This window comes from Zosterops lateralis (assembly GCF_965231275.1).
Source record: "Zosterops lateralis genome assembly, chromosome: 7".
NCBI classification, from domain to species: Eukaryota; Metazoa; Chordata; class Aves; order Passeriformes; family Zosteropidae; genus Zosterops; species Zosterops lateralis.
Window position 1 is genome coordinate 14,606,795 of NC_139767.1, and position 144,179 is coordinate 14,750,973.

The following is a 144,179-nucleotide window of genomic DNA, read 5'->3' on the forward strand; positions in this document are numbered from 1 at the left end:
ACTTCGAAGTCTATCACATCTATCAGTACTAGCCCTGTGTGCACTTTGAAATGCAGAGTGCTGCTCTCTACTCTGGAACTAGAGTCCTTAAACAGATAAGACAAATTGTTGCTAAAGTGACTCCAAAATTAAAGTTATCACATTAGCTTCTCCCAACTTCAGCTTGGTATTTATTTGTATAGCTACCCAAACCCAAATCTTGACCCTCACTTCCAGGAGAACTAGCCAAAACTTCAGGTGAAAGCTTCATTTTGTACCAGCTCTCTCTCCTCTCTGAAGAGACCTTGTAAGAATACACGAACCTGATCCTGTAGTCCTAGTCCTGTTTGAACCCCCTAAAGCACTACTCCTACCTGAAAAATAAGAATAAAGCACCAGGTTCATGAGGCCAGTCCCCAATGATCTCATGCAACTTTGCCAAACTTTGCACAAGAGATCCATCTGTGAACCCTACTGTCCTAACTCCTTGTGCTGCACTTACTCTTGGACTTCTAGAAAGCTCAAGATCACCTACAATTCCTGCAAAATAGAAATACAACATTCAAACCCAGCCCTGAACTTGCCTCAGAGTGTCCTACAGGTTGGAGAGAGAAATGTGCTTGTCAGTATTTCACATCCCCTTAATACTACCTGTAACTGAAAGCCCCATAAGGGAGAACACAAGACTTACGTGGAAATTAAGAATAAAGGTATTCAATAATTTTCCTCTGTGACTGTTTGGGGGGACATCTCAAGTCACCACAGAAAACTGCTGCTGAGATTCTGATTTTTCAGAACTTTTCCTGAAGTGCCCTGTTGCTCAGGTAGTTTGAACGAGACCCTACATGTTTCCAGACCTATTTTCCCCTTACCTCAGGCAGCCTTGCCTTACATATAACCGGTAAGATATCTCCAGAATACATTTTCCAAATCCTAAACTGAGTGTTAGCTGCCAGCCTACAGCCTACAGGTGCACAAACACCTACGGCTGCTCCGAGTTTGACAAGACATTCATACAGGGCTATATCCCATGGCTTTGCAAATCCAGCAGAAATCCTACTGCTGCAACACTTGTTTTCCCAGATCCTAAACTGGATCTTAACCTCAAGCTCTCCTTTTGTTTTATGAAACCTCAACGTTTATGAATAAAGTGTTTCCCAGCGCCAGTTTCCTGCCTAAATCCGAGAAAGAACGTGGAAAGGAAAAGAACCCCCTGCCCTAAACTTGAGTTTTCCAGTTGTCTCCGTGCTCAGATTTCCAGGTTAAAACCTAGATTTTTGACCAGCCGCGAGGCAGTGAGCCGGCTGTCAGGGAAGGGCTGAGAGATCCGCAGGTGCAGAGGGACGGCCGGAGGAGCCTCCCCGGGGCGGCGAGTTCCCCCTGCCCGGGAGAGGGAGCTGCGTGCCCGCTGCGGCCCCGGCTCCCAGCCCGGCCCTCTCCCGGCTCCGAGCCCATTCCTGCCCCGGCTCCCAGCCCGGCCCTCTCTCGGCTCCGAGCCCATTCCTGCCCCGGCTCCCAGCCCGGCTCTCTCCCGGCTCCGAGCCCATTCCTGCCCCGGCTCCCAGCCCGGCCCTCTCTCGGCTCCGAGCCCATTCCTGCCCCGGCTCCCAGCCCGGCCCTCTCCCGGCTCCGAGCCCATTCCTGCCCCGGCTCCCAGCCCGTCCCTCTCTCGGCTCCGAGCCCATTCCTGCCCCGGCTCCCAGCCCGGCTCTCTCCCGGCTCCGAGCCCATTCCTGCCCCGGCTCCCAGCCCGGCCCTCTCCCGGCTCCGAGCCCATTCATGCCCCGACTCCTCTCCCGTCCCTCTCCCGGCTTCTCTCCCGTCCCTGCCCCAGCCCCTTGCCCGTCCCTGTCCCGGCTCGGCGCCCCCCGCCCCGCATCTCTCCCGGGAGGCGGCTGCACCAGCCAGGAGCCCCAGTTCGAACACACCGCAATTATCTAAACCCTAATCTGGCCGCTCTCTGTCGGTTGATGGCTTTGCCGTAATTAGCTGCGGTGCAGGAAGCGCCGCGGGCCGAGGGCTGTGGAGATGAGCAGCCTGTGCCTGTCCCCGCGTCCTCTGCCAGGGGCACAGCTGAGTGCCAGCACAAGCAGCAGGTGAATAATGCAGAAAATACAAATTTCAGTTTAGAATTACCCGAAAAACAAGGAGAAATATAGCGAGGGAAACACAAACCTATGCAATTTGCACACGATGATAGCAAAGAAACAAATTGTGATATTGAAATGTGAGGAAAACAGCCCAAGTCCATCCAAAAATACGACATTGATAATTTTCAAGATGCACACTATATAAAATATAAGATGCCGAAGTGGTTTACTAAGCTAAACATTCAGGTGCAACACCATAACTAAATACTAAAACCACATGCAAAAATGATATTTTAAAAAACCACTCGAAAAGGAAAGCTAAATTTGAAATGCGTTTAAGTATTTCATCGAGGCATACATAAATTAACATCTTTTAAATAAAGCCAGGAAGAAAACTAGAAGAAATCTTCCTGGAGCACAGAGAAAACCCCAAACAATAATAGGTAGCACATAAAAAATGAGTAACAGATGGACCAACTGGAGGATTGTGCTTAATGTAATTAACATTAGCACTTACTGGTAACGGTTAATGGTCCTATACCATCACACCTCCCAAAACAAAGCCTGATCAGGGACGCATCAAAAGACATGAAGTGAACCCTGAGGCATAAGTGCCATTTAGATCGTGTTGAAGACATTTTCATCAATCTTCATGAGAAGTAACAGCTATTGGAGAGAAAGAGATGCCAGCAAGTTTACATCATGTAATCTCTACGTTTTCTTAAGTAACTAGACTTTCCCCAAAAATATGATATATGGATAATTTCCACTCATGTCTCTGCTGCTAAATCTGAAAGATTTACATCCCTTCAGCTGTCATTCAATAGTAGGAACTTATCCAAAGGTACTGTTCTGCATTTTAAGACAGTAGTATGAATTAACAGAAAATCTTCAAGAAGCCAAAGAAATATTTAGTATATACCAGATAAGTATTTAAAAGGTGGAAATGTTCGTGTCGCTAGAAAATCCTTTCCATTTTTTATTAAAATTTGAAAAAATGTGTTTCCACGCTAAGTTGCTAAAGTGCCTTTTTTTCAGTCAGAATTAAAGTTGTATTCAAAATAACTTAATCGTTCATTCAGAAAACAGGTGCTATAAATAATAATTGTATGGGAAAGCCCCTTTTTGCTCGTAAGTATTTGAAAGCTTATCAGTGTTGTAGTTTGATAAGAGGACTTGAGAACACAACAATGTTCTTCGCCAGGCAAACCCAGATGGATTCACCGGGTACTGCCCTTGGTTGCCTTTTAGCCTCTTCTGCATCATGTTTGAGAGCAAAATGAAAAAAAACCCAAAGTCGTAAGTCCTTCTTGAAAGCCAATGCTACGGAGGAGAGATGCTTTTTGAATTATTTTGCATTCGCCGCCACAGAGCCGGTTTGTGAATAGGGGAGGTTTCTGCCCCCTCGGGTCTGTCCGCAGGGCGGGTTCTCCAGTGCCACCTCCTGGCGGGCACGGCCGGCAGGGAGGCCCACTGTGGCCCCGAGCCTCATATAGGGTTGGGAAGATGAAATGTCAATATAGATATTTATTTCTGCCAACTTATTAAACAGAATGACACAATCTAGCGGCAGATAATTTTTTTCTGCATATGAATTGTATAATTTGTACCATGCTTTGTAATCCTTCAGTACATACATATATATGAATTTACTTACATGGAAATAAATGGAGCACATAGAACATTGCTGTTTCATGTCTAGAATATGTAAGAAAGTTTTTTTTTTTCAAATAAATGCAAATGTGAAAATAGTTTGTTGTTTGGTTGTTGTTCTTGGGTTTTTTTAAGGGAGTTAGGTTTCTTATTTTCATAATCTAATAAATATTTGTTCTATTTAGTACACAATAAAAGGTCATCCCCACCTTCTCTGTCACAAAAACCAGGTAATTTTTGCAAAGGAGAAGAGAGTCACTTAAAGCACATCACATTATCATCACTTTGTTGCTGACTTTATAGCAACCCCTCTGTGCCATCTTCAATTATGTATGTGCTGAGCTGGACTGAGGACAGAGGTGGAGAAAAAGAAATTTGTGCTCAGACATTACTGCAATTCCAGAGCAGGATGGGGCACCCACAGACAGAATCCTGCTGCTGTGTGACCACGGCTTGGCCCTGGATGACAAGCAGAGGGCCCTGTTGAGGATACACCAGTAGCTGCTGTGAGCTTCCACGGCCCCTGCAGATCGTGGAGCACAGCAGTACCTCTCTGCACATTTTAATTGTGCAAGGCAACTGGCAGCTAGCACAATTTGGAGACATTCTTCATCTTCTCTAATTTATTTTGGAAGTTGATTGGGAATGCAGGAGGCAAATGAGCACAGACATGGCTCTAAGTTACCTTGTTTCAGTCCTCCCCCACTCCTCCCACTCATCTGCACAGCACTGCCCCCATCGCCATCCATCTCTCCACCACGGCAGTAATATACACAAATGAACTTCTTGCAGGTGCACCATTTCTCTTCTGCTGCCTGTATGAAGCAAAATATCTGATCAACTATTTTTTGCTTCCTTTAATATTCCAATACCTGTATGTCACTAATGGCTTGTTTTTCCATCTCTTGTGAACTACCTCACCACAATGGTCAAGAGTATTATCTCTAATTTGCATCTCAATGCAAAGAAATGAAGATATGTTCTCTTCCACTTAACTGGAAACCAAACAAAGCAAAGCCTTGCTTAAGTTGCCTTTAGCATAAAGTCTATTTAACAATTTCAGTCCTTTTTAAAAAGGATTAATAGAAAATACTAAAACTTTTTACCAAATAAATGTTAACATTAAGGTTGTGAGAAGCAAGCTTCTGATGTTTGGTGCGTGAAGTCCTGTCCCACTAGCAATGGACACTGAATGGCCCCTGCTCTGAGTCTGATACAGACTGTTTCTTCCCAAATATTGCTGTGAATCCTTTTGCAGAATTCCCTCCAATCTGGTCTTAAAAAATTTCTGTATTTGGCTGGATATTTTCTTGCTAGTTTGGTTGCTGGCTAAAACAACTCCATTAGCCATATAAATGAAAGCTGTCATCTCTTCAAACTGAGAATGTCGATCTAAGCAGGACTTTGTGTCTGCTCTTCAGAGTAAACAGAGCGCAGGTGACATGTTGGTTTAACTTGGAGTGAGAAGGAAACACGTTGCAGATTGACTGTGCAATGGGTAGGATGACATGGGCTTAAACCATCCAGGGAGGATTCAGATTCACTGAAGACATCTCAGGGATCATTTGTTTAGAGATCCGAACTAGGATAGGCAGGACTTCCCTTCTGCCAGTCCTACAAAGCTAAAAATGAGGAAAAGGAAAAAATACTGTAAATGTAATAGCACAATGATCCCATGCTGGACCAGATCAAAGGTTTATCTAGCCTGGTAATGATGTTTTTAGCAGGTCCATCCCAGATAGTTTAACGAGGAGCAGAAAATTCTGCAGTGCCACCAGTCATGAGGGCTTAATGCAGAACCACATTGCAGCAGAAAAAGTGAGGGTCTCCATCTATTCCTTTTCCCCCCTCTCTCCCTGTCCTTACTCTGCTCCTGGCTGTGTGCTTCTGCTTCTTATCCTCTGTGTGTGAAGGTGTTTGTCAGGTCTGCTATGAGCCAATGTAGCCAGTTCAGTGACAAAAGGGTTTTCTAAACTGAGTCTCACAGAAACCAGATCTGTATTATAGATGGAGAAGATTACACCATCAAGAGCAAAGGGAAGAGAGAAACAGAAAAGTAGGCAGAGGGAGTGAGCCTTCCCACCCTGAACAGCGTCAAGATGTTACATTTCTCCAACTGCACATAATGCCCTGCAGGAATCACAGGGCGTTTACTGAGCCCTCAAGTGCTATATGCACCTACATTGTCGCACTTGGGCTCATTTTCTCAGTCCTTAATCCAAGAGTGGGAATACAACTGTGCTGCCTATCAGTGGCCAGGCTGACTCCTCAGTACTGCTCCTTCCTGTTCACAGCTCCCACATGTTTGTTCACAGAGCTACTGAACGAGCTGCCCCAAACTTTCAACAGAAAATTTGAAATCAAGGTGATCCAAGAAACTTATAACTACCTGTGGATCTATAGAAGAAGAAATGGACTATAAATTACCCTTGAGATCGAGTATATGCCTGACACCAACTGAAATTGCCAACCTTTTTCAATAATAAATCATTTTAGAAGTACAAACCTATCAGAAGCAGAGATTCTTGCTGTTGTGAACCTTGACACCCCAGTTTAAAAGAAAAGCAAACAAAAACAAACAACCTGCTGACAGTTGCTTTTCAATCCTGGACAACTGTAACCTTTAAATTATTTTTGGAAAGAATATGTAGTAATTCTCTTTATTGATTGTTTTACAGAGCATCAGTCTACCTAGAGATGACATGGATACAGAACTACAGATAACAGGTTGAAATAGATCTTTAAAAATACATCTTAATGTTATACTTGGTATTTCTGCTTCCACCAGTGCTTTTTAAAAGTCGGTTTTAAAAATGCTAGATCTCATTCTCCATTGTCTTGTCATTGGTTTTGAGGTCCTTTGTGTCACCAAAAAGATTCTGTAAATACCACAGCATGAAGTCCGAGGATAAATACACAGAAATACAAAAATCATAGATTTCTTCTCCACTGCTTCACATGTGAAATTGTCAGATCTGCAAGCCACCTGAAGAGTGACCAGGTGAGAATTCTTCACTCCTGTTGGAAGGAGAGGTTTAACATCCCCTTTCAACAGTGGAGAGCAAAGCAGTGGAGAGCAGGGTTATTTATGTGCTCTTGCTCAAGTGAACATAAACAACTGGATGCTCTAGCAAACTGACAATAGACTACTAACAAAGGGCCAGATGCTCTTATCCACTTGCAAGGGTGAAGAGGGACAAAATGAGTAAATATTTATGTTATCATAGTAGCATGTAACTGGAGCTCAGTTGTAGAGAAAACAGTGATTTACAAGCACGTTCCTCCTCTCTTGGGAATCCACATAAACCAAGCAAAGGTTCAGCACTGAGAAAAAACTCTGACGAAAGGACTAATCCAAAGGAGAGAGCTACAGATTTTCAAGACACACTTTTCTCTGGGCTCAGATAATGACTAGCAAAGAGAAATGTTTTCCTGGGCAAGAGTCATCACAAATTAATAGGAAAGATCTACCTGGTACACAAGGGAAGTGAGTGTGCATTGTGGCACACAACTTCAGCCCCAGCACCTCAGAAATACTCCCACCTAGAGCTTTGGACTAAAGCTCAGCATTAAGGATGTCTCTGCAAGACTGCTCCAGCCAGAACACCCTTAGCTGCTGCAATACTGGCTGCTCATGCCACAGCTCCACTACAGCCAGCCTTTCTCCTTTCTCACTGACTGGCTACAGTGTGGAGATCATTCCCCATCTACTGCTTTTTTCAAGTTTGTCTGTGCTGCTCCCACAATCACGTAGAGTCACAGCCATCAGTTCTCCAACACTGAACAGCTCAACAAGGTTTGCATCTTCCCTACTGAAAGATCATAGAAAGTTAATTTTGCACAAGAACTTAAAATAAAATATTTTGGGGTTTGGACATATTTTTGCTCCTCATAGACATTTACCTTTCCAAGTCCTTGGAACATTGCAGTTTATTTATGTCTAAGTTGTGCTTGGTTTCAGCCCTAGGGCCTTGATATATCCATACCTCCTGTAGGTGAATTTTATGATTGCCCCAGCCAATGGAGGGCAATAAAATTGCATTCTGGAGGAAATGATATATGAGAAAAAAATGCTTTTTTTGGATGATAAGATACCATCTTTTATGTGAATCTTTTCAGTGAAAGAGGACAAGCAAAGTGTGCTACAGAATGCCTATCCTGTCCTTTGTGGATTAGAGGTCGAGACACCTCCTCAAGAAACAGAGAAGGAGCACATCAGGTCAGTGTTGTTTTGGGATAATCACACTCATAGCTGGGATAGTTAATGTCCCAGGAGCATCTCCAAAAAGCAGTCACATATGACACATACACTTAGGCATTTGACACAATGTTGTGAGCTAACAGTGATAATCATGGGAGTAAAAAGGGAGCGGTGACAGGAAAGTCAAGGGGAGGCAATCTCTTAAAATGTGGTGATGTGTATAACTAAGAATATCCTCAAATACACTTAATGTGCTCAACAAGAGCTTCAGTTGACTAGTTCTGTTCTACAGCTGTACAGGTTACGCTGCACTGTGATGGGAAATGATTCTCCAGCATGCCCTGCTCACTGTGGAGCACTTAAAGCACAGATCCAGGTGTGAACTCACTCCAAGAGGTAAAAACAAAGCCGCATTACGTAATAAGATTTAATGATTATTTGAATCTCTTTTTCCATCCATGTGGATCATTAATTTAACCTTTTGTTCTCAGGATATTGCTTAAACAAGTGACCATGTTCTGAGATGAATCAGGACCATTTTTGTGTACAACCCTTTAAGAGTGTTATGGCTTTAACTTTCTTCAATAAAGGAACACTAACAGAAGCAATAGCTTTGCTAGGAAGTGCAAAATGTTGGCAAAATGTTCAGATTGGATGGCCATAGGGAACAAACACATAAGCTTTTATGTGCACAGCCTGGGGTTCAACCACTATTTTCTCTCAGAGGAGAAAAAATAGCAGACCTTTTAAAGCCACCACTAAGGAGATTTCTATTTAGAGAATATGCAATAACTCATATTGAGACAAGATTTTAATCTCAGCAAAGCTTTGGATAATCTGCTAGCACCTGTGTTTGATGCTCTTCCACCCCATTGCACTGCTTAGACAAAGGCCAAAGGCCAGATCCTGCAAGTGTGTTTGTGGCAATGGTCCCACTTACATGAGGGAGAGTTTTAGCAAAAAAGAGGCAAAGACTGGTCAGGATCTTTCCTTGAGAGTATCACCCATTTGGAAATTACACCAGTGTCATCATCTTTTATATTCCTTTGGAGCCTCATATTCTTTTTAACAAGCACTGCAGCAATTGACATTATTTATTGTGGTAAATATCATACCAGTGCCTTGTGTTGCCTTGCTTGAGGACATGGTGTGAAGTATAGACCGCTCAGTCTGAGGGAACCAGGAGAAAGGTAGTATCTAGGATGATTTCAGAAAAAGATCTCAGCTGCTGGAGGCTGTGTGTGATCTAGAGATATTTTTATAGACGTTTCATGATACAAGCAAGCAGGGCTGAGCTTGGTACTGTGCAGATACCATTAGAGATGCTGTGTAGCCTTGTTACTGCTGAAGCCTCTGTATCCAACTGAGATGTGAGCTCCCCTTAACAAGTGTGATGCTTGTTGAAGTTTGGTCTCTGCAGCTCAAAAAAAGAGAAACAAATGAACAAAACAAAAATGGGCTTGGGTTTGATAATTTGGGGGCACAGTAAGTGGTTCTGTAAAAGGAGATAATGTGGCTGGGCATAGGAAAGAAAAGAAAAAAATCTACATTGATGTCTTACATAGATATGTGTATCTTTCATTCCTTTAAAAATGAGCATTATCCATTTGAAAGGGTTAAAAATAACATCAGATTTCTCTCCTTCTTTGATTCTGTGATTCATGTGTCCCATTTTAAAGTCTACTCCCTGTGAAGAGGAGTGCATTATCAAGGAAAGAGGCTTGCCAGGGACAGAAGGTAATTTCCCGTAGCAGGTGCGTACAGCAGGTGGTACACAGTGTACCTGCAACGAAAAGGTAGATTTAGGCTAAGATTTTATTTAATATGGAAAACTTATTGCATCCTGAGCCACTACTGGGGATGTGCCAAAAATCGTGTCTGCAGCATGATTTATTACGTGAAAATACCACCGAACTAATCAGTGGAGTTACTAATTAATACAAATCTGCATTTTTGCATAAGCAATTAGTGCAAAGAGAGTGCAATGAAAGAGGAAGTTTGACTCATTTAATCTCAGTGCCTATTCAAGCGGAAAGACCCACTAGGGCAAGGCACTAGGATCTACATTAGGATTTTTTTTTCCTTTTGATTAGTTAAAGGAACTAAAAGGTCAAATTATCAATATTTAATTCAAATGGAAATGCATTTGTTCAAGAGGAAAGAAAACACTTTATTTAAACAAGGTGGGACTCTGGGGGTAAATGCCTGGATCAAAAATAATTAGATTTTGCAGTTACAACAGCATCTAAATCCCTTCTGATAAGAAACCTTTTTCCTAATAACAGAGGTGGTTTGACACCGATAGCAAAGACTGCTGACGCTATTTAAACTGTAGCTCGGGCGGTAGCCGGCCTACCAATACAATTTAGACATTTGCTTTAATGGTACGTACTTCTCTGATTTGTTTTGTTTTAATCAATTTGAATTATATTTTAAATCTATTTCGATTTCATAATTGTGTGCACTTGACTAAAAGAGTAATTTTAAAAGCTGATAATTAAACCTCGGTGGTGATGTATTTTCCATTAACTAAATAGAAGTTTACATTTATAGAATTAAAATAACAATAGCATTTATCTAGCGGGGAAAGGCTCAATAAAATTAATACGCTGAGTTTGAAGGGGGGAAAGAGCGGAAAAGGCACCTTAATCAGGCGTACCAATTTTGGAGCCCAGCTGTACACGGTATCCTAGAGAGTGCGGGGCAGTCTCGCCCCGCGCCGAACCGGTACCGAGCGGCGCTCCAGAGCCTTGCTCTCCACGGTGGTTCCCGAGCCGCGGGGCCGCAGCAGCTGCTCACGGCTCGGGGTGATCCGGCCATGGGGCTGCCCTCTCCTGCCGCAGCCTTTGGAAAGGGCGAGCGGGGAACATCGCGGGCAATCCCGGCCCGGCCCGCCGTGCGATGCGGTGGGGCGGGACGGAGGGACAGGGACAGCGGGGAGAGACCTGTTCCCTTCTCTTTTTTAACTCAGGATAACCTTCGTGTTTTTGTGTGGGTGCCTCTCCGGAGCGGGGGGAGAACGGGAAACCTGGCAGCGAAAGGAGAGAGCCCGAGCAGCCCGGGCAGTAAATCACTCGCTCAATTATAAGCGCGGCTTCCTCTCTCCAATAGCTCCAAGCTATTTGGGGAGGCATCTTTTCCCCGCACTCTCGCAGGTGCAATATGAATCAATTATCTTAATTAAGATAATGCCGCAAACCCAAGAGATTTCATCGGGAGCGGATTTGGCGCTCCGGACAACTCTAAGGCGTTTCCACAGCGCTGCTTCCCCCCGCGACAAACCCCCCTCCCGCTCGGCTGGGACGGGGCTCGGCCCCGGCGGCGACCCGCGGAGGGGCCCGGGCGGCCCCGGCACCGCCTCCTGCCCCTGCCCGGCCGGGGGCGGCAGCTGCGGCGGGAGGGGGCGGCCGGGCCGGGCCGGGCCGGGCACAGCTTTGTTGGGACGCGTGCGGTTCGCGTGCCGCGCACCGGGAGGAGGGGGGAGAGGGGGGGCGGGATGGGAGAGAGGGAGGGAGGGAGGGCAGAAAGGAAAAAAAAGAAAAGGAAAAGGAAAGGAAAAGAAAGGGGAAAAATGAAAAAAGAAAGAAAGAAAGAAAAAGAAAGGGAAAAGGAAAGACAAAAGGAGAAATTTAAAAAATAATTTTAAAAATAGAGAGAGAAAAGAAAATCAAAGGATTCGGGAGGAAAAATAAACAGAAGCCGAATTAGAAGCCAGATGGAGAAGGAGGAGTCTGTAGGTCAGGGAGAAAAAAAAAAAAAAAAAAAAAAAAAAAAAAAAAGGACACGCTTGGAGCGATAAAATCAAGCGGCTGGGGAAGAAGAGAAGCAGGGAAGGTGGGAAACTGGAGCCGTTGAGCCAGAGGATGGCCCGAAGAGGGGAGGCAGAGCCGAGTGCCCGGGAGATGGGGAGCAGCAGCAGCAGCAGCGGGGAGGATGAAGGCGGAGCGGCGGAGCCCCGGCGGCCCCGGCCCCGACGGGCGGCACAGAGCCCCGGCCCTGCCCCCCGGCCCCTCCCGGCCACGCGGGTCCCCCCGCCAGTCACACACGGGGACGGGACGGGCTCGGCGGGTTTAAGCCCCTCTGTCCGACCGCTGCCCGCTTTGTATTTGTCTCTCTAGTTACCTGCCAATCGACAACGTGTTGATTTTGTTTTGCTCCCAGGGAACATGACTGTGTTGATCACACTCAGAAGGACACGAACACCCCAGAGCTCTCACCGCTCCCCGAGACCCAGTTTTCTGCCAGTGCCTTCTTCTTAACATTTTTGCCGAGTGTTTCCCCAGCGCCCCACATTCGCGGGTGTATTCCCCAGACAGTCCCGTTCAAAGGCACATTTTCCAGCAGCCGAGGCAGGGCTGGAACAGACCCATCTCTCCCCTGAGCCCCCCAAACCTGTTCGAACCTCACCCGCCACCAAACGGCGGCGGTTCCCGGTAACGGGGTCTGGCCCTCTGGGGGCTCCCGGCCCGGCCCAGCCCCGCACACCGGACCTGTGGCACACACACACCGCGCTGGGGGCTCTCCCTTCCCAGAGACAACCGGCCGGCTTTGGAATAACAAAAAGTGGGCGCTTGCCCCCGGTATTTGATTCCCGAGCAGGCGGACAGCCCGGAGTCCCTCCTGCTGCCCCGCCGGCCCCGGGCTATGTAGGTCATCAACAGGAGAGAAACGTTTTAGAAATAACCCGACCTGGAAAAATATCTTCCAAATCTATCTCCTCAGAGCAGAATGATTTGTTTCTCATTTAAAGTCTCAAAAGGAGAAAATAATTTTATTTTTATTGAATAAATATCCGGATAACGCGTGCCGGCGGCACAGCTATCATGCGAGGGGGGTATCTCCCTCCTTAAAACGCACCCCTAAGGTTTGGCGGCGTTTGCAAACTCCGCCGGGGCGATTAAAGGCTCTAAAGCCACCGCGCTCGGCGTCTCTCCAAACTTCCCGTTAACGGCAGCATTCCCACCGAACACCCAGGAAAAGCGAACCGGGGTTTACGGCAGGCGTTGGGGCAGACCGGGAGGCGCGTGTGTCACAGCAGCCCCGGGATGTCCGTTTTCCCCAGGACACCGGGGAGAGAGGCGGGGGGTCCGCGGCGGCGAGGGAGCGGCAGGGACCGGGACAGGGGGTCTGGGGGGTCAGAGGCGCGCACTGGGCGATGCGGGGGGTGCGGCGGGGCCCCGGGCGGCCGGCCCCGGTAACAATGGGAACAATGGTGGCGGGCGGCGGGGCGCGGGGCGGCGGTGGCGGTGCGGTGCCGGTGCCGGGCGGTGACAGATGGCGCGGCCCGCGGGTCGGGGCGGGCGTGGCGGCTCGGCGGGCGGGCGCGCGCCCGCATACAAATGAGGGGCGTCACGTGGGGGGGGCGCCGCGCGCCTGACGTGGGCGGCCATATGGCGCGTGCCGGCGGGCGGGGCGGGGCGCGGGGCGGGGCGCAGGCGCGCGGGGCGCGGCGGGCGCGCGCTGCCCGGGTCCCGGTGCCGGCCCCCGCCGCGCGTCCCCGGCCCCGCTATATAACGGGGGGAGCCCGGCGCCGGCAGCCTCGGGAAAATACACCGCACACACGCGCCGCGCCCTCGCACGGACAGGAGAGCTGAGCTGCGCCGGGGTTATGAGACCGTCACCGCGCAGGAGAGCCTGAGCAACGGAGGTAACGGGAAACCGGGTTTTGCCCCCGCGGGAAAAGGGTCCGCGGCGGCTGCGGGAGGGAGAGGACCCTGCGAGGTCGGGGCGGACGGGATCTGCCTCTGCCGGACCGGCTTCAGGCTTTATTGTCACTGGCGGCCGTTCCTGCTGTGTGTGCGGGCGCACCTGTATCTATCCACAGACGCACACATGTATATGTGTATATACATATATATGTGTAACTGTGTACATGCGTCCATACACACATATAAATATGTCTATGTGGGTCCGCTCATACAGGCGCACATACATATGTTAATGCGCTTCCACCGATGCTCCTCCGAACTTTGTGCTCCCGTTTCCCCGCGGGCCGCGATTCACGGTCCCGGCTCGGGCTGCGCCCCGCGGGCGGGCGGCATTGTGTCCTCCCCTGTGCCCGATCCTACCGGGGGCGGTCACAGCCCCACAGGAAAGGTCCCCGCGGGAAGCGGGGCACCCCATGCCCGTTTGCAGCAGAGGGGAGGACGGAGCCGGGAGCCGAGGGCAGTGCCGCACCTGTCACCGGGCAGAGGCCGCGCAGCCCCGCCGCGGGCCCCGGGGACGGTCCCGTCCGGGAGCAGCGCTGGGCCCGCCGGGCCCGCACAAGCCCCACGAGAGGAGTCGGCGAGGGGCAGCCGCGGGGAGCGGCGGGGACAGGGCACAGACGGCATCCGTCCCTGCAAGTGCCCTGTGTGTGCCTGTGTCCGCCTTTCCCCTTCCCCTAGTCGGTAACATTGTTTGAGGATTTTTTTTTTTTCGAAGCAAAACAAAACAACCCACGCTTGGTCCACTTGCGTCGTGCCGCCCGGGCTGCCCCCCGCACGCGTAATCTGCTTATATTCCCCGCTAATATCGGCGAGTTACATAATGGTATTTGAACATATGTCAACTTAATTACAAGGCAGAATCGCGGAGACAATTAAAAGTTTGCCCTGGCCCGGTGGGGGATCCAGGGCTTCCCTCGGGAGGGGCGGCGGGTCCGGGAGTGAAGCGAGTTCTCCCCGCGGGGCCGCGGGCGCTGTTCCCGGTGCTGACACGTCTCTCTTCTGTCCCCCGCGCCATGCAGAGGCTCACCATGACCAAGTCGTACAGCGAGAGCGGGCTGATGGGCGAGCCCCAGCCGCAGGGCCCCCCGAGCTGGGCGGACGAGTGCCTCAGCTCCCAGGACGAGGAGCACGAGGCCGACAAGAAGGAGGAGGACCTGGAGGGCCTGCACGCCGAGGCCGAGGAGGACTCGCTGCGGAACGGGGAGGAAGAGGACGAGGAGGACGACCTGGACGAAGAGGAGGAGGAAGAGGAGGAGGAGGAAGACGACGAGCAGAAGCCCAAGAGGCGGGGCCCCAAGAAGAAGAAGATGACCAAGGCGCGCATGGAGCGGTTCAAGCTGCGGCGCATGAAGGCCAACGCCCGGGAGCGCAACCGCATGCACGGCCTGAACGCGGCCCTGGACAACCTGCGCAAAGTCGTGCCCTGCTACTCCAAGACGCAGAAGCTCTCCAAGATCGAGACCCTGCGCCTGGCCAAGAACTACATCTGGGCGCTCTCCGAGATCCTCCGCTCGGGCAAGAGCCCGGACCTGGTGTCCTTCGTGCAGACCCTCTGCAAGGGCCTGTCGCAGCCCACCACCAACCTGGTGGCCGGCTGCCTGCAGCTCAACCCGCGGACTTTCCTCCCCGAGCAGAGCCAGGAGGTGCCCCCGCACGTGGCGGCGGCGGGCGCGCCCTTCCCCGCGCACCCGTTCCCCTACCAGTCCCCGGGCCTGCCCAGCCCGCCCTACGGCACCATGGACAGCTCCCACCTCTTCCACCTCAAGCCGCCTCACGCCTACGGCGCCGCGCTGGAGCCCTTCTTCGAGAGCGGGCTGGCCGAGGGCGCCAGCCCCGCCTTCGACGGGCCGCTCAGCCCGCCCCTCAGCGTCAACGGCAACTTCTCCTTCAAGCACGAGCCGGCCGCCGACTTCGACAAGAGCTACGCCTTCTCCATGCACTACCCCGCCGCCGCCGCCGCCGCGCTGGCCGCGCCCGCCCACGCCGCCATCTTCCCGCCCGCCGCCTCCCGCTGCGAGATCCCGGTGGACGGGCTGGCGCCCTACGAGGGCCACCCGCACCACGAGCGCGTCCTCAGCGCCCAGCTCAACGCCATCTTCCACGACTGAGCCCGCCCAAGCCGCAGGAGGCCCGGGGGGGAGCCGCGCCCGCCGCCCGCCGCCGCCTTGTTTACAGGGCCCGGCGCGGCCCCCGCCCGCCCGCCGGCTCCGGGCCCGCTCCCCGGGGCGCCGCCGTACAGTACAGCGGGGTAGGGCCCCGGGATCGCGTCAATCGCCTGATCGGGATAACAAAATCACAAGCAATAATTAGGATCTATGCAATTTTTAAACTAGCGATGGGCCAATTACAAAATATATATGAAATCTATATTTTTCAACCAACGTTTTACTACTTGTTACCTTTCCCATGCTGAATTATTTTGTTGTGATTTTGTACAGAATTTTTAATGACTTTTTATAACGTGAATTTCCTATTTTAAACCATGCAGCTTCATCAATTTTTATACATATTGGAAAGGTAGAATTATATCTAATTTATACAAAATGATTTAACTAATTTAAACCAGCAGAAAAGTGCTTAGAGAAGTTATGTTGCCTTAGCACTTCTTTCCTTTTCAAATAGATGAAGAAGAAGAAAAAAAAATGCACAATCCGGGCAGTTTCTTTCCCATGCAAGTCTCTTTTTTTCATTTTTTTTTCCTTTTTTCTTTATTTCTTTTTCCTTTCCCCCGTACAATAAGAACCAGATCCCCTAGGTCTTGAGAAGATATAAGAACGATAGACTTATTTTCTATTAAAACATATCATTTCAACACATTACTTGCACAAACTTGTATATAAAGATTATAAGCAAATGCCAACACCCTTTTTAAATCGAAAGCTGCTTGACTATCACATACAATTTGCACTGTTTCTTTTTAGTCTTTGAACCCCTTGGCATTCCGTGGTTTTGGTTTGTTGGAATTTTTTTTGTTTTGTTTTGGTTTTTTTTTTTGTTTGTTTTTTTATTTAAGATAACTTGAAGATGTTAATGTTTCCAGGCGCTATAAATGCATGATTTTATACATGTTCACACAATCCGTGGTTGTCATATGCTCATCTTATAACTCTGAACCGAAATCTAATCAGGTTGTTAAAGTCGGGCTATATACCTATTGTAGTCGATTAGTACGGTAGCTTGAAACAAATTCAAACCATTTAATCCGTAATTAGAACAATAGCTATTGCATGTACAATGCAGTCCAGAATAAGTGCTGTTTGAAATGTAACGCTGGTTCAACTGGAATCAATCTGTACTGTAATTTTGTTTGTAATCCTGTATATTATGGTGTAATGCACACTGGGATTTTAGAAAAAAACATCCATCCTTTGGCAACAACATAGTATTGAACATTTGGTCGAATGTTGCATTTTTCCTTAAATGTGATTTTTTTTTTCTTAGTGTAAGTAATTCCTATGGGATTATTGTTTTATTCGGATAGCTCATGAAAGGTGCAACACTATTATTTGTAGAATAAAATTGGACTAAAAAAAAAAAAAAGGACACGGATTCTTTACTAACCTTGAGGAGCCCTCGGGGCGGGAGGCGGGGGTGTTGGTTTGTTTACAGGGACCCCGGCTATTGGCAGTGCTGGTTTGTGGAGTGAGGGGAGCGGGGCAGGAGCGCGCTTCTCCCGGGAGCGGCTGCCGGCTCGGGCTGCGCCGGGCGCCAGCACCACCCGCCCGGGCGGCTCAGCCCGGCCCCGGCCCTGGGCTCTCCCTGCCGGCCCCCGGGGTGTCTGCAGCCGGCCCCCGGCCCTGGGCTCTCCCTGCCGGCCCCCGGGGTGTCTGCAGCCGGCCCCCGGCCCCGGACTCTCCCCTCTCCCCGCCGGCCCTCGGGTGTCCGGCCCCGCACACCGGGAGCGGGCGCTTCGGCTCCGGCGCGGGGCAGCAGGCGCGCCTTCCCCCCGCAAGGCAGACCTGGACCCGCGGTTCATCCTCCCTTCCTCTTCCCAGACGGGAAATGTATTCCTTTAATCTTCGCTGATTATTCTGAGGCTTAAGAAACTCAGAGACACAACCTGCGGGAGAGCAATTCCCCTAATGACCAGGGACGGTTATCAACAGGTCTTTGCCTCCGACCGTCAGGAGCAGATTTAAAACGCTACCTGAAATACTTTATATGAAGCCCGTCATAAAACGGAGGTATTTCATAAATATTTCAGCTAAACCCAGCCGAAAGTAAACAAGCTTTCCTATGGATGAGAGTAGTTCCCCCCACCCCCAGGAGAAATCAAGCTTCTGGCATCTATTTTAAAGGTGTCTGTAGCTATGGAAATCCAACGTGTAAGCCTGGCAAACCTGTCCTAGCAGTTCAGCAGCCCCTGCTGCCAGGCTTCCCCGTTAAAAACACGGTAAAATATAATTGCCGTGCCGACTGATGCATTTTGCAGCATCTCCCTGCATTTCGGCAGAGCCTGCAGCTCCACACTCGAAAACTGTTGCTGAATCTGAAAGGAAAGAAAGCGAAAGGCAACTTTTCAAGCACCCATTAACCTTTCCCAGTCAGTGGCAATACAGGTAAATGTGCCTTAGATAATCCGAGGGGGATAAATGAATGATGATTTTTCAGATAAAATTGAAAAAGCTGAGCCAGGCTTGCTTGCCTTTTGGTTATGCACCTTCTTCCTAAATACAAGGATTCTTCTAGTCAGTCAAGGGGCAACTCACATGCCACCATCTTTTATTCAAAGGCAGGCACAGATGTTCCTTCTGCAGGGGAGGTTTTAATTTATGAAAATGATATTGTTTATGCATGAATGCACTCTGCATAACACACAGTACTTCCATCTGATGAGAGAAATACCACAGAACCAGTGCCAATGTCAGGAACATATTCTGCAAATTTAGTCGCTTAAATGTTTAATGAATATTTGGAAGACATTTCCAAAGCACAAGAAACCTTTTCAATTACCTTTTCTTTTTCCACTGTTGAAAACAAAATTCAACTCCTCCAGCCAATGCAACCTACTTAAAAGATCTATCTAGACTGTCTCAACATTTGCTACTGTGATACTTCAGAGTAAGTAATGTTTTAATGTTATGAGCAATCTAATAAGGAAAATTCATTAGGCATTTTGGTAACTAGAGGCTCTATTTTACAAATCACTTGTGAATTTTCTTATTTCAATTAGTTTTGGGTGGTTTTTTTCCCTATCACCACCCTTATTAAATATTGGAGACCTTCTCCCCTCCCCCGCTTTGCTGATGTTTCTGATGTCTCCATGATATTTCTTTCATACTATTAACATCAAGCCAAATGTTGAAATTTCTGCTCATGACTCCCACAGGAAGGTCTATCAAGGTCTCTTTTAATGGAAAGAATTACTCACACTGTTCCTCTCCTATGAACATATCGCTAATTAACTAAGGCTATAGTGGGATTATCTGGCTTCCGCATGCAGAGAAAACTCTGGGCTTGATTTTTACACACACACATACTGGGTCAGCCAGCACAGGCCTCAAACTCTATTTTTAGGGCTGGTTGTGACCAATGGCCTTTCCCTTCTTCTTTATGACATACTTGTGACAGCAGAAATTGCTCTGCCACCAGTGCAGGCTTGAGGTTAAATCTGCAGGTACAGTATATCAGGAACAGTCACAACTTGCAGCTTTTCCCTTCTTGGTGTTCTGGAACCACAGAAGAGGATCTGTGGAGGTTGTGGACCCATTTTTGGCTGTGACACACACAACGGAGACCCCAGCTATGGCTGAAGAATCTGAAATGGTGGAATCCCAGGCTACATCCACAGGATGTCTGAGACTGAAGCCTCTGGTTTTACCTGGCCCAGATAAACAATGTGCCTGAACAACATCAGACCTTGGCCCAGTGCACTCAGAAGGAGCCTCCAGGTGAAGGGATGTAGATCCAAGGAGAACCAAGATTCCTAAATTCACCAGAAGAAAACAGAGCCACTTTCTCCAAAATACACTGTTACAGAATATTAATAAACTAACATGGAAAAGCAACATGCAATTCCAGAGGTAATAAGGATTAACAGAAATAATTCTAAACTAAGTACTGAGAGCAAGTAAAACAATTCTTTTCTACCTTCTGTAATGCTAAAGAAATCTTGCTATTATTTCTATATTGTAACTGATTAAAACTAGATCCATCATGACCTTATCAATTGCTTTTGACATATTAAAAACGTGAGTCTCTTTTTAAAAAAATACAATACTTATGTTCAGAGAACCATCTTGTCAAATAGTTGTAGAAATTACAGAGTTAAGTTTTATTCTTTATTTTATATATAAAAGGTACCTTAAGATTTAAAACAAAAAAAAAAAAAAAAAAAACAACAAACAAACAAAAAAACAACCAAAAAAACCCCACACATTTCTATTGAGGAAGAACAGAAATGAAACTTGGAATTCTGCCTTGTGCTGTATCAGGAAAAATATGCAGAAATTGGTCTTTGTTTTTATTGACCAAGATGGCTTGCACGGTAATTATTTCAGAAATTATAAATGGTCTACACTCTTTCCTTAGCTGAAAATCCCATATTACAAAAAACCCTTGAAAAATATAGTACATAAATACACATTGAAACAGTGAGCTGAAGATCTACAAATACACTGTTATTTAGACATGTACATAAGTGTTTTTTAAATAATTCATATATGTATTTAACAAACTGTCAGAAGCTATGCAATACAAAATTAAAACTGACAATGCTCTCAAAGCACTCTCTTAAGTATTTAGGTTGCCTACAGGGTATGTAAAACATAGAATATCAGCCCTAGTTTTCAGTTCCCTAGCTTGTAGTAGTTGCAGCATAGTGTTAACTGCATTTTGCATGAAATAAAATAGAACCAACTAATATTTACATGTTTACCAACACTGTGACAGCGCAAGAGAAAATGAGATTCAGAGGGAAAAAATTACCTTAAAAAGATAGCATACCAACCTTGATGCAAAGAAAAGAAAATATACTCTGATCAATACATGCTCATTTTTTATTCTTCCTATTACCACATTTTTCTCTATTGTTCTGATTAAGATTAATTTCAATTCATGGGAGTATCATGAATGGCTGCAACTTCAGACTGCATTCCTGCAGCTTCTTATACCTGCATAATAAATTCACTTGTTCTTGTTCTCTTTGCAAAGGTTTGTCCATTTCCTTACCTACTTTTCTTTCTCTGTTTTTTAATGATTTCCTTCATTTGAAAATTGAGATGTATAGAAATAGTAATGCTCTCTTCTATAGATCATTTATACCATTTTCCTTCAAAATAATTTATGGCTTTGCTTATTCTGCAAAAAAATTGGTGTTCTGCCTAATGTCACTCCTTCATGGTAAACCAACTCAACAGAGCTGAATTAATATTGAGAGCTACAAAAGATTATTTTCTGAAGTAGAAATGCAAGAAGGGAGCATACTTAGGAGAGCTAATATTTGTGAATGAACAGCTGAAGTATAACTGACTATACACTAACCCCTCATTGTATAAACACACACTGTAGCCAGAAAAACATACAAGCCAAGGGTATGCTGCCAACTTCAAAATTCAGCTTTGTCCAAAAGGAAATATCCATTAGCTACAGAAAACAAGTCAGCTACCAGAAATGTTCACTCAAAAGCTCTGGAATGGGGATAAAGTATTTTCCCCAGAGTCCTCTCATCTCTTCTTGTCTAAATTCCTGTTCCTTAACTTGAACATCACATTTCTTATGAATCCAAAACTGGCCTACTTACCTCATTGCATATTTACAGACATTTTTCTTGAGGTGGGAGGATGTGTTTTCCAAGAGCAAGCTTTACCTGCTTGCTGTCCTTCAGTTAACAGTTAGCTGTACTTCCCTCACTCACTATTTCTGTCACAGGTTGTCCTACCTCTTTCTTCACTTCACAAGGTTCTTCTGGGAAAGAGTTCTACAGCTGTCATTACTTCCTAGCATCTAGAGAGCAAGAGATGATTTCCAGAAAGAAATACAGTTATTTAAGGAGAGCTTAGCTCCTCTCCTTCTTTCCTACTACCTCTTCTCTAAGTCCAGAGGAAGCTTCCCTCTCCTACGTCATCTGGCTGTGCTCAAGGCCAGCACCGTGACCTCCTCTGGGTCCAGATTGCTGAGAATGAACTCTAAGAAACCACGAGGGAAATCTGCCCTCCCTCATGCAAGATCTGTGATTTAGAAGAGGCTCTCATGTGTGGTGTTTGCCTTTGTCGTATTGCAGCCATGTCTGTGCCATACCCAGGTCCTGACCCACAAACTTAATATTCTTGCCTGGCTTTGGACCTGCCTTGATAACACAAGCTCCCCTGGTGGCTGCTGGGCTAGCACTGGCACTGGCTACTGCCACCTGACCTAATGACTCTGCTTTTCAGCTTGATGCTGGACCTACCGTGATACAAGGGGTTTGTCTGGCTGTCTGGACTCTTGTTGAACATAGCTACAGACAATTCTTTTACCTTGGTCAGGTATATGGGATCCTCCCTGACTTGTAATCACTCTAAACCCCACTTCCTTTATGAAGTTGCCTGCTCCTACTGTTCCTCAGAATTCCTCTTGTGCTTCTGGCAGCAAGGCCCATGAGGCCACTGCTGAGCCTTAAAAACCCTGAGCATCCCCACCTGCAACCTCCTCACCGACCCTGCACATGAGCCTGGAGCTCTATTCAAGTTGAGTCTGGGATTACAACTTTTTCAATTACAGATGCTGTGGGATGTTGGTCTTCAGCTCAGCCACAACCCTGATCTGGCTCTGAACCCTGCTGATCCAGACCTGCCTCATCATTATAAACTTGGCTGATGATTTGTTTTGGGTTTTGATGGATTCTAGCACCCTCCCCAGAGTTCCTTTCTCAGGTACTTCAGGTGGACCCTGGCCAGAATAGTCCCTGCCTTGCTAGCCCTGGCATCTTCCTTGGCTCCTTGTTTCTTAGGGAGCAGCTGGCCCTTGCTGTTCCTGACAATGGCTTTGCTTCCCTTTCTAGCATGTCTTCTTCCCCCTGCCCCTCTTTTTTTGTTCTGATTTTACGTGAGAATTGTCTATAAACCCCAGCCAAATAAAAATGTTAAGACCATTTCTAAGGCAGCTCTATAACCTCTCTGGAAACCATCTGAAAAGTTTAATGTTTTAGGGTTTATTCTTTGAGAGTTTATTATAAAAAATGCTATTCAGTTTACTCTTTAATAAGAGGTGAACAGAGCTTCTCTATTTTCTTATAACTATTGGTATGGAATCATAGGATAGACTGGGTTGGAAATGATCTTAAAAGTTATCTACCAATACCCCTGCTATACCCACAGTCACATTTCACTAGACCATGTTGCTCACAGCTCCAGCTAATCTGGCTTCCGACACTTCCAGGGATGGGGCATCCACAACTTGTCTGAGCAGTCTCACTACCCTTTCACTAAAGAACTTTTTCCTACTACCTAAGCTGAATCTACTCTCAGCTGGAAACCAGTCCCCCTTGTCTGTTGCAACATGCTCTCTTAACATCTTTCTTGTAAGCTCCTTTCAGGTACTGGAATCAAAATGCATGTGAGAGAACAGGAAAGAAAACCACACTTTACCTGCTTTGGCTGACCTGCAATGCCTCCTGCATCATCCCATTTCCTCATGCAGCACATTGTAGTTCGAGAAGTCCCTTGATCATTCTGTTGTCACAGTTACTGAAGTGTTCCACTTCCAAAACTGGCTGTGATCAAAAATGTCAAAGAAATCACGACTGTTGCATGTAGGCTCAATACTCTGTGCTGCTTGAATGCCTACTATCCAATTCCTAATGATTGTCTTGTGTCTTCTTTTTAGTTCTCTGATATGAGAACATCACAGAAGATACTACATTAGATCATTGATACACACAACCATTTCTTACAAGAAACCTCAAGGAAGTTTTATGTGAGAATTCTACACATGTCTAGAAAAATTGATAAAATTATATTGCTGGACTATTCCATGCATTTTCAAACTCAATGTGCAAATCTGAAATTTTTGATAACTAAAAAAACAAGTCTGTTAGAATAGACTTGTTTAGAACTTCTCCCCCCAGGAAAAAAGTATGTGTCTCAGATTTACAAACAATTGTGGGGATTGAGGATTTGTGAACAGTAGCAAAACACAATGAACAGACTTGTATGGTTTTCATTACTATATACAGTTCCCTTGCTATTTTATGTTTTTATCTAATACATTTAGTACCTTAACTGTTACTGATTTAATAGACTTTTCAAGTAATGCCTAAGAAGGTGTTAGAAATTTTAATTACATCAGTTGAAGGATATTACATGTCTCTTAGTAATTGCAGTAGTTTTCCCCTGGTGGTACTGAAAACACTATTATTTTAGGGTTCTAAGCCAGTTATCAGTTTACCCTTTCCTCTACCTTAGGAGAAATTACCTGGTGAAAATATATAATATGTACTAGGTGGTATAGGCTAATAAATTGTCCCAGAAACAAATACAAATGACTGCAGGGGATTATACAGGGCATATGGCCTCAAAAGAGATTTGAGTATATCTAGCTTCACATTATGCTTTATCTTGCAGTTAATGATTTAGCTTTCCTATTGAATGACATCAGTGCAAACACATTAAAGATCACTGACACCAAATAACAGGCACAAGTTGAATTAGTTCATCTACTGCTGTATCAGAATGATAAATGTTAAGGCAAGCTTGTTTGGCTCACAGTTTTTCCTTCCTCATCACTCTTTTGTTTTTTTGCTTAAAGCTATTTTGCACAAAACTTCTACACTCTACACATAATTTCAATTATTTACACCTTATTCTATCTGATTACTTTGGAGCTGAGATATTTATATCCCAACAGAGAAGATCTAAGCGACAAAACAAAAATGGAGACAATGACTAAAAGCTTTAAGCAAACATAAACCTTATGTGGTCACGTTGTGATTCAGAAATGCGAATTGGTGAGGGCTGCAGTTCAGTAAAAGCTGTTTTAATGGGTTGATGCACATTGAAAACAGGTTGCATATTTAACAAATATTTGGAATATACTTTAAACATGGCAAAGCAATAGATGGAAATAAGTATCAAAATGTTGTACCATGGTGACTTTATAGGGTGTCTTAAACTTGTCTTCTCAGCAACATAATTAGTAGTTTGGCACTGGTTTTTATGGAATTATGAAGGAAGGCAACATGTCCTGAGAACATGTATCATCTCATGAGCTCTTGGCTGGTTTCACTGCAATCAGATTTTCTTAGCCATAACAACATTTCTCTTCTACAGCGCTAAACATCACAGGAAGAGCCTTGGATGCTCTAACACGTGGCTTAAACTGTATCTTGTATCCATCAGCAAAAATCAGTATTTTCAATTTATTGCTTTGTCTCAGAAGGACGTTTACATTTGTCTTGTTACAAACATTAAAATTACTGAACTTCTTGTTTAAGAATATCCTTTTCACATCCTATTAAGTCACCATGACATTATAAAACTTTATAAATGTACAAGTTTAGCCCTTAGAGGCTCAGAAGCACCTTATAAATAGGAGTTGTCCCTGCACTCTAAGGTGTTTGTCATCAGTGAATCGTGAGTAAAGCTGTCATACCTCCAAGCAGCAAAGTCTATCATTTACAGAGCAGGAGTGAAGTGGCCTTTTCCCGGGCATTCAAGCTTTGAGGATGAGGGATGGCTACACAATTCTTGTGGGCATTCTTTCTGCACTAGCTCACTCGATAGCGGGTCTCCTCTAGCACGAGTCAGTGTCACACTCCCAGTCACTGTTTCTCTCGGTCGTTATGAACGAAGGGTATAACTGGGTGATGCCTCCACCCGGGCTGATGGCGATAATCTGCTTTGCAGCAGGAATGCCAACATGGTATTTACATCAATGTTATGTCAGTCACAACCTGTGAAAGACACAGCCTTTTTAGTACGGAAGGGCTATTAGAACTTCAAGTCGTAGTTTTCTAAAGCTAAGTAGCAGCAATACTGTTAACGATAACAGAGAAGTGGAAGACGTGGGGCTCTGACAAGGAAAATTAATTTCTGTAGTGGGAGCGTTCCGTCCTTGGAGAAGTGACCGAGGCGGGCAGGGCGCTGGGATGCCGGAGCGCCCCGGGGCCGCCGTTCCCGTGGCAGCGCACCCGCCGCTCTGCCCGGCGCGGGGAGGGACGCGCGGCCGGAGCCCAGCGCTCTGTCCCGCCGCTCCCTCAGTGCCGGCCCGGCCCGGGACAGGCGCCCTCCGCCGGCCCCCGGGCGGTGCGGCCCCGCCTGCGGGGCGGGGCGGGCGGTGCGGGGCCGGAGCGGGCCCGGAGCGGAGCGGGGCGCGTTGCCGCCATGCCGGGCCCCGCCGCCGCCCCGCTGTCCCCCCGCCCGCAGCGCCGAGCCCGGGCCGCGCCCCAGGAGCGGCGGCGGAGAGTGGCCCCGCTGGCCGCGGCCCCCCCGGCCCGGGCCGGGGACGAGCCGCTCCTCAGGGGCATCTTCGAGATCGGCAAGAGGAGCTGCGATGTGGTTCTGAGCGCCCGGCGGCTCCGCTGGAGCCCCATCCTGCCCGAGAGCCCCACAGGTGGGACGGGGCGGGGCGGGGGCAGGGGGCGTGAGGCGTGAGGCCCGAGGCCCGGGGCCCGCGGGGAGAGGCGGCCGGGGCGCCCCGGGCAGCGCGGGCGGGCACCTAAACCGGGATTGCAGCAAAGTGATTAAAGGCAGCACTATCGGGCACCTCTGTTCCCTTCGAGTTACTTTGCTGACTGAAAAGAAAAATAAATTGTTCATAACAATTGAGTTATGAGCTTTGAGTGTCTTGTATCTGAACCAGCTCTCTCTGGCAAGACTCTTGTCTTCTTGGTGGGTCACACGAAAGGGACAGAAGGTAGAGAGGATGTTTCTATGGCTTCTTAGCCCCAGGCAGAGAAGTAAGAGGATTTGATTTTGTTTCTGTGGTGTCAACTTTTCCCGGCTTATACTCTTTGGCAGGTACATAAACTGGAGCACAGAGAGGAGAGAATGGTTTTGGGGGATGTGCCTGAGTTTTGTGATGAGGCTTCTCTTGCAGGTCATCGTTGCTCTGTTGTGTTCACACGGCAACACACTGAGAAAGTGTGGTTAAAGGATTTGATCAAGTGAAACTAATTATACACAAAAGTTTAATAACCGAAGGAATGCTGCTTGAACGTATCCAAATGGATATTTTTCTCCTAGAAACTGTATACACATATATGTAGTTTTAAAACTGCGTAGACACTCCTAAGGGTGCTTGTTTATTTCAGTGACCTCCCAGCGTTTACACAAAAGAGAAATCAAAGTTGTATTCAGGAATGCAGTTTCCAGGCAGCGTGTTTGCCTTCCCGGATGGCATGGTTACCTTGTCCAGGCTTAAAATACCACGTTTGTTTTAGAAGTGTATTGGACAGAATTTAAAAGTTCCTGTAGGTAAGATCTCATAGCCATAGAGACTATAGCAAAATAGTAGTCAGATGCTTACAGGTGAAGTCAGTATGGTTCATTTAATGTAACCATGTTGGGATACCAGAGCTACCGAAACTGAGCAAATACACAGTCATGCTCTGCTGTTGACTCCTCTCCTCTGCACAGTGTAATGCAGTGCTGCACTCACACCTAAACACCTGCTTTTCCGCAGGACTGCTGAGTTTTGATCACTCCTGCAGCCGGTGTGGGTGCACCACAGTCCTTCCTCTTGGGGAGCCAGCCTTCAGTAATGGTGTTACTTAGTGCTGGAGGTTCTCTTCCTTCCCCTTTGGGACTAACTAGAGGTCTCTGTGTATGTGATCTGTAATGTGATTTATTAATTATTTAGTTCTGTGTGTAGAGCTCTAATATGAGTGTCACTTTATGTTTCTGCCTCCTTTGATGTAGGTTGAATTGCTATATATCAGGAACTAGAGTCTGTAATTGTCTTGTAACTGTCATCCGTGAAGGATATTAAGGTGCAGACAGGAAGAATAAATTTTGGCGTTGGTAATATTGCTCCATGCTTGCAGAGATGGGGAGTATATTCTGTGATTTGAGATGAGTGTGTTTTTGGCCTTTTTTGTTTTGTTTCGCTGGTTTGGTTTGTTTGTTTTCCTAGGAAAAATTCATCCCTCTCAGTTGCTGCTTTCATACAGACATCAGAAACTTTTCATAGCACCTGAAAGGTAATGAAGTATGCCGTGCCTAAAGTCAGACCTATAGCAGATGGCAGGACTTCAGGAGTCCTATGGAAAGCAGCACTGACAAGCTGCTGCCAGTTTTATCAGGATTTGGGCTTTTACTGCACATGTATTAAAAATACTCTGAACCTTCTTTCTCTGACAATTTGGTTTATACTATGTGGCATTGAGTTGCCGAGTAGTTTCATTTTTGAGAGGCTGCAGTTGCAGCAGTCAAACACAGAGCTTGAATGTTTTTTCTCTCCCTCATTCTTGGCTCCCAATAGCATTTACCCTGGGGTGTTCTGTACTGGTGCTGGGAGGAGCCATCTGTGGTGGGGTCTCATTCGTAGATTAAGTACAGCAGTGAAGTGTTCAGAGATGGCTAACGGCTCTCTGGACAATCTTTCCACTGGGATTTGGCTTATGCACGCTCTTTCCAACCCAAAAGCTTCATAATGTAGTTTGCCTTAGGCTCTGAGAGGTCAAGCCAGGTCTTCACGCTTTGCAAGCGCTGCTGAATGGCTCTTGCTTGGACTTGTATGTAGCGATTCTTCCTATTTTAGGCAAAGGTCTTTCTTCTACCGCAAATCCTACAGTCTGTCAAAATTAGAGAACTGTAAGGTGGTTGCTTTCTTCCCTTTTTCCTAACCTCCCATCCCCCACAGTTCTCCAGATGAATTCCTGTCTTGCTGAAGTCGTAGTTTGTCATTTGTAGCTCTACGGTTCAGATTGTTTGTTTTTACACGTGGTAGTTTGTGCAGCCTTGGCTCCTCCAGATTCTGCCAGAGCTCAAACCTGCAGCTCAAAGTTCCTGAGCAGGGGACGTGTGCTGTGCCTGGGCCCAATCGTGTCACAGTGGTGCATGTGTAATTCTGCACCATTGTGCTGTTCCTGTGGGGCTCTAGGCAGCCTGATTATCAGGGGGACTTCCCTTCCTTACTCTGTCCTCATTTCTCCAGCTTCCATCTCCAAGAGGTTTTTGGCTACCCATGCTTGGCTGATGATTTTCAACGGCTTTATTCCTTGCTCATCTACAGCAAAGTTCCTACCTCTCAAATAAGCATTATGAGTTTTGTGTGTTATTTCTTATAACAAAGCTCATGGCAGAAGTGAGTCTTGGGCAGGCGGCTGGGCATGGAGCCTGGGGGAGTGAATGTGTCAGGTGGGAATGTGGACAAGTGTGAGGCACGGCTCAGCTGCCCCCTTGGAAAGGCTGCAGATACAGCCTGGCTGTGCAGCTCAGCTGAGCCTTTTCTCCTCACTGGAGGCAGAACCCCTCTGACCTGTGGCTGCTTTCTTGCTTTATACAGTGCACCAGCTGCCCCAATGAGAAACAGAGCTCACAGTCAGTAGTTGATGTATTTTTTTTTTTCCTAGCTTCTTTCTATGTGGCATTCCTATGCTATAAATATAATCATGGAAATTAAGAAAAAGGCAAGACTTCTCTATTAATAATCCAGCCCTGAAGTCTGGAGGTTCTCATTTTGAGTGCTGCTTCAAAACTATAGCAGAAAAAGCTATCTTATGTACATATTTGAGTATTGTATGTGATTTTTATAAGTTCACAGAAGATAATTAGTATCCTCTTTATGCATATGGCTCTTCTGTTGTTAAATAAAGACTTTATTGTGATAATTTTTAAAGCCTTCAGCATGTTTTTAAAGTTTGCCACAGAGTTTCCCGATTAAACATAATTGCAGTTTTTCAGCAATTTTCTGTCAGGTAGGAAGTGTAACAAAACTGGCACTTGTTGAGTGCTTTACCAGTATGTGAAGTCTGGAGGATTTTGATCATGGTGATCAATTTTATACGTGTAATTTCTTGTCTGTGTAGTGTACGAAACTGAATGATATATGAAGTTATTCTCTGACTGACAGCTTGCAGGCTGGGCTGACTATCTGGATAATATTAGTAATAATTTGGATAAGACTTGCTCTTTAAATATAGGCAATTGAACATAATTTCTAAATTAATTAACAAAAAAGAAAATGAGATCTTGGAGCAATCCAGAGGTTCATGTACTATTGACTATATTTCATAATGAATAGCAGAAAAACAAAATATATGCATTTTTATAATGAATTAAAGCTAATCAATATATTGTTTAATATACTGTTATATACTGTTCTTATTGATGGTATGCTATAGTTCTTGATATGCACCTAAAATATAGATTTATAGGTATTCTATGTAAGTGAGCAATAAGGAAAAAGAGTCACTGATGTATTTCAACAGTGAAAGAGTCAGCAATAAAGGACTTAAAATTAATTCCGAGTGCATAGTGGCCTATTGCCAAGGCTATTTAGGAACAGATGTGGCTGAAATAGATACCAATAGTCTGTTTGGGATCTCTAAAGTAAGACATCTGTCAGTCTATCGGTCAGTCAGGAATAATGGAAATGGAAACTGGCTGTTACAAAATGTGAGTTACCGAAGTTCCAAGAAGACCAAATTCAAAACTTTTCTACTTCTGATATGTAGAGAACATATTTTCTCTAAGTGGCTTATCTATTGTCCAAACAGAGAAACTATTTTTAAGGAAGAGACATAAAAATTATGAAATGTAACTGAAAGTGAGGTGTTCATGTGCCACATTCATATATGGCTTTAAGATGTATATTGAAGGAAGAAAACATGCAGTTTTAAACAATCCCATGGTGTCTGAACTTACAAGACAGTCAAATCTTTTTCCAGGAAGTCCATAAAATTAATGTCTTTTAGAAAAATGCTGTATGAAGCTGCAAAGTAATTTACTAATCTACAGTTTATTGTGGAAATTTAAAAATATTTATGGAAATAGGATACACTAATTAAAAGAGTCTTAAAATTTGTTCTTTATTTCAGGGGACTTTTGAATATAATATCTTGACTGTCCATGTGTTTTTTTTTCCCTTTATCAGAAGATCAGTTCATGTGTTTGTGGCACAACATCCATTGTTTCATTCTTTCCGTTCTTTCTTGTGTTTCACACATTTATGCACCTCTTTGCTCACATTGAAAGGGGCTAACATACTCTGGTTATCTAATAGGGCCTTTATAATTCTCTACCTCCAAAGAGAGAGATCAGATATTTAAATCTTTGTCCCAGGAATAAAGGTTCTGTTGATGAATTTGTGGTTTGTGTTATCTTAAAGCCGTTGTAGGCCATAAACTCAGCAAGTTTTAGACTTGGATAAAGATGATGGCGTTTGCTTTTGTGGTTGGGGGTTTTTTTCTTTGTTTCTCTTGTAGCGCTGTGTAATAATTAGGTCTTTACCATGTTCTGTTATTATAGAAAAGGCTGTGTTTTGCTTTATTCCTCTCCTCTTCCTGCCTGGGGAGCGAGGATGGTGCCTGGCTGGGTGCTTGGCACATTGTGCATCACTGGGCAGTTGGCACACCAGGAACAAGCCAGGCATAGCTGGTGCTGGGTTTTGGCTGGAGTTTTTGAGCAGGCGGGTTGAAGAAAGATGAGTGGGAATCAGGGTGCAATCAGAAGTGCTGTGGTGGGGCTGAGCTGGTATATTATGGAAGTGCAGGGGGTTTGGTACAGTGCCCTGTGGGTGTGGGAGGGATGTGAGTGAACAGAGGGGACACTGGAGCTGTTGCTGGGCAGACAGGGAGACATGCAGGGTGATGCTGTGGTGTGAGGAGGGTGTGTGATACCGGGGGGAGGGAGGAAATCACTGGAGAGTTAGAGGAGACATAATAAGGTGATGAAGAGTAGAATGTGAATTTGTTAAAAAAGAAAAAAAAAAGTTATCAAGGTTCTGTAATTTTCTTGTTCACAGAGTAGTTGACAACTCTTGACTTTACCTCTTGGACAAAGGTATGTGAGGGTCAATTGATGGTCCTGCTTGTATAGCATGATAGAGAGGATCCAAAGGTGTTTACTAAAAAAGGTGGTATGTTAACCAATCTTTGATGCTCATGCTAGTGATATTTTCATATCCACAATAGTGCTGTAACACTGAGTCCCCTTTTCAATATAAATTATTGTTCTTTTAAAATCATTAAAGAATATACAGTCAAATCCCTTATCTAAGTAGAAGTCTGTTATCTCAGTTTCTTAATTATCCTGGGTTTTTGCCCTTCAGAAACACTTATGTTTTTAGTCCCTCTTTCAGATCCTAGATGCTGTTGTATTCTTTCTTTGATTGTCATTTTACCATATCATCCCTGAATCTGTACCCCTCTATTATGCACCTTTGTCTTTCTCTATTGCATCAAATGTTGCCTGCTTATCTTGACTTTTAAGGGTAATTAATTGAAAAATGCATGATTTTTTTATAGTTGCAAAATAGCAATAAAAGCAGAAAATCTGTCATCTGGTCTTGTTGGAATCAATAAAACTAAACTTAGAAAAACAAATTTCCTCTCTTTGTAAATCTCTTGTTAACTATGTATGCCACAGAGCAGCAGGTAAGTAATAGGTACTGTTGCAATAATGTAAAACCCAAACAAATAGATATTGGATAGAAGAAATCCCTTTTTGTTTGATATTTCATTTAGGTATATCTGGCTATATTACGCACTGTCTTCAGAAGGAAGTTTTTATTTAGCACATGCAGTACTCCAAAGATATTTTTATCCTAATAAGACAATTTATGAAGAAGCTTAAGTGGCTGAAAATCTGAGAACATAACCCGAAGAACTGAGTAGTCTGTGTACCTTAACATTAGTGGGTTGTGGAACTCGTGTTTTCCTTTGGAGGAAATCAGTGGTCCTGGTTTTTCTGACTTATGTTGTAACAGTATGTGCAGACAAAAAACCATAATGTGTTGAGTATCTGATACATGTATTACCATATTGCCATAAGGAACTGCTATTATGTTAGACACCAACTGATTTTGTGATAGTGTTGGATTTCTCTCACATATGCTTATGTTTTTGTACAGATGATCCTTTAGGAACATCTGCTAGTTTTGTGGTGGTATCTGCTGTTTCCTTTCAAAATGTGACCTTTTTGTCATTTAGTGCTGTGACTGCTATAGAATTGTATTTTACCAGGATCCTTTTCTAAATTGATTCCTGCCTCATAGACATTAACTGTCAGTTTTTTGGGTTGTGATTTTTTTAATTTTTTTTTTTTTTTTTAACTGCTGACTTGGAATAAGTGAGTAGAACATCTTCCTTTCAATTGTTCAGATTATTTCAAAAATACTGGTATCTGTGGACTAAAGGTGTGGATGGTATGTCTCAAACTGTTACACTAGGGCAGTAGTTTTGGAACTCTTGTCTTGCAATGTAGGAACCCTTCTCCCTTTCGTTGAAGAGCAGATTTGAACAGTAAAACCAGGTGTTACTAAAAAAAAAAAATTGAAATTGTAAGCCTGAATTTTTGTGTGAGACTTGATGTCTGATAGCCTATCTGTAAGGGATCTGATGAAACACAATCCACTTATGTTTTAGATCTGATGGAACCTTCTTCCCCAGTTTCTCACTTAGTTGTCATAGGACTATATTAAATCACTGACAACAATTTTTCAATGACTTGGTTTTACAGTTCTCTAGTCTAGCATGTGGTTATTTCTCACCTGTGTGTTGCAAGTTTAAACAAATGGCCAGTTCATTAACAGAATTCAGTGCTGAACTCTGGATTTCCTGGCTTTTGCCTGTTTGAGCAACGTCAGATGGTAGTTAGTTAGATGCTTTTCAGTATTGAATAGTTGCTGTAGTTGTCAGTTTATTTGAACTGTGACAATATATCTGTTCTGCCAGTCCATACACTCAAGTGAATATAGGAAAGTGTTCTTTGTGAGGCTCTGAAAATGCAAAGCAACAGATGTTATGTACTGCACAATTATAGGTATCCTGGAAACAGATCTTTACACAGCACAGACAGTCTTGGAAAAACAAAATTTGACACGTGAATGATCAAGTTAAGGGTAACAGCAATAAATCCTTATAACTAAGTATAATACTGTTTTGCACATACTGATCTGAGTTGGGGTAATTTAGTGCTCATTGTTATATCACCCTGCTGTCATTTGACCAAAGTTTAAAAATTATCTTGTAGTTACATTTTTCTTCATTGTTTTAGTACAGCATAGTAGAAATAGAATAAGTATTCTCACTTAAAAATAACATATTAAAATGGCTTTTGAAAAAAAGCCTATGTAATTCTAAGTAGTGAAAATTCTTGCTAACAGTAAATAGGAAAACATTCAAGATGACTTGCTGGGTTTCTATGTGAAATTAGCACATCTTTGCCTGGCTGATCTGTTGACTGTTCTGAAGATGGTTCAAAATGAGATTGCTCCTGTCCCAGTTCTCTCCCTGCTCTCCTGTTAGTTGCATGGCCTTTTGGAGACTTGTCAAAATGCTCTGTCAAGAAAGGTACTGAAAGATTTCATGCTTGGATGGTTTGGGGTTTCCCAAAGGCCTGCTCTGTCACATCTATGTAATTTAACTTGGAGTGAGGTGATTAGCTAGGGATCAAAATTATCACAGTGCCAGTGAATAATACACTAACAGTTAGAGGGTTATAGATCGTAGTAACTCATGTCAACATCAAACTTTGAATGGATTTGTGATTTAATTCAGTGGATTTTGCAGCTGACACAATCACTGTAAACCTAAGTGTATTGTATATTACCATGGTTGGAAAAATATTGCATACAGTTGTCTGGTTTTATTTTTTTACTGTTTTTATTTAAGGAAAAAGAATACTCTGAGTATTTAATGTAAAATGTAATGTTTTTTGGTCACTTGACTGCAACACACTCACTAAACAAGGCTAGTAGTAAGTGGAGTTGGTTTGGAAAACAACGCTTAGCAGAAAAAAAGAGTATCTGATCAATGTTTCTTTTTTAAGTATAGGAAAAATTAAAATGAAATAAGAGCTGCCTTTTTTTTTTTTTTTTTTTTTTTTTTTTTTTTTTTTTTTTTAGGATTTACATTTGTTGAGTAGTTAATTATTTAAAATATGATGGAAACGAGCAGGTGGTGATTTTGAAATTTTGTCCCTAGGTCTCACTTGTTTTATGGAAACTGTTTGGGGAAGGTACACACAGAAATTCAGTACTGAACTTACAATGATGTTTTTATGTATATTAATGTTTGTCTTGCTTAAAGCAGATGCTGTTTTTTTCATTAGCATTTAGCAATATTGATTTTACGTGGGAGCAGAGTAATAAAGTAAGTTCTTCCTACAGCACAAATTCAAAGCCATGACAGTTTTGCAGATTTGACTAAGCAACAGGACAGTGAGCCCAAGAGTAGGAATAATTACACGTAGTGTGATGTATCGATCTCTTATTTGAATGCCATCAGCTTGGAATAAAGACCAGGAGCTGTAGCTGTACCGTTCTTAATATGTATGATTATAGGTTTATCATGTGGAAAATGTCATCTGTCACTTAAACCGTTGTCAGGATTATTATGTTAAGGATAATTAGAACATAAATAGAGACTAAAGCAGATGTTTGTATGCTCTATAAACCAGCAGTTATTTAACCACATCTTGAATACTGTGTGCAGTTCTGGTGTTCTCAGAAGGTTCAAGGGGTGACAATGGTTCAAGGTTCATAATGGCTTCTGGATGAGAGTGGCAGACTAGGCTGGCACTTCTTGGTCTGAAAGGAAGGTGCTTGAGATGGGGCCTGGACCAAGTAAGTGGCAGATGTACAATATAAGAAATATGGCTCATCTAATAAGGCTGAGAAGAACCAGGCTGAAAACCAAATGAATAGCTAAGAGAAATATAAAACTTACTGCCAAAGGATTGTTGATGCTAAAAGACTTTGTGGCTTCAGATGGAGATGGAAGGCCTCATTTGAGTGCTGTTAAATGTGTAGAAACCCCAGTCAGTCCAGGGTATCCCAAACGAAAACAGGTGGGAATGGAAAAGTACTAGTGGAAAAGAGAATAAATGCTTCCTTTATTCCTTTTCTTCTCTTAGCATCTGCTTATGGCTATGGTTTGATATAAGATACTGGGACAGATGGACGTTTGCTCTGTCCTGGTAGTGCTGGTCTTACCTACCAGAAACCAGTTAGATTATATTTAAATGATATTTTGAGTAAAAGCACACACATCACTAGTCTGCAATTCCACCAGTGTCTGCAGTGCCAAGCAAGATTTGCTGATAAAATTTGAACTTCAGTTTGCCTAGCCTTCCATTTGCAAGGTACTTATTTTTATTGGTGGAACAATACTCTTTAAGGTATTTGGTATGTTCTTTGCCTGACAAATTACCAAGGGGTTAATTTTATTAAATGTTGGTTAAGAATTACAGTGCACTAGCAGACTGTATAGGAAACCTGAATTTCTTAGCCATAATTCCCTTGAAAATATTGTTTCATTCAAGTGTTATGTAAATGCTTATAATTATTATAGTCCTGGGGTTTTAAAATATATTTATTTGTGTTGTGGAGAATGGAAAGTAAATTCCAAAGACATAGTTAGACTTATATAGGATAAGAGTCTGAAACAATTGCAAATGGTTTAGTTTGATCAACTTTAAAATAAGGAAAAAGTGTAACTTCAATATGCTTTGCTGGTATTTTTCCCTAAATATGTTTGAGAAGATTTCTGGTGTTTGCAGAAGACAACCCTTAATATAAAACATCCATTTCCATTTTTTATGTCAGCAACTTAAAGATGTGTGCCAAGGTATCAATACTGATTATTTCTTGAACACAGGTGGTGATAATTTTCTTGCACTAATTCCCTTTATGGCTAGATCAAAGATTATTGTATGATTTGTACTGTGCGGCTGGATACGTGTAGAAATGGATATTTGTTAAATTAACTTTTAGATGAGCAAAATAGGTTTAATATTGTGATAGAGGAAAATTTGCATGGAATAGTAACAACAACACACTGTGCAAGTGTGTGCTGGAGAGTTTGAAGATGCATCTCTCTGTTGCTGTGTGGGCACTCTGAATGGGAATTGCTCCTTGACTCTGCAACCATATGGAGGATCATGATGCTGTGAGTAAAATTCATAGGATCTGCAAGTAAGATACTTCAACCTCATAATGGTAATCCCTGTATATATTGGTGTAATGCTAGCATTTAAAATTTGGGAGACTAAAAATTTGTTTGTATTATGGGAGATTTGAAGCGTATCTTTGTCATCTGATGTGTTTATTAAACAGTGAATACTGATCAGAAACTGGCTTGTTTGTTTGTTTTTTAATACATCAATCAGTCATCTTTCTGTTTAATTTTAGTACTTAGTACTAGGATTAGGAATGAATATGTTAATGTGATGTGTATGTGCACTTACCGTACTGGAGATAAGAGGAGTTAGTGGTAGACACCAAAGAACTTGTTTAAAGTTCATTAGAGAGGTTTGTTTGAAGTTGTTGGTGCATGCCAGGATGTAAAGCAGACATTGTGGAGCATTTTGGAGTGGGTTTTTTGGAGGGTTTTCTTGATGAGTGAGTCAGAAAATAGGAAGTTTCTGTATATAACTTAGTATACTAATGTAGTTTGATATAAAACTGAAAGTTATCTCTATACTTAATTTTGAATTTCCTGGTACTCAATGTAGAAGTTTTATTCATAAAGCATTTTATGAATTCTCCATGTTTTCTGAAATGCATTAACTTATCCTACTTTATGCACTGGTTATGTCACAATTCAAAATATAAATCTCCAGATTTTTGAGACTCTCATGCAATTTTCAAACAATATTGTAGATGACTCATTACCATTTATTAATGTGATTTCTAAATGGTATAACAACATAAAATATTAAAACAACTCAAAGGGCTTCGCCTAATAATTTTGAGTGTATTTTAATTTTAAAAATAGCATTATATATAATTTTCTATAGACTAATCAGATATTCCCTCGAATTTTTTTTTTCTGCTCAATGTTTTGTAGACCTGTTGATAGCCTTTATAAGTGTCTGATGCACATGGACCAAAATTTAAATTAGCTGAAAGATATTTATTATTTACAATTTTTGTTGACGCGGGTGCGTTGCAGTGTGTGTGCAGCAGCTCTGCTGCTAAATGAAGTGAGTGTACCCCGAGCTCAGTGCAGATACACGGGCACAGGTGGGTGTCCTGGTGGCGTGCACCATGCAGGGAAACACATGGCACTACACAACATGGGGCAAAGAGCACGCAGTTGGAATTAGAAATCATTTCATGGATACTGTGGAAATTTGTGCTCGTTCGTGTATGGGGTTGTAATTTCTAAAAAGGGTCTGTAATTTCTAAAAAGGGTGTTGTTTTATTGAACATTTGTGAGGCAGACAGACAGCACTCTGAGGTGGTTGTCCTGACTTTGTGCAGAGAGCAGCTATTGTCTGAGCTTGTTTATGTCAATATTCTAATAATTTATCTTTATAACTGCTTTTGACTATGTTTATAGCAACATTGGCACCCTGTGTACAGAAGATACAATCAGAGCTGAAAGGAAACTTGCATCCATCTGGAAGCAATAAACTTTTCTAAAAGACTGCACAGTGTTACTCAATCCTGTGATTTCTCACTGTGAGTGAAATTAAGGTTTGGTTCAGTTGTGTCACATCATATTGGTATCAAATCTTTTGTGAGAGCTTTGTCATAGTGTTAAGCTACCAAAAAAAAAAAAAAATTGATGACAGTCTGAGAATGTAATTTCCTCAGTCACAGAATTATGCATCATTGCAAATGGAGTCAATTCTATATAATAAAAATAATTGTAATACCAGAAAGCTTCTGGAGTGTTGCATTTTGTAAACTTTCTCTTTATATGAAGTGCTAATTTGTATACTGCACAATTGACTGAGAACACCTTAAAGCTGGTATTGCATTCTAAGTAATTTTTGGTTTTTTACATCTATTATAATATAAATTATATTTTAATAGGACAAAATATTTTACGAAGTTAGAGAAATATGAATGGTGTCCATAAGGAGAAGGGGGAAAAAAAATCTATATTATAAAGATCATCTAACAAAATTCTGGGGGTTTTTTTTGTTGCTTTTAAGTTTGTTTCAAGTGTGGTATACATGAACAAAATAGGATTCATTCACCCCTGCAGGCAAAGTGGTGTAGCCTGCATTCTTCCTGTTCCTAAGTGGCAACTGAGCGTTGGGGCGAGGGAAGGGTTTTATGCTTGTCAGAGGATTCTGGTGGTGCTATTGCCATCTCTTGCCCTTGGGCTACTGCAGGAGATGCAGATACAATGATACAAAGGATGTCAGAGTTTCCTTCATAAATCTCTGAAAAAAAGAAATAGACCAGAGATCCATGAGGATAAAGCCAAACATGAAGAAGTTCATGGATGAGCTCATCTAGCAGCTGATAGCTATGCTTTGATAACTAAAAGCATGACTTGCTAGGGTACATGAATTATCAATAGTTTACAGAAGGAAATTAACTTGTGTTTAGAATGGGCTGCTTGTCCTTTTTTTCCTGAAGAAAATGTTTCTTTTCAGAAGAGACTAAAATTCAGATATTTGAGACATAATGAGTTCCCCGAAACACTGATATTTAGCAGTATGGATGGTTTCTAAATCTTTATTTGAGGCTGAGACAGATCTGGTGCAAGTAAGACTCCAGGTAAAAGTAATTATTAACTTGTATTTAATCAAACTCAGTAATGTCATGTGGTCATAAGGGGTTATTTGTTTCCCCACATCCCCTTATTTTCTGAAATGAAAGAAGTAATTGCTGTGATTGTAACATAAATTAGTAGGTACAAAACACTGTGTATGTGTGAGATGTTTTCGAGGAAATGTAAAATAAGGCTCAGGTTTCCTCTTTGGGGATTCTTTAGTATATTAATGCTCTGCTAGCCCATTCTGTTAAATCATGTAGGCTACTAGATACCCGTCTTCTGTTTATTTCAGAAATCTCTCCAAATAAATTCCATGTTATGATGGGTGTATGGTTGGTCTGTGTAAGACCAGTCATTTAATCTGATACATATGTTTGCAGAGGTTTTGGGAAATGGTGGAAATCCATGACACTTTTTACCCTCTTGTTACTGTGAAGTTTCTTACATAAGTCCTCTTACTTACTAAGTAAAAAGCTTTAAAGTTTCAGCTGCTAAATGAAAGGTTTGCAGTTACTTTTCAAATCGTATTATGAAATTAGGCAGTATGTGGGCCATATTCTTAATATAAAATGTAGAGCTTTCTGTAGTATATTTCCAGTGGCCTCTTTCTTGCTGTGGTGTTGATAAGAAAATGTAATTATTAAAAGCAAAGCCTTTGCTTTGTGTATCCTCTCAAATGCTTCAGGATGGGAATCAGTCATTGTCTGCCTTGCTTCCTTTCAGCTTACCTTCTTGTTCTAGCATTATTCCCAATAGATCTTTATGTTATTTTAAAATTCATCATCTCCCTCAAATTCTTTCTTGTAGAATGAAGGGGAAGCTCTTCCTTAAGGTGACACTTTTTCTCTGGAACAGCATTAAGGCCTTCTGCTAAAGCTTCAATCACGCTTTCATGCAGAGGTATTTATTCAATAAGCTATTTGACTTCTTTTCAAACTGCCAGTTTCAATATGTTTTTCTAATGAAATTCTGCTGTCAGCCTGTAGTTAATAAGCAAGGTTCTTCACTGTTCTGTGTGAGAGCTGAATGAAGACACTAATGAAAGCTTGATGGATAGATGTCTGATGAGCCTCATTACAGGAGGAAAGGCCTTTTCCATGGCTGCTGGGCATCAGGCAGACCCAGGATGCTGTGTAGGAGTGTCACTCTGAGATGTGGTCATGCTCAGAGGGGAAGTCTGGCCTTTCTGCACAAGGCATCAGCTCCAGCCAAACCAGTCTCTGAGCTGTACTAAACCTTGCTCTTACAGTATGGGGTCCTCTGTTCTTTTGGTTCACCCAGAACTAAGCAGTTTGGTGATGGTTGTTCTTTTCAGAAGTTTGCCTATTGCGACCTTTTAAAGCTGTAGTGAAACTTAACCACATTTTAAGTGCTTGAGTCTGGTCCAAGTCAAGACTTCAAGGACTACACCAAATGTTCCCTAAAGCTGCCCTTCCTTCAGCTGCTGTGATACAAAGCTGTGCACATGGGCTGCATGTGCAGCAGCCCTCTTGGATTGGTGGGGATGTTCAGAAGCTGGAGGATTAGTTTTCAACAAATATGGTAGAGAACAGGGGCTGGAATCAGCTGGTTCTGCTGTCTTGGGGGAAAGAACCATTTGGAAAGTGGTGGGAGACAAGAAGGGAATATGAAAGGTAGGAGGTTACAGTTTTAGATGGATTTACCCATGCTGTGAATATAGTGAAATGGTTTAGAAATAAGTGAAATTATTCTGTTATGTAATGTAAGCCTTTATCCTATGACTGAGATTTGCACTGGAAAACTCAGTTTGTTGGGTTTTTGGCTAGTATTGTGTGGAAAATTTGAAACCTGAAGTAAAAATCTATTCTGGCATTTTATTTTTTTAATATGTCCGTTATTCTTTATAAAAATATTCTTTTTAGAGGTAGCTATCTGTGATAGTTTAAAATGAGATGACTTCTTTAAGCTAGAATAATGAATAACTCCTTGTTCAGTGAAACGTAACTGAATGCATCATTTTTGTTTTGTAAAGCAGCATTTTATTCTGAAGTTTAAATATTTTTTTAACATCTAAGATGTCACTAGAGCGCTAAAGAATTAAGATAAGCCATTGTGCATCCTTTCCAGTTCTTGCTGACTCTTGTTGATCTGTGTGATCTTTGGGGAGTTAGAAATTGGAAGTGAAAATGCACAGCAGATTGGCTCAAGCCATGCTGGCTTCCTGCTGATGAAAGGACACAGTCCCAGTTCTTCCTTCTTCCCTGCTGTGAATTTTCTTAGCACTTTGTAGCATCTCTAGTTTTATAGGACTTGAACTGGTTATATTAAACAACTTGTCAGAAGACTAAGCCAGGGGAAAAGAAAAGTGGGCAGTCTCTGTTACTTTAGGGAGTTGATTTGACTCAGCTGCGTTTTGCCCAGAGCCAGACTTCAGGAAAAGGGCTGGACTGCACAGTCATGGCAGGTGAGTCTGTATTGAGAGAGGGATTAGCAGCAAGGTATTGCATTTGCTTGGCAAAATGCATCACTTCTCCCTAAGATTCTCTAGAGAAGGAGAATGAAAATGGGTAGTATTCCTGTCAGATGTTTTTAAGCTCAGTTTTCTGCCCTGAAGGAACACAGCTGCTGCTGCAAGTGAAGAGCTGCCATTAAAAGGTGAAGTGAGTAGTTGCACCCTGCTTTTTCTCTCCAGCTCTGCAGAAACTGAGATGCATCTCTTCAGTCCCTTGTAATACTTTCTGAGCTCCTTGCTGCTCCCAAGCAGATTATTGCACACAGTCTGAGAAATGTGTTTCTAGATTAGGCCTTGCTTGCGTTAAACTTCTCCTGTAGGACCTTTTAGAAGGACTAGAGTAACATAAAAATAATCTTCAAACAAAAACCAGCCCCTCCCCAACCTTGTGCTGTACCGCCTTCTCCTCAGCTTACTGTTTGATACTTTTGGCAAGCAGAAACTGGAATTTTGCTTTCTCTGCTTGAAGAAGAGAGTGAGAGGCATAGCATCAAATTTTGCCAGAAGTGTTGCACGACCTATCTTTTTGAAATAAGAAATCATTCAGAATTCATGTGTTTTGAAATAGCTTTTCTGTCTCATGTTTAGAGTAGTTAAATAAGTGCTAAATAGCCAGAAAAGCTTTACAGGGTTGTTTTTTTTTTTTTTTGCTTTTCTGGCAAGAATGATCATATCTGCTTTTCTCTCTGCCAGCCCTTAATCAATAAGTAGCTGAACACTGTAGAGGTTTTATGAATCAGCTGCATGCTGCTTACTGAGGGAAAAATGGGCTTAGTAACTGATGGGCTAATAGGTGCTGGTTTATATGCATTAGACATTATAATAAATATTCTTAAATACAAATTTATAGACATACTGTCAAAACTACTTTAATTTTTAATTCTATTTATTTTATTTTTGTGTTTATATTAATATAGTTATGTTTTATTGTATGTCCTGAATGGTTATTTTGAAAGTAGTGTTCATACAGTGTAGGATGGTCTGTGATCAATTTTATAATAAATAAGTTTTATAATAAAACACTTCTTTAATAAGTACTGATCACTGCATTTTCTTTGGTATGGTCTTGATGATTTTTTAAAATTTCTAATTATTTCTATTCACTTATATCAGTCAACTATTAAGGAAGTAAACTTTGAGAATGTAATGGGGCAGAGAGCTTAAAATGTGTAAAAGATTTATTTATTCACTATAGTCAGCAGGGCTCGGTATCTTGCCAAAGGTCATAGGAAGCAATTGTGACCAAGGGACTATAACACTCTTTGCTTTGTGCCCAATTCTTATAGTTGAATTATAGTCACATTTCATGTGTGTTTTCTAATATTTTCCATGTACTCCAGATATTTGTTATGGAAATCAAGTCCTTAAGTACCACTTCTAGATGTTGGGCCTCTGTGGTAAGATAACAGTTCAAAAAGTTGTTCCTTATGGAAGTGTTGGTGTTTATATTTAAATACCACATTTTCTTTTAAAATTCTGTTTTTCAGTAGTACTGCTTTTTTTCTTTGTGTGTATTTTCATCAATTTTGCTGTAAACATGAGGTAGTCTTTTTGTTTAAAGCCAAGTTTAACACTCTTAACTAATTAAAATTTGGTTTACTATTTACAATTAAACTCTATTTGAGTGTATTAGTTCCTCATCTTTTTGATTTAGACATAATTTTTTGTTAAATAAGAGATTTGACTACTGTAAATAGGAAAAATGTAGGATAGGCTCATTGCTTGAAATTAGTGAGATGATAAATAGGGGCATAAAACTTCCTAGAGATAGATGAATCTTTTTTCTTTTTTTTTTTTCGTGCTGTATTTGGAAAAAAAAAAAAGTGGACATGTGCAGAAACTGAGTACAATTAGCGTCAAGCAGATAAATCCAACTCTAATCCTGTTTACGCTCTACATCAGACAGATGTGCTGAGATTGATTTAGACAAGCCCTTGGCTTATAGTAACTTTTTTTTTAAGTGCCATATATTCTGGTTTTGTTAGATCTTTGCTAAATGTTAAGTGCTGTTAGTTTTGCTCTTCCCTAACGCCTGTAACCTACTTTATACAGGTCCCCTCTCTGCTTTCATGATGACAGGGCAGCCTGGTAGAAGAGATTATCTTTATTCCTTGTAATTAAATTGACTTTTTTTTTTTTTTTTCAGAAGATACAACAATGGGAAGTGGGCACTGAATTAAATAAATAGCATGATATCTAATAGATGTATACTTAAATCTCTTGCAAGAACAGATGGTACCCAATATCTTTCTAAGTAATGTGAGAGGACAGTTAATGTCCTGAAACTGCTTGCAATAACCAATATGATACTAACGAGCCAATACTTTTCAAAGTTTAAAAAGACGTTTTATCCAATATATACTTTATTGCAAAAGTTAGCTTGGTTGTTATCTCATTCTAGAAATATTTTACAGATGCAGTTCATGAGTTAAATTTTCTTTATCTGAGTTGTTTTATAAAATTTTCCTGCATTTGCAATGGTCTTATTTTGAGCAAGCAGAGAAAATGAAAATTATAGAGTATGCCTAGGATTTTATACAGATTTCTTTACAACTTGAGTAAAAATGGGCTGTCCTAATCCTACTAGCTAATTCAACATTTCCTCTAGAAATTAAAAATTGAGGGTGACATTTTTTTGCAGTTCAGCATTCCCAGAGTTTATATCCTTTTCCAGGATGCATCTGGAAATGTATTCCTGTGAAACAAAGTTAGATAGTGGTTTTAAAAGTCTAGTGCTGCCTAGTAAGAATGTTTTACTTTAAATATCAAAAGTTTTGATATGCATCTGAGCAACATAAGAATTTGATAATTACGGAGTAAGAGGAAGATGCACAAGCAAGTAAGTAACTGGCTGAAATAGTCATGAAAAGCAAATGCAGACCTTACCTGCCTTTAGACTAAATGTCATTTTATGAAAGCTAGTGGGGGATAAAAAGTGTTTTATCAGGCCTTCATTTTCCTTGACTTGTTCAGGATAAATAGGCTAATGTTTGTAACTTATATTTAGTGCACATCCATAACACTGGCATAATAACGTTCATTATACCCTCAGCAAAACTAAGAGTTAAACCCAAAATATGATTTATTTTAAAGTATGATTTATTTTAAAATATTTAAAAAGCAGGCCCACTTAGAATATTTGTATTGATCTGGGGAAATGAATGCTGCAGCTCAGTTGTTGCTGCAGAATGGTTGTGGTTATATTTCACATGTCTTTGTTGACTCCTTTTCCTAAAAAATTGAGGTTATGTGCTGGCATTTTCAGTGTACTGCATAGTCTGACAGTGAGACTTTGTGAAAAAACATAAGCGGACCCCTCAAAAATTCTGTTTTAAAAATTAAAACAAATCTTTAGGGTAGGTATTAAACTATGTGTTTCTAGGTAATTTGGGACATTGCCAGTTTTTCATTTCAGGCCTACAAAGACTATTTACCCTTAAATGTTTTAGAAGAATAATATTAAGTTTGACAAAAATGAAGATCTTTGGTTTGGTAATGTTAATATCAAGTTTGTTTGAACAATGTTCACTTTGAGTTTGTGTAAAATCATAGTTCAAATGGAATCATACAGTATTTTTTCCCCCTCAGTTCCCTCATTTTTAAAGGATACACTGAATGAAAATGCTTTTACAGCAATTGTTACAGTACTTCAGGATTTAGGTTGGGTTTTTAAAAAAATATTTAGGTGAGTTTTCTCCTGTTTATTTAGTGTATACTTTTGAAAATATGCACTACAGATAATTTCCTGTGTACTATCTCAATGCACACCAACGTTTACTTATCACAGTATTCCTGCTAAGACTGGAATGATTTCAGTGCAGTTTTACACCTTAGTAGCTGATTTACAGAGATATTAGGATGATAAAGTATAACAAGTTGGGAAAAATATGTGGGAAGTATTACAATGTCATGCTTCAATTTGTCACAGGTTATTTGGTACAGAACAGGAAAAAAAATAAGTTGGTTGAGAATTGTGAGGAGAAATCATATTGATTTGAGCTTTATCTGTGTTGGCATGGCTGAGGAGAAGTCATCCAGGATTCCTGGACAGAGAGATGATCACTGCATAATCTCCTTCCAGAAATAGCGTTGATAGCGCCAGTATCAAACTGTTACAAGAATTGACAAAGTCATCTTTTTCCTGCCCACAAAAAGTATATGACTTTGTGAAACCCTCAGCTTCATATGGTGTAATGAAGTAGGGGGTGCTGTCCATCTTTCCCCAGATGACAATTAAAATAGTTTTTCCCAACACTCCGGTGCAGCTTGTATCAACTATTCCTCAAACAGAATCGGCTACAGTTTTTGCTATTGAGAAACCAGCTGACAGAGTGTTGCTACATTTGGGGAAGTTTTCTTGTTTCTAGTATTTCTTGCCTTGGGCTGCAAAGGGCTCTTTATTGGTGGGCTGTATCAGATCTACTGTAATTATGAAGAAAGCAGGGAAAATTTTCTTTCTGTGTCCAAAGAATCTGATACCTACAGGAACAGTGACATTTTTCCTTTAGTTTGTGCATTTGACTTTGTTTTTGAGGAATTGGAACACAGCTCCAGAGAGCAGAAAAGCAGAAGCCTGTCCCATAGTGCCTCAGTTGATACATCTCCAAAAGGCACTTGGAAATGAAGTGGTAGCATCTGCAGCCACAGCATCCATGTAAATAACAGCCCCAAGATAACAAAACCTTCCCTTAGCCTAACATAAATCCCCCCTGGGGTGAGGATCTAAAACTGTCACAAGAACTTTTTTGAAACTGTTTTTCATGTCTTCTAAACTAAATATATAAATCAAAAATGAAAAAAAAAAAAAAAAAAAGATGGGTAACACATTTTTAGTTTATTTGTCTATTTTTGCTCAACTGTTTTCTGATATGTTTCTGATGTAAACACAAAAGGCAATGGTTATACGAAATGAAAAAATACAGTGAGCATATAGTCAGCTTGGGTGATAGCACACTTTCTGATCTATGATTTCCTAGGATGAATGCTATGATTGTTATGATTTAGGTGCAAGGAATAAAGAATTTGCTTTTTGAATGGAAATTCCAAAAATGTGCTTCTTAGAGTGTGAAATGTTATTAATTTTTTTGAACACCAGAAAGCTGAGTAAATAACCTCTTTGAAATAATTTTGTTTGTACAGCTGGATACATAAGTTGGTAAAATAAAAGACCAGTGATAGAGGGAAATGATATACCATAAGTGTCAATGCAAGGATGAACAGATGCAAGAAGTGAACCCAGAGATGAAGCTCTAACAATACTTTTAGTTGTTACTCCCAATCACATTAGTAATGCTCTTCTTTTTTTTTTCTTTTTTCCTTTACAGGTGATTCCAGTGTGGCTTTACAGGCTCAAGAGGAGATTATTGAAATGAAAGATGTATTTTCAGTAAAACTGAAACGTCGTCGATTTGCAGGGCAGAAAAAAGGTGGTACTTTGTTGGGTATCACAATTTTCAAATGCTTGAATAAAGAAGAGAATAAGCTTACAGACTGTGCTATCCATTTAAATAACTTAAGTGAAGATCACTGTCAGTCATGGTTTAGACATCTGAAGGAAATTTTGAATGGTAAGCATTTAATTGAGGTTGATGTCATATTTATTTCTATTGGTAATACATGAGGCTGAGTGAAGCTTAGAAACATCTTGCCTGTGGAAATTAAAACACAGATGTGAATCTTATTTCTGGCAAATGTCTACTACTGAAGTTTTACATAGTCAAGTGTAGAATCTAGAAAAGTGACAATAATTGACTAATGTATCTGTGAAGATGAAATAAATTGTTGTTATTTTTGGAAGAGTTTTGGAAGCTACTGAAAATAAGTGATTTTCTTTATTCTGACTGAAGAATCTTCTGGGAAATCTGTTTCTGAAAGAAATAACATGTTTTGTTGATATTTTCACTTGAAATTGCATCCCACCTGATGGTACTACAGTAGTTGCACTTCTGGGAACCCTTCAGGAGCTTTCTGGTGATGGTTTATGAAATCCCAGTTGAGACTTCCATATTCTTTAGGAGACTAATGGGAGAGATTTCCCTCATCTTCATAAATTCACAGGTGGCAGTGCTTTTAGGTTCTGTAGGACTCTTGTTGGATAATCTGATACAAAGTTTATTGATAATAGTGATGGGATGCAATTCTTTACTTTAAAAGTATCTTTCTGTGTTTGCCTAGACTAGTGGTAGTTTCAGGATGCTCTGTTTAGCCAGTTGTTGGGTTGGTTGGTTGGTGTTTTTTTATTTTTTATTTTATGGAAGCTTGATCAAAATTAAGAAAAAAAAATTCACCATGTAGGGTAAAAGAGCCCCACAAGGAATCCAAGACTTTCACTGTAGTTTATATTTGAAAGGCACAGAATATAGTACACTTTTGATTTAAATAACCAAAATGACATCCCTTCTCCAATACCAAACTCTGATTTAACTCCACAGGGTACCTCTGTTTACAGATTATAGCAAATGAGTTTGTTTATTACAGAAAAAAAGCAGTCTATCTTGTGATATTAGAACTCCAGCTGAATTGTCAAGACTGAGCCAGATTACAAATTCAAATCTTGTACATTTGTGGTGTTTGTAACAACACGTTGAATAAGAATTTATAGTGCACTTCTACTAAAGTTTCACAAGCAGATATTGAAGAAACAACATGAGTTATTAATGGTGCATTCTTGCATTGCTTGTTTAGGTATGCTTTAGATTTTCCCAATGAAGATGTATATTAAAAAGTGCCTGCCCTTTTCCCCTTTTGAAAGACTTTATCATGAAATATCTCAATCTGCAGAAGTGCCAGGATTCCTGTAGATCTCCAGCTACCCATAAAGGCAAGGACATTTGCATAAGGAGCAAATGTCTGTTTTGTTCCTAGATTACTCTCCATCTATCAGGAGCAGTGATACCATATGTTCACAGAAAAAAAAGCTGCAGTATCTCTTGCTCAGGTTGCCTTGACCTCGAGGTGCAGTCTCTGTTTTATAGCTTTGTAATTGGATGCCACCTGAACCTGAAAAAAAAAAGTGTTCTGCGCAATGGTGTTTCAAGTTCTTGCTTCAGTCTTTCTCCAGAAGCTCAGACCTTGTACAGATTTTTTTTTTTTTTTTTTTGGATCTCTGATCAGTATATTTTTCTCCTTGTCTTCTACTCCAGGAATAAACAGGACTCAGAGAGATAAAAATAACTGCATGAAACCCTCATCATACCAGTTGCTAATTCTTCTAAGTCTGAACTAAAAGTATACAATGCAGTTGAGTTCCATTAATTTCCTGGTGGTGATATTTCTGTGTGAAACAGTAATGGATTTTCATAATTTTGTTGTAGCCTTTTTCTTTTTCTGTAAAAGTGCTGGAGTTTGTAATGAACTGAAATTGGCTGCTTCTGGTTTTATCCTTCTGAAATAGTAAAAATTACTTCCCTGCCCTCCCTCCTCCCCAGTCTGTCTGACTGCAAAGTAATTTTTCATTAACTGCTTCATTATTTGCTTGAAGGATTTTTTTTTATTGTTTCTGGGCTGGATTAAATTAAAAGCAGGTGATTTATCAAAGTAGAACATATATATATATATATATATATATATATATATATATTTGATCAACAATACATAGACATTCTGACAAACAGGAGTATATGTTTCTGACAGGTGTGTTTCCTCTGAAGATAAATGCAATTTCTACTTGTTTACCTCACTCTTTGAGAAGTTTTTAGGTTTTTATGCATACACATTGATGAAGGAACAACTTTCTCTGTGTTTGTGACAGGGTAACAAAATAAATGTACCACCATCTTCCCATGTTTAAGTAAGTTCTTATTTTCTGCCTGCTGTTGCTGCTGTTTCAGTGCATGCCAGCTAGATATGAAGAGCTTGCTCACTGATAGAGTGTTCCTGAAATCTGACCTGTACATTGTGTGTTTGTTAAACTGCTCTAACACAACCACTGCCATCTTCATGCACCTCTGGACCCTTGGCTCTGGGTGGCTCCTGGAAGGCCCCAAAAGGCAGCTTAGACTGGGTCTAGTGTGCTGTTATCTTGTATCAGCCCTGGTGCTCACCCCACTCTCAGTGATTTCCATTGATACATCACATCTTTTTGTACAGGATTTATGGGCATGGCATGAGGAGACACTGTGTCAGTAGAATTCAATGTTTCATCCAAAATCCTCTGCACATGCAAATACACAGTGGTTCACAGTGGTTGTTAAGGGGTTGAGGCAGGCTCAAAAATGAGAGAAAATGTACAATTGTCAATGTTCATCCATTTTTTTTAACAAGATAAGATTTACTAACAGTTGATTCAAAAAAGTTTTACTTATAAACTCTGTAAACTAACAAAAGACAGCAAATGTTGTTAAGAATAGATGATAAAGTAGCAAAAAAAAGCACAAAGTGCATTTTATTTTTATCTCCTGTTCCAGAGTATCTATCACATGGGGATTTGATATGAAAGCCTGAAACTTCATGCATGAAGTTTTAATTAAACCATTAATGTTAAACATTAACTTAGGTTAGTTAATATTAACAGTGCTGTCTCCATAGTTACATTAACAACTCTGCCTCATATTGTTAGTTTTTCTCATGTATAATATTCGTAATGCTGTATAAAGTATTTCTAAAAGTAGATGGTAATGCCATGATTCCAGGCTCTTAACTTTTGTAACATAAACCCATTTTGCTGAGGCCGGGCCCTGAAAGCAGCACAGATGTATGTCTGAGCACAGCGTCTCTGCTGCCCCGGGAGCCTTTGTTTCCTCAACACCCTGATTGACCCACCACCCTTCATGGTTCACTGATTCACTTGATAGATCAAGTTTAAACTAGTGCATATTAGCACATTTGTTAGTACTAGGGGAACAGTTGGCCTTCCTGCTTTAGGCTGCTGGCTCGTTTCAAATGGAGCAGCCAGGGAAAACAATACCAGAATACCAGTTAGGAGAGCCCCAAAAGGCTGGCAGACTGGGATCAGTTGCACACAGTAGTCAATGACATTGATTCATTCATATAGATGTCGTTTAAAGACAATTAAAAGATTATTATTTAAAAAACACTTTAAAGAAGCTTCACAATAATATTGTTTGAAAGTTTAATCTTTGGCTGTTACAGGATATGCTTTCATTAAGCTCAGTTGTTTGGTGTGTTCTAACGTGCCCAGTGCACACCAGGAATGATAAAGTAATACATTTTGTCATGATCATCCTTTCATGCCAGTTGGCAATTATATGGCACAAACAAAATCACTTCAGTAGTGTACCATCTCTGCTCAAATGCCTTGTTTGTGAAAAATATTTCCATCAATGAAATATTTTATGTCTCTAAAAAAGTAAATTGATATTCAAATAATCACAAAGAGAATATTTTAATACTTTGATCCTGTGAAATTGTTTGGTTCTTGAAAATCTTGCTAGGATTTATGTGTTAACTCTGATATACTTTTTAGCAATAGCCGAATATACATAATCATAAATATAGTTTCTGATTTAGAATGGTAAATGAATTAATTTTTCTTTAAAAAATTAAATTCAACCATTTCCTCAAAAATCTAGGATTTTTTCCCCCACCAATTGAAAAGTCTATTTTCTTTTGCCTATGTAGCATTTCTTTTGAAACTTTATATTGCCACCTAGGGTTAAATTCTTACATGTCATATGCAAAAACGTTGAAGTGAGATAGGATGTTTGCTTTTATCCCTTCAGTTGTCTCCTGATGTCTGTTTTGCAGAACTGTAACTTGCACTTCTGGTGCTAGAATTTTTTGACACTTCATCTGCTTTCTCCTTCTACAAACTCTACTTTTCTATTCTTTCCCCTGCTATGTGTATTATATTCTTATATTTGTATGTTTGGGGAGGTGCTTTTGGTTTTTTTTTATAACTTCAAAGGTATACTCAGATATCCATGACTAAAGTCAGTTTTTACAGTTTTTCAGCTCTGAGTGTTGGGGGATTGAGTGTTAGGAGGACCAGCTGATTACATTATTTTATGAACAGGATAAGAAACATGGCAGCACATTTATGAATTTAGTTAAATCTTTTCTCTTTTGAAGCAGGGGTCCTTATTCTTATAAGTTTTCCATTTAATTTTTACTGATGCTTTAGGCAGATGATAAAGTCACAGAAACTATTTTTTTGGTCTTAATATTTTTATAACTTCTAAAAGACTGCAACAATACCATTTAGTAGATTTCAATTAAGGCATTATTATAATGTCTTTATGATGATTATTTATAGGTATTAATAGTTTTTGGGAGCTTTTGTTAAGTCTTCCTTATTTGTGTTGTAATTCCTGTTATAAGAAATTCCACTGCAGTGCTTCTTTCTGTTTCCAGAGAATCAAGAAGAATTTAGGTTGGAATGGACCTCTGGAGATTATCTGTTCTAGCTTCCTGCTCAGGGCAGGTGAGCTTCTAATAAAGATCAGGTTGCTAAGAGCCACGTCCAGATAAGTTTTGAAGATCTCTAAGGATAGACAATGTCACCCATGGCTTACCTGCCATCATTGTAAAGAGTGTGTTTCTTACTTTCACACTAGAATATTCCTGTTGTCCCTTGGCTCTGTCCCTGCAACTGCAGGAGGCCTGGCTCGGTGGCTGTCACTCCCACAGGGATGCTGAAGGAAAGCACTGAGGTGGGGTTTGTCCTTGAGGCTCTGCTGCCTCCGCTGCTGGGCTCAGGGTTTGTCTTACTGAACATCCTCAGGCCTTTCTCACACCATTCTTGTAGCTGATCAGAGTCCTCATGAACAGTGTCCTGGGTGACTTTATGGTGTTTGTATCCCCACTCCTCTGTTGATTGTGCTGGATATTAAGTTCAGCACGTGTAAGACTGGTTCCGAGAGCGAAGGGGGAGAGAAGGAGAGCAAGTTTGTTTGCAGAAACCCTTCCCTACAACACATCCGCAGTCCTCACCAAGTCCCTGATTTTCTTTTTTCTCCTTTTTGAAAGAGATGCTTTTGAATACAGGTGTTTGTTACTGAAGACATGCAGGATTCTCCAGGATTAATGTACTGTGCAATGACTTGGCACTCTGTGTAACATTTTGACATAAACATGGTTATACTTTTTTTTTGTATATGACTTCGGAGGACTTTGGAGGACTTTGCAGCAAACTGATGCAATAATTTCCTTCAGTGCCTTTAAGAAATCCTCTACAGTTTCTGACACAAACTAGAGAAAGAGCTAGTTTTCTTTTCAAGATTCTTTGATGTATTTAAATAAATGAAAAAAATAATCTCCGTGACTTTTATAATTATCTTTTGATCTTAAGGAATACTTTCCTCTTTAATGCTGAAATAGTATTTGGCTATAATTTCTTTGAGTAATTGTTCCTGTTCAATTGTTGAGGTAGAGTAAGTGAATGAGCTGCAGGAAGTCCCTGCTGACACTCCCAAGGTACATGTGGCTGTAAAAATTGAAGTCATATTCTTCATGGGGCAGGAAAATGTGCTTTCATTCGTGGCTCCTTTTGGAGTTGTGGGCTACTACCAATTTTATTCTTGAATGTTGAAAGCAGTACACTTGCCAGATATTCTAGCTTCTATTTGGCTAAGAAAGTGATAGTCTACCCTAATACTAAACCAAAATTTAGAATTGTTCAAATCAAATATCTTTAATAGGCACCAAAAGAAGAGCAGTATTGCACACTACCGCTTGCTCCTTGTAGCAAAGCAGCCTTACTGAACCATGGCAATTGTAGGAATTCTAGAAAAGGGAATTTGAAAAGTGATGTTGGTTTAGTATGAATGTTCAACAAGATGCCATGTTTCAAATAATAAATTTACCTCATGGGATCAATGTGCAAGACAAGGTTCAGCTTTGCATGGCAGTATTTCTCAGTGTTGTTTCCTTGGAGTTCATTACTCCAAAGACCTAAATGAGCAATAATTCTCAGATTTCCAAATGATACTGCCAAATTTCTATTTCTTTATATTTTTGGAGCTCTTTTACAATGAAGAAATTTCCTTTGGAGCATTTGATTTGCACTCTTAGAAAAATGTTGGATTGTGGTGTCAGTTTTGTTGGGCGTTATTTTTGTATGCCTGCTGGGAGTGAGTCACATTAAATTCCAACAAGGATACATTTTTATATTTAGGTTTCTTTTCTATTTTTGGTGCCCAAACTTTGCACTCACCCTGCTCCTGAATCAGGGTTTAACTAGGCTATGACCTATGCACTTTTTTCTGGTTCCTACAACTGTTTATTAGCTGTACACACAAAGTTAGTCAATACTGTAATTTAAAGATAAGTAGTGCACATGCAAGAAGAAATTGAGACTTTTTTTAGACTGTAATTTATTTATCCTGTCAAAGTATTGTAATGGTTCTGATATTAAAAAACCATTTAAGCTGTAAAAATAGTTGGGTTGTGTGTAATCTTAATTTTTTTTTTCTTTTTAGGCTTTCAAAACAGACCTAAATCCTTGAAAGTGTTTGTTAATCCAAGCAGCCACAAAAGAGAAGCCACTCACATTTATTATGAAAAAGTTGCACCTCTTTTTAAACTTGCTGACATAAAAACTGATGTCACAGGTAAATTGCTTCAGAAGTGTAGCTTAATCCTTTGTGAAATTAGTAGTTAAGCATGTGAGACAATTTAAATTTACTGCTTATCCTGGTTGCTTTTGACTGCAAGCACTGCATTTGGAACTCTAGTTAATACAACACAATATATTTTTATTTGGTCCAAAAGTTCTTTAGTAATTCTGTTATTGATTCAGTATTTTTCACCTCTAGCAATCAATACTAGTAATCTAGTCTTTTTCCTATGTCTGTTGTAATTGACTTGAAAAATTATCAGTCTCAGCCTAAACAAATTATAAGAGGTCTCATCTTGCAGTTATTCCTTAAATCTCTTATGAAATGACAACTAGTTCAGGTTGTTGGCCAAAAATTATTCTGATAAAATCTGATTTAGCCATGAGAATATACTAATGCAATAATGGTAGATGAAAATTATCTTGCTAATTTTATTTCCTGTATCCATGTATTTTTTTTAACTATTTAGGCCACAATTTAAAGTAAAATCAGTTGAAGATTAAAGACACATTAGAAGAAATGTGAAAAAGATTGTCAGTATTAGAATTCTGTAGCAGTAATTTCTTAACTACCCCAAACTGAGAGGAATGTGAGCAGCTTTATATAAATTTTAATTCTCACAGACATATTTTTCTACCCCGAAGGCATAGGTCATAGTGTGAACAGACTAATAATGCTGTCATATTGAACTTAGCCAATTGTCAATTCAACTTAGCTTTGTTTGTTCACAATTTAAAAAAAAAAAAGTTTTAATACAAGTTGTGAATATAATTTGTAGAGGTTTCAAAAATTTTTACTAGTGGAATAAAAAACTGGTTTAAGTTTATTTTTCAATTATTCGATTTTGAAATTTTAATATAAAACTTCTGAGTTGAGCCAGAAAAATGTTTAATGGCCTGTCCATTAATTAAGGTTATTTTGGCAATGTTGAACTACTGCTGTGCTTATTAGCTGCCTAACACTCCTCCTACAGGCAAAATGACAAAACTACATTGCAGTTTTCAATGCTGGTAGAGAACTAAATATTTAAGAATTATGTTTAAAAAACCCCCAGAGGGTAGTGGTGAATGCTGAGTAAAATTCCTGTCCACTGGTACCCTATTCTAATAAAACAAAGTGCTTTAGTTGAAGTAAATTGAGCTGGGTTTTTTCCTCCCATAATTGTTTTGGATTTTGTGCAGTTGGAGTGTGCATCTTGCTGTTCCTGCTGTTTTGGAACTTGGCCAATATTTACATAACTGGTGGCATACAGAGGTGTATTAGGTACTGAAATTGTCAAGGCTTTTGTACAATTTTTGCACTGAAGATAGTTTACATTTTGCCTTTTCCACATACACATATTTAAAATTCATTGAACATGAAGTTAAAATTTGTTGAGCACAAAAATTTTGTAGCAAATTTGAACCTCTGAAGTGGTTTTTAGTGCCTATAAAATAAAAAATTTGCAGATTACTAAAACCACTTCAGAACATCAAAGACTGACTGTGGAGTGCTGAAAGACAGAGTTCTTTAGCCATTCTAGCACACTGGTAGCTGTTGCTTCCTCTCTGATCAGGCTTTCCAGATCTTATTCTTCATTATAGTTCCTCTTGGAGTAAACTCTTATGTGTTTAGAAGTTTGGAGAGGAAATAGTCTCTCCTACCTAAAGACATATAGCAATCTAGAGACATGTATGTAAATAAGTGAGTGGTGAAGTAATATTTACTTTTTCTAATTATTTTAAAATTTTGAAGAGTTCTCTTTCTTTTTTTTTTTTTTTTCCCAAATGGCTTTGTGTGCTACACTTTAATAATTTCAGTAAAAATAAGCAAAGGTAATATGGAGTGGATTGTGCTTTGGCAGGGTTTTTGAGTTGTTTTTGTTACATGCAGTAAAGCATGACAAATCTCTGAAGTGCTTAGAGCACTAGAAAGTGTCAATTAGCAAATTTAAACTGAAGCAGTACTTTTAACTGTAGCTAAGGTGAAACAATAGTTAAAATCTGGCCTCTTTTAAGAACTGGGCAATTGTTTGTGCTGCAGCTGGGATATGGCTGCTAGGATAAGAACAGTGACTCTTCCAAAAATTGATTTCTGCAAAAGCTCACTACACTGTTGAGATACCTGCAGGTACTGGCAAATTGTGGTAATTGGAGCTAGTATTTTAGAAATACATTAGTACCTTGAAAAACCTTACAGATATTTAAAGAAAAATAAATAAAGGAAACCCCGACAGAATCCAAGCTTGTCTCATACACACTTAAAACCTGGACATTTAGGCAAAAATAACAGCCTTCCCAAACACCTGTTTAGGGCAGAACCACGAAGGGAAGAAGTATTTGAGAGTTGGACAAATAGCATTGGTTTAAACTTACCATGTGGTAAATACCAACAGATAACTGGTGTTGATGCTGGATGAAGAAAAGCTGTTTTCATTAACTGTTACAGTCCCAGTGATTTCAGTCTGTGACATGAGTGCCAGGATGTTTAGATGTCACATGAAAGCATCCCCTGTTTCAAAGTGTTGAACTAATTGTACATTGCTTTTTCTGTGTGTAGAGGCCAAGCCCTTGGTTCTTGTTTGCTGTGTGAAGGGGATGTTAAAGTGCTTTTGGAGTATGTGTGACTCTGTTCAAATGAGGTGCACCTTTGGTGTCTTTCCTTCAGAATGCTGTTATCTAACACTTGAACAAAATATTATTGAAAAAGAAAGTCTTTCTAAATTATTCATTATGGTAAAAAGTAAATAATATTTTTGTGATAATAATTTTGACAAATATGAGATCTAGATCCTTCTCAAACAATGAAAGAAGCTTTATCCAGCTACCAAAATACATTGAGTAGAAGGACTTTTTGTTTGTTTGTTTTTCCCCCGAATTGGAACAGTGCCAAATATTCAAACACTTAGCTTTTTTTCCTGCTATCAAAATTATTTATACATGCCCCTCTGGAGGTTTTCAAGCCTGCAGAAAACTTTTTAGACATGGTCTTTTTATGTCTGTGTTGGATTTTTCTAGGTTTTTTTTCCTACTTGAATGATTCTCTGTATGTCCTCACAGAGATTTTCCTGAAAACCTCATTTTTTCACTGCCTTTTTGTCATGATGTTTCAAAATAGATCCTCTGTTACTGTCTCATCAAATTTTAAATTTCTTGGAATTCCCCAGTCTTATGCCTTGAGTAGTTCTTCTACATAATTTCTAAACTTCAGCTATTAGATGTAAAGAGGATGGATTTGCTCTCAATCTGTCTAACATTAGTCATTTTTACTGCCTTTATTGATTTCTCTGTAGACATGAGCCCTCTTTATTTTCATGTCCTTGTTCTTTGAGTGAATTAATTCTGTAACAGTAAGCATAACTTACATTAGGAAAGCACTGAGCATATTTTCTGTTACAAAATAAATCTTATTTACTGTTCCATTTTAATTAGACTGTACTCATAACTTTCTAAATGTCATCGTGTTCATTTAAAAAGGCATGTAACCTGGTAACCAACTCTGTGTTTTCATGGGAAGAGTTTCTTTCACAGCTAAGCAATGGTAAGATATTTGAACCTTTCTGCATTTTTGCATGATGCACAATTTATTGATCACTTTTCACACAGTCTACAGAAATTGATAAAAACATGGTTCCCATTGGTAATGCAAAGCTGAATATGGTAACTTAAATAATGTGCTTTGATGTTCTAGAGGTGCCCTGCATGGAAGTGAATTCTGTAAATAATTCCCAAAAGTTATTGTAGTGGTAGGTGTTTCTGCAGCAAAATGATAAACCTCTGCCTTCTCTATAATCAAAACAACTCTAGTTTTTTAATTAAGAATTTTCAGAGCACCAAGCACTAGAACGTTGCTGATACTAATTTGGGGATTTTGAAATTATAGGCAATATAAACAATTTTTTAGTGTCAAGTGTAAAAATTGTATCACTTTTGTTTTGATTTTGTTTTTCCTTCTTATTTTTTAGGAGAAAAGATATATACACTCACTAAATCCACACGCATCCTTGTGTGTGTATATATAGGAGGAGATAGGGGTGTTTTCAGTTCTTGTAAACAGCCTTTGAATAGTCTGTAGAAATACTGTTGGAACAGGTACAGCTATGGAATGATTGTTTTAGACACCAAGACTAATAATTTTAGCAATGTTTAGGAACACTGGAGAAAAGCCTTGAACTATGTGAGCACCAGGGACAGACAAGCATGAAAGATTAATGTAATTTTGCATATAATGATGCACATTCTTACACAAAAAATCCATCTGCAAGTGTCATGTCAGTCAGCAAAAATCTTTGATGGGTGGCTGCAGCTGGGCTGTCTCTTCTGGCAAAGCTGCCCTAGAAAATGCTAAATGTAGTTATGATGCTTCGTGCCATCTGTAGTATGCCAGTTTATCCTGTCTTCACTGGCATTTACTGTACTATATAGGGTATCAGCAAACACAGAGACATCAATGTGGAGTGACAGATTCATTTCCTCCAGAGGCTATGAACTCTGGTGTATACTTGTGCCACCTTCCTCTGTGTGTTATATGCTGTTGTCACTGGTATTTGGCTTGATTTCATACTTCTGTGTTTAACTCCTCTTATTTTTGATTTAGCAATTTGCATATCCTAACACAAAGGCAATTAAATTTGATTGATCCTGAAGTAATTCAATCTTAACTGAGGATATGCTTATTTTCCTGAAGTTTACCAACTGTGTCAGTGCTAAAACTTGCATTTTGATGCAACAAACATCTTCTTGAATTATCTGAATTTAAATGCCTGAAATACCGACGTATCTGATAGCAGCTGAAATTCAATGTTTGGCCTTTTAGCTAACATAACTGTAAAATATAACTTCTCATACTTTTAATGCATTAATGACTTAAAAAATAATCTGAATTTAATTACTCTGTGTTCCTTTATGTTGGATGGACAAAACAACTTAAAATTATCTAATCTGCTGATAATTGATGTTTTCCACAGTAACTGAATATGAAGGACATGCTCTCTCAGTACTTAAAGAGTGTGAACTGCAGGCATTTGATGGGTAAGTTGGTTCACTATGAATGTTAGTGAACCTCATCATGTTATTTTCTATTTGTATTCCAATCAAAATTATGCTAGTGGGCATTTCATGAGTTACTCTGCTTCTTACGTATATGAAACCTGGGAAATTCAGTTCTCATTAAATACTTTGCTATTTATTAATTACCGACAATAGAAATGTATCTTGGATTCATAAACAATGGCAAATAAATGTAAAGCTTTCTGAAATATGCTTCATAAGGGTTTCAGTCTCTGTATTGGTAAGAATACAAAGATAAAGAAGAAAAAGCCTGGATTTCATCTTCTTTCACAAAAATCTTCTACACTGAGTCGTATTTGAATTGTTTCATCTTTGATCTCTGGGTAGACACTGAGAACTTCTGCTGTAAGGCTTTCTCCAGTAGCCAGATCTAAGCTAGAAGAATATAACCCTTTTGAAAGACCATACACATGTGTCTTTAATGCTTTACCATTTTTGCTATCCATTTTTTTTTTTAGCAACACATAAATGTAGAAATGGCAAGACAATGTGACTTTTCTTATTCATTGCAGTATGTAAACGATACAGCAATGTGTAATTTCTGGGCTTGATTTTCTCTCTAGGAGAGTTATGGTTCCTCTCATGTTAACAGCATGTGAAATAAACTGAAGCTTGTGATTTGCAGTAGTAAACTGAAAGTTTGTATCTTGGTGCTTTCTGAAAGCAGCACTCCTATATGTTAATTCTTAGTCAAAGCTGTTTATATTTATAATTTCTCTGATTTCCCCAGTTACTAATCTGTTTTGAAATACCACAGGTACATGTCTTATGCACACCACCTTTTTTGCTGTCCACTTTTTTTTTTTTTAGGGACACTGAAAATTGAGGTACTTTGTCAATTTGGTTTTTCCCCCCAACTTGTTGCTTAGCTTTGGTGACAAATAGAGAGAACTGCATTTGTGATGCTGCTGTCTCAGCTGGGTTTTCCTATTTGTGCAGAGACAGAAGAAGAACATATGAACATATATTGCTTCATATTGTATGTGAAGAACATATGCCTGTGCATATATTTCTTCTCTACTCAGGAGTCTGAAGTATCAAGGATATTTAGAGTAGCTCAGGTTAGTCAGTCCTAAGTGAATAGTTGATTAAGAAAGTTGCATCTGATAGTTAAATGGATGTTTCTTTCTCTCAGAAGCCTTCTTCAAGGTCTAAGTAAAATGTGTTTGCTCAAGACTTTCTACTCCTTATGCATTGCAAGTTCTCACTGATGAGCGTTGGAATCCCAGGTGCCTGATGGTCTCTCTATTTCCAGCCTAAAAGGCAACTCTTGATGATTAATGCTAAAATAATAAAAATCAAAATTAGCAGCATTTTCATGTTATTTATTGGACTCTATCTACACAGCACTCCAAAATCAGAGGAAAATATATCTGTTTTCAAAAGTTTTAATAGCCAGAAGACAATCCACACAAGTCCTTCTGGGTATACAGTTTTTCAGACTTCAAAGATTAACTGGTTTTGCTACTGTGACAGAGAATTTTAAGCGTGGGAATAAACAAAAAATGAGTCAAAAGAAAGGCAAAACTCCTGACTGTAAGCTGAAAGAAGATGTGCTTCAAACTTTTGTATTCTATTCATCAAACTAGATATTGTATTTTTTTATTTAATGTGGCATGTTTAGCTAGATGGAGGAAACATTCCTAAAAAATTAGAGATTAAAAATCAGCTTGGAAATAATAATAGAAACTGAAGAAAAAAATGTTAAAGGAGATAAGGCAACTGAATTTAAACATTTGATAACATTATTAACGTAATGAGTATTTTGTTACAGAGATCTGACCAGTTTTACCTGATTGAATGATTGGACATAGTCTCACAACTATGCATTCATACATATATATGAAAAGAATATAATTCAGGTGAATTCCTCCCAAAGTAACTACAACCTTTCTGTCATAAATGCTTGGAATGTATCATTACTCTTCTCATCATTAAAATATGTTTACCAATTTGGAGAATCACTGTAATATGTACTTAAATAAACAAAAACAAGGAAAAAAAAAAAAAAGAAAAAGGTTTGCTGTAACAGAGCTTTTACAGACAAATGCATTCCTCTCTATTGCCACAGCAGGTGGGAGTTTAATTATGTGCTCCAGAGGCAGTGATTAAGTACCTTTGTGCAAAGGATTGCTGGCACTAGGATTTTATATCTTGCTAAATCCCTCAACTGCCTGCATAGTGTATGAAAATAGCTGTTTTCAAGTGTTTTTTTATTTTATTGTAATATTTGGTGAGTTATTATAAGGGCAATTAAAAGGCATTGGAATGTTTGTATGGGTCAGCATTGAAAGATGTAAAGAGCTTTTCACTGAGGCACTTAAACATGTGTTTGGTTCTTCCATCTAATCAGTTAATATGCATGATGTGTGACAAGGTAAGTAAAACAGTATGTTTGTAAGTTTGTTTGCTCCTACTCAGACAGTAAGCAGAAATAAGAATGCTTAAAGAGCCTTCAGGTAACATTTACTGATCTGACAGGGAAGCCCAAGCTTGTTGCTAAAGAAAGAATGTTGTTTAGCTTTTTGAAATCTCATTATGTATATGGTGTGAGGTCGCTGCCTTTCATCTGTTTGTTCAGCTATGAAAGAGTTTGTTTTAAACTGTTTGGCATTTTTGTTTTTTAATAGGGTAGTTTGTGTTGGTGGAGATGGATCTGTCAGTGAAGTTGCTCATGGGCTACTACTCAGAGCCCAGATAGATGCTGGGAAAGACACAGACTATGTATCAAAGCCTGTCAGAGCACCAGTTCCTCTTGGAGTAATACCAGCAGGTGAGAATGAAAGGTACTGTTAAATTTTGTTAGTCATCTGTTTTAAGTCCCTCTGGCATGTTTCACAGTTTTGGCTACAAAAGGCAGTTCTTGATGCTTCAGTTGTATAAGGGAGCTATTGAATAAATGTCCTAAATTAGTGATTTATATTGATTACAAATGACTTGCTTTTAAATTGTAATGATCATTTATAGTAATGGCACAGATGAGCTCTTTGCCTGAAGGAAGAAGCTGAGAAAGAATAAAATAATTTTCAGCTGATCCATACAAGATCAAGTTTCATCCTTATTTCCTGACAGAAATTATACCAAATGAAAACTTTGTTTTCTAGATTTTCCTTTCTTGCATCTCCAGTTTTCTTGGCAGAATTCTCAGTTGGATTCATGCTTAGAGTCTATTTTAAAATAGTGTCCCAAAAATACATTGTGTGCTTTATATTAAAGTAAAAAAAAAAAAAAAAGAGCACAAAAACCTACTTGCTCTCTTCTGTAGTTTTACAGACATGAAAATCTGTCTCTCTTAAAAAGTCATCTTGCTCTTTTATTGACTTGTATTTTGTGGTGTGGTTTTGTTTGTTTTGTGGAGGGTTGTGTGTCTCTTCTCCTCTGTTTTTGTATTTGCCCTCCTTGGAGTGTAGCTTTGCCCAGCAGGAAGGCTTTAGCAAGAGCTGTTGTGGTTTAACTCCAGCCAGCAGCCCAGCCCCACACAGCAGTTTTCTCACTGCCCCACCAGTGGGACCGGTGAGAGAATCAGAAAGGTAAAAGCTGGAAAACTCTTGGGTTGAGGTAAGGACAGTTTCATTAAAAAATCAAAAGCTGTGTGCACCAGCAAAACAAAACAAGGAATTCATTCCCTGCTTCCCATGGGCAGACAGGTGTTCAGCCATCTCCAGGACAGCAGGGCCCCCACCACACGTAACAGTGGCTTGGGAAGACAAATGCCATCACGTCAAATGTCCCACCTTTGCCCCATTTTATATACTGAGCATGGTGTCATATGGTCTGGAATATCCCTTTGGTCATTTGGGCTCACCTGTTCTGCCTGTGTCTCCTCCCACCCTCCCATGCAGCCCCAACTTCTTCACCAGCATGGCAATACAAAAAGAAAAAAGGCCTTGGCTGTGTAAGCTCTGCTCAGAAATAACAAAAATATCTCATGTTATCAACCCTATGTTCAGCACAAATCCAAAACACAGCCCCACAGTAGCCACTGGGAAGAAATTTAACTACCCTGGCTAAAACCAGCACGAATCAGTAGAGTCAGGATTGATTCTGGACTAGAATATGAATCACTTCCCTTGAAAAGAAGAGAGGTATTTTTGCACAAACACTGCTTTCTGGTGTGGATGTTTGCTAAGACTATTTGACATAGTAACTGGTAAGGAAAAAAATCCTACAGCCAATCACTCGTAAAACAGCAAATCACTGTTCCTAGTTTTCTACAAAAAAAAGGAGCATGTCACTTTGAACTGAGCAAGCAGATTTTTAAGTGCTTTGATTTGGTTTGCACATATAAAAGAAGCATTAGTTACTTGTAAAGGAGCAAGATTACGTTAGCTTTTTCTCATGTTAAAACCCTTGGTAAAAGAGACAGCAATGTCAAAGACATGAAGGTGATAAATTTGAGTACACAAGTTGGGCCATCACTTAGCAGCTCAGTTACTCTGGATATCTGGATGGTGCTGAAACAGAATCTGTGCAGCCCCTGACTCCATGTTGTGTGTAGGTCACTGTGCCTCATCATTGCTGTTTACTCTCCTCAGTTTAAGGCAAATATGTCATGGTCAGAAAGGACTTGTAAACCCAAAGGAATTCTGTATGGTTTCTTACACAGAATGGCATAGATTTTGTAAAAGAGGATCAGAACAGTTTATAAAATGATATTGTGAGAAACTTCTAATAGGTTCTTAAAAGTAATCTGCTGTTTGTTTGATTTCCATATTCCTGATAGGCCATAGGTAGTCAGTTAGGAAAGACATAAATATGATACTTGTTCTTATGAGGATGTAACTCTGGCCAGTTAATTCTTTTTCCCCCACCGGAAATCCATTGTACAAAATTATTAGGATTTTCCAGCCAAGCAGAAACAACAACTGAATTACAGGACAGTATTATGTGGGTGGCTTAAAATCTGGTTTAGCCTCTGTGATAAGTACTTAAGACAGCATTTTGAACTTTCAGTCATCTTGATGGGAAGGAGATGCTCTTGAAACAATTTACCTCCTGAAGAGAGAGGTCCAGAGGGGAGTATATTTTTACTGAAATACTCTTCTGAGCTGCCTTATTGTGGTCCAGATCAAATGGATGAGATGTGGGGAAGCCTGCAGTTGTACTGCTGGCCATTAGCAAGAGTGTTTGTTGCTATGGGAACTACTGCTAAGAAACTGTACGGAGGGGGAAACAGAGAAAGGGGAGGGGGAACTGTGGAAGGACATTAAAAAAGCCATCCAGTTGTTACAGAACAAGAGACAATCTATATCTGATGCCTGTGAACCTCTTGGTCCAAAGAGGTTTGTTTAAATAAATCCATGATTCCCAGTTAATTCAGAAAATAAAATATTACTGAGGGACTGTTAATTTCTGTGATATTTCAGGCAAAGAACCAAAATGTTGGTGCAGTTTTCATCAGAATTTTAGCTATGCTTGACTAGGAAGTCATTACATCACATTTATCTGTTTGGATGGGGGAGACATTAACAGCCTTATGAATATTCATGTTGTCTGGTTAATTAAGTTAATTGTACTGCAGAAGTGCTTGCACTTCCAAGGACAATTTTTTTCTCTACAATTTCTCTTTGGTACCTTCATCAGTCATGCTTTACATGACCTGCAGATACTCTGAGATGCTTTTGCACTTTTGGTGGGAAGAGGTAGTAGGAAGTTGTTTGTAATGTCAGGAAAGTTGGTTGATATTTTGAACAGAATTACATTGTTAGAGTAATAAAATCTTCTTTGTTTCTGTAAAAAAATGCTGATGATAGAGATGCTGGAAGTGTATGGATGAAACCTTTTCACATTAAATTGAGTAGCTAAAATGAGAACTAAAAATTACTTACTAAGTAAGTCTTAGTGACTTACTAATGTGTGAGCAGTGCAAGTCATGGTCATCAAAGGTTTTTAGTCTCTGAAGTAATGATAGGGTTCAGGGGAACAGTTGTTATTGGTAAATAATATCTTGAGCTTGCACTGGGGAGATTGCTTGGGAGTATGAATAATGCCATTAAAACCATTATTGAATCACCATTTAAGTCAGAAAGACTTGTATCATTATTTTTGTATAACTTTTATCATTGCTGCTTTGTTTATAGGCTGCATGTTTTGTGTTTGCTTGTTTGTGTTGGTTTGGGTTATCTTGTCTGGCATCCTGCTTGTATAGGACTTAGTTAATGAGGCACATAGTCATTGTTGTGATCAGAAATGCTGGTAGGCATGTACTAAGTGGAGTTTTTAGAGAATAGGATGGTGCTTGCTCCCACAAAACTGCTTGGTCTAGTTCTTCAACTTGGGAAAGGGTGGATGTGATACTTTGGTTTTTGAACACAGAACTTGCTTTATCTCCCTGGGAGTCCTGAAAGGGTGGGATTTTGCCTTGTTTACTTCTGCAAATGTTAATGAGCTCCAAAGATTTAAGAGAAGGATGCAATTACTTGTGCCTATCCTGTTTAGTAGGAATGAGATTTAAGTCTCATTAAAGTCAGTTTGAAGATTGGTACCAACTTCAGCTGTGTTCATTTGGTATCTTGCTGCCATCTGCATTGATAAATTACTCTTAAATCAGGATTGCAGCTTAAACTCATACCAAGCTTGATCTTCCGAATTATATTCAACCTTGTGCTCTTTTATTAGCTTGATCATCAGTGAGAAGTGAAATATGTTTTTTAGAATAGCAGCTGCCCTATTTTGACATACAGGAAGTAATCATGGTTTGCCTGACGTGTAACGATCTGCTGCTCGTATGTGTGATTTCCTTTGTTTTGGAGACATGCCCATAACAGTTGATAAGAGCTGTATTGTTCTGATTGAAGGAAATATTTGAGTATTTTTGAGTTACATCTTTAGCTACCTTCACTGGCAAAGCAGAAACTGCTGGATCTGGAAGTTAAATCCCTGAAGTTATTCCAACATGGAATAGTGTTGGACATATACTTGTAGTATTCTGTGAAGAATGGCTTTTTAGGTCAAATGCAGGGGGTTTTGTAGTTTTTGGGTATCTGTTATCTTAAAGATGTACCTTATTTCATATAGCAGGAACCCAGAGTTCCTCTCTCTGATGTTATGGCAGCTTTCATGAAGATCTGAATTACTTTTAGAGGCTAAGATGCTCTAAGGACTTAACAAGTGATCTGTGAGATTCCCAGTTACACTACTATTTCTTATTTAGAGAAATTATTGAAAAAATCAAAGATATATCCTGAATAAGATTAGCATGATGCCTTTAGAGCTTTGTAATTATATACATCAGTCTTTGCAAATTCAGTATTTTTTTCCACACTTTGCATGACATCAAAGTAGAATTTGAGGATAAAAATTTTTTTTCAATCTGGTACATGATGCTTTGAAAGTGCTTATTTAAATATTGAGTGCCTGTTGTTTGACATATGATAGTCTTTCCCTTTCCTCTCTTCTTTCCCCTACTTTAGAAAAACAAGTAATTCTTCCATAAAACTTAGGGTAAATTTAATATCCAATATTGTCTATTGCTGCTGGAGCTTATTAAATAACTCAAACAAGAAAATAAATTGAAAAATATATGTGAGCTCATTTTATATGGGAATGTTAGGTTCTATACTGTTCTTTTGTAATTTTTGTTCTTTTAATTGAACTGTTATTGAATTATACATCCCTTAATCAGTGATATGAAGAAGTCAATATTCTGCCTGTTTGGAGGCAGGCCTTTATTTTTCCAGAGTAAATTCTTTTGCTCTGTTGCTTGGCTAAGTAATGCCAGAAATGAGAAAAATCAATTTGAATTTCTTTTTAAACTGTTTCCATTTATGAAAGACACAGCTACCTACTCTTTCTTCATGATTTTAAAATTAAATTTATAGTAAAAAGTCAGCTGATGCACAGTATTTTATGTCCTAGGCATTAAAGCAGAAGGGCAAAATTTACATATATATCTTCATGTTTCCTACCCAGGTAAAGTGCCTTGACATACCAATCACCAACAGTCATGGGCCTTTAGAACTTTTCTTCTTTCTTTTACAGCCTGACAGCTGATCTTCCACTCTCTCTTTCCACTCTGTGCCTACATTGCTGGGTTTTGACTTTTTCTTCTATTTGCCATCTGATATACTCACTCCCTTGTTCCAAAATCTCCTCTCAGTAGAACGACTGGCAGTGCCCAGGCAGTGACAAATAAAAGTGAGATGGATCCCTTTTGGTGCACTCAATGCAAGTCACCTCTTTGTCATATGCCACATTCTACCTTCCTTGCTTTTCAGTCATTGAGTTCTAATTTGTGAAGCTGATGTGCAGTAGTTAATGTCATTCACTATTCCTTCTAAGAATCTAAAATGTAGCCTGCAAGAAGCACAGCAGCTATCTTTGACTAGATAAAATATCATTTGGCTTGGAAATTGTACAGTTTTACACTGTCCAGGTATTATTTTACCAACCTAAAAATACTCCCCAAATACATCTTATTAGACAATCTGCCTTCTAGTTCCTTAGTATAGCACTTGGGTATATAAGAGGTGATTATTAAGGAGATGATTTAAAAAACCCAAACAGGCAATATTTTGAAAAGCTTGTTCCTCCCCCTGCTTTGTTTTTTATGGCACTTATGAATGAATTTGCAGAGAAGATTTTATAGACCTCTGAAAGTTTTAAAGGCTGTAATTTAAAACTATTCAGCATTTCTGCTGTTAACAAGACAATTTATGGGCAGGCTTTATTTTTTTGAAAATGCAGCAATTAAAAATGCTGTTCTTGTTATTCTGTATCTCTCATGTTTTTACAGCAGGTTTTATTCACTTTTACAGGTACTACAAATATTTTGGCCCATACACTCTATGGTATTAAACATGCAGTGACAGCAACATTGCACATTGTGATGGGTAAATATTTTTACATTCACTACCAGGTTTTAAATAATAAAGGAGTGTGTAGAAGTTTTTCATAACTAGTTGTTCAGTAAAGACACCATTTTGCTGTGTCACTGTAACCTATATTGTAAGGCTTTTAAACCCAAGTGATTCTATCCTGATTTTAGCTCCAGGTGCATTTCTTTTAAATACTAACCGTTTCTATGAGAAAGATTTATTTGGAGAAAAAAACTGTATCATTTGTCACTGGGTCTGCACAATAAATGGGTTTTGAATGTGAAAATGTAATTATGCTGAAAGGGAACAGTAGTTGCTAGTGCAAACCTTAGTTTTGGGTCTTAGGAAACAGCAAATGCTTTGTCAGGCAATGTTAATTTTATTCTCAAAATAGTCTTTCTTTAGAACTTTTTTAAAATTAAAAAAAGAGTAAAAAGAGTAAAAAGAGTAAGGTCCCTCTTGAGTATCTCTTCTCTTGCAGTCTGCAGTGGAAGAGCTTCTGCTCTATTTCTCAAGTTGTAATACAAAACCCTTTACAGGCAGAATCTAAACCTGTCTTTCTTTGAAAATCAGAGACACTGAATCCAATGGAAGATGCCTGGGGTCTTATTAAAGAAAAAGTGGATATATCCCATCTTGAACAGAATTATATGTTTGTATTTTATAACTGTAAACATGAATATATTTAAAACCTATATTTAAGAGTTCCCATATATCCTCCAGTACAGTGTGCAGTCATTACATATATTTGGTGAAATGGTTGCTGAGATTTATGCAAATATTAGTGATATTACATTTTCCTTGATTCTAGTTGAAAATGTGCACAGAATTAAGAGTCAGATCCCTTGCAGCCTTATGAAATAGCTGAGTGTTTTACCATAACTTTAACATTTTCAAGCATCTGAAATGACTGCTTTTGATAGAGGCTTAATTTTATCTAGATTGAGTCTGGTTTTGATTAGTAAAGCTTGATTTCCTAGAGAGGGAAAAATCTGGAGGAGTTTCTTCCCCCAGCTAAAGCAGATTAAAAAAATGGTAAGTTGCGTGTCATTTGAAACATAGATGTTATTTTTTTTTTTTTTTTTTTCTGTTCTCTATCTATGAAATTTTAGGACACATTCAAGCAGTGGATGTGTGCACTTTCAGCACTCCGAGCAAGCTGCTGCGCTTTGGGTTCTCAGCCATGTTTGGGTTTGGCGCAAGGACTTTGGCTGTGGCCGAGAAGCACCGCTGGATGCCCTCCGGTCAGAGGAAGGACTTTGCTTTCGTCAAAACACTGGCAGATCTCAAGTATGCCAAGAGATGTTATGTTTTTCTAGTATTTCTCATTTTCTTGAGGAAAGTGAAATAATGAATCTGATAGAGCAGTAGTTCATCTTAATTGCGGACAAATTTAACTCAGATGGGATGTGTATCCCTCTTACGAGTTCAAGAGGAGATATATTCTGTACATTCAGAATCTCCTTAAAATCATCTTAACTTTGGTAAAAGTCTGTCTAATAGTCAGAATATTTGTACACATCATAGTAAATGTCAATACTTTTCTAGGCCAGAGGAATGTGAATTATCATTTCTCCCTCTACAAATTCTGCAGGAAGACTCTCATGAGGACAGGTAAGTAAAACTGACTCTAGAAATTCCAAAACTACAAAAATGTGTCTTTGAAGAATGAAATTGTATGGATCCTTTACTTTGTTCAGATTTAAACAACAGGTGATATAATCTTAAAAAAAATATTTATTTTGACAACTGCAAGCATGTACATATTGTAAAGTATTTCCTGTAGACTGTTGTAGAGGATTTTGTTACAGGGCAGTCTTCCACTTAGTATTATCTATTTGTTCAGTTCCACTAATATGTTACTTTTTTTATAAAGTACGTGTTGCTTAAATGTGCAAATGACTTTAATTTTTTTACCTACATGTTTCCACCCTTTTAGAAAGAAGAAAGAGAGAACGAAAAAAGGTGAGTTTCTGCTTTTAGGATTTCTTAAAAGTGAACCATGGCTGATTAAATGGAGTAATATAGAATTACTGTGTTATATTTAGGTAGCAAGGATCAATGGCAGAAAATTCAGGGTCACTTCCTGAATGTGAGCATTATGGCAATCCCTTGTCTGTGTTCAATGGCACCAAGAGGCTTGGCACCTAATACGAGGTCAGTATGGGTTTAGAGAATTAGTCATGTCTATAAATTCTGACATCTTACCTTAAGACCTTGGCTTTTCCGAGAATATGAGCCTATGTTTAGGTAGTCTAGTCCCTCTGGACTGGGGGAGGGAGCGTAGACTGCAGCAGACTCGATAATCCCAGGAATTGTAATCAGTTTTTGGATCAGGCAAATAAGGTCAAGCAGTCTAACTAGAATTATGAGTGGATAATTGCTGTGATTAAATTAGTTGGCAAGTCTGACTTAAGTAGTAGTCATTGAACAGTCATCTGTCATAGGATTTGGCTTTATGGGGAAACTTCACCCTTAGATTTTATTTTTTCAGATATAAAAGTGGCCCTTGTCTTCTGTTCTACAGCCAGCAAAAATGAAATATGAGTCTTTCTCATGTTATTAAGTACTAAAGTTCACACTTGTCTTTTTCTTTTTATTATTTTTTGTTTGGTTTCCCTCAGAACTTGAGAAATGAAGCTTCTACATGTGGGGCTTGGGGAGACAAAGGAGTATGTAACATGGTTGTTGACGTTTATTCATTTTGCCTTTAGCTCCTTGTTAAGAGCCAGCTTTGTGGTGACCAAAGCAGTTCTTAGGTGGCAAATATTTGTACTTCTTGTATCAAGTTGGCAATTGAGCAGAATAGCAAGTAAATGTTTGTAGTTGTATGCAAAGTACAAAATGCTCCCTCAAAAAAGAATGCAGAGACTCATGTGTGCGCATGAATGTGTACCAAAAAAACCCCCACACTCAGGGAAGTTTATGGAATGAGTCTCTCTTGTTTCATTAGATTGTCACTAGGTGAAGTTAGAGAAGAACTGATGAGGTGTTTTTCTTCAAAATTACTGGCTTACCTAGGAGAATTTGACTTCTTGGAAATGATGTAGAACCAAATTATTTATGATTAAACTCTTAATGTGATGTTTTCTTTACTACCAGGGTCCTGCTAATCTCATAGTCCTCAAGACAGTGCTCTGCTGCTGTCTCATTTTAGGAGCTTTGTTCTGCATTAAGTGTTTTTATATTCCAATCAGTTGGAAAATTCTGATGAGAATTTTAGTTTTGCTTTCTCTATCTGTTCTTCCCCATGTCTCAGTGACAGGAAATTTTGTGACAAGTCCATGCAATTATTGCAGGTTTGAATGAGGCAGTTTCTCTCCCAGTGTAGCTGCTCAGTAGATCTCCTTATGTTTTTGTGTTTAAGAGTACCCTTTGTTCTTTCATCTCTTATTTTCAAAAAAAATCTTAAAGTGTGGCCAGCTAGTAGAGTATGAAGGGTAGACTCAAAGGGGAGCTTCCTTAGTTATAGTATTGACTGTAAGTCTTTTCAATATGGGAAACAAAATCGTGGCACTGATTGTTAGAGACTCAAGACGCACCATGGAAGGAACTCATCTGGGTTCTCTCTTCTTTTTCCCCAAGAGGTTTCTGCCATGTGAAGACATTTGAAGTGGGATGCAAGCTTGGCTGCTGCCTGTAACACCAGTTACACTGGTCTAAGTTTGCAGAAACATGGCCATATACATTTAGCTGTCTGTGTATGTGAGCCAAGTGGGATGTGCTTTTCACAGCATAGGTGTTGTGCTTCACTGCAGATGGGGTTTTCTAGAGAATTAATGAGAATTGTTACTCATTTCTAAAGATGAAAGGCGCTAGTGCTGAATGCCCAGTAGTGTGCTGTGCCCTTTTATTGAAACAAATATGATAAGGAGGCAACTTTTTAAATGTCGTCATCACTCTTCCCTGAATCAGCAAAGTACTGCTGTGCCAGGCGACTTGCTTAATGTTCATGTAACAATTACCCTCCCAGATAGTGCTGTTACCATAGTCTGAGAAAATTCCTGATGCAGCTGTTCAGTAGGTATCTGAACTATCACTCTCAGTGCTGGTAGGCTGGAAGTGATTTTTTTAAACACTGTTAAGATATTTTCCAAACATAGATGTTGAATAAATATATGTATGCAGGTACGTGCAGAAGATAGGAAATACACCGTCTCTCCCAAGAAGGCAGTCTCAGCAGGGATTGCCATGTTCATCAGATACTCTTGATGAACACTGATCTGTCTCTATAATTCAAATGGGACTTAGGCATGGTTGTATGGATATTCCAGATGTTAGCTTCTGTGTCCAGGTACATTCCATTGAGGAATGGGGGAACTGACACTGGCTCACTATCTGACCCCAGTTCTCAAAGATGCCAAAATACCCATGGTGATTGGATACTGGGAGCCACTGAGCATCTGCACTGGAGGGGCTCTTCTTGTTTAATCTCTAGTACATGACTGTTTTATCTTATACAAAATTCTTAGTCCTTAACTTTTATTTTCTTTTATGAAATGCATGAACAGAACTGTACTAAGAAGTGCTAAGAGGTGTGAGTTGGAGATGGCAGCCTTTGTTAGGGCAGCATGGTGTTGGTGGAGGGGGTGGGGGAACCCATCTGCACTAGGTCTGTGCTGTGGGGCTCCCATGCACCCTGGCACTGTGTTCTGGGTACAGCTCTGCCTCACAGCACTTATGGTAACTGTTACATGTTGCTGGAGAGAAAAGTAAAATGAGAAGTTTGTGATCCCCAATGTTTAAAACCATCTGTTAAGTAGAAAAGCAAGCTTTTCTTAGATTGTATGCATTGTGTTCAAGAAATTATGGCTATTGATAAAGGACTGCAAGTTATTATTACAATGTATGTTATACATACATTGTACTATTACAATGTATGTTATAAATGGGTCGATGCTGAAAAATTTCAGTGCATAATTTATAATCTGTGGGGTGAGGTCAGCAAAAGGATTTGAAAAATCATTGAGACTTTCCTGTTAATTTACTCTTGTAGCCTTTTTAAATTTTTTCTTTTTTATCTAGGCTATTGAAGAGCCCTGCTATACTTCCAAATTAATGAATTGCCTTTTTGGTCTGCTTTTCAGATTGAATAACGGAAGCATGGCTCTTATTGTTGTACAAAATACTTCTCGATCTGAGTTTATAAAACATCTGAAAAGATACACCAGTGTAAAAAATCAGGTACCGTTAATTTGTTTCTGGTGATTATAAAAAGAACAGTTAATCGTGAAAGTAGACAAGCTGCAAGAGTTAATGTTAGCATCCTCGTAAGGAGACTTAGCTTCCTGTCAGAATACATTAGCCCCTTTTTATCTGATTTTTTTTTCTTTTTTTAAATCACTAGACTAATACAGATTAGCCTATTTCAGTCCATCTGTTGTGGTTTAAATTGTGTTTGTGTTGTACTGTAGTTTTATGGGTGTAAAGCCTTTTCACTACAATGAGGAAATAAGTGCCGTGTCTGAATTTTGTGTAGTACAGAGATGAAGAATGCAGAACTGTGGGGGCATCACACAACTGTCAAAAATTGGTAAAGTTGGTAATTCCAGCAGGTCACAGCATGCTGTGCTGGTAGCAGTGGGTTGTGATCATTGATTTTTAGCAGGTATGCATCCCATCTAGTTATGATATTTGCAGAACTGCATTTCAAAATTCTAGTCATAATTCTGTCTTGGAAGAGAAAAATGAAGTATTCAAACACAGATCTTACGGCTGTCTAAAGCTCCACTGACTGCACGGCCCAAGCACACTGCTACTCATTCAGATGTTCTGGGATTATGTGATGTGAAATCACTTTAACAGGAAGGTTTAGGTTCGAATTCATCTACAGTCATGAAGCCTGGGGGAGAGATGGGTGACAATTCCAGGTGACAGCACTAATGGCTGAACTGAGGAAATAGCTTAAGCTTTCCAGTTATGCTTTTGGAAGAAGGCTTTGCTTTTCCTCTGCCTTTGTAGGTACAAATCAGACAAGGAGATGTGGAGATGTGGGCCCTCCTTTAAGCTTAAAACAACCATTTGCTAGAATTCTAACTAGCCTGGTTTAGGACAAGATTACTGGTAATGATGAACAGAGCACAGGAAACAATCTGCTTGGGCTTTCACATGTTCTGAAAGTATTTGGTATGCACAAAATATACCCCCTTACCTGCAGGTTGGTTGAGTCTAATATGGGAATACAAATCAAACACTACCATTTTTTTCTGAGGCTATTTAGGATAAAAACACCACATTAATCTATAAATGCTAACTGGCTTGTGTGTTCAAAGCTTGAGTTAAATGTTCCCACTTAGTACCAAAAAAAAAGCCAGCTTTTTAATTTCAAGTAACCCATTTTGTTCTAAGCTGCCCCCTGTTTCTTTCATCTTCATTTGCTCTCTCTGTGTTTGGTTTAGTTCAATTTTCCCTTTGTTGAGACCTACACAGTTCGAGAAGTAAAAGTACAACCAAGGCTTAAAAGTGGACCTGATGCCAAGGAAAATGCATGTCTGAATGCAGAAGGAAACTACCCTTGGAATATAGATGGAGACCTAATGAAGGAAGCATCAGAAGTGCATGTTCGGTAAGGTTAAATATCCCATTTAGGGACCATATACCCATAAGAGATCAGTGCTGCAATCTGAGATGTGTTAAATCTCTGCAGAGCACAGATGGTACAGAGTTAGGTGTTCTAAATGCCCCTGCAATAGAACTGCTGTGCACTGCAGGGTCTGGCCCTTCCACCATTGCTTGGGCCTCTGCCTTGGTTGCCTTGTGTTCATCTTTGGAAAGGTTTGTTATAATTCACATGGCCTTTCCATCCTGGTGCTTCATCAGCTTCCATTCCAGTTCTTTCTTGTTACTTTACTACTTCTTGTTTCTTCCTTCCTGTTACTTCACCCTTCCCTTTCTTGGGCAACAGATGTATATAATGTGTCTCCCTGAGGAGTTCCTTTTGGGACAAGGATTCCTACTTGGAAAGCAGCATGTGTAAGGTTAAGAAAAACATGTCGTTCTTCAATTGTGAAAAACTTAATGCTGCTTGAGAATAGTCTCCATATCCAGCATCTAAGAATGGTTCTACTAATACATAGGAAATGGGAGGATTATCAGTGGAATTAAGTGGGCAGTGGCTCATTTTTCTGCCACTTCAACAGGATTAGTGGAAGGCACACAGCTCAGAGTAAGTCTGGTATGTAAAAAAAAAGGCAGATCATGTTGTAGGATATATAATATATTCTTATAAAGATGATCCTATAGGAATTGTCAAAATGTAATTCTCCCTGACTTATTTCCATATAAGAGCTCACACATATTTGTTCTCCTTGCCAACCTCAAAAAGCAGCACACCCTATGTAAGAGTTGATGGCATTTGACTGATAAAGTTTCACTTTCTTGCTTCACAGGGTGCATCCTCAACTTATTGATCTCTATGGAGTGAACACTGATGACCTGGAGAGTTCCCAAGTGACGTGCAATTGCATATAGAAGGGACACACTGGAAATGCTGTAATAAAGGATCCTGTTCTCATCCCTATGCACAGCTTTCCAAGGTCTGGACTTGGACTTGGTCAGTTGTAGCAGAAGCTTAATCGGGGTGTTTGTTCTATTTCTGGGTTTAAATTCTTATTAAATGATAGATTTTTATCAGGTTCTATTTAACTGTATCAAAGCTGTTAGGCTTTAACAGGAAAAAAAGGCTTTAACAGGAAAAAACAAAAATTGATAGTATTGGTCTCTTACAAATTTGAGGTTTGAGAAGTGTCCATCAGAATAGAAGAAATTTTTTTTTTTCATTAGTCTAGATTATTTTAGAATGAGATACTTCTAAGTCTGCTGCTGCTATCCATGTTGTCAGGTAACTCAGTTCAGCACAGGGAAGAATTACACCTCTAGTCACCAGCTCTTAGCTGGAGTGATGGCAAAATAAAAATGGATGTATTTATTTTTTAATCAAGTACTTCTAGTTATAATTTTTAATGTTGCCTTAAAATATTTGCTCTCAAAATGTTTCTAGTAAAATAAAATAATATGCTGATGTCCTATATAGCTTTACTTTCTTAAAATGTATTTTTAAAACCGGTCTTTGTATAAAATTAATATTTTCTCAGTCTTAGAACTGAAATGTTATTCACCATAGTTTTTCTTGTTGCTGAGACTAAAGTTGTGATAAATAACTTAAGAGTTGATTTAAACTTTTATAATTTCCTTGTAGGGCATAATTTTTGAGTGTTTGGGGTTTTTTTGGTAATTTACTTAATATTTAAGACAGTTATTTCAGAGAACAGCAAAGTAAGACTGTATTTTTTTCTGGGAACTGGTTTCCTTTGACATGAAAAGTAGCAAACCATGTTTTTCCATTGGCAGGACCATGGATAACAAATGTTTTCCTGGTCACTCCTCTAGGAGCTGTTCAGAAGGCAGTGCACAATGAATGGTGTGAAAGCTGCTTTTGTGTCATGCAAGAAAGAGTTGTTTTAGGTGCTTTCTTCAAGAAGGAGACAAGTGCAGTGTGAAATCCAGTCCTTGGATGATGTGGCTAAATCAAGGGCTTAAGCCTTTACAAGAGATCCATAGCTACTATGATTTTAAATGGTTGCAGAAGTTCTTATCTGTGATAAATAGACAGGACTAAGTACTGCAGATGAGGATTTGGCTCCTAAACCCAAGCTGTTACCTGATGTCCAAGTCACAGGGAGCAGTCTCCACTTAAAATTCATACTCTATCCCATCAAATATTTTTAATATGCTCAGGCAATTCAAACTATGCTTCTTTAAGTTGTCTAAAAAGGCATTCCAGCAACACTTAGTAGATTTAACTGTTATTTATTAAATGAAATTTAACAAAAGAATTGAACCTGCAGAACAAACAGCATTCATGTGTTTAACTTGTTTGGGTTTTTTTAATAAAATGCAACTGAGTAATACTTTATAACCTTGCCACCATCAGGACATTGTACATTCATTTTTTGTCAACCTGGTTTATAAAAAGTTCATAATTTTGCTTCATATACTAAGAAAAGGCAGCCAATATCTTCATGTTAACAATCAAACCTGAATAGAAACTGTACAATTTCCAAGACATTGTTATCACATGTACTGACTTATGTAAACTATTTCAAAGATAAATAAAATGCTTTGGTTTCACTTCCTTGCATTGTTTTTTCCTCAAAAGAACATGAATGCTTCTTCCAGTATTTGAGGTATATTTTTCACAGTATGCTGTAATGTCAAATTAATTTCTGTTCAAGGGTTTTTTTGGTTAAAGTGCAAAAATTCACTAAAGCCATGTGGAAGGTAAGCATTTTTTGCTACAGTTTTCACATAGATTTGCAAGCAAGTATTTCATTCTTGACATACTTTATTTTGACTTTTTAAAAAAATATATGCACATTCATTTGTCCTTGCACTGTAGATATTAGAGGAAACCATACTTTGGAGTGATCCACATCTTTGGCATCAAATGGAGTGAAAGGAAGTTACAAAATGGTCCCAAATACCTTTGGAATCTGTGGGCAACATGGCTTTTATGGCACCAAGCACTCTGGTAGCAGAAGTGCTTGCTGAAGGCACTTGCTGTGGGTTTGAGTTTCAGTCTGATTCCCATAGGATGGTGCAGCTTCAAAGCATTTGCACAGATGATGCTCCTTTCGCGGTGCAGTTCAAAAAGACATCCAAGGCCCGGCCTCGTGGCCACACTGTCCTTCTGGTGCAATAAATTCAGTTATTGAAGAAGCTGGTCATTCTCCAGCTGTTCTGGGGAGCCAAGGAAGGTTTTTTCCCTTGTGGCTTGTGCTGTTTCACCAAAGCTAGGTGGCAGTGCAAACTTAGCTAGCTAAAGAAACTTCCTGGAGTAGCAGAGCAGTGGTTTGACCCATATTTCTGTTCAGTCCTTTGCCTTTCTGCTGAGTGGCTGCTGAGGGTGCCCTTTGGATGGTATTTATCTGATCCCTTCCCAAGAACCCAAGCTGGCTCTCCAATGACTTCCTTACAGTTCTAAAGTACTTAATGTAAAGATAAAATTTGGCCCATTATGGTTGTCAGTTGGAGTCTTTTGGATGAGTGTCTCTTTTGTTAGCTGAAGCCTGTCTTTTTGTGCAGGTTCTGGAAGAATGCCAGCACTAAATCCTATTAGAATTACTATAGAATAATCTTCAAATAAATAAAAATAAATACTTGCTTTAAAAAAAAAAACCCACATAGAAATAATTCACTGGAGAAGTCCAAAACCTTATGGCAGCACTGTCTGAGGAAAGGATGAAACAAATAATTCTATCATGCTTGCCAAGTACCATGTTACAGATGGCTAAAAATTATGATCTCCAATACTTGAATCTTTCTACAGCTGCATCTCCAGGCTACCCCACACAATTGCTTGCTCTGAATTCACCTTTGGCCTTCCTGGTTCTGGCTTGCCTGGGTGTCTAAGTACCTTCAGTGATGTGGCTGTGCCTGTGAAGCCAAAGCTCATGAGGTTACCTGCAAAAGCCCAGAGCTTCTGAGAGCCATTTCTGTGTCTGTGTGTTCCACTTACAGTCCTATGGGATTGAGCTAATTTACCCTTGGTAAAATGCCAGACCAAGATGAGAAAGGAGTTCTTCTTTAATGCCTGATCAAAATATTATTGAAACTTTAAAAATAATAGAATAACTCATGCTAATGTGTTTGAGATCTTACTTTCCAGGATTGGCCAAAAGTTATTACTTTTTACAAATATTTCCTTTTGGTAAGTAATTCTTCTTCTCTTTATCTTTAGTGTTCTTCTGTCTGTTTGAAACCATATATATTTATGAAATTTCAAATATTTCTGGGAGACTTCAGAACAAACTGGTTTGCCATTTTCATAATAGAACAGTACTGTAAGGTGTATCCTCCATACAGTTCAAGGAAATAAAGCATGTTTTGTAAGAGCTAGTAAGTTCAAGGCCCGGGTTTCTTGTTGCCGATGTTTCTCCTGTGAATTAATCTGAATTTTAATTTCTTCATTTTAAAATCAAATGTTTATTTGCCTTCTTAGTCATTTTTGTTCCCACTTTTAAAACTCCAGCTGTCTCTTCTGTTCATGTCTTGAGGGACCGGTTTGTATTTCCTTTTGAAAAAGCCAATCTGAAATACATAATTTGGAATCGGTTGTCAGCAAATCTCTGTCATCAAATCTAAACCATAAAAGATTAATTAAAATAAAAATGCATATGTATGGCATTTATGAAGTATGATATTTTCCAGTGCTTTGTCATACCAAGTAATCAAGTGTTACTCATTAATCAAAAAAGTAGGCTTGCTTTTTCTCCTTTTACTTTCTGGGAGGTTAATGTTCTCCTGTATGGAGTAAGGACATGGGCTTGTGAACTTTAACAGTCCACAGAATCCAGTATTTTTAAAAATACGGTAATAAAATGTTACTGTTAAATTTGTTTCATTTCTACATGTCCAAGTAAAAATGATGGATGGAGAAAGTCTTGTAGGTAAAGATTAACAATCTCTTAATCACTTAATCCAGAGGATCTGCATCCTTACTAGTTTTTTCTTTACTTAGGCACAGAATTTTTGAGTATTTATGTTGCAGTTTGAAATCTTAAACATTTTACACTGGTATGAAACCATGTTTTAAACTATCAGTCATCGTGTGTCAAGTGATATTAAATGTTGAGCACCATCCGACGAAATTATCCATTTGATATCATTAAAATACATAAATCACTTGTAAACATGAGATGGTATATAAAACATTGTAAAGGAATTTGTTGTGTTGAGTAACAGAAAATGTAGAACATGTAGAAGATTAAATGAAATTTAAAAAATGGAGAAATACTTTTGAAAAACCCCAAGTTACAGGAAGGAATTATCTTTCTTTAGAAAGGACAGATCATAATAAAGTGTTATTTATTCTTTAACCCAGATCCAAAAATCCTTCCACAGTATGAATTCCTGACTTGAAACAACTAAGGAATACTAAAAACCTACCTTCCATAATATAAATGAAAGAACCAATAACAAGATAAGACCAAATATTAAGCCTAGGGAAATAATTAGCACAGTAACATGGTGTTTTGGCTTTTGGTGGTGCACTCCTTCGAAATAGACCTGAAAAACAGAAAAGAAGCTTAGTGCTAAGGGTTGGGTTTTTTCCTTAACAGATACTAAAAAACACCTGGTTTAATTAAAGTCTTAACTAATTTTTAAAGTAATTAATACTGTATTCATTGCTGGTGTATAGGTATATATAGAATTCTACAACATTAAATTGCTGTTAGTTTTTCTACTTTAACATGTTCATCACAAATTCATAAGAGAATTCTTACATATGCAACTTGCTTCTCCTTATATAGTTCAATAACTTTTGTGCTATTTTCTGGCCAGGCCGCTGCTCTTACTTCAAACTTCAATACTGACGCATCATCCTGATCAAAAAAAAAAAAAAAAATCTATCTTATAAAAAAATAACTTTAACACTTTGATTCCTGCCCAGAAAAAATGATAGCACAGCTGCTGACATAACCAGAATCTCACACAAACACACAATGGTGCCTTCTTCTGAGCACAAAATAAATTAGTACCAGAAGCTGGAATGAAGCCAGATTGGATTTTATTTAAGTCCACATGGATGCTGCTTTTCTTAGAAAAATACAATTATGAGTAAATTAAATCCCCATTCTACATAACCCAGCCAGAACAGGCAAAGCAATACATACCATAAATATAAAGTGACAAACTAAAATACATGGTTTTGTTTTTCATACATCGCCTTGAGCCTTTAGCATTGGCATCATAAAATAGGTTAAAACCCAAAAGATTTAGATTTAATCAAGTTTGAATCATGTTTCACTGTTAGAAAACAAATACTAACACCTAGAATTTATATGCAGGGAATGCTGCAAATATGCCTTGAAATATTCCCCCCAAGTATGAAAAATTCATGTGTTACCATTTGTAAAAGTAAAGGAGTAGCCTCCAGATGCAAGTGAACAGTCGCTTCTTTTCCACTCTCCATGTTTCCCAGCTTGCAATGTATTTGTAAGCAAAGGCTGTCATTTTTCATGCAGTACTGTACAAGGGAGGGAAAGATTAAACCTCAACTTTATCAACTATATAATCTTAGCATTAAAGACAATAAGAACTAACTAAACCCAAAGGATTCGTGTTTATTCTTGAAAACTCAGGCTATAATTGAGGTTGTCAACCATCACTGTCATTCCAGAGGTGTTAAAGGCACAGTAACAAGAGACCAACCTATTATACAAAAACACATATTTTTTATTAAAAATTCAATTATTTTAAAACTGAAAAAAAACCGAGCACCATAATTTCTTTACATGTTTAGGGTTTATTTTTACACTGTTGTTTCAAATTAGCTGTTATCAATAATGATAAATGACAATAACTCTATGCTATCCAGTGCAAACAGTGTAATTGGTTGATCCTTATATTTGTACTCTGACAGCTAGCACCACTTCCCACAGCTCTGGAGAAGACAAAAACACAAGGCTGTACATGATTATGTTTATTATATCTTTAACATTATTCTTTATCTAACACTACCATGCTGAATAGTGATTGTATATTCTAGTGCAGGCTGTATCTCAATCACTGGCTGATATTTCCTGTAATGTGCTTACTTAAAAGTCCCAAATTAACATTTTTTAAAAATGGGTAGGTTTTTTTGTTGCTTTTGTTATTTTTTAAGATGACAGATTAAACAGATTTGTATTTTATCAAAGACAAGGTGCAGGAAACAGACTTGTATGACGACAAAGCCTCAGCAATGCAATGCTTAAATATCAGTTCTGGTTTGGACTGTGGAGAGGAGTGTCTGATCTCCAGCAGGGTCTGTGAGCAGAACAGAGGGATGAGCTGAACAGGCCACACATGTATGGCACACTCCCAGCCTCACAAATATTTTTAATAGCTTCCCAGCCAAAAATGATTTCCATATATTTTGTAATTCTTACTGACTTTCAGTCCTATTAACTTGTATAGTCTTCCTTGGAATTAATTTATTTTTAACATTTGGGTTTTTTTTTTACTTAGTTCTTGTTAGTTATGTTTGATGGCACTGTTTTGATGAGGAAAAAACAATGAGTATTTGATCTGCATATTTCATGCAATTAAAATAAAGCCTATTCTTCCCTGATGCATCATTTTCTCTTTGCTCCTGAATTTCCTCTGCCATTTTGCTTGCCCACTCACTTCCATACTCCTTTGGCAGTTTTTTGTAGGTGTCTGTCATCCACTCTGACTTCAGCAATGTGTCATTGATCAACTTTCTCTGCTCAGTTCTCACTCCTTTCACTAAAGTCACTTATGACTAGCCTGAACTTATCACAGGTCCCACCAACACCGTTGGAAGATGGCTCTGTGGTTTCATTATAAAAGACACACTCTTTTCTTAAGGCTTTTTCATGCAGTCATTTCCCACTGATGCCAAAGACAGACCTTACCATGTGCCTCTTAGTAGGCTTTGAAAAGAAAGTGACGACATCCTTTAATATGTTTCCATTTTTTTCAGCTGCAGTGCAGTTTCTGGGATATATATCATAGGAGCAGTGTCCAGCTGTTGTCTGAAAATAAATGTAACATCATTATTAAAAATGTAAATTTGATTTCCAGAATTCTGAAACACATGGGGGTGAAGATGATCCTATTCTAGTTCACTCTGCTTCATCATGGGTAGCAAATCAGACTGAGGACCTAGCTGATTTTGTTGTGCTTCTTCTCTTTTTCATAGAATTCATGCAGCTACTAATACATTAAGTATTTTGCTTACCTTGATATCCAATAGGTTGAATAATTTGGAGTTCCTGGGTGGAAAAGCATTTGGTATCATTATCTCTAAGCTGGTGTTTGGAGACATGCTTGGTCCTGCACTGATAACCTTGTGGGGAAGAGGTGAAGAGTTCAGCAGTTAAAGCCTCAAGGGTAACTATTCAAGAACAAAACCATACATGTATAAATACATAAAACGGCACAGAATGGGGTAGCAGCTGCTCTGTTATGCTGTCACAAACATGGATTGTGCTAGGAGTGTTAACATTTTGTTCATTCATTCTGTGGGCTCACTGAACCCTTCCCTCCTCCAAAGCCGATGAGTAAGTAGTGCTAATCTGTGATGAGTACCTGAGGTCATGCAGACTGCCTGCCAGGAGAGCATGCAAAAGGAACTAGGAGAGATTTAGCTCCAAACTCCTGCTTTTATTCCACTGCAGACAAATTTGATGCTACAGATACTCTTGTAAGAAGCTCCTAATTCATTTTTCTTACCATAAAACCCTTTGAAGTGTTTCTGAAAGGAAAAAGTGGCAAGTCAGAACTGCTCTACCACTTTCAATCCTGCTTATATTAGGAAATTTTTCTCTCATCACTCAGTGGAAGATATGCCAGGACAAAAAGGTGTTCTAAGAGGGATTAACAGCAACTTCCCATCACTAATGTACAAAAATTACTCATGGTGCCCTTGTAATCTTAGAAGTTCTGCTACTGACTGTCTAAACTGTCATTAGATGCACTAAACATTAACCTTCAAAACAGGGATGACAGAGTTTACAAAGGAAAACTCTTACATGGAAAGTGAAATTGATATTTTCCTTCATACATGTCATTGGTGAATCTTTCTCTTCTGCTCCATAAACAAATGAGGTTGGTGACACAAACCTACAATTGAGTAGAAATTGTTAATAAATAGAATTTCTATATATCATTAGCATAACTTTCTGCTCTGTGCTACCTCCAGTAAGATTGGTTGTAAGAAAACACCCACATTTGCTTTTAAGTAAATCTAGGAACACAGAGTACAAATCATCTGCCTTTGGAATAGAAACCCTCTACATTTGTATTCTTTCCTCTGAAAAAGGCAGATGAATCATAACAAGTCAGAAATCCTCACCCAAAGCTATGCTCCATGAATGCCCTATGAAAAAACCCAGTATGGTTCATGTTAAGCAAAGAATCTGAGGATCTGCTATGCTCTTTTTAAAATAAAAAATATTCCACTTTTTAAAACACATCAGTCTGTTCAGAGACAAGTCCAAAGCAAGCTCCACAGATACCAATGGTGTCATCCCACAGTAGGGGAAAAAAACCCTTAGAAGTGTCTGGGTTAGAGCCCAGGATAGCTGTGCCAACTCAGTCCCAGGATTTTTCAGCTACCTCCCACTTAAAAATTTGTGAATTTAGAATAGTAACACGACAACACTTCTGTGGATGTGCAGGTAATACCAATAAGTGACTTACCCATGAGTATTTAACTCGATCTCGTATTTTAGAGGTATAGGTAAAGTTAGCACATTATCCAGCAACATGTTCCCATCTTCATTTTTACTACAAAAATGCAAAGAGAGAGAAATCTATATTGAAGGCATCATCTTAAGCTATACACTGTTTCTGTAAAACATATTAAGCAGATAAAAAAATAAAAATATTTAATTGGTAACTAAATGCCCCACACATTTTTTACAGGCAGAAACCTAATCTTTATTTAAATATCTATCACCTATTTTTTTTTTGTAGTTTCTCTTTCTCTATTTGATTTGCAGCCAATTTACTTTCTTGCAATCCTGCTTTGCTAAGCCTTCCCAGCTATCTGTTTTCCAAAGCTAGCAGTATTTTTCATTGAGCAATTTTTATTAGACTTTACCAGGTAGCATTAATGATGATGTTGAGGTCCTCTTCTGCTCTGGTTAATGAGCTTGCATCCAAGAGAAAACTATAATCCAGCTGTAGAAAAAATAACATTTTCCTTATATTAAATGATAGTGTATCTTGACACAGGTTCAATGCAAATATTTTATTAAGTTCATTTAGAATCTCCTGCCCAAAAAAATTCAGAACTAAGGAAATACTTGTTTTTTGTGTCTTCTACTCCCTTTCTATTGACCTAACACATATGCCCATGGCATTAGTCAGCTCACTTGTCTGGAAGCCAAGCACAATCAGTCAATGCATAATACGAACACTGTTGTCCCTTAATGAATTATTCCAGGGAGTGTTTAAGCAACTCACTTAAAAGTAGCAGGAGAGATACAGATACCAACATGACCAGAGATGTTAGGTGGGAATGAAGAAGAGATTCAGAGATTTCCCCCCCGCCCCCCCCCCATGAAAGTCCTCATAACATACTGAGGGTGTTTTTAAAGCTAGAACATCACTGACAGCTTACCTTTGAGTTGTGATCCACATATAAATAGCCAACACTGCACTCAAGTGTCACCGCATTAATTTCTTTATCTAATACTGCACAATGTATCTGTTTTTCTTCCTAAAATAAAGGACACATTACTAATGATTAAAATAAAAAGGTGTTGTTTTTTTTTTTTTTCCCCAGACACTTGAAATTACATGCACACACTAAAATCGGGTGCTTTATATTTTCCTGGAGCAGGTGTTTATTATTTCACTGATGCCAATATCCAGGACACCCATGAGCACTTTAACTTAACAGATTATATTGATTATTATATCAGTTACTTCATCTGCTCCTTGCTTTTACTGAAGCTAAGGCACATGCACCAGACCCAGACCCACCCATGGTAAAAGCCAACTCACAAAGAGGGATCATGGGGATTCTACATGGAGAACAGTTATTTTTAAAAGGCAGAAAGAGAACACAATTGGATTTATGACATTTTATAAGCCTGTATATTTGGGAAAAAGCAGATTTGATGAGATCTTTGTGATCACTGAAAACCTAATCATCAGCCAAAAAACAGCTGTAACACCCTGAAATAGTTTTAAACCTTTTTTTTATTATTTATTTTAGTTGTTACCGAAATTATGTAAGTCATCTGTATTAATTAACTTGCACTTGATTTAGGCAGCTAGAAGTCTAAGAAATTAAAAATTGGTGGTTTGGCAGCTTTTGGGACATAGGTTCAATATCTAAAGAAACTCAACAATTCATAAACATAATTTGAAAAACGCCAGGCTGAAAAAGAAAAATGTCAGAGGATTACTGATTGATTTCTTTTTCCTTACCAATTCTAAAACTCGAATGTAATAAAGACCTTTAGGGATCTGAACATGGAGGAGAGTTTCATATGCATCATCTCCAACATTAAGCAGAGAAATGTTCAACAATAAAGTCTTCATGCTTCCAACACCAAGGTACGTTTTCTTATCATAGGGCCTATAAAAATAATTATCAAAATGTAAATGGAAAGTAATTCTAGAAAGCCTATAAGCAAAGCTGCTCTTTTAGGTAATTTCAGTTGGTTCTGACAAAGCTCAGCTGGAGATGTAAGGGAAGGTTTTACTCAGTTCTGTAACTAAGGTATGAGACCAGTTATATGATGGTCACCCCTTAAAGCCTGAAGTGGTTAATCAGGGAGCAAGGAAATTATCATCAGTCCAGTTGTGCTTCTGGCCTTTACAAGAGTAGTCCTCTCCTTTACAGGCCAGAATAGCAAAGTATCACTGCCACAGTATTTTCAGACATTATTTCAACATTCACTCTGCACTCTAGATCTGAGATTGAGTTAATATGAAGAGAGGCATAGTGAACATGCCTCCCTTATGATCGATGTAATGTTCTATAATCATGTTACAAGTACACACACCCTATTGGGGGCTAAAAGTAAACTTCAGCTTGACATTAAAGTTTAATTAAGACTTGTAGAAAGGGTGCCTAGAAATAGACATTTATCAGATATTCTGGCTTGAAACCAAAGCATTAGTCACTGAACACCTTTGGGAAAGAAGCTGGCACTTGTAAAAGCAACAGAAGGCAAAAGCACTGCATAAGCAGATAGGTTCCAAGACAAAAGCAAATTAAAGACAAACACAATGTTAACATTTTTGGTAGCTTGTCAAGTTTAGGTTAAATTTGAACGTTGTTTTAGTACTTATATACCCACCACTCACTCCTCTTACCCCTGTTAAAGCCAAGCTCATTAACAATATGCTGTCACAAAGATGCCTCCCAGCTTAACACACAAGTACACAAAAGCACCAGGTGCACATCTGGGACTACAACAAAGCTGAACTAAAGCTTTTCCTGGGTAATCATATTTCATTCTTCATTAAAAAATGCATGATGCAGACTAGAAATTTACAGAGCAGGCCAAAATCTAAGCAATTTAAACAAAACACCATAGTGTATACATGAAGACTTGTTACTCATGTTATTATTGTTAAATAAAGCATTTCATTGCCATCCCTATTTGATTTCATTCTTCTAAAACCAAAGGTGTTTGCTTTGCTCTTCCAGCATAATGAATGCATCCTGTCAAGACAAAATAAATTATCACTTCACAGCTAACTGGCTCTTAATCGAGATTCCAGGGGCACAAGGTAATTTAAGGTGATACTTCACACTTTCATGAAGATATTTAGACTATTTATTTACACTGCAAGTCTGCTACTGGTGCCTAATGTCAAGCAGGTACGTCATAATCTGTTTTCCTTTCTTGGAGCTTGGAAGTACTTTCAAAACCACATTTAAAAAACAAAAAAGTTTAAGAGTGTTTAAATAAAAGAAGCATCCAGCCTAAGAAAATGTAAGAGCTTAAGACTCATGCTACAGGCCACATGTTAAAGTGGGCAGAAGGATCCTCATCTTACTCTGAAATCTATGAGGATGACAATGATTGTGCTCAGGATCACCCAGGTGTGATTAATCTGCATTATGTGACTGTCAGCATCTTCTGATGTCATTTTAGGTTGTTCAACCCAGTATTTTGATTTAAGTAGAATCAACTTCAAAAGTGGTGAATGACACAAGAAAATCCAAGTAACATGTAAAAATATCTAAATAGCTGAGATTCACACCAGCTACAATTTCTCTTTTTGCTCACTGACTACCTGCATTTCTTACTTTGAAATATAATAGTCAATAAAGAAAAAAGCTGTGGTTATAAAATAGAACAATTAAGTGGCTCTTTTATTTAAGAATACTGCATCTTCAGTTTTATACTGCTGACTGAGACTTCATACAGTGCAAGTACAGCACGTCCAGAAAGAGCAGCAGAAATAACCAACAGCTTGTGAATTTTACAATAGTTATGATGTCTGCATATTGAGTATGCATCGTGCAATCTTATCTTAGCCCAGTTATATACGAAGTGTAGAACACAAATTTATGTTTTTGTGAAAATGTATTTTACGAGCTGTAAAATCTTCTAATTATGCAATAACAGTTCTTCAATCATATAGATTTCAGTTACATTTCCTGGAAGATTTATGATTTAAAAATAGTCTTCAATTAAGCACAGATTTACTACTTGTTTTTTCCTCAGGGAATCCTGAGAATTTGTAAATTACTGTTATTTATATACAAAAGATTAAAGAATAATTTAAATAAAATCTTACTAAATCTTGTCCAAAAAAATTGAAAGCTATATTAGCTATATTATACTTACTTTGGGAAAACAACTTTTCCAGAAACTCTCAAGTCAGCTGAACAATTTTCTTGGGAGCAAAATCTTGCAAAAGTAAACTGTAAAAGCCAAATTAAAAAAAAGGCACTTCAGTGTCATATGCTTCCTATAGTGAGTAACAGTATTTCCAGAGAAAGAAACCCATCACCTAGTAACTAAGCATCAGGAAGTGTCAAATAGCTCTTAGTGCTAACATACAATTCAATCAGGCTGTGATTTTCCATTTCCCAAACACATTCTGTGCATCCAGAGTAACAGTGAAGAGGCTTTCCAGACTCAGTCTGTCACAGTTAAACCTGTGGGTGTATGTTCAGACAATTTTTACAGCAGTACATAAGGAGGGCAGAATGTTTTAGAAGATCCAGGAGTGATGTCTGTGCTGTCTCTCCTAGAACACAGCACATTAATTTTTGCAAGAGTTTAATTACACAACCCTTACTTATCCTACTGTTAGGTTTGATGAGAACAGAGACACCACAAGTTGCAGGTGCCCATGCCTTGGTTATCAATATGTTACAGAGCACATTTATGTCACTGTATTCAACATCACCCTCTTTCTTTCTTTCTTTCTTTCTTTCTTTCTTTCTAACTCTGAGGTTTCTAAAACAAAATTTGCAATGAAAATGACAGTCAAAGCATGTAATTAAAAAGAAGCTTTTACATATCTCAGGAGTTCCGATGACCAACTGCACCTCAGTTACAGGAACCCCAGAGAAAGCTCAGTTGGAAGGACCCATGAGGATCACTGAGTCCAGCTCCTGGCCCTGCACAGCATCCCCAAGAGTCACAGCCTGTGCCTGACTGTCCAAACATTGTCCAAACACTTCTGGAACTCAGACAGGCTTGGTGTTCTGCCCACTTTTCTGGGGAGCCTACTATTGTGAAAAGTTAAAAATCCAGTGCATTCTGACTTTCACTGAAGTCAAAGTCTCTTAATAAGTTGGAATTCTTTTGGAAAAAAGGTTGATTTCATAGTTACTAAAGGATAAAGAACATGCTCTTTCTTTTCCCTCACAGACTTTGTGTTTGAAAACCTGCAGTACCTTTAGAGAACTAATACTTCAAGATTAATACCAACATGACATTGTGTATTTAACACAGAAATGATTTTAAAGTACCATTTTATATTCGAAAGTGACTCATACTGTGTATTTGAAAAAGAATGGATATTTTAAAAAGTGAATTTTATACATGTGTGTTCTGAGGTATATAGCACTATATATGCTGGTAAGTTCTTGGCACATACCTTTTTTATTTTTAAATCATAATACAGATTGCATACAACTTCTGTGAAGATTTTTTTAAGCAAAAAAATAGCTATTTTTTTAGCATTCTGGTTTATTAATTAATATCAAGACACTATTCCTAGGTGTTGGTCTGGAAAATGCATTCCTTCACATGCTGTGAATCAGTGAAGCTTTTTTTAACTGGAGATTAAAACATGAATATTTACTCACTGCACTGGAAAAAAGAGCACTCATCCACTAACCTTGCTTTTTATAACATCTTTTTCTTTCTTGCGTTGAAGAACAGGTTGAAGTGGTGAAAACTCTTGAACATCTCTTTTCTGTAGAATATGATGCCCCAGATGATAACTCGCTTCAACATGCACAGGAGTCAAGATATCCCTTACATCTTTCTATGAAAATTGGAAACCTAATGAGTTAATCATATAAGACAAAACAAGTATGCTTATGTTTTAAAGTTACAAGGTTGCCCAGAACTCACTAAAACAGCAAAACTTAGTTTTCACAGGTAAAATAATTCCATATGGCTGATAGAGTTTTCCAGACAGCTTTGTTGCTGGAGGAGGCAATCAGAAGTGTGTAAAAGCATAATATGTTCAATGACAGCATCAGCCATTTCAGATGATTCTTCTCTGAGGAGAAATCTTACTGAATAGCAAGCCTACTTCTGCCAATAATCCTGACTCAAACACCTATGAAAGGCTGCACTGCCCAGGTAGAAGAACAGGCTGAAAAACTGTCTGAAATGGGGAAAGTTAACCAGTGCAATGAGCCAGACAAACTCAATGGGTATTTGTGTGTAAAATCAAAAGGAGTTCTCCCACAGTACAACTAAATCAAGTCGTGACTGCATTTTATTTTTCTGCCCCTTCATTCTGTGTTAAAAAGATTGAACTCCTCAATAAATGACTATTTTGTACATGAAGCTTTGCCTGTGCAGGAATGCTCAGATCAGAGCCCAAACTACCTACTTGTGAAAACTGAACAGCTTGAAGCACCAACAGTAACAAACCTGATTAAATTACTCCCTAAGTGGAGGGGATAGACAGACACTGATTGTCCTTCCACATGGCCACTGTTTTAATTCTTATCTGCAAGCTTGTGTTGGCCAAATCACGTATTATCTAATTCATAATAATTTTCCACAAGGTCTTCTCTGCATCTGCTTTATACTACTTCCATTATACTAATTAGCTATTAATTAGCCTTTACTCAAAATACATAAAATTTATATTGTCTCTTGCAAGGACTGTACTTGACAGACATTCACACTTACTTAACTTTAGGAGCTTCATACAAGTGCAGAAACCTTCTGGGTGGGAGGAAATGCTTATAATGCTATTAATTAAGAATTGAAAAGAAAATTAAATTCTCTGGAGGAAAAAAACCCCTAATGATGGACTATAGGAAGTGATGAGGCAGATCAATTCCTTCCTCCTACACAAATACCTGCTAATGCTGGTACAGCAATCTGTACAAGGTCAGCTGTCAATCACATCTCTGTTAGTTTACAAAAACTCTTATAAAGTAAGTGGCAATTTGCCATTGCTCCTGCAAGCAACACTCACTTAGGTGCAACTATCAGTTGAGATGCATCTGGGCAATTTTCCAGGAGGTAACATAAGCTTTCCTTTCTACCCTGAAGCTTTATGATGAAGAATTGGCTTCTAATTGTGTCACAAACAAAAAGTAAGGGAAACCAGGGAAGAAGAAAAATACATGGAAGAATATTTCCCTGCAGGTTTTTTTGTAGCTATAGAAAATAAAATTTATTTTCCAGCCTTTGTGCAGGATCAACTGCATCAGTCACCTTGATAGATGTTTGTTTCAAAAGGTTATAGAATTGCTACCTTGAGGATTTTAAAGAAATAGCTAGGCATACTAGTCCATTATTTTATTGCCCTTATTTCCTCTTACATCTAAATACTTCCTCTCTTCCTCCCTTGATAAGGTCTGACAGGAGAGAAGTCTGTTTTTTCTGAGTTTAATAAAATATGGCTTGTGTTCACTGATTTTTATTGTTTGTTGTGATTTAAAACTTTTAAGTTTTTCCAAATTTTTTTGTTCTGAAAGACATGCTTATAAGATGTTTGATAGAATACAACTGATTTTTTCCTTGTTAATTGAATGACCTTAAAAATATTATATCCTTGTCCTAATTACAGGTTTTTTTCCACTTTGAAGACAAGTCCTTCATTCATCTTTTGGAGGGATACGTCAAGCTTGAATACAACAGTTCATTCCCTCCAGGGCAACAGCCACTTCAGACTACTTTTGTAGTTAAGATCTTACTAAGTTACTTCTGGGTCAGTACCATGCTCAGTTTCAACGGATGGTGGCTGTGGGATCAAACCCTGCTTCTGCAGAACCCAGCAGGTGGTGCCATCTATTCCTGGTGTGGGTACAGGCCTCCCTGGCTGACACCCTGCACAGCCTCCTGCTGTGCCCATTGCTCTGGCAGAACTTCTGCCTTCTCCTCTGAAGCACTTCTGTCAGCAGATTTTTCTACAGCAAAGCTGTCTCCACACCATCACAGAAGGAGAGCTGTAACCACATTCACTACTAATCTGGTCCAAGAGAAAGATATATCTGTGCAGGCTTCATGTTTGTAAGCAGAGAGATCCCCTTTTCAGCACAGTGCACATTCTTAATAGTGTTCAGCTCTAAATTAATTTATGGAACTCTCATGAGTGCTCTTCCTACTCCATTTCCACCTTCAGATTATGGGTGAATGTTGCATTCCTTGAAGGAAAAAAATCAAGCAAGGCCAAGCAAAGCTCTTGCTCTTCCTTCACATTCTGCTAGCCTTTGGCTCCTTGCAGCAAATTCACAAAGCACACCACACTCTAAGCCTTGAACTACAGACTTTTCTAGCAGTTGTCTTCATTTCACTCCCTGTGAATCAGGAATGGGTTCTTCCCTTTTTAGCTGAGTCTACTTTATCTACTCACAATAAAAACAGGAGCAAGACCATACCCCTGTTCTTTGAAATAGCTACAAATGACAAAACATAAAAATTACAAGTTTTAGGATTTTGCATTAAGGAATACATAAGAAAGTTCCATCAAAAATGTTCAGCAGAATATAACTGTCATATCTTCATGGTTGCTCCAAACCAATCTCAATCTGTGTACGATCTGTCATCCACAAAAATTATGAAAAAATTTCGAGAATACTCATGGTCCAACTTAATCACTGTGGTTATTATTATGCATCCTCTTAGCAATGTAAGAGATGGCAGACCTGACTTCCCCAGAGAAAGCATCAGAATTAAAATATATTAATTGTGGAAGTTCTGAATACAAATATTGTACTTCCAAAATTACGTGATGCAATTGCAAACAGAGTAAGTTCTTCTGCAGCAGGTCTGCTTTTCAAAGGAGGACAAAGGATTTACAAGACAATACATACTGAAAACTACATTACCCTCATAAATGCTGGATGATCTTTGCAGGCAGTAATACTGTTGTAAATCTTTACTCTTCCTGAGATTGTATCATATGTTCCATTGGAGGAAAAATAAAATCTTGCTTGTGTATCCTCTTTTCGGTTCACGTCAACACTCAGATTATAAAGCAATACTACAAAATAAAATCCAGGGAAAAGAAAGGTTGCAAAATCTTTAAGTGTTGCAATCATAATGAATTTATGGTAGAAATTACAATTTCTGACTCACTTCCGTAAGTATGTTCTGTAACATCCATTTTAAAATGCTCTGCTTAAAACCACTCTGACAAAAATCCATACCTAATGAAAACTTTAGGTACCCTGAACATTGATTACTTCCCGATGGCTGTTTCCTGATACATGCTTTTATATCAGGGATAGTTTATCAGGGTGTATTTATAGTTTTCTACCAAAATCTGTTTATAGAAAACCCACTTCAGTTAGTTACAGGGTTGACAGTAATTTACAACAAACAGTTAAGTCAACAAAGACTGACAAATACTGTTTCACAGTTCTTTCTATTGAAGTTAGCATGAACTTTATGATAACCAGTTGCAAGCAAGTTTCAAAGCATTACAGATCTGTTACTTCTAAATTTTTTTGCCAAGAGTTAAGTTATCTACAATTTCTACTAGTCCTTTTTTTAGTTAAAAAGTCTTATGTGCAAGTCCAGCAAGGATGACCGAGACTGACTGCTCAACTTTCAAAATGAAAATGAGTTTCAAAAGATCTGATAAAGATCAAAAGACATAAAACTTTACAGTTCATCACTGCATGTGTTCTCTGTAACATGCTCCCCAAGGTTATTGTCTGCTCTCACACAGAAGAGTTGAGCAATTTAATTTTATATATCAGGTACTTGCATGGCTGTTTGCAGTTTACAAATAGCACATGACAAGTAGGTTAAAAGCACTCAGGCAATACAGTCAAATTTAGACAGTAAATTATTTTAAATTCATTCACCATGAATATTCCCTCTGATAGATACCACTTCTAGAAATACCAGTTTTTTGCCAAAAGCAAAATATGCATTATATAAAACATAATGCAAGATTTATTTTTCAGTAATTTTGGTGGGACTCCCTCTCTTTCACATAATGCCATACCACAATGGTATGATCAGCTGCTTGAGCTGGGTTGTGAAGGAATGTTTTCTCTCTGTTGCTAAGTGGAAGGCAGCATCCTCCAGCAGTTCCATCTGGTTTGGTCCATGCCTGAGAGGACTGCTGTTAGAGGACATCTAAATATCACCCTTTTGATGCTGCTGTCTCTCCAAGGCCATGTAACTCCAGCAGTCCTAGCAGGGATGTGCTGTTATTCCAAATTGAACAGAAGTGTAATGGCTTGATGTCATAGGGTAATCATGACATAAAAAAGGTATCCATGTTTTCAGCTTTTCATTTTGTACTGAAGTCAGATTAATGGACTATTAATGGACCAGTAGCATTATTCTGTAAATAGGTGCATTTAAAATGAATATATGTAGTGGATTATTCTTTTAGTAGCTTACCAACATAACCAGGTACCTCTCGTCCTCTATAGGTAAAGCATAGCTTCAAATTCATACAGGTGGCAGGCTGCTCATTTTCCATGCAGTCTAAATTAGTCCGATTTATTGAATTAGAATGTTTTAAAGAAGCTTCAACAATTACCACTGGTTTTGTTCTAAGAATAGAAAAGAGTTAGTGTTCACAAATAATGTTCTGATTTAGCTTACAGAATCTCTGCAAAAACTAACCATCCCTGACAAGCTATTTTTATATTTTAGAATTTTAAAGTTATCTGCATTTTTCAGATAGTTTCAAATAGTTGTATGCACATTTTTTGTTACCTCAAAAAGTTACAGAATGATATTTTTATTTTTTCAATGTGTTTACTTAAATGTTTTATTTTTAGAGCCTAATGACTGAAGTTCAAGACATCAAGAATATAATGGAGGTTAAATTGAACTACTGAGTTTTAATAAATTCCACTAAAAATAATAAAGTTAAATTGCATGGTCTTCAAAAGTACTGAAACACAGCAATCTCACCTCAGCACCACAGCAGAATCAGAGAAAAATGCACCAACTGCTACATCTGCACAAAAAGAATGTATCAATAAGCATAATTTGTCAACAGGAATTACTTCTTAGGTACAAGCATTTTATAGCATATTCACCTTTTGGTCAACATTAAGACCAAATATTAGAATGGATATCCAAAGACAGTTCCTCAAATACTTGTCCACTGTCCATAAATGCTGCTTGCTAATTTGCTGAACTTGCAGATATTGATAATGTGATGGTCTGATTTCTATTCCACATTTAAGTGGTTGATACTGAAGGACAACTCAGCTAAATAGGAGATACTTGCCTTCTTCTCCATCCAGATATTCAATACTGCTATATAACCATATACATATTGTTTTAATATATAGAATTGATTTGCTTATGTCTATTATATGTATGAAATTATACATACAGAGAGAGAGAAAAAAGTTACTTTATTCTAAATTAACTGAAACCTATTCATGCAAGAAGAAAAGAAATATAGACAGTATATATGCCTCTCAAATTAGGTAGCAAAAGTGAATTGTTAGATGACTAAATGATATAAGGGCCTGCGGATGACTGCCAGATTAGTAACCAACAACTGATCTGAGAGCAGACTACTTGTAACCTACCTTTCAGGCCAGCATTACAAATTAACCTGCATAACGTTTCTGTGGACAGAGCCAGAACATACAACAAGCAGTTCATGGTAACTTTGTGCTTTTACATCCCCAAGAGCAGGACAGACGTACCTGACCTGACCTACGACTTATCTGCAAAATGTTAAAATGTTTTGATGATATGCATAAAGCAATTAATATATATTTGGTAGCTAAGTTGCTTTACACCAAATGAGCACTATTTTGTCATGGCCACAAGAACTCCACAACGGTCTCAGTTCAATGCCATGAGCCCTAAGTAAGGTTAAAGTATTGTTCACTCAGACTGAGAGTCAAGGAGCTCACGACTGCTGTCAAAATCCAGACTCTGGGAAGGCCAGCAATATATTTAGTTTAGCACACTAGTCTGGACAACAAACATGCTTCCAGTGCCCAAACCAGCTCATTGTGACATTTGTAGATGAGACACATCTGCTTTAAAAATATAAATCGTATTTCTCTTACCCTTGTGCACTATGATCTCACTACTACATTGCTCTCAGTCCTTAAATAATAGTTAGATGACCGTGAAAACCGACTGCCTGGCCTCAGCTTTACCTCTTCTTTTTTCTTCCCAAAATATGAGATGTGACATGTCATCTCAATTACAGATTCTGCTTCCGTTAAAAGTATCAAGTAGCACAGTAAGGCTGTTCCCTATGAATTTCTATTCTTTTAAAAATAAACAGAATTGTTTAATTTACCTTGATAGCCATTGTTATCTACATCAATGCCACTTGATATGGATTGTCCAAACATGCTTAAAGAATTACCAATTTCTTGTCCTTGTATTCTCTGAGGAGAAAAATGTGTAAGAGAAAATTATTCTTGGAAAGCTAATCTCTGAGTTACAATTTCCAATGAAAAGTGTTAGCAGAACAATCCTGCTGCTGAACTTAAATCCCATAAACCTTTTCTAAAGCCCCCAAAACATCTTTTTTTCCTTTCTTACAGGTTATATAATGACTGGAAATCACAAACCACGTAAACATATTCTGAAGTCTTTTGATGTACTTCAGATGGTCAGACTGTTAAATGAAGGGAAAATCCTCTCAGACTTAAACTTAGGGTTTCTCCGGACTGGGCATTTTGCATTGAAAAAGCATACCTGTGAAAATGATGGTGTTATTCCATCTTCCCTGCCATTGTATATATAAATAGCCCCTTTTAGATTATCTTCTTGTGGAGCCCCAATTGCCACATCTGTGGAAAAACAATTTACCAATGATCTGTTGACTAGGAAATATGACCAAGGAGCAGTTGAAGAAATACAAATCACAATTCATGATGCATGCAATGCCAGACTAGATTTACTTGCCTGAATTCAAAGGCAGTCTTGAACACAGATATAAAGCAAACAGAAACAATACAGACCAGCTCAGTAATCTGATTCTACCTTAATTACTATGTGTGAAAAGCAACGATCAAATAACTGCCATTTTGTTCAGGATGAAGTCTATTTCTAGCAATACTAATTTCGACCCTTAAGAGGTTAAAAGGTTACCATGAAAGCAGGCAAAATTATCATGATTTTTAAAAAAAGAGGAATAAAACCCCCTTGTATTATGGAACAGTGATGATTTTCTTGTTCTTCCCACATGGATTAAGTCACTGGAACACAAGTACTCATTACAACACCCAAAATGAACCATTTATTTTTCTATGAAGTGTCTGTAACAGTTAATAATAAGCTTGAAAAGGCATTTAACAAGGAAATGAAGGTAGCTGGTTGGTACAAAGGGATATGTTTTATGCCTAGATAAACTAATCCCAGAGGGGTGTGGCAACTCAAACTGAATGAACAAACCTACTCACCAATCCATCCTCAACAGCCCTTACCAAAAACTCCCATAGTTCAAACAGCCAGAGGTTGGTAACCAAACAGTGGAGGGAGGGATGGGGAAATTATTTACACCATCTTGAAAGTCACTTTTAATAACTGTGAACTTGCATTTACAAATAAACAAAAACTGAACTATCTGAAAATCAGAAATACTTTAGGCAAAGCCTCTGACTGTTTGGTTTTATGGAGCAATTCTCTGATTGAATCCACATTCACTGAACCCATACTGTGGTGACTAAACCACATAATACATTTCTCTACTGGTGAGATGAAAATGGAACAGTCAAGTTGTGCCTATTAAAATTATACACACGTTCTTGAGGTCAGATTCTACACCAACACATACACCATTATCTTTACAGGGCTGATACTAGTGGTTGAGATCACTGAAGAAGTTGGCTGTGGTTTGCTTTTTAATTACTACAGAAAAACACTTTACATTACCCAATTTCACTTTATATTTTGCTTCCAGCCTTTTTCTTATAATTTTTTTTTCCTACTGCCACTCTCCATATTACATGCACTTTTTATTTCAGTATTTCCACAGCAGTCTCCCAACATGAAGGTTGTTTGCAATATCCCCGTGTATTTAGTACTTACTGGTGACAGAGAAGCAGATTGACTCAATTTTTATTCCTGATTGTTACAAAATTGGCAAATTGTTCCCCAACCTTTGTCTCAGATATTTAACACAGATTTAGTGATTCTATCTGAGGTCTAGCACCAAAAGTTGTAGATTATGTTATCACTTTATGCTCATGCTCTTTATTAGACAGAATCCAGTCCCCTGGTATCACACATCAGTGTCTGTGAAGCAGCTGTATTTCAAGTCAGAAAAGTCGAGTCCCAAACCAGAAGAGTTCTCAGACTTACATAATCCTCCTGTCATGACATTCCAGTGATCAGAGAGAATTAAACCCAGCAGGTTTTCTTTTATTTCTTACCTTCAAAGCCATCATTATCAATGTCTCCTAGATTGGCTATGGACTCTCCAAACCTTGCTGCATATGAGTCACTCCCACTGAGCTCTATGTTCAGTTCTACCATCTTTGCTTTCTGAAGGAAAAAACAGAGTCAGTGGCACATTAACGGAGCCCCTTCCATGTGACCTGGCATATTACTCAATATGTTAAAACTGCCTTGGGTACTAATATATAACCCTACCCAACTTCTTGAGCTAGATCCAAGCATTTCAAATATATTTTATGGCATTTAGTGTAAGAATAGTAAAGTGATTACACTTCCACTTCTCAACCTCAGAAAGAATAAAAAGAAGCCTATTCTAATGCATGATCTGTCCAGTCAGGTTATTTGCAAAACTGAGGAGTACCACTCTCTTTCCTGGCTGGTACCAGTAACTGCATGCAAATGTTTCATTGCTTGCTTGCTTCTGAAGGGCTTAATAAGTTGCTCTTCAGATGTCAGTTCAGAGGGAAGCACAGCAGTGGAGGAGAGCTTGGAAAAGGGCTGCAGTGGCAGGCTGTCACCACCCACAGCTCCTGGGAAATGAACCCAGCCTGTCTTCAGTTCCAACACTGGTGTGAGTAACTGCTACAGCCGACACCGCAGCCTTTGGGGGTGTGCTGTGCACTCCTGCTGGGGTAGTCATCACTGCTCTACTGCTGCTTTTTCCTTATCTGGAAATATGGGATAAGAAGAGAGGAAAACTCTTCCTCTTAGCCTATTAAACCAGAACGGCTGTGTTGCCCTGTTTTTAAGAGAAAATACTTACAGAACCTGAATTAAGATAGACATAAACTCTTCCCTCTTCTCTGATGGTACTTTGCATTGGAGCACCAACCAGTAAGTCTGAGAAGCCATCTGAATTCAGGTCCACTGCACAAACTGCAGCTCCAAAGTAAGAACCAAGCTGTGTGCAGACAAGAAATCATTATTATTTTTTTGATTTTGATGAAGATGCACTAGAAGTTATAAGGCGCAAAAAAGTAATATGAAAGTTTTACCTTTTTACCCCTTAGTTCAAACAGAATATTTAGTTGCTTCTCAATGCTAAAAATATATGCCTAAAATGAAAAGAAAATACAAGTGGAGTTCAGCAAACTGTAATTTGAAATACCTCCCAGTGCTCTCTCTACAGCATGTGCTAGAGAAACAGCAAAACAATGCACAATATCACAAAGTACAGCTACTTCCTATCTGCACCTTTCTTTAACACCATAGTTCACATCAATGTTATCCAGACTACCTACCCTAATTCCTTCTTCAAGTTTTCCCCCCACGAGAAGTCATATCTGATACTTGTTTTTAATAAATTAATCTAAATTGGAAGATCATGGGTGTTTTTGTGAGGTTATAGTCTTCGAGCCAATATTATAGACAATCCCTTACTTTACCAGTCTGCTCCTGTTGGGGAGCCCCTCCAACTACTTCTATACTGGATGGTGTCAGAAAATGTCCAGCTCCAACAGAATATCCTGCAAATCAGAAATGCATTATTCAATACTGGAAATGCTGTATAACAAAGAAAGAATGAGAACATGCCTTATAAAAGTTGTCAACACCATAAATTATTGTGAGTCTGACATTAAGACCTCATGCAAGTCAGCAATGAAAGTAGAATAGAAAGTTTTTGAAGTAAAAGGTCACTACAGACAGTAAGTTCCATCAAGCAGAAACACTCATTTCTTCCCAAGAACTCAATTATCTGCCATACTTCAAAAGACAATAAAATAAATTGCAAACACCTTCTGTTAACGCATATTCTGCAATTGTTCAGTGAGTCCATACTATTTATATAAATAAAAATTATCAAAAGTACATTCGCTGCAATGTGGAAATACTTGATTCAATTGTTACTCTTTGACTATTATAACTGGATTGAAGAAAAAGTAAATGTAGTGCTACTTCTATGTGCACATACACTGAGCACCATGGACACACATGAAAATGTCAGGAAATTGAAAAAGACTGATTATGCAATAAGAAAATATTACACCAGCTTCTGTAAATAAATCTACATTACAAAGCACTTCTGTATGTGGAGATACTGTAAACAGGACCATATTTTGGTGCAGACATCCAGACACAGAATTGCAAAACAAAGGCTAACACCTTCACCTGTAGCTGCACAAGTTATCCTTACTCTTTCTAGAATACATTGGCTCAGCTGAAACAGGGAAGACAAATAACATTCTGCTACTCTTGCATTTACTGAATGGTTGCTGTTGTTAACAGCATGCAGAGAAAATGGAAAAATCATCTTGGATAGATGAGAGCAAGCATTGAATCTTTCATCTGTGAAGTTAACTGCCTAGAATTTAAGTTCTCATTAAGCTACCTTTTTCTTTTCATATTTTAAGCTAAAAGAGATGAACAGAGTAATCTATCACTTGAAGGTCAACACCTAGTTTTTATTTACTCAACAAAAAATTAAGGATGAACCTTAATTTACCTCCTCTGACATTTATTTTCTGGTTATTTTTGTTTTCCTAAAGTGTAAACATTACTAATTCTTAAGAGCTTTAAAAAAAAGCCAAGCCTACACAAAAATTAGTGTAATAACATAGTCCTCATTTTTCTTTAATGGTATTAAAATTGTTTGTCAGGGGAAGGGGAAATCACGTAACTGACCCTTTAAATTTAAAGGCATTGAGAAATTTATTTCCAACTCCATAGTTTTCTCCTTTTTACCATCACTACAGTTTTTCAGTTATCTGAAATGTTACTTGCTCTTCTCAGATTTCCAAAAGGAACTGTGTTCTTGTTGCGGTCTGGTTCTACTTTAGAATTTCTTTAAGGTAGTTTGTTAGGTGGCTAAGGTTACTTTTTCATCAGGGCCAGCTGATTCGAAACACTGAATAACTTTGAAAATTCCTTTTATAGAAGTCAGCTACTACTCTCCAAGAGACTCTAAAGTAGTCAAGAAATAATTACCTAGTGTTATGTATCACAAATGTCTAATTTCCCTCTTTCTTTCAGTTGTCTTATACACCAACAGCTTTGTTTCTTATGGAAAATGCTACAATACTACTGCACTTTCTGTAGTCTCCAGTTTCTTAATTATTACTCTTTAACAGCTTAATGAAAAACATATAGAAAGATGGGGCCAACATCTTGGTCACTACCAGAGGAAGAACAGAATAAGCAGATAATTTTATCTAGTCATGTGCTTGAATTACACTCTGGTCACAATATACTTCCACCACCTGGCAGAGATAATTTTATTCATTACTTAAGGGAGCAACAAACTCAGACCTCTAAAAATAATAATTTGGTAACAGAATTAACCCTGAACAGATTTTTGTCTTCAATAATTACAAAGAAGGGATGGAAGCTGTGGGAGGGGAAGGTAGGTACCTTCAATTTCTTTCAACCACACGATTGGATTATTATGAGGGAAGGAAGCAGAGGTTAAAGTAGCATGAAACTGCAAAATTCCAGTTTTATCACAGCTGCTACTGTAAAGACACACAGATGAGTTAATGGTGCCCTTCTTCACTTTCCTGTAGAAGGGCAAGTTTAGAAGACATACGGCTCTGCTGAGCCAACATGCACCAGATCACTAGAGCAAAGCAAACTCCAGCTGATTTCAGGTCCTGGATGGGCAAAGTAACTAAGAGACCACATATGCCTTCCCTAACCTCTCCCCAACACAGTCCAGGTTTTCTGGCTTCTGTATCTGTGTATCTGGCTTCTGGCTGTCATTGGTTTGGCTCATTCATTACATTATTTCTCATTCTTATACTTGTAGAAGCAGAAATATGGCATGAACTGTTTTTCCCTAGACAGGTGCAGTACTTTTTCTGCTGATTATTACTGGAAAGCTTGAGCTTTTTCACTCTCTGAAGCTTTTCTTCAATGCTGTGAAAGGTTAGAAGTTCTACTGGTTGACCCAAGGGATCTGCATTTCTGATCCCCTTTTACCATCCAGTCTCTCTTCTGCTTGACTTTCCCACAGAGTCACCGTGGCCTTTCCAGGCTCAGAACTGAATTTTGAAGTCTTAGTTCACTGTGTTTCACAACAGATATTTCATAACATACACCAACTTCCTATTGTCAGAGGAGTGGAATCAGAAACAGGAAATGTTTATCCACGTAAACCAGAACTTCGAATGGGAAAATGCAAAAACCAATGGTCACAAGCAAAAATATTGTTGCTCAGGAGTTCAGGAAGGCCAGATGAGCTTTTCTCAGTGTGCAGTGAGAAGACTAAAGCCACTGTTATTTTTTTGGCATAAACCTTTCCAAATTGTAGCACTAAACCCAGCTAGTTACTTGGATATAGGCACATGAGTAGAGCTTCATGGCCTTGGGTTACAGACATTCATAAATGAGGTTTGCCTTCCCACACATCCAGACTAAGAGATGTTTGGAATAAAAAAGAAAAAAATAACCATTGGAGGAAAGTTTGTCTCTAAAGGTCATAGCATACTTCCCCTTACTGACAATACAGTTAAGACTTGCTTGCTTGCAGCTTTCACTGTAAAAATCTTTTTATATCTCTGTTATACATGAAACCACTGTCTTTTTCTGTGAAAGCTTCTGGCAGGATTTCATACTTAAGTGAAATCAAAGCATTGCTAATCAGAAGCATCGCAACTTTTCAAATCAAGAAACGGTTAAAGGTCAGTGGTGAGATGATAAGAATAGAAATCCACTGTTTGAGAAGTTTCCTCATAAAAACAATAGAGAGGAAGCCTTATAATTAAACAATACTTAACAAAATCAGAATAAATCTTTAGAACTGTTGCTTCTGAGATTAATAGTGAAAACACTGAAAAATACTGTGCACTCATCCCAAGGCCAGTTATTTAGCTTATATTTTAGTAAAGAATTAAATATTTTAAGTACCTAAATAACTGCCAGATTTCACTTGGTTATCTGAATCTGTGTAAGCATGGATTGTATTCGCAGTTGTATTGTATATAAAAACAGAACCAGTCCAATAAAATGATCCAGGGGCGCCCATTATAATTAAGTCCTAAAAGAAAAGTAAAACAAAGCCATGTTATTCACATTGAAATATTCACGAAAATATGCAAAAGAGGTAAAATGCTCTTCTTTAGGTCTCCTGTGAATTCCATGACATGCTACTGCAGATGCACCTGGCTCAGCACTGGGGTTTATTACTAAATTACAGATAACATTTTCCAGATTTCGTAAAAATACCATTATTAAAAGCTTTGAACTGCAAGAACAAAATAGAGCAACAATCAGGATATTCTCTTCTCAAAAGACATTTTTAGAAATTACAATCTTAGGGTGGGATGGAGATTAAATAATATAGAATATTACTCTGTAGAGCAAGAAAGTGAGCATTATAAATGTTACATCAGCAGATTAAAGAAAATAATAAAATTTCATCTTCCACTATAACCATGCCCTTTTTCCAGATGAAAAATAACTTTGGATTTCATAAAATGTAGAAGTATTCTTGGGAATGAAAACTGAAGTCTTACTTAGGAATTATCATGCAAGTCATAGCAAGATTCAATTAAAAAGAAATTAGAAAAGTGATTTTTCCCTCCCACAATAAAATACAGCATTGGTGTTAGCATTTACATGCCCGCTTATATATATATATATTATACATAAAAGTAAAGATATAAACAGAGAGACATTTGGTATCTTTAATACACACCTCAATGTAAAAACTAGATATTCCAGCCTGACATGACCCATGGTTTTCTCCAAACTTCTGTGCAAAATCTAGGAATGGGCAAGAAATATTAAAAAGGATGAGAAGCATATAGTTCCAGAGTTTTGTTACCAGGCTTTCAACAGAAGCTGAGACAACGTAGGGAAAAAAAACCAAACAACACCTCCCCCAAAAAGTTGGTTTCAGTTCTGTAATACAACTAAAAACATTGGTTTCCACTATACAGCCTTCAGGTACAATACAGTAACAAACTCAAAACACTATGTATCACTTGATCACACCTGCCTTTGAAATATTATGACTTTAAAGGCTATACTTGTCTTTCAAAAGTGTTCCATGAACAAAACAGCCAAATAGTTTGAGCACCACATCTGGATGCTTATCCACTCTGTCCTTCAGGCATACTCTAGACAGGCTTATATACCCTGACAGAACTTGTCCTGTGCACCACTGGTGCCATGAAGGCTTTGTGTTATGGCAGTCTTAGGCACACTTTCATCCTAGCAATCCAACACTGTCCCGCTCTGTTTTCCTGCAATTCTTTGCTGACTGCTGCCATCAGGGTTCCCTTCATTCCATATGTAGTTTACAGTCTCCAAAGCTAAAAGCATGATTTCACCAGCCCTTGTAACAGTCTCCAAAGGCAGCAGTGGGACATTTGATGGCAATTACTCTGTCTGCACAGAAAGATTGCCAGCTCATCCTTGCATTGGCAGAGCACAGGGGCACAAGATCATTCTCTGGGTGGATGGTAGATAAGAATGGGAAAGTATAGATGGAATAATGTGATAGATTCAGGCCTTTGACTCTTATTCTGTTCCTGAAGTTCTCTGATGAAAAACCCCTGAAGGTCTCGTGGCACAGCAGCAGCCTTGGCAGAAGACAAGTAACACACACACTGTGGCAGGCACCACAGTACCTTTGTATCAAAGGCTAAGGAGCAGATGGCAACGATCACTTGCAGGTATTTCTGCTGCTCTGCTGTGAGACCCTCCAGAGCAATAACAAAAGTAAAGGAAGGAAGGATGTCCTCTACTGGACTGTTTCTGAGAAGCACACCTCCTTCAGCAATGGAATCCAGGAAAAAAAACTATTCTGATGTCCTGTTTCAATTATTTTTTGCCTTTTGAAAGCAGGTTTTCTTTGAAGTGATAAACATCATTACATCTCAAACTGGGCTCATATCATCAGCACTCAGCCTCCAAACCTTTGGCTGCAGAACACTCTCTCAGAGCAACACAGGCTTTTTACGAACTCTGCCCCATTCAATTGTGTATCTCACCCTTTCCCACAAAAGGGCTCGAGCATTCTGCTTACCTATATAGCATGGGCATACTCTTCTGCTCAGCTCAGTTCGGAAATCAGGAGGAATGGCAAAACAAATACCATGCGGCAGTTTGTGCTCCTTTTTCACGTAAAACACATTTTTCCATCTATGTCCACAAGCCTGTGGATATAAAACAAACACACCATTCAACATGGAAGCCTAGGAAAGCTGACTGCAGTCTGACAAACAGACACACAGACCCAGTGGTGAATACATACAACCATAAATCCGCTCTCCCTTGGTTGTCTCGACAAGCTGACACCCAGCCACTGATTATCCCGCTCTTCCACACAAGTCCTCCCACAGCGCTCGCCACTGGGATGGCCTAGGAGACAAAGAGCAATGCTCTGAACAGAGGGATAAGGTGAAGAACAATGTGGTGGGTAACAGGAGCACCCAAGAGCTCCAGGTTTGGTGGGTCTGACCTCTGTCACTGTCTCACACAGGTCATGTAGACTTTTTACTTTCTTCTTGAGCAAAGGTATGGTTTGGGTAGCCAAAGGGAACATCCTGGATCTGAATGTGACAGGCTGGCAGTGAGGATGGGCTTCTTCATCATTACTCAAAAAGAAAGTGACATTATACTCAATTTTGGTGAAGGGCTTTCCCTGTAAGTGCTCTTCAGCCTAAAAGTTCATAAGAAATAGAAGTAATACTTCTGAGTGCCACCTAAACTCCAGCCTAAAGCAAACATCTCTCCAACTATGCGTCTACTGGCAGCAGACCTTACTTAAACCAATCTCTACTGCAAATGGCTCTCAAATAAAGGTTGCATAACTGCCACCTCTACTGGGTATGGCAGATCACTACCCATGCATGTCCTGCATGCTTCTTCCACTGTTGCAATTATTCACCAGCAGCTCTTAGTGTTCATTCTTAAGTAGAATTATTTTTTAAAACCTTGAGAGAACACATTGAAATGTTCTCTTAACTGTGCCCCCACAGCCCAAAAGGCTACAGCACTGCCAAGTTAGCAAATATTTGCTTTCTTCTGAAAAGCAGAAAAGTAGTGGTCCCCAGGGTAAGGAGAAGCTACACATTTATTCTAAGTTATATAAAGCAAGCTTTTAATTTTTAAGATATTTGTATGACTAAGCATTAATAAAATTATTGAATTGGTATTTTCCATGCATCAGCAAGATAGTTGATGAAAAAAACTTCTTATAAAATAAGGAAACATATTATGTCATTTGAACAAACTCTTTTGTGTAATTTTTAAGACTTTCTCAGATTGAATACAGCTACAGGTGAAGCCAAAACGTTTGAGGTTTAAGCGTTAGTTTAGTTATCCAGGAAGAGGATGTGAGTTCAGACCAGAGAGTACTAATGCTGATGAGACATCATCTGCATGGTAAAAAGTCCCATAAATCACACTCCACACCTTCTCACCCCTCACACCACCAAAAAGCCTGCAAAGATTAACACACCAAACAAAACAGCTGTGCTGAGAGCAGAACTGGCATTTATTACTGTCCAATGCATTAGAGAATTTAAATGAATACATAGATTATCCTATTGGCTAACATCAGAGATGTGAACTTCCATGTACTGAATATATACTGCTTCTCAGAAACAAGTGTGGAATTTAGTTTTGGAACTGAATTTTGGAGTTATGTAACGGAAACTTTCTCACTACCTAAGGGAGACATTTCCATGGTTTGCATGAATTATAGAGCACCTTAAGCTGAAATCTCGTCAGAAAAGAAAATTCTGTTATACTCCCATGCGTAAGAAATAGTCCTCCTTTAAATTGCAAAAGGCACTTTTGGTAACTCTCTTCTAGCAATGCATTCCATCCTCTTATAACAATGACTTACCTGGGACTTGCTTTTATGTGGATTTGTAGGAAATGGAAGAAGTAGAGAAGACCAGGCAATAAATTTAGACCCAAGAGACTGAGACTTTTTATCAGTAAATCAAATAAAACCAGACAATGATGATGTGAGAGATGACTAAGTTCAGCCTGTCTCAATGCTTCCTTCCTGTGCCTGTTTCAGAAGTTTGTAACAAGAAAAGGCACCACCATTCCTTGACACTCATTGGATTGCATTCCCCTTTTCCTCTGCTCCAGTATATGGTGATTCAGCATTATTTTGGCCCTTTGCTGACATGCTGCCCTATGTTTCCTCTCTTTCTCTGGCTGGCAAGTATTCAACCACCTTGAAATTACAGACCTTTGTGGGAGAGAGAAGTGAGAACCTGACATCCCAGACACTCTGATGAGTCCCTGCTCAGGCTATGACATTATAAAAGCTTTATCAAATGAGAAAATGCAGTATTCTGCACAAGCAACAGAGCAGCACTGCATAAGCTCAAGAGGACATGGCAGCTTGATTGCCTCAGGGAAAAGGAGCACGTGCTGTCATAAAGTCACTGAGAAATAAGTAATTGCCCATGCCTGTGTACATTACACAGCTGGAAGATACACTTCTGCTATAATCCCCTCTGAACACACACACAGAAACAATGCAACTGCAGATAAATAAGGTCATAACTTATAAAGCCACTTCTGGTTTTGGCTTCAAGGATCATGATACAGATGTTTGCAATATCATCTGAGAAACCAGTTTTATATAACTTGCTCCAGTGTTTTTCATGCCCAACAGCCTCTCATGACCCATTTTGTCCTCCCATAACTCCTCTGGTCCTATTGCAAGCTGATGGAAACTATGAAGTCCACTGCAAAGGCAGTAGACTGATATGCTGCTCCTAGATGTCAGGGCCTCAGAGTCTATTTTTACTCACCCAGGAATTATTTTCTGTTTTCACAGATCTGATACGTTTTATTCCTCTTACATGCCTCAAATGACTTCCACCCAAAAAAATTTAAATGACACCTGTTTCCATCCTTCTGTAATAGACCTAGGTCCAGAAGATCCCATGTTCCTTGGAATGGTATGGCTATTTGAAAGAGGTCATTTGCGAGGTATGAGCAGTGCGAACGACATAAAAAAGCCACAATACCAAACCCCAAACTTACTGAAATCAAAGCTGAATAAACACAGCTCTGCCTTTTGGGGAAAACCATTAACTGTTCACTTTTCCATTGTAACGATTCAGCTGGGGGAGCTAGAGGGCAATTTGTTCACAGGTTAATTGTAGCAAAAACTTAAAGGAAGGGAGCAAGACTGAAACTGCAGGCAGAGCTTTCTGGCCTTATATTAAACAGTACGCATTGAATTTGTAATGAAAACTAATTTTTTCTTTAGACTGGATGGCAGATTGCACAAATTATTTCCCATATACGTTAGTCAGTCAATCACTGTTTCAAATCCGAGAGCAGCGCTATTGAAGAATTTCTGTAACATTTGTAAGTCCAAAATTCAATAGGTCAAAAGTCTAAAGAACTTTGTGTAAGTTCCTCTGCAGTAACCCGTGACTACCCAAACTGATGTGGGAAAGGACTTGAAACTCGGGACTACAAGATGGACACAATGCTTCAACCTGAAGCACTGTATTTTGTACTTGTGCCTGAAGTTTGATTACAAGCCTCTGCATCTAACATAAGCCATTATTTAAAAATACTCCAAATACAAATAAATCTGCAGTCTAGAACACTTGACACCATAAACATAAGTACTAGAACTTGAAAAGAGACTGAAAACTCGTCTATTCATCAATCAGAGAGAGATTTAAAAGTGCCAACGAGCAGCTAGGAAGACAAAGACTTGCTAATGTATCTCATGGCTCTTTTCAGCTCTTAAACCAGCCCAGGGCCTGCAATATCTTGAAGAACATTAAAATTCTTTAAAGTATGTCTGGATGAGTTATCCCATATACTGTGATGACTGCAGCATAAGATTGCTCCCAGCAGCTCTTTTGCTACTGAGGAAGAGGATAGGAACGTGTGACATATAAAAATACAACAGCAGTTTTGTGTGATCAGAGGCTTCCTAATTGTTCATGAATCCTTCATTAATTAGTTATGGCAGTTTCAAGGCTCCTTTAGCAAATGGAGTAACAAACTATTTTAACATATTTATGCCACTTAGTAATTCACATCCACTTTTACAGAAGCCCAACATTTGGGAAGCCACTTCTATTGCCTGTTATCACCTCTACTTTTTTATGACTTATAATTAGAAACTTACCACCTCAAAGATGCTTTTACCAGAATTCAACTATTTAAGAGCAAGATAGAAACACTTATTTCTCATTGTGCCTGTTCAGTAGTGTAATATATCACCATGCACTTTTTAAAGGAAATTCCCTATTCCATGAGATCAGAACCCAAACTTGAATTCGAGTTAGACAAATGATAATTAAGTTCGGCTCTGTAATTGCAACTTCCCCTGCATATTTCTCTGACCTCAGATACTACCCCACTTCATTCACATCCTATGCACCACAGCTGCCTTTGGCTTCTTCATTGACCCCAATGACCTGTTTTACAATACTGCACTTCTTTTCAGCATCTATTTCACTTCAAATAAACTACAGATGAACCTTAGTGATGCAAAAATGTCATCTAGCAGTAATGAAAACCTACAGTTTGCAAAAATCTCATGTGGTATAACTGTTTTTTTAAAAGGTATGTTGTGCAACCTGCAGCCTCTAAACCTGGGAATAGAAGCCATGTTAACATAAGCCTTTGGAACCACATAAACATTTTCATCTACCTGTTGCCTCATTTCACTTAGAATCCCCTAAGCTATTGAAGAAAAACTCATCGTATTATTTCTTTAGAGATTTTGTTTCTCCATTAGCTAAATGAGTAAACTGAGAGGCATTGCAGATGTATGTAGTTTTCAAAGAACCTGAAACTTCCAACCCTTCCTTTCCTTCCCCAAAAGAGTAAAGGACTATTTTTACCACCAATGCAAGAACAGGGGTTTACTGCCTCTTAGCATATGCAATTTCACCGCTTTATATTTGACCTCTGACTTTTTGCAAACCTCCTCGTACAAACAGGCAGTCAGAAAATATTTTTGTTCCGTATAACTTTTTAATAGATATAGTATTGGAAATTACTCAACAAAACCCCAAAAAACTACTAGGGCTGGTAAAAACTTAATTTCCATTCTTGCTATTAGAAACTGCTTGTCTTTTTCTTATGTGACCACATGTAAAACACCACCAAAGTACCTTAGGTTTTTGTAGCCCAGTTACAAAATATAACCGTTATATCTATTTGTAGCAAAAGAAACGGACGGAACCTGTCAGTTCCAAGTTTTATGCACAGACACGTAGAGAAATAATTGTTTTACCTTTTTTTTTTTTTTTTGGTCATGGAATGCTGAGCTCTGCCCTGACAGCCACCAGTTCATGGCGCGCTATTGCTTTCAAATAATTTGATAGCCCTTTCCCGCCCTCCTCCTTACTGGGCGGCCCGCTCATAACGGATGGGACACTCTTGGTCACAGGACAGGCTGAGGAAGGCTCTCTCCACAGCATGTGAATAGTGTGAACAGCACTGTATGCAAGTGGGACCGGAAGAGAGGCCAAAGCAATTCACACATGCTCATGGCAGCCCACTGCAAAGCCTTCCCCTTTTTAACAAGTATCAAACTTGTTCAAAAGTTAAAAACTTTGAACAGCCAGTTACATCGCCCAAGTACGGAGACTGTGGAGATAAAGAGAAGTTAAATGCAGGACCTGTAAAATCTGATTCAGCCGAAAATAGCTTTGTTCACCTGAAACTCTAATAAACCTGCAAGCAGGGAGAATCCATCAGCAAGACAACTATGGTTCAGAGTTACCTTAGGGTGGCTTCTACGAAGAGAAAGCTTTTCAGAAGAAAACATGATTTAGGCACACACTTCCATCCTCCCATCCCTGAGCCTACTGCATCCACCCCCTGCCCTAAAAGCTGCACCAGCTCTCCACAGAGCAACGTCAGACCGAAACTCTTATGGGGCTTTTAACCCGGAGGCTGAAAGGTGCGAAACGGCTGTGGGAACGACATCTGTCACACCTAACTTCCCCAAATCGAGTTTTGGTGCGCGTTTTCTCTCCTGATGCCGCGGCTGCAGTCCCCGGGCAGCAGCGCTGGTCTGGCCATGCAGCGAGAGGCAGAGCCCCGTGCAGTGTGAGCGGAAGGGCCCAGCGCACCCCGCAGGGAGCGGAGCGGAGCCGCGGGCGCGCAGGACCCGCCGTGCCCGGCCCGCCCGTGCCGGGGTCCCCCCGCCCCCGCCCCGACTCACCCAGCTGGAGCTGCTCGCACCCTCCGCTGGAGTTCCCCTCGATCCGGCACCGGAATACGGCCCCGGGGTTGAGCACGGACTCGTTGGCGGGCCAGCTGGCCCGGGGCGCGCCCACCACCAGCCTGCGGGAGAGACGGCAGCGTCAGGAGCCGCGCCGGGACAGGGCGCGCCGGGCCGGGCCGGGCCGGGGACTCACCATCGCTCCTCGCCGTGGCGGTGCAGGAGAACCGAGTACCCGAAGAGGGTCCCGTTGCCCCCGCGGAAGAGCAGCGCGTGCTGCGTGTCCAGGTTGTAGGGCCGCACCGCCGGCAGGCACTGCCACAGCAGCAGCAGCGGGCCGGCCCAGCCCGCGGCGCCCCGCGCCCTCCCGCAGCTCCGCATGGCTCCGGCCGACCGGAGCGCACCGACGCCGGCTTCCCGCCTCTCCGCTCGGCGAGAGGGCAGGGCAGCGCCGCGCCCCGCCCTGCCCTGCCCTGCCGCGCCCCGGGTCGCCCTCCCCGCCGTCCGGGCCGCGGGTGTCCCCGCGAATGGGGGAGTCGCTCGGGCACGGCGCCACCTCCTCCCGCCCGGCCGCGGCCCCTCACCCTCCCCAGGCGGCGGGGGTCGGGTTTCTCCCCGCCCCGTCCGCGCCCACGGGGACTCTGCGGGAGGGACGCGGTCCCCGGGCCCCGTGTCCCCGGGCAGGGCACTGCCCCTGGGGTGCGGCCATCGCCACACCGGCCGAGCAGGGCGGGCCGCCTGCCCCTCGCCTCTGCTGGACACACTTCCCCAGCCGGGCCGGCAAAGGGGGAAAGAGATACTGCAGACTTGTCCTAAAATCTCCCGCCGAGCAGCGGGCGGGCAGCTCCACCCAAGCGCAGAACCATGTTCTGAGAAAGGAAGTGTGGAGAGGATGACTTTTCCGTTTAGATTTAGGAGGACATCTCAGTACCCCCGTGCTGAAAGCCTTCCCCACCGTCGCTGTGCTGAGGGGGTCATCCCTGCTGTCCCCCGGTGGGGGTATTTGGTCCCCGAAACCAGCGCCGCAGAGGCAGAGCACAGGGAGCCTGGCCTAGCCCATGTTGCTCAAGAGTGCTCGCTGCTGATGGCTCCTTCCTTTCACGTGTGATGGAGTCAAAACAACCCCCCATCGCTTCTTCTGGTTTCAGAGTAACTTTTTCACATTCCTGTTAGTTCTTCTGTTTCTGACAAAGTTAGCAGCCGTGCCTCCAGACAGCAAAAGAACAAAGCAAAATGAGCGTTGTGCAAGAGATCTGGTATTTGGCAAATCTTAAATAGGCTCCCTTGATCTTAGTGAGGTTTTCTGTGCGTGTTTTCAGCAATCAGTCACTCACTCTTGATTTAGCTCATACTGAGTTGTGTTCATCCTGAAGTCGAGACTTTTACTTCTATCTGCAAACCTTGCCTCATTGAAGTCCTTTGAATGTAAGGGCTTTCCTGTTATTACAATAATCCCTGTATATGGATAACCTATGTATAATGGCATTTTGAATCTAAGGAACAAGAACAGAAGAACTTCTAAATGAAAATTTTAGTTACAAAGATTACTTATTGTATCTGGAATAAAATCCAGTGTGATTGCAACTATTGAATATTATACATGTTAGAAATAGTGAGATGGCAGGCTATCATACCCTAATGGAAATTCAGAACATGGCATTTTAAGCTTCTTGGTAAAATACCCCCCTTTCATTTCCATTAAGTTAGTGGAAATGTGGAAAGTTTCACACTTCTGCAAAATGCTGAGCAACTACCAGAGCGGGGCACCAAGGCAACGCAGAGTGAAACATCTTGTCATCCTGACCACATGCAGATGTGTAGTTTCTGGAATGAGATCAGCACAGTGGAAGATCTGACAGTCAGTCAGCCAGCAGTGTATCTTTTTTTAAGTCCTCATCTCCAGAGCCATCAGAGGGCTTCTCCAGATGACACTGATGTGGAGCAGTGGCTGTTTCTGTAAAGGAGTCAAACAGCTCCTCGGCTGCTAGTCATTTTCCTTCTAATTACTGACATCAAAGGAGTTAAAACAATCAACAGCAGCTGTGAATCTCCATTTCTACTACTCAAGAAGTTTTCACCCTCATTTTCAAAGCAGCAAAACAAGCATGACTCAAAACTGAAATGCTAAATTGTGGTTTAGTTGGTGAAAAACTGTAACATGGTAGCAGCACCATGATGCAGGAATCATGTTGAGATGGTGGCAAGGTTCCTAGCTGACAGGAAAAGGTAGATTGTAAAGTTTTCGGATTCTGTTATTGGCACATAAATAGCTGTTTGTCAGCTATGATATGAAATTGAGACCTGTACCTCACCCATCAGGAGGAAATTTGTGTGTTGTCTCCTAGACTCTGCTAGAGTAGTTGTGATCGTGATCCACCAGGCATCAATAAAATCAGAGGAATATAAATTACTGGAGAGTCAGAAATCCATATTTTGAGAAATGTTTGCAGGTTTCAGTAGAATTTAGGTGCACGACCAGTCAGAGAGCAGAATAAATGCAACTGACAATATGGATTAATGAAGAGAGAACTTGAGTTTAATTAGGGATTAAGGGAATTTGCAGAAAAGATGGAACCAACACTGGAAGCCAAATACCTGTGCTTACAAATCAAATATCAGCTATTTATCAGTCTATATATAAATTTTCCTGAAATAATAGAAAAAGTTCTCCCCAAAACATCTTCCTGCTATGCAATCATAACAGCACATCTCCCACGATCCTCTGTGGGTTAATAACACTAGAAGCAAAATATCGGTGACTTGCTCTTGTGCTTGAATTTGGTTCACCATCTAAGGCAATTTCATAGGAGCCAGTGGGATGATTTGTTAATTATATTAGTCCACAGTTTGGCAACATTTTTTACAGCAGATGTGTGCATTTCATCTGACTGTCCTCATCTCTTGCTGCTTATTCTTGAATCATACTTCTGCCCCTGTTACACTGATACTGTTCAGTGTCTCAAACACATCAGGGAAGTGATCTGGGTTCAAAATAACCCAGCAAAACCTTCCAAACCTAGATCAGATTTGTAATTTGTATATTGTGTGGCTGGCCAGTCATATTGGTTGTATTTATTAGATGGTTTAAACTGATGCTGCAGCTTTAGGAGCATTCTCAGGTAACAGCCTTAACTTTCTAGAAGTAGTAAGTCTACAAAGTTAAAACCTACACATTTAAATTAAAATGAAGCAGAAATACACTCCTCCAGTATTGATCTCCTGCTAGGACCTCAAGGATATTGGTTCAAATACTCTTCTGAATGAGTCCAGATAAAAAAGAACTATATTAGAGTAAACTATAAGTACTGATGCTAAATGTCAACAAACATAATGTGAGCAAATTCTTTAAAAGTTAATTTATGGTCCTTCAAGATGTAATATTTCAAATGCAATTATGAAGTGGTAGCTACTGCTGAGCATTTATTTGTTAGTTTATGCATTTGGGAGAAGTGTGAAAGTCACCGGAAAACAAACAAACAAACAAAAAAATTGCCTTCCCCATCCGTAGCTGTTCAATTTAGGAAAAGCAGTGGTTGGAGTCTTTATTCACTCTGTCAACATTGTTTACCTGTAATACATCCCAGTACTGGTGAGAAGAAGGAAAAGAAAATTACTGAAGAAAGAACATATGATTCTGAATTCTGTCAGCTTTCTTCTTTGGGACATTTACTTTTTGATTCCCTAAGTTGGAAGGCATTTGTATTAAATTAAGTCCTGTGTGTGGGCTGGTGTTGGGTAACTGATCACATGACTGCTTTTGCTGTGTTGTGAATACATGAAAGCACATGTTGCTAAAAATCTTCATGGATATGGCTGCTTTCAGCTGTCTGTCCCTGGTCTCCTGTGTGTCATGGAAGCCTACCACTGCTTATGGAAGAGTGTCTCCAAATCTACTCTGAATTAGAAATAAAAACAATCAGTGGCTGAGTTCCTGTTCCTTATTAAAAAGACTTGAAAGTTTAATTTTCAAATTATCTAAATAAAGTAGTGTTGTTTCAAATTTGAAATTTCTAAACCTTTCTTATTTACTGAAACATGGAAAATATAGAGGTTTGGTCAGATCATAACTATGTCTTGTTTCCATGTAAATTTCTCCTCTGCCACCCCCACAACAATGGCAGTGGGCCACAAAGTCTTATTCGTATGCTGTCATCTGGGAAATTATAGAAAGCAAATACACTCTTACATTTACCTCTAAGGCTCTCTTCAAGAAACTTCATCTTCCCTCTGCTCTAAGATCCATGTGAGTTCTCTTGAAGAGGTTAAATTGTCCACTGACAAGTATAATTAAGCACAGATGTCTGAGGCACCAAAAAGAAGCAAATGTTAGCAAAGGTATTAATTTTATAATTTGGATTATATTCTCTTTGGAGAACTGAGTTCATTTAGAATCAGTTAAAGAGGAACAATCTTTTAATTTAATCAGCTTGTAATATATTTACACTCATATGATGTCCTTTTAGGAAATACTTTAAAGAAATTTTTTCTTCCCTTGAACAACTGTGCTGCTGAAGTAAAGATTGATCTGCCAAAAGAGTTTTCCAGTATTGATATAATAGTATCATACGGACAATGACTATGGCAACCTGACTAGAAAAAGCAAACAAAAGATAATTATAGTTAATGACAGCTTAACTAGTAACTCCATTTTGATTTACAGATAGGTAGGACTGGAAGTTAATCCTTATATGTATATGTGTGATTGATGCATTGCAGATCCTTTTTAGTTTCTTAAAATTTTGTCTAAGATTTTTGAATTGCAAGATCAGATACAACTAAATAATCGGTTCTGAGCAGAATTGGGTAGTAACTTCTTTTCCCATCCCAAAGGAATTGCTGAGCTTTTGAAACTTTCCCATCTGAAATTCAAACAAAGAGTGTTTTTATGCACCATTTCTGTGTCTTCCTTTGTAAAAATCTGGTTCAGCACAGTTGTAGCATTTTTTCATTATTATCACTTTTTAAAACAAATATTTTAGTTAGATATAGTTTCTTTGAGATAAGAAAAGAAATATGTATGCTCAGAGAATTTAATCATAAAAATGTATTTTAATAATTTATTTAAATTAACACTTTGCCATAATTAATTTTCCATAATTATTTTTTTCAACGTATTCATCTCTACAAAGAAAAAAATCTGAACATTTCTTGATATTGTGTTTCTTTTTTGTCCATGTTTCTATTTTTCTATAGGTTTCACATCTCTGCTGATGAGATTGGATGCAATGGGGATGGAACAGAATCTGAAAAAACTTTGCCTAGATGTATTTCTTAGCAATTTTAAGTTAGACATAGGTCTGTTGCATCTGCTAAGCAAGATAAACTAAAGGACAAGGTAAAAGTACAAGCTTTGGTTATTTAAACAAGTAGATATTGTATTTGCTGAAAAGAAGGATCAGTTCTATACTCAAGTATGAATTTATGTAGCACTTACCACGAATGTTAGTTTCAGTTTGCATCAGTGTTTGAGTATGTGCATATGTCAGTACAATGACAGTGTTATGTTATACAGGACTGCCTTAATTGTTGTTATTTTCCAAAGGTTTCCATACAAGAACACTTACATTATTGACTATTTTGAGAGGAATATAAGGTTCTCTGTTGTCTCTCTCTCTTTTTTTTTTTTTTTTAAATAATTTCTAACAGAAAAATATTCATGGTCAACTATTGGTGCAAGTTGGACAATTAATAGTTTATAAACTGAGTCAAATGATGCTGAGGCTTAAAGCCTTTCGCTCCATAGAAAAATGAACCACTATGAAAACAGCTCTTAAATTAGAAAGGAGGGATGTGTTTGGACCATGTTCTTTCACCAGTGACAACAGCTATATTTCAGATAGGAAAAATACCTCACAAGACCCTCTTATTTCTTGAAAAGCAATCCACCAAAAACCCAAACTGAAACAGTTGTTGGAAGAGAACTGTTGAAAGGAAACATCTGGAGGAAATGCCATTCCAATTTCAGTCTTGTCTTCAGTATACCATAACATACATTTTTCAAGTTGTGATACTGTGCTTCATCAGGCAACATCGCAATGAGATCATACCTCTAAATATGGACTTCAGGTCACCTTTATAAAGGGTGGTAATCATTATGTCTGATTCTGCTTCCTGAGCGAGTATATTAAAAATATTTCTCATCAATTGGTCATTTCTTTGATGCTAGCATGAAATCCTAGATATGCACAAAATGGTTGCTGCAAAAACTCCTAATCTATGTGAAGATGGAAGCAGGCATCTCAAAACAGGAGGCAGCCCTGAGAGTTCAAGAGAGTTGCAGACAGAAGTCTAAGACAAGCCACATCTAAATCCAGAACAACAATATGATAAGAGGGAATTATGGTAGAAGGCAGTGAAATTGGGATGATTTTGTGTAGCTGTATGACGAACATGACGCTTCTGGAATTCTTCAGAAGACATGAAAGTAAAAGATTTTTCTAGCTTGTTATGTTTCCTATGTATGTATATTAATATTTTTCTCATACTCCTTTCATGGATACTCTTAGTATGATTCCAAACCCCATCCAAGTGCCATAATGTGTCTTCATGGATTTATTAACTACTTTAAAAAAATTAGGGAAAACAAAAATTTTCTGGCAAGCTATCAGAGCTCTAGTTGTTAAAATGTCAACTTAAAATGCCCTTAGTACTAGCATTACATTTGTAAATAGTTATTTGCCAGCTATATATCTGTGATTTCATAGTTATCAGGTCAAATAAAAGTTTAGACCCCGACAATTTAAACATTAAGAATTCTTGCTGGCTTGCAGGAACAAGACCAAATCTGTATCATTGTCATGTAATTTGAAGGAGAATTTTTTTTCAAGTTACACTTGCATTAAAGGAAGGTGTAGTAGTCTTGAGACTAGACAGACAACAAGGTATGTAGAGGATACACTACTAAGAGTTCATCCACATACAGGTAGGTTAGTTGTCCTGGTTCCTGTTATTTTGCTAAAGTAGGCTGTGTCTATTTGCCTGTTTTTTTGGCTGGTTTTTTTTTTCTCTGTACAGTAATCTGTATAATGGGCACCATAAACCATGCTACATGTTGTTGCTAAAAAACTTGTAATGAAATAGACCAGTGAGATGCTGTTCTACTTGACAAAGTTTCTTTGAGTTGTCTTTGTTCTGTTTTAGAGTACTGCATGTAGTACCTTTAATGTTTTCTTTTTTAGATTTCAGTTTTTTGACATGTCCTAATTCTCAGTTTATTTCTGAAATGTTTTAATTGTAGCTGGACATATTTGAAATGCATGTGGCCTTTTGTGCACTTGTAAAATCTATAGACTTATTGTCCAATATACATGTATAAGCTATGTACATATGTATTTTAATCTCATATTCCATGGGTCATGTCTTCTGTTGCAAAATGGACCTGAGCATTCATAGCATACTCATGCTTTACTGTTTACTTATTCTAAAAATTTACACATTCTAGATACATTGGGATCAGGTCTGAAAAATGTTATTCCCCCTTTTCAGTGAGTGCTTATTATACCCGAGCAGGTGTACCACAGTATATCTGTTCTGAGAAGAGAATATACCCTGAGTGCATTGTTTCTTCCAAGAATATTGATATTCAGCTTCTGTGGCTAAAACGCATCACTCCCAAAACAATTTTGTGTTACAGCAACACAATAAATAAGATGCCTTAACAAACTTTGGCAAAGGGGTCTTCCCATAAAAACAGTGTAATTCAAAGACGCCAGTGATTTTGTAAGGAAGGAATAAGATCTATAATTTTCTTTCCTTTTAATGAAACAGTCCTTCCAAAAGTCAAGGAAAGGCCATGTGTGTCTTGCACATAAGTGGTAGTTTGCATCCAACTACGCTTGCTGGTCTGTGTCTTTGTGGGGAGATCCGGACAGACACATAGAGCAGTTACTCTCTGCATATACGTTTATAAAGGAGTGGAGAGCACAGTGAAACTGGCTGTTTAATAACTCCAGGGAGAAAATCACTCATGTCCTGGAGGACCATGCAGGTGTGTGCTCAGCTGTAGCAAGGCTCTGAATTTTAGTGAACTGAAAGTTCAGCTCATACATGAGCACCTCATTAGAGACTCAGTGTCTGAATGTGTACCAGTTCCCAGCTCTGTCTGGGAGCTGGTCCCCAGCTGTATTTGTTTTCTCCCAGCTGCTGTGCCAGGGAGCTCAGGGCTCGGCCATGTTCCCCGTGTTCTCCTCCATCTTGCCCTGAGGCTGAAAAGGCTCGGCTGGATCCATGACTCCTGGCAGGGAAGGTGTCGTGCCTTGAGCCTTGAGGGGTTACCAGCAGGTCGCTTGGGGCATCCCTGGCAGGGCACGGGCACCCGATGGCTGCAGGTGCCCTGAGGGAGAGGCCAGCGGCACGCAGCCAGTTCCAGCCGGTTCCAGCCAGTTCCGGCCGGTTCCGGCCAGTTCCAGCCAGTTCCGGCCAGTTCCAGCCAGTTCCAGCCAGTTCCAGCCGGTTCCAGCCAGTTCCAGCCAGTTCCAGCCAGCTCCCTCAGTAGCTCCTGAAGGCTGTGCCAGACAAGCCATGCGCTATATGCAGCTTGTTCCGGCCGGTTCCAGCTGGTTCCAGCCAGGTCCGGCCAGTTCCAGCCAGTTCCAGCCAGTTACAGCCAGTTCCAGCCAGTTCCGGCTGGTTCCAGCCAGCTCCCTCAGTAGCTCCTGAGGGCTGCGCCAGACAAGCCATGCGCTATATGCAGCTCATTCCGGCTGGTTCCAGCCGGTTCCAGCCAGCTCCCTCAGCAGCTCCTGAGGGCTGCGCAGGCAGCCATGCTGAGGACACTTCTGACAGTCCGTGACAAAGGGCAAAGCGCTGCTCAGCTGGTGAGGTGTGACGGGAACAGAGTGGGGGCAACACTGGGAGCACCAGGGCAGGAAAAGGTGCCTCACATGCTGGAGCAGAGACTCTCATGTGGCCTGGGAAGATGAAATGCCGTTAAATGTACCCAGGCTGTGCCTCCTCTGGGACCCCATCCTGGAACCAGTGAATACGGCCTGGAGGAGCAATGGACTGTGGAGAACCCATTCTATAGCAAGTGTTTCTGAAAGCAGCAGTGGCCGTGGAGAACTCACGCTGGTGCAGAGCTTTCCTGACAAGAGCTGTGGCCGTGGGCTGGCCATGCTGGAGCTGGTTCCCCTGACAGCAGCCGTGGCCCCGTAGAGCACACCTTGTAGCAAGTGACAGGAATTGCACCCATGCTGGAGCAGGTTCTCATGACAGCCCCTGTGAGTGCAGCCTGAGGAGGGAGGCTACACTGGAGCAGTTTCTTCTGACAAGAACTGAGACCCATGGAGAGGAACTTCAGCCCAGGAAGGGGAATTTCAGCCCGTGGAGAGGAACCTGCAACCCGTGGACAGGGCCCACACTGGAGCTGAAGAAAAATGTGAGAAGGAGGGAGAGGCAGGAAGGGGCTGTCATGAGCTTATGGTAACTTCACGCTCCCCATCTCCTCTGCACCTCTGGAACATGGCTGGGGGATATAGGGGACCTGAGAATGGAAGAGTGAAATTGAGTGGGTGATGAAGGTGTTGGTGTTGGGGAAGCTGATGTTTTAATTTGCCTCCAAATCTATTTTAACTGTCATGAAATTATTTTCCCACAAGTTGATCAATCTTTTCCTGATGCCAGTGACTTGTAAATGATTTACCCGGCTTTACCTTGACCCAAAAGCTTTTTCGTCATACTTTCTCACCCTTATCCTCTTTGAGCAGGACAGTGAGAGAGAAGCTAAGCGACTCTGGCAGCCAAAGTCAACCCAACATGTAATTCCAGGTCTTTTCCAATTCCACAGTACTGCTTTCAGTGTAAATAGACTGGGGCTATAAAATTTGAGGTATAACCAATATTCAGGACAATTTTTCAAGGTATATGTAAATTAACTTATCACAACTGTTCTCTATTTAATTCTCTTACATAAAACAAACCATGTTTGGTGTTTTTTTTTTTTTTTTTTTTTTTGTTTGTTTGTTTGTTTGTTTGTTTGTTTGAATTTTTGTTTAATGCTTTTTTTTAAAAAAAATATTTTTTTGTGCAGTGTTCCATGAGGGTCATGACAAATGAAGGCTTAATCAAGATCTAGTACCTGCAGAAGAATCAAGCTACTTCTTCATAACTAAACAGTAAGAAACCACACATTTTTGATTTTACAGGCTTTAAAGTGATGTTAAGTTTCTCATATGATGTATAAGCAAAAGTTCCAGCTCTTGGTTACACAAATATCTCACTGGGGTTTACAGCTGTTACAATCTCAGTATTATATCTTGTGATCTCATCTCTGGTAGCCCTTTCTTACTTCCCCATGCCAGTCCTTCCTGGGGCTGTACAGAGGGTTGCAGAATTTAAAAACATTTGAGGATCTTGTCGTCTGTGTGTAAATTTTATCAGTTTGAGATAAGGTGAGTGGAGAATCTACAGCACAGTATTTATGACATAAGGCTTAGAGATATGAAAATGCACTATAATTTTAAGAACAAAAGATTTTCTTCTTTTAGGCAGAATACAGTTATCTTTTTATAGTCATGATTTTAGAGCAAGTGAAAATATTACTAATAAAAACCTCACACCTATATTTAAACATCATTATAAATCCTATGTGATAGCGCTTTTCATTTTATATCAAAATTTATGTTGGTATTAACCTACCATATAAGAAAACAGCAAAAATAACTCAGTTAGATTTCTTCTTTCTTGTGACATATCTGAATCACAGTTGTCTCTTTATTCTCACAGTCAGGATTATTTCATATACAAAACTGACCATAAATGAGCATACAGTTTGCACCACAGACATGCCTGTGGGGTAATAAGACATAATATCTGTTTGAGAAATGAGTGTTACTGATCTAAAAAAAATGAAATTCTGCTTACTGAGATCACAGAAGGCAGTTTGGAGAAAAGTAAACCAGAACTTAAGTGTCATAACAGATGGATAAAAATAGGATGTTAAATATGTGTTTTGTGTAGCTAAGACAAAATTGTGTGTTTCACAAAGAAACAAACTCAGATCTAGAGCTACCACAGGCTGAACATCTTCAGCAATGGGCCATGTCTCTGTGACCTCCTGTAGCTGTTACAGCTGTTTGGCATTTCTCTTCCTGAAGCAGTGCTTTGCCCGTATTATTCACTATTCCAGCTTAGACTGGGTTTGCAATTCTGGCTCTTTTAACAGCTAATGGAGTTTTTCCATTGTTTTCAGCCAGGCCACAATCTTTGTATTCGCCTGGGACTGTGTGAAAACTAAAGCATGATCATTAGATGAAATCAGATTAATGTGCTTTGCAGTGTGATTTTTTTTGTTGGTGGTTTTTAGGTTTTCTGGCTAATGAAAATTGATCTTCTAATTAAAGCCCTCACAAAAAATCTGGCATATTTATTTAAAATATGATTACATAAATATTTGGCAAAATGTATAAAAAATGAGTTCTCCAGTAAGAGCAGTTTCCCCAAGATATTTCTATTTTGAAATGATACAGTGTGTTACAATGTCTTTACTACGTGGTATCAGTATTATAAACCTGTTTTGTGAAAAGATGATACATTTTTTTCTTTAGAAGTAGAAGGAAGTGTGGTATTGTACATTTCTTTCTGAAAAAATTTGTTTCTGCTATAAATCTATCGCAGTTACTATGAGGAGAACAAGTCAATAAATAGCCTTCCTCATGTCCCAGTGATTGTAAATCTTTCAAAGTCCAGTTTAAAGGTCTTTACAAACATAAAATTTATAAAAATACAGAGTTAAAAAGGCAGCCATCAGTTTTAAAAAGAAATCTGTTCCAGATAATTTTGACCGCTTAGTCATTTTTTAAATTATTTCTTGTCTGAGACAGTAAATAAGACATACATGAGCAAACCTGAAAATCAACCAAATTTTCGTATTTTGGAAAGCTTGGGTTGGTATATCTCTTCATGAATATAGTAATAGCTTTCTGAACCTAAATGAGTAATGTGCAGAAAGACTTGCATTACTTTTCTATCTTTCTTCTTGTCTAGAAGGGAAAAGATCCATTCTTTTATTTATCTCTGTTTTTAAAGGCCAGGAATGTCTACTTTTTTAAAAATTAAACTTAGATTTGTGTCATCTCAGTTTTCAGAAGCTTTTTGAATATTCATCTTGTGTTGGCCGTTTCGTCTCCTTTCATGGTTTAGCTCTTGAAAATGCTATTAGACACAGTTTGTGAAGAGTGTGAAATCAAATAGCTCTGTTTAGACACGTGTCAGTCCAGTAGTACAATTTTTCCCAAAACAGATACTGGGGTCCAGTGTTCACAGTCCCTCAGTTTGATGTAGCCATAAAATGTTAAGTATTTTTTAAAGTTTCTATAGAAAGGGCTTCTTAAATTAATAGAGGCTGCAATGACTGCTGGATTTCAGGTTTATTCTTCAGAGAAGGGTAGAGCAATCCCAAAAGTTAATGGTAGTTGGGGCTTGCTTTCCACAAAAGAAGAGAATTGTTGCTTTTTAAGTGTCTTCATATTTAAATGGAGCAAATTGACTGATGGAAATCTCAGTGCAAATGTTAGTGTTCCCTGAAGTTTGTTTTATTGTAATTTTCTTCTATTAATCACAGTTCATGTCTGCTAACTGTTAAATATAAGCAATGGGAAAAATTTCACAATGGATTTTTCTTTTCCTTCCTTTGCATATTAATTTCTAAAAAAGATAAAGCAAAAAAAGTATTGGCATTAAAATTTCAGAGAAAAAAGAGTAATCTGGAAACAAAAATGTTTCACTTACAATCATGAATTGTTTGGAGTCTATTACTGTAATGAGTCAAAGAGTCATAGAATCTTAGAATCCCAAATTTGAAGGGACTTCAAGGATCATCTGGTCCAACCTTTCTTGGCAAAAGCACAGTCTAGACAAGATGGCTCAGCACTCTGTGCAGCTGAATCTTAAAACTGTGCAGTGTTGGGGAATCCATCACTTCACTGGTGAGACTATTCCAATGGCTGATTGTTCTCATTGTGAAAAACTTTCCTTGTGTCCAACTGGAATCTCTCCAGGATCAACTTGTAACCATTACCACTTGTCTTTTCTATATGAGTCCCTGTGAAAGGGGAATTTTCATCTTAACATGATGATAAGGTCTCCCCTAAGCCTTTCTCCAAGGCTGACCAAACCCAGTTCTCGTGGCATTTCCCCATATGGCAGACTTCTTGGTCCTTGGATCATCTCTGCGGCCCTTCTCTGGATCCTCTTCAGCCTGCTTATGGGAGTTTTTTTTGTGTATCAGGGACCAAAACTGAACACAGTATTCTAAGTGTGACTGGGAAGTAGCACCTTCCAGGTGAAAGATAATGGTGGGATACTGAATGGGATAGTGGCTTCTGTGTCTCTGCTGGTGATGTCCTTGGTGCAGCCCAGTGTCCTTCCTGCTGGCTTTCTTTGCAGCAGCAGCAGCAGCAGCAGCAGCAGCAGCACTGTGTGTTCACTCACACTGAGCTGCTTGTCCACCAGGATCCTCAGGTCCCTCTCACAGAGCTGCTCCCCAGGGAGATCCCAGCCTGGGCCATGCTTCTGCTTTATGTTTTCCCAGGTGCCAGGCCTTTACGGGTCTTGTTAGCCCACTCGTCCAGCCTATTCTGGTCTTCCTGAAGTGTAGCTCTCCCTTCCAAAATGTCCACCTCCCTCATCAGTTTGGTATCATCAGAAAATTTCATCAGGGTACACTTGATCCCATCATCCAAATAATTTATGAAAATATTAAAGTGTAATGTGTTCAGTATTCATCCTTAGGGGCCTGCACTTTGAATACAGGAAGATGTATAATGTAGATGCAGATGTAGCTATAGATACAGTTGTATATAGGCACATACACCCATTAAAGGGAAAGTAACTCTCTTTTAAAATGGTTTAAACTGGTGCCAATACATCTTTTAAAACTACATTTTAAATATGGCAAACTGTATTTCAGCAAGGGCTGTTGTAGCTGTAAAGAGAGAATGCGGCAAGCACTGTGGTACTTACAAATTGGGAAATGTTTGTTTAAGTCTGGGGTGATGTCTGAAGCAGATTCATAAGCACAAAGGAAGTGTCATGTATAGTTCTGGTATTTAGATCAGAATTGCAGCTCTGGATCCAATCAGTTGAGCACAGGCTCTGACTCCAATAGATGTGTGTGTAGGAGTGTTTGCCATCTAAGGCTGTAACAGCCAGCTGAGCTTACAGTGAGCCGTGACTTGTGGAGAAACACGCCATAGTAAATCATGCAGATCATATATTAAAAACTATAACAGCAATAGAGTTTGTTAGCCAGACTGCAGGCTTTTATTCCGTGTCTCAAAGCTAAATGGTGTGTGCCTGAGAGAGGGTTGGGGATGAGAGGTCACTGGAGTTAAACTGATTTACACCTGCCGAGAATCTGGTGTGGTGAATTATTTCCAATCACTCCTTGAGCAGTAGGTATTTATTTTTATCTTTCTAAAATATTTTCCTCCTTGCCTCTGCTAGAAGTCCTTGCTGACATTAAATATTTGAGAGCAATTTTGTCACAAGTAGACCAGTTTCAGTGACAGCTGAAGTTTTCCCATAAACTGGAGTGGATTATGCAATTTAAATGGACAGAATTCAATCTTAGCTGCCTGTCATGTTGATCATATTCACAGTTACTTTTTAGAGAGTATTTTCATAGTCTTTGCACATATGATCTCTGCAGCTCGGAGTGTTTGCATACCACGCAGCATCTGGCTCGGTTTTTACAGGATCTTAACAGATGCAGTCAGGAACAATGTACAGCTCCCTGATGTCTAAAAATAATTGTATTTCAGTAATCTCTTATGCTATAATCACTGTCCCATACAAATGTAATAATTACAGAGCATTGGAAATGGCTCAAAAAGTCAGAGGAAATGCCCACAGCATGCAGCCACTGAATCTTTATTTTAACAAAGAAGAACTAGTGGAGATAGAGAATACTAAAGAAAATACTTAACTTAAAGTGCTTACTTAAGGAAATATATTGAAATCTTCATGTCAGGACAGTTTTAACTTAAATCATTTTAGAAATACTTTGAATATCATATTGACCCTGCACATAAAAAATATAAATCACGTATTTTCTTAAACTATTACTAGTATTTTGCCTGCACAATTTTATGTTAAGGAACCTACAAAATATTTTCTATTTTCTTAATATCAAAAAGAAAGAAGACTGTGTTTATTTTCTGTCTGAAATATAGATACACCATTGCAACATAGTAGAAGGAAGTCTTGGGCTCACACTTTCAGTTCTTCCACAAAAGTATCATTGACTCAAGTGAATATTTTGCCTGAATAGAGAGTCAGAGACCAGGATGGAATGCCAGATGAAACAGACTGCTTTTAGTAACTTTAACATAAATATAATGTCCAACAACTGTGAGGAACTCCAAGTACAAATCGTGTGTAACTCTTTCAGATCCATGCAGTAGATCTGAAGCTAAAACCCATTCTCAAGGTAATTGCTGAGAAGAAGAAATAATTAGGTTCTTAAAGAAAATGAATTAGGAACTGAAAAGGTTGCAACCACTCATCAGTAAAATTATTTTTGGGGATCTTTGTTGCAGAGAGAATCATAAAGATAACATTTGTCTAGGTTTTCTGTCTTCTGTCCAGGTCTTCATTGGCAGGAAGAGAGGAGTATGGGTGTTGTTTGGGATTCCCGGGGTTCCAGCACAACTGGAAGGAACTGGCTAGAACTGGAACTAGTATGGGAACCACCACTGGGCCACACCCACTGAACTGGTAATCACTGTGCTGCTTTTTTTTTTTTTTTTTTTTTTTTTTTTTTTTTTTTTTTTAAATTCAGGACTGGTGTAATGAGTTCTAAAACGAGAAAGTAAGAGCAATATTAGGTATGACTCTTCCAAGTAATATAAAGGGCAGAATTTTCAAGCCAAGCATGGAACAGGTGTCTGAAATGGTGTGCCATTGAGGAGGGGTAGAGTGAGACCAGCATGCACAGGTAATCAAAGTGAGAGCAGGATCTGTGAACAGTGTATACGAATGGCATCAAGCACTTCTCTCCTATTGCTTGAGACTTGTATATCAAGGAAAAAGGAAATGAAAAATTTGTTGGGAAACTTACTCAGACCAGAATAAGCTATGAAATCTGGCGTCTCCATATATTACCAGGAAAGACGTCCCTAGTTAGTCAGATCGTACCGTCAGGAAGAAAAAAAAAAACCTCCAACCCTAAACCCAGGAATTGAATCTTTGTCTAATGACTTAGGGAGTCTAAAACGAAATGATTTTTAGGTATGCTCACTTTTATGGAACAGAGATCAACTAATTAACAGCTAAATGACATGTGACTTGAGTGATCTATCACATATAATTATGCACAAATAATAGCCTTACATTTCAGATAATCCATAGGCAGTAATTTGTTTGGACAATTGTCAGTGAGTAGTGATGAATAGCAAGAAAATTTTGTAAAATCATTTTTGGTTTGTGGTTCAGTTTTAACAGGAAAAATAACATATAGAAAACAGTGTTAATTTTGAATGTCCATCTAACTGTGCTAGAAGGGAAAAGACAACAAGGTTTCAGTTCTCATTTTCAGCCATTCATTTCTGTATTGCAAAGAAGCCATACATAGCAAGTCAAGAATGTGCTCCTTACAACATGAGCAACTCTAGCTGTGTGTACAATAAAACATTCTTTGGTGACAGTATTAATCCCAAAATGCCAGATGTATAATATTTTCATGTGTGTGTTTCTTGTGAGTTTCATGTTCCAGTTTTTTCTCCTAAAGGTTTTTGTTTTCAGGAGCCAAAGTACACTGGAGAGCATGCCCAATTATCTGACATCTTTTAGGTACAACATTTCAGAAATTTAGAATGAAAATCATAAAATCTGAGAGACATAGGGTAGCATAAATTATTTGTTCACATGCTTTAATTTTTATGAGTACTGAATCCAACCTTCAGCCAACAGTTAGTGATGCTGTTTGTCCTTTTTTCCATATTACACGTGTTTGCGCTTTCATCTTTTGAATCAGATCAGATTAGATCTCTACAGGCATCCTTGCTTGCATGACAAACCTTTTCTTAATAATTTTTATCATCTTGTGTTAGAGAAATAGTGGATGGCAGGGTTACTCAGCTGTCCCTTTTGTGGACCCTGTTCCTGGGTGACCATCCAAGGTTAAGTGTGCTCTGATATCCGTGTAGAATCAGTTTTCTTCACGGAGGCACAGCTTTCAACGCTAAAAGTGTCAACTGCAACCCCATAGAAATGGTATTTCTCCTATCTTCTCATGAAGGAGATCTGCCATACACTGCTGCATCTCAGTTTTCAGGATATCATATGGTGGGAGTTTACTGATTTTCATACCCTAGTGTAGCTTTCATGAACTTTTTAAGCAGAATGAATCTGGGAAAATTCCTATGAAAGAAAAAAGCATCACTTCTGCTAGTTAATGGTATTATTGTTAAGGCATTCATCTGTACTAAAATAGTTTTGTGATCTTTCAGTGCAGGTTAGGATGCTCTTGAGCTGAAAGAAAAGCATAAAAAAGAAAACAAAGTGGGTTTGCTCTTTATTATGTTCTAAGATGCATGTTTTTCACTTCACTGCAAATTTATGTTTTCCCCTACTACCTGAAATATGTTGTAATTCAGTCATTCTCATAGCATATAGCATAACACAGCAAAAACAGAGGGCAAGGCATTTTGGATTTTTTATGAACTACAACAATAAATAGCATACATAGGGGAAAAATGAAAATACTCAGTATCCTTACTGTGTATGTAAGCTTAGTCCTCTATCTTCTGTTTGCACAGTACAACACTTTTCTCATCTATTAATATGCAGATTTATTTGAAGCAACCAAAGCTTAGGCACCCACTGAATTAAGTTTGGTTTCTAAACTTCAGCAAAGCCAGGTCCATCAGGAGGATGTAATGCCAAAATATTCATACTTCTTTTGGTCTTCCTGAAAGTGATTAAAGCCAGAGCAATTTTGCTGTGGGGCTTATGAAAAAATGAACCTTACTCACTGCTAGGATTTTAGATTCTTGAGCTAATTTATTCTTAACTAGAATTTTGTAGCATGAATTTGCCAAGTACTTTAACCATCTCAGAGGGCAATGAGGTGACGCAGCAGCTAAAATGAACTATTTCTATTGGATAGATCTTTCTAGTCTACTTCAAGTGTCTAGTTTGACTTCATCTATCTCCTTATGCTCAAATAAGCACAGATACTAGCTAGCTTATGTTTCCAGGTGCAAGAAAAAAGGCTTCTGTCCTGAAAGGACCTTATATTAATGGTATAAAATGCATTAAGGAAGGTAAAAGCAAACCAGCAGCTCAGCCTGTACAAAGCAGGGAAAATTGTGAAGCACTCAAACTTTAAACTCCCATTTCAGTACAGCATTCATGCAACAGAATTTGCCATTTTCAAACAATAAAATCTAATTTCCCACTTCTTTAGAAACTTTTAATTAAACCAAATAAGAGAATTAAAATTCCAGCTTTGGTGACATTTTTTAAGGGAAGGGAGTGGAATCTGAAAACTAATTTTCAGATTAGTTTTTACCATTTTTTCTATTTGCTCTTAGTGGTTTTTTGTTCCTACTGTCTTCTGACTTGCCCTAAACTATGCCCTGAGAGAATCTAAATTCTGCTGCCCTATAGAGTACAGAAAGCTGAGTGCTTTTTGAAAAGATTCAGGGAAAAGCCATTCCAGGCCACTTTTCCGTGAGGCCTGGGGATTTGGAAGACTGAGTACTTTCATCCTATGTACCTTGGCAGTGGATAGAATTTTGTGAAGGGACTTGGATGTAACGGAGAGACTTTATTTACAAACAGCAATAAAGAAATCTTGAGATTCTTTAAATACTACTGAGCAGAAGCAATGCTTATAAGTGAAAGTTATATCTGATTTCAAGTGAAGAACAAAGAGATTATTTTATGTAAGTGGTAAAGTGGGCTGGTTTCTGAAGGACACAATAAAATGGGTGGGAGAATGGGGCAGAGGAAGAAGTTCAGGATTGCTGATATATAGTATTATTTTTGGTGTAGTCAGAGGGAGGTTGTGTCGGAATTGTTGTTAGATATGATTATGTTTGCTATCAGGAGAAATTAAAATGAAGTTACATGGCCTGAAAACACAGGAACAATTTTCTAACTCAAAGGTTTGATCATGTCATGTACCCGTGGGTTAGAAATGAAGTCAGGTAGAAATAATTCAAGATAAAGGCTTCAGTACCACCAGCTCCCTCTAAAATGTAGGGAGACAACTGCTTTCATGAATATATGGAATAAGTCTGAAACTTGCAAGCCACTTTGGTTTTGAACTAGAAGAAAGGAACACTGCTTATTTATTCCCTGTTACCTACATTGTTCCATTTCCTCTCTGAAGATAAAACATTTTATAAGCAAAAATTCGAGGCGTTATTGCACTAATTGGAGTTATCTACATGATAACCTTCTACCCTACATGAGAAAAGTCCAGATGACGCCTGCTCTAAGCATGACTCCTGTACTAAATAGGAAGCAGATACAGAAAAAGAACAGGAGAAAATGTTGAGGCTGATAAAGTATTTTCTCCATTATCTCTAGAATTTTTTTCTTAACATAAGTATAATACAGTAGTACAGTAGCAGTAGGTAGGAAAAGGAATGAAGGACACAAAGGAAGGTATTTCATTGGCACAAGAATTTTTATCTAGGAGGTAATACCTGGCTAACACACCAAAAAAACCCTCTTATAAAATGCTTAGTATCTTGCTTGCTATAAAAATAATTTTATAACATTACTGAACAATGTTGCAACAATGAAATGTTAATGAGAAGAAACAAGCATGACAATTTTTGCAAAGTTACTTGTGAAGTATTTATAAAAATATGCAAACTGCAGAGCTACTGTATTAAATTGCCACTGTTTGTTACAAATAGAACATATGTAATAATGTGATTTTAAACTGTTTATACAATCCATAGAAATGGTGAAGGCAAGACCCTGGAGTTTTTCCCATTGAATTTTAAAAAAAGATTGGGCTACTGTTGAAAAACATTTATTTACTTAATCAGTATCTGTGAAATATATGTTGAAAAAAACGTGATACATGGAAAAGCTGGAAAGAAAATCTCTCTCAGTCACCAGCAGAAGATGCTGTATCTGGCAGAAATTTCCCATGGGAATCCTATTCTGGTGAGACATGCAATTTTAGTTTGATCAAATAGACTGAAATTTTTAATATTCATTATAATTTTCATGAGGGAAATAAAAAAGAAAGATGTGTTTCCTTGGATTTGTGAATCCTTGCCTGGTCATGCAGCAAGGCCACAGTGGAGCTGGGCTGCCTCAAGATGGGACTGTGACCCTGAGAGGGGCCCATCTCCCTTTGCCCTGGGGACTTTGGCCACCACAGAGCTGCTGCTTTTCAGAGTGGGAAGGCTGGAATCCCACAGAGCTGGGTGACCTGCAGGAGGAGTCAAAGGCCTCACCTCCTCCTTAGGCTCTGGCTACAGAGATTCCCCCCTGTCCCCTTTAATCACCATGCTGGGGGTTTAATAAGTAGTTTAATGAGGCCATTGGTGGCTTTTCCTGAGCATCCAGCTTAGAAATCAGTAAACCACAGAAAAATAGTTTAGCTGGGCACACCTCCTCAAAGTCTGACCCCAGGCAGAGCCAGAGGCTGGAGTACTGTACCTTGAAGTGTGGGTGGATGTGGATGTGTTGGTCGTTGGAGAATTGTGTTCCATTGAGTTGTGGCACAAGCCCTTGGCAGCTGTGTGTCTGCACAGTGTGATGTGTCGTGGAACAGAAATCCAAGAGCAGAAATCACCATGTACCTGCTAGTGCCATTTTGCTTAGTAGACAGATTGGGGATTTTGTGCCACTGAGTCATGTGGTTCTGTTCCTGCTGCTGCTGTTTTCTTAATGCCCCATGACAGAATGAAATAGATTGACACTCCTAAATTGAGCTGAATGGATGAACCTTCAAATATTTTTTTCTTTAAGTTTCAAACAGTTCAACTGCAAAATATTAGTATTCAGTATCAACAAGAGTATCCGTTGCTGCTTAATATAAAGTGAGAATTAAGTAATAAATCAATAGTGAAATACTAAAAAAATTTAAAGCCTAGGCAACCCAGGAAAGAAGGGATTGCTAACATTTTGGTTGCTCAAGTTCTGAGAGAAAATTTCACAACTCTGTTGCCAATTTTTAATCTTTTTTTTTTTTTTTTTTTTATAAGCAGAAACAGATGTTCTTCACTACTAACATTTGATCTATGTGTAAAGAATTCAGGGTATTATGTACTGTCAAGGCAATGAGTGATATTTGACTATAAAGAGTCCTGTTAACCTCAGACAGAACTACAGTGGTAAACATCTGTATATTGTCCACAAACCTTAGAGTAACCTATTATGACAGTCAAGGCTCTATAAATGATATAAAAATATTTAAAGGAACAACAAGGTTAATTTAGATAATTCCCAACAGAGGAAGGTTTTAGTTTCCAGTAGAGTTAGGGCCATGAAATAGTTTTCTTTGTATAATTCAGCAACAATTTCAGGTATCAATCACACATTTTAAAATTGAGCCCTTTCCTTAAGTATTCCAGCATGTTTAGCTTCTTTTGGCTCTGCAGGCCAGCCCCAGGGTGGGCTTAAATGGCTATTTCTGTTTAAGAGGATCACTGTCTGACACTCTTTTTGTTGTTCCTACTCTGATTCCCTTCATGACCTAGATCAAAGAAATTGAAAAGTTATGAACTCAGCTTTTCACTTCAAGTTTCCTCAACTGCTCAGTCTGGAATGCCCAAGGGAAAAAGCATTTAGTAATGATAGCTATGTTATTTCTGTCTGAGTACTGATCTTCTTGGCCATCAAGTTAGAATAAATTGTGGCAGGGACAGAGCCTGTGTAAATCAACCTCAGGGTTATGACAGAGCAGAGCCAGGCTGCATCTCTTATCCTTCCACAAGGATATTTTAAGTAAAGTTCCCCTGGATCTAGCATACTTAATAAATAGAAAATCTGATGCTCTTACTTATAAAGTGACAGGAGCTTATTTTATATGGCCTTTGTGAAAGCTCATTTTTGTACATCCAAGTATTTACTCCAAGTTCCCTGTAGTTTATACAGTCAGTATTGGTACCAACAGGAGGAAATTCCCCAGAGCAGCCAAGTTGCTTGAATTGAAAAGAATGCTTGAAATTACTCCTCTAACCCAGCATTTTCCAAAGTCATTGCCATAAATCTGCCAAATACATTCCAAACCAGTATCTTATGACAGAGTATTGCCCTTGTTATACCCAATGGGAAAGACTGTAATCTGTGCCTTCTTTGCATTAACCAAAGAGACGTACTGAAGAATGTTAATTTAGAAAAGATGAACATGATACAACATTGCATATTAATTTTCAGTTTGGAGAGTACTTATGTAACAAAACAGTCCTAAAGAGCTGGATGCATCAATGAGACCACTGTTGTTAGCAGATGCAGCACTGTAAATAGGGGATTTGTTATCAAATGTTGTATGTCAGTCAGTGGACTAAATTAATTTGTAGTATGCATTAATTAAAAAAGAAAGTTCTACTTGAAGTATTGTAGAAGAAACATAACTATTTTATTTGTTGGAAGAGTAGAAATAAAATCTGAAACCTCTATAAACCTTCAGGAAAATGTGTACCCACGAAAGAAGAAAAGTTCTGTGAAAATTTCTCCAAATCACCTGGATTTTGACACCCTGAGCAGTCATATCATTGTCATGAATGTCTTACTGCTAGCTCCAGTCATGCAAATTGGAAAAATGAGTCTCTAAAAATGTGAGACCCTTACTTATTATCACTAAGGATTCTCTGGATTCCCTACCTACCCTCACCACTCATCAGATAGGGCTCGGTATATCGTCTCTGAAGGAGGAGAAGAATAGCTAAGGACCAGATAATGTACATGTATTTGTATCTGGATCTGCTATAAAGAAAACAGTGCTACTTTCTTTGTCAGGGCTTGTGGCAAAGCCACCTACTAGGCACCACTCTATGAAGAGATTTGGACTAATTCCTGTCACTGGAGAGCATTATTTAAGAAAAACAATATGGAGAACAGCAAGTAAGGTGATTTTATTTCATAAGGGTCTGTGTAATATCACCTGGATGTCAACAGATGACAAGGAGCAGATTTAACCACTCTTAGCTAATCCATAAGGTCATGTGTCGGTCTCTTCTTGTCTCTCTAGGGCTGGCCCCCCATGCCCTCTGGGGTTAGTGCCATGCTTCTTCAATATGTCACAGAAGGGGAATTAAACTAATGAATTTCATTGTTTTTCCTGGAAGAGAGGCAAGTTTTGTTATGAGGATAAGCTTTCCCTTGTCGAGGGAACCTGGTGTGAAATCTCATTCAGGGTAAAGCTTTGATCAGTATTCTTACTCTTTTGGAGTTATTTTGATGCTTTTTGTGTGGCAAAGGCCAGGCAAGGCTGTAACAGTCAGTTATAAATTCCTTCTCATGGAGTAAATGTAGTTTTTCCTATGTGCTAAAAATAAATGACATCACCTCTTATAGTTAATCACTCACCCTGGTATAGTTCAGCTGTGTTTGGACATGAAAGAAAAATCTGTTCAGACATACTTACAATTTTTTTTTGGTGCCAAAATTCTTTTCCACATTTCATTTCCCTATGAAGCTAGCTCCAGTAATTTTTAATTCATTTAGAAGGAATGACTTCTCTCACTCATCTATCTACTCACAAATTCATGCACAAAGCAGGAAATCTTAGTATATGATGTACTAGGGGATTGTGAACAGCAGGCTACATTCCTCCTTGAGGTGCAAGAGAACAATAATTGGGGGTTTGTACTAACTAGGTTATTAAACAACTTCCCAAGATTCCAATTTGTATGTGTAAATATGGTTTACAGACTAACAGCAACTCTTTCTCACTCTTTTCCGACTTATTTTTAGTGATAATCCCAGATTATTAATTAGCTCATTCACAAACCTGCATAAATGAGGTTGTCATGGTCAACTCAGTTTCCATGAGACTGTTTCAAATACAGCACAATATCATGGCAATGGCTATCACTGCACCGTCTCTATCCCCAGCTCTGGCTCTCTGACACTTCACACATGATATAACCCTAGGATGGGTACTTAAATGTACCATAAGCTTCACTCTGAATTCAAGACAAACTGAGCCTGAGACCATGAATTGGCCTGTAGCTAAGCAGAGCTGCACATAAATCTCTAAAAAACATGTTAAGTTAGAGATCTCTTGTTTATCCATTTCATGGTTTCTTTAACATTTAATGCTCCAATTAATTTTTCTCCATATTAATCCACATGTCCTTTCTGATTGCCTTGGATTATGTTTTCTGGAATTATGCTTTCTTGATTTTTTTTTTTTTTTTTTTTAATCCATGAAGAATAAGATCTCCTTAGTTCCACAGAATTTTCACTATCATAGTTATTTCATTCCCAGAGAAAGGGAAAAATATTTTTTTGCCATTAGACACCTACAATGCTTGAAGCATTATTTTTCTGTCATATATTTCTTTATTTACTTTGCAGAGGCTTATAAAAGCAAATTTCAGCTTGCATTAAAATTTGTTGAATACCTTTAGCAGTGCACAGAACATTACACCTAACATATGCCATCCCATGATATTTCTTTTTGTACTCTGCCTGTGGAAAAAATCGCATACTGTAAACATTAATTTATTAAATATTAGTGAATGTTAGATGTGCGCTGACATATTTCTTGCTAGCTCAGGGCCAAAAGCTAGTGCCCTATTTGCAAGATATTATTTAGTTTACCTAGTGTGTTCCTAAGCCGTGATCCATTTAAGCCTAATTGATATTTATTTAAAAATGGTTTGCCATTTTAATTGAATTTTTGTTGTAAATTAAAGGATACAAAGAAAACTCAAAATTTTTGGAAGCACACAAGTATAGATGCAACAGACTTCATGCCCTTGGAATAATTTTTTTCTGTAGGTCATATATGTACATTTTGAGCAATTATGGGAATAATGTTTACCATGAATTCAGAACACTTTAACCTTTTCATTCTATATTAATGATGTGAGGATCTGTCTTCTAAGTTTTATATTGCATATAAAATGCACAGCAAAGGCTTAAAGACATAAGATTAGCATTAAAAGGGTTTACCTCTAATGTAATGTAATATCAACTGTTAATGTAGTAGCAACTTCCATAATGTCCTTTTGTTGGTATTTTTGAATTAACAAAAGCAACTTGAGAAAATTCTAGTGCACAATCAGTATTGCTTAATTCTACCTCTATGTGTGTGAAAATATAAATGTAATCATAAGATAGGGGTAACCCTGCCATTTTTCAACTTTAGAAAACTAATTTGTCAAAATGCATTTTTTTGTTTAAAAATGAGATGAAAAATTCATGTCACAAGTTTTCAGTCAGCAATTAGATCTTACAAAGCATTTTTTGATAAAATGAAAGAGACAAAAATCAAGTGTCAAGAATTTACATGGGCAGCAGTTATTGAGGCAAGGATTTGTAGGAAAAAGAAATATAAGGAACATCCTTGCTGATCAGATAGATCCATATTATTCTGATGTGTAATAAATGAAAACCCCACACATTCGACAAAACAAAGGTAAGCAGAAGGAAAATGTGTCCTAGGAGACCGTGAGTGAGCCCAGACCCAGAGGCTATTCCAGATCTGTTAGCACAACTGCCTTTAGACCTCGCCACACAGCCAGATGTTGCTGCTAGAGTCTTCCCAAGCTTGGCATCTGGGTCCTGGCATGCCCCAGGAGCGGCCTGGGGTGCTACCCCCTCATTAGGGTAGGTGCACAAACATAAAGGCCGGGTGAATTTCTTCTTGTCTCAGCTGAAAGATGAGATTTGCTTCAAAGTGTAGATCCTCTAGACCATAAATGTTGAATATTTGAGTAAACATGCCACAGATTAAATATTTCTCACTCTAAACCATGTACATCTATTAAATTTGAGTTCCCTTTTTTTTTCTATTGGTGGGAATCTCTTCACATACCCACCCCCTTCCCCCAGACTTCAGGCTGTGTAGTAGTACTTTTTCTCAATTTATAGGAATTTGTAATGCCATTCGTGAGGTTTAAAAATTGTAAGTTTTCAGGCTCAATCTTATGAGGTTCTTGTAGCCTTTGCACACTGGTTGCCGTATTCTGTCCTAGAGAGATAGGATTTCACCCACACAATAGGGATACTGAGCAGTAACTGTAAGCCAAATCTTCAGCTGGCACAAGCTGCACTATGCTTAATCAACTTCAATGTGAAGCTATGCCAGTTTGTACCAGCTGGGCATTTAGCCCTTTGTCTGCCCCCACATAAAAACTGTGTTTATCTGCTTTTATTGAAGCTTTACATTTTCCATGTGAGCATAAGTAACATTTTCACTTTAGAGCCAAAACTGACTTTTTATTTCATTTCCCATTTCTGCTCCATCTCCATCCATCTTGAGAATTAAATGCACACAGGGGAGGGTTAGTAAACTGCCTAGGAACATCTGGGATGCAGAGAGTCTCTGTTCCAATCTCCAGGGAGAGCAACCCATTTGCACAGTACGTCTGGTGAACATAGAGCTATTACTGGAATCAGTGGTTACTTCAAAGATTTAATGGGATATTGAAATCTTGTGTGCTCCTTTCCCTCTACCTACCTTCAGTGGCTACTCTCTGAGACCAAATAGGTGAGTAAAGGACCAATGCTGTATGAGGGACAATGGACTTGATCTCTGTGCCAAAATCCTGAAATAGCCTGAAATAGTATTTGCAAGTTTCTGCGTCTCCCTGCTTCAGACTGGATGAGATTGCTGCAAAGTCAAGTGTGCTTGTGCAAACCTGAATACATGAGCAATCATGTATCTACCAGTGCTATTGATTTCAACTTCAGTGTCTAAGTGCTCACCACATGAGTAGGGCTTGAACATAATAGCCTTCTGATAGTGTTCCAAGTTTGGGGGGATATATGAAGGTTAATTGAAGCTACAGACTTGGCAACTTGCCTCAAATGGCTGTGTGCCATGGTGTTTGGGGATTTTAGCTGTTATATGTATAAGTAATTGCTCTTTACCAAATGCTTTAGGGAGAAGAAAAATCACCAAATCGAGCAATTTGACATATAAAATTTTCCACACAAAAAGCTAAAGCAAACCCAAACCTTCAATATATGTAAGGTAAGCCTTGGCACTGGGACTGTTATCTAGCACCAAACACCATGTTCCTGCTTCTGAAAGCATTTATCAGCAACTTATTGCCTCAGAAGATTTAATCTTGCTGTACAACAATGATATTTATGAGAAGAGCCAGGCTCATGTTGTATACCTGGAGACCTGACATACAAACATGCAGCAGACAGACTGAGTCTTTTTAAGCCCATACTTTTCCCATCTGTCTGTCCTTCTGCAGCACTGAGGGTAACTTGCTCCACACCAGGTTAGCAGAATAAAATGTGTGCACCAGCCACTCTAGGAGAGGGTTTGATATGCAGAGATTCAGCAGATAAGATATACTGGGTGAAGCATTCACAAGTCAGGCTAATATAGTGAACTGTGAATTGTGAACTGAAGGAAAATGTTCATTTTTCCCATACCTGCTATACAGGTCTTAACCTCCAGCAAAGGAGTACTGTGGACAATGAGAAAAATAACGAATGATACTAAATCCAACAGAGTACATCTCTTAGGGCCCGCAATGAGTACTGCCAAAGAGAGTAAGTTTGTGTTCACATGATAGGCTTTGGACCTTTCCTAAAGCAATAGATCTCCCAGCCACTGCCTTGATGCTGTGGGGCACAATGGATTTCTCAGCTAGATTATTGTTGCTCCTATTTTAACAGTTGAAATACTTTTGGTCTAAGCCTGATCATCTGATAATATGTAACAACAATATATTGAATAAAGATATTAATGTTACTGTGGTCAGAGAAAAAAAAGGGAGTACTTTGAGTCAAAACTTCAGAATAAATACTAATCAACATATTCCTAGGATAGTAGGAATATCCTTTGGAATCTGGCATCAGGAGAGTGCTATAAAATCAGCTTCTGTCTCTTTCTGAGGATGGCAGCATTAGCTCAGCTGTGCCAGTCTGACTGCAGCAGTCAGCAGAAGTTGTGCATGCAGCCATAGAACTGCAACAGAGTCTGATCATCATCCTGATGAAATTACACTGATCTAATTTGCACGCTGTGAAGACATTTGGCACTGGCTGGATCTGAGCCGTGACATCTTCATTGGAACTAAAAGTACACTGAGAAGTGACATTACGTTTCATACTCTTTTGTGCCAGACTGTGGCATTTCTTCCTCTTTAAAGGCATTATGTCAAGAACATTTAATTTGGCTTTGATATGTCTGCCATTTTGCTATGCAGGAATGTACTGAGCCAGAAAAGCTCAGCTGTAATAAAGTTTGGCACCATCAGCCCACCATATACCTGCACCATCCTGTGCAATTTAATTGGCATTCAGTGGGTTGATAAATGGATTGGCTTAATGAGACAATATACGTGACATATGCAGGACTCTCCTGAGGAATAAGATTCATTTTTGCACTTCACACATCAACATGCTACAGATACCAACACAGTCACCTCCAGCAGCTGTGCTATAACCAGTGACATGCCTTCCAGTGTGTTGACCAATATCGCTGCTATCTCTCAAACTAGCTTTACATCATTTCCCATTTAAGGATTTTCCTTTCTGAATTTTTTCATTATCTCTCTGATTGCAAAAATAACACAGGATACTGTAACTGCCTTTGAAAGCTCCAGTATAGTATAATATCCATATATTTTGCTGGTATAAATCAATAGCCTATCTTCATAGCTTTCTGAGAATCTCTGCCTCCATGTTTAGAAAAACTTCTAGTTGTAGTTTGAATGTAGTATAAGTGAAAACTAAAAATATTCAGTAAAAAACCTATAAAAATAAAGATCGATGTTATGCAGTTTTAAATTACTATGAGTAAACATGACCTGTGCTTCTTAAAGACTTGTTTGTATGGAGGAATTAGATTTATATTAGAGCCATCTCTGTGAGTGTGAAGATGGAATCTCTGGCAACTTGCAGAGTAGTTGATATGGAGAGCATTTCAGTGCTATTACAGTACAAAAAATCTGATTGCTGAAAAACTTTATACAGACTTTTTTTCAAAACAAATCCAATTTTACCTTAGTCAGGAATGAACAAAGGAGCAGCATTAATATCAGGGATCTGGTTCAGTGTTTAAAAAACAGTAGTTTCATGGTAGATCTTTGAATTTTGCCTTTCAGATGTAACCATGAATGCAATCAACATCCTTTGATGTTTTTCACAGTCCTGTATCTTGGGGTTATAGATCCTTTAAGAATTAGGATTTAACAACAATCCAGAGGGCTAATCTGTCTTGCATGGACAAGAGAGATACACATCCAGCTTTCTGGGATTTTACAAATTCTTGGAAAACAGAGATAGGAAACATGAACCCACTTACACAACACACACAGTGACTTAGTTTCTTAGCTGAACTAAAAATGTACATATATATGTCCCTTATTTTAGGAAAAGAAACGTTCAATATGACCAAGTTCTCAGTCATCATTACCACCAGGATAATGAAGATAAAATGCAGATAGTTTTACTGGTCTTTCTTCTCTGGTGTGATTCTGAGGGCCAGATTCAGATGCTTTAAGTGAGCAAATTGTTTATCAAGATATATAAAAGAATCATTACCAAAGAGCTGGAAAAATTTGTCAAAATCATGTAGGCTTGAGGAAAACTGAGAGCCAGAGCACTGTTTTCCTGTCTTGCCCTTGAGAAACTGTGTTAGGATTTTCAAAGGAGCCTTTGGGAATGGGGAGCCAAACTCCTGCTGAATGTACATGCATATTAATATATTGAATTCTTTGTTTCTGCTGGAAACAAAAGTGATTCCACATGCCCAAGAATGTACAGACTCACACTACAGGAATGGCCAATACTTCAACCTGGAAAAGACAATTTGGCAGAGGCAAAGAGGTGAGGGAGGCTGCAGCTGGCTGTTGCTGAGCTGTGCTCTGGGCCGTCACAGGACCTGCCGCTGGCTCCTTCTCCATAAGGTGGAAGAGGCGCACGTATCACTGCCTCAGATTTCAACTGGGTGCCAGTTTGATGCTTGCAATTCTGCTCTAAGGAAAGCCTCATACATGCAAATAAGCCCAAGGAAACTAAAAAATGAAACGGTGTGTGACAGTTTCTAATTACTGCGTAAAAACAACATATGGAAACTTCATTGTCCATTTCATCCCTCAACATGTACTATCAAGTTAGATTTCTTTTGCTCAATCATTCTCTCTAGAGCATTTGGAGCTGTTTCACTTGTATTATATGAAGAAAAACAGCACTTGATATGAGCAATGTGATGGTTTTTTCTTTCTATGTCCGAGCTCGTTAATCTCATGGATGGTTTAAAAAAACCAAGAACCTTACTGGGTTGGAAAAAACTGTAGAGTTACAAAAAGGCAATAATTTCTAAATTCTTTTTCAGAAATGTTTCCATTCATTGTAATGAATCATATTTGAAAATGTATAAACATTGAGAAACAGGAATAATATAGTATTTAAACACAGCCATGTTAAATACTAAAAAGTAGAGAACATCACTTACTTATGTGTGTTAATGGGTTGAATTGTTAAAGATCAGTGAAGAAATAGGAAGTATGACTTTTTTTTTCTGTACAATTAAATAGGAGGAAGTATTCTTCTAAACTTTTAAGTGTTTTCTCCTAGATTTCAAATTTAAATATGTGTAATGGAGGCATAAGAGAAAATTTAGAGGATATGGTTGGGTCAAAGGAACAAAGCATACATTGAAGTCCCATTTTCTATGAGCAGAAGTCTTGCAGCCTTCCCTATCAAGCCCTGTGGCCACAGAAGCAGTCAGTTAATGAATCAGAAAAAAGCTGGTTACCAGATGTCCTTACTTATTAACACACACATCGCATTCTGTAATGGCATTCACTAAACAATCTGTGTGGAACACACTCTGCTCTGTTTAAAGTCCCTTTTTCAAAAACACACTTCTAACTTTTCTTCCTCTGTGATTGATTTCAGGTTAGCTGTTGTTTAAGATGCTGCCAGGCATTTTGTCTAATTGAAATTTCTCCCCCATTCTGAAGCTTCCTAAGGTACCTAGCAAAACAAAACAGTTTTCAGCATTTATTCTTTTACTCTTCCTTCCAAAATGATAATGAAATAAGATAAAATAAATAAAAAAAAAATATTAACTTAAAAGCAAAGCAGGAGAGAAACCAATTCTCTTTGATGGGTTTCGACTGCTGCTAATTTTAATGCCACCCATTGTTCAGCTCTGCAGTCTAATTTTATGTTAATATCCTGAAAGTTGTCAAATCTTGGCAAAACCTATGCATAAATTACACAGAAAGTAGCTCACAGGAGGGGGAAAGTAATGACTGTCATGGTTAGCCAAACCCATTAATAGTCTGACAAGCAATAACCCAAGAGCTCTGGTCAACTGCTGCAGACATCTGTGAAACTTTTGCAATTAATTTTTTTTGGAGGAGGTATCAGCTGTGAAATAGCACATAAGTGACTGATTATTATCAGCTCTGCTGGTGAGGGCAGAACTGATCAACTCCAAGCATTCATCTTTCTACCACATTATTGGTTTACGAATACAAAAGTTTTATTTTTTCCTTATTTTTGGGGCACTCTAATCTCCCAAAAGGGAAAAGGAGGAGTAGTTATACATAAGTAGCAATTGTACATGATCTTTCATATCAGCAGTTTCCAAAGAACTTTGCAGAGGTCATTAGCATTATCTCTGTCTGTAAAGTGAAGAAACTGAGGCATAGTTAATGTCTGTGTGCTCATGCACGGGACAGAACTTGAGTGAGGCTGACAAATGGATAGAGGGGCTTTCTTGAAGTCAGATATTAAGCCAAAAATTCTTCTTCTACATTAAGAACTGCTCTATAAAACTGTAAGGTCGCCTATTTAAAAGCTGGAAGGAGTACACTGTGCTGAGAAAGTGTAGCTATTTGGTAAATTATTTATCAAGTTTTTGATCAAGCATGTTCCTCTGAATTTTAGTTTATAGGCTGAAGGGTCAGCTGAGATCTGTTCCATGGTTCCTCATGAATACAAAGTTCATGGCAGAAACTGCTTTATAATTGGTTTGACCTGGTAGAGGTCTGGTGCACTGAAGTGCAGGCCTGTTTAAACTGAAAAAGCATACATTTTAGTTTCAGAATTAATATCCAACATGGCTGACATGCTCACAAGTGGCCCTTGGATCTGAAAAGAAATGTGATGTGCCCTGTTGCATTATTTGGCCTGGGTTTTTTTTCCTGCTTTTGTATAAAATCTAAAATCTTGATAAGCATTTGTCACTGCTGCACAGTATTTTTATCTTTAACAGAATGCCATTACTCTAAGTTTTGACTGAATGCAGTGTACTTCCTTAGAAGCTTTTTCTTAGGCAAGGAAATTCTGGTTTTTTCCAAGTAGATGG

At 39.1% G+C, this 144,179-nt stretch overlaps 3 protein-coding genes across 4 annotated transcripts; 2 read left to right on the forward strand and 1 right to left on the reverse strand.

The window, feature by feature from the left end:
- Positions 1-14,644: 14,644 nt before the first annotated feature.
- Positions 14,645-15,739, forward strand: NEUROD1 (neuronal differentiation 1; the record flags this gene model as incomplete). The annotated part of the gene is made up of 1 exon (XM_083865372.1): positions 14,645-15,739. The coding sequence occupies one exon, from the start codon at positions 14,645-14,647 to the stop codon at positions 15,737-15,739; it is 1,095 nt and encodes a 364-aa protein (XP_083721498.1).
- Positions 15,740-25,930: 10,191 nt separating this feature from the next.
- On the forward strand, positions 25,931-78,260 carry CERKL (CERK like autophagy regulator; the record flags this gene model as incomplete). Of its 2 annotated transcripts, XM_083865080.1 has the most annotated exons (15): positions 38,105-38,177; positions 39,107-39,230; positions 40,036-40,128; positions 47,026-47,268; positions 54,079-54,210; positions 59,162-59,225; positions 61,895-62,037; positions 68,021-68,095; positions 69,193-69,370; positions 69,629-69,694; positions 70,020-70,045; positions 70,129-70,237; positions 73,168-73,264; positions 74,479-74,645; positions 75,469-78,260. In XM_083865080.1, 12 exons carry the CDS (start codon positions 47,070-47,072, stop codon positions 75,548-75,550), a joined length of 1,338 nt encoding a protein of 445 aa, XP_083721206.1. In that variant the 3' UTR covers positions 75,551-78,260. The 2 variants fall into 2 exon arrangements, with proteins under 2 accessions (XP_083721205.1, XP_083721206.1); XM_083865079.1 differs by lacking the exons at positions 38,105-38,177; positions 39,107-39,230; positions 40,036-40,128 and adding an exon at positions 25,931-26,159.
- On the reverse strand, positions 76,873-112,126 carry ITGA4 (integrin subunit alpha 4; the record flags this gene model as incomplete). The annotated part of the gene is made up of 28 exons (XM_083865078.1): positions 76,873-79,168; positions 80,027-80,146; positions 80,365-80,463; positions 80,988-81,107; positions 82,501-82,620; positions 82,827-82,934; positions 83,620-83,710; positions 84,290-84,376; positions 84,693-84,772; positions 85,215-85,313; positions 86,030-86,180; positions 88,411-88,487; positions 89,918-90,067; positions 93,102-93,256; positions 94,633-94,787; positions 95,155-95,200; positions 96,518-96,608; positions 96,922-97,016; positions 98,601-98,712; positions 99,389-99,526; positions 99,621-99,680; positions 100,006-100,091; positions 103,468-103,597; positions 104,258-104,325; positions 105,593-105,722; positions 105,821-105,927; positions 111,746-111,867; positions 111,942-112,126. The coding sequence occupies 28 exons, from the start codon at positions 112,124-112,126 to the stop codon at positions 79,076-79,078; spliced, it is 3,075 nt and encodes a 1,024-aa protein (XP_083721204.1). The 3' UTR covers positions 76,873-79,075.
- Between the last annotated feature and the right edge of the window lie 32,053 nt (positions 112,127-144,179).